We start from the raw sequence: 142,143 nt of genomic DNA, 5'->3' as shown, positions 1-142,143 counted from the left end.
ACAAACTGTATTTAAAAAGGATATTTTCCAGGGCAAATCACATCTGTCTTAACACTCACCTGTTTGTTATCTCATTGAGAAGGTCCTAAGCAATATTGCTTAGAGAAGTTGAATGGCTTGCTGAAATCCTGAAGCAGACCAGTAGCAAAGTAAAAATAGCACCTCAGAAGCCTCAGTGTAGACTTATGGCTTGAGGTCTCCTGTGCAAGGTTTTGTTGTGTGGTTATGCTGGTGTAATTCACATGGGACACATATTTTGGAATAGCTTGTGATTTAGTGAGGCCCTACTGCAGGAGAATTTTTGCTTGCTAGGTTTTCTATTCCCAACATATCAGTTCTACCACGCTTCCTCAGTTCCACTCATGGAACAGCAAGTCCTGAAATGTTTGTGACAGGGAATGTCAGAAACTGACTCTTATGTTTAACTGTGAAGTGAGTTGCACATCTTCTTATCAAACATAAAGTCTTGGTATTAAAATGGTGACTGCAGCTGGGTGTATGCACAAACCAAGAAAGATTTCTGTGAGCTTAGGTTTTTTTTCAGTGCTCTTCTGCTGCAGGGGTTGGGCTCTGCACAAAATTCTGTAACTATTCTTCAGTTCTGCAGTGCTCTGTTCCATGACTCACTGTACATCAAAATTTTCTGTCAACTGTAGCTATGGGAATTACCATGGTTCCTTGAAATCCTTTTAGAAATAAGACAGTTATCCTATGAAACCTTTACTGAAATCAAGTTTATTTATATCTTTTCTATTTTTACATGAGAAAGTGATTTTTTTTTCTTAAGGCATGGGCGACAGTTACATTGTCCATCAGTTTTATGGCCTTCTGTCAAATCACTGGCCTAAAACCACACTCTCTGCCCCCCTAATTTCATGCCTCATTATGTATTTGGAGAGAAAACGGTCCATTTGTCTGCAACTGATAGGCCTGTTAGCAGGTACCAGCAACTACTGTGAATAGTCCCAGTCTAAACATAGCAGTTTTTGACTTCCAAAAACGAATGTAAACCCTTTACATATTGTATTAGGCTGTGTTTTTTAAAAAAGTGGTCAAACAATCAGATTTTCATGCTTTATCCTCTGTCATTGTTTTGAAAGATAAACAGGGAAAGACTCTGACAAATGATGGAAGGAGAGTCAAGTGTTTCCCATCCCCTCTCAAAAACCACAGTAAAACATATTCAACCTAAGCCCACTTTGCAGTATCAAAGCCAAACCAAGGCTAGTGCTTATAATGCTTGAACTAAGCAATGTACGAGTCAGTCAATCTAGAGTTTATCAAGTGTTGTACACTGTATTAGAAGTTACAGCACCAGTTTTCTTTATAGATTTTACTGAATCCAGATAATGTAAGAGCACACCTCAGCTTCCAGAGGAAAGGAATATGGGTTATACTAGCAGGTGTAGGGACAAAAGAAAGCTATGTTCAAATTGAAAAGTGTAGCAAATCCTAAAGATGACCTAGAAAAAGTTTCTTAGCTTTGACATGAATTATAAGCTTTGATTTTTCAAATTAAAAATTTTTGTCTTATGCCTTTATTGAAAGCTGAGGAACAGGAAAGATGGTACCATGCAATATGCAGTTAAAATTTCTTTGTGGAGGCAGTGATATTTTATAATTCATTGAGACTTCTTGTTTCTCTGGCTTTTAGTGTCATTCCAGTGCCAGCATTGCAGCTGAGGGGAAAGGGAATGTCCTGTGTGTGTCCTCTCAGTGTGTCCCCATGTGCCCACAAAGTGTTGAGGGAAGGCTCCATGTGTGTATCGAATCCCAGGTTCCCAGGATGAGCTGGAGCCTGCTCCAGGCCCACAGTGTAGGCTCAGTAGTGAGTTGCTTTGAGATTCCAGAGTCTTTTTTATACTATATTTGAACACCTTCTTCCAGAATATCTTCAAATAGCTTGTTAAGGCAGCTCATACCATCAGCTGGGTTTATTCATCCATGTCATAACATTCTTCTCTTTCCACTGCCAACTTCAAATGTTCTTTTTAAGTTTTTCCCTGGGTAGGTTGAAAACCAGCTTCACAATAATGATGTGCTATCATTTTATCTGCAATGGTTTTCTCAGGTCTGTCTCTGAGGCAGTTGAAGCATGTTAGTCTGCTGGTTTGATTCTGACAAAATTCTGCTTTTCCCCAATCATATTTCTCATATAAGCATTCCTTGTCCTCTAAGAAATCTTTGTTGCTGTCATATCTCAAAGGTTTTGTTTCTTGTGTCAGTAATGTGAATTTTCTATCATCTATAACCACGCCTACAGTGGAAAAGTAAATTATTCACTATTTACATAAATTTATGTTTGGAAAGTCCATGGTTTTCCTGAACTTTATAGTTAGCAAATTGTTGGGACTTTTTGCTTCTATTTCCTACTTTGAATCAGCTCAGTGTAACTCTCAGAGAATTGAACTGCTTTGTATATCTTTGTCAGTACCAATTTTGCACTGTCAGGATACTGTGTCTGTTTATGTAGTACAATCAATGTTGCTGTGTGACTGAGAACAGAATATACTTTTATTTCTTTTAGTCAGTAGCAAGATATTTATTCTCTTGTTTTTGATGGTAGAGACTTTTTAAAAATTCATTGAGATGTTTTTGCAGTTACTGAGCCATCCAGTTTTCTGCAAATCTGGTTATGTTAGGAAGTATCACATGCTTTTGCATAGCTGATAAAAATGTGCTCAGTGGTGGCTGAAATCCTAGAGGAATCATGGTTTCCCAGTGTCATGGGGTTAATTTTGATTCTGAAATTTTCTTCAAGCAATTCTGAAGTGCAAGGAACAGTTCTGATATTGTGAGTGATACCCTTCTAGCGAAACTCCAGATTCTCATTCTTTAGCCGGAATGAAAAGATTCCTATTATCTGCTTGTCCAGCTGATGTCTAGTCATCTGGACATCATTTCAGGTTTCTGGTTGTAAGGCAATTGCTAATTGCTTTGAACACATCTCCTGGTACTTTTTCAGTTTTATTTTCAAAGGAGAAACTGCCTTTTTCTCTTACAATTTTAGTATTTTAATTTTAGTTTAAAAATGTTCATAATTGTGTAGTGACACATCTTTCAGATATTTGAAATTCATATTATCCTTTCTGAACATATTTTGTTTTGTTTTGTTTTTATGTCTTTATTACCCTCCAGCTGCAGGAGACAAACATTTGGGCCGTTTTTTTTTGTTGAATTCATGTTATTTTAAATACATAAACATACCACTGGAACAGTTCCTTAATTATTCACTTTAATGGACTGTGACCAAAATGTTGTTTTCCTTTTGTGTAATTTCCTCTTCTGTTATGTAATCTCAGTGTTTATGGTGGTTTTTATTGCTTTCTTTTCCTTTATTTTGAAGCCTATGCATATTACGTTCATCCAGCCTCTTTGCAGTACCACACTATAATGAGTGGAAGAATTTTAGAAGTCTCCATGACTCTTACTTTAAATGATAAATATGCATTCATTAACTATCTATGGATTTTGGAATATTAGGAAGTCCTTGGAGAAGTCCTTAGTATCTCAGAATTCATTAGCTTTGTATAAGTGTCCGCTTGTCATATTTTGGCAGCCAGGAGCCACATTTATGGGCAGCAACTTGCATGTGTCAATTGCTGTGTAAAAAATTAGAGCAAACCAAAGAATTCAGTTGTTCTTCTATTGTTGCAAGCAAATGGATATTAGGAAACCTGTCCAGAAAATGGTTCAGCAAATAGATTCTGAGTGACATAGGCTGAGAAAATTTCTCCCTCAAAGGGCTACTTCACATTGTTAATGTTTGATAGCGTCTTAGAAATTCTTGGCTGGAATCGTTACAATATTGTTATGTATTGATCTGACTGGAGAGATGTTTTAAATCTGGATTTTAACCTGGATCTTCTCAAAATACAGGGACACTTGAAAGATCGTGGTGTGCAGGCTCATCCTAAAGTTAGTGGCTTCTTAAGTAAGGGACATGCAAAAGAAATTCCAGAATTTTCAGTCTCAGGAGAAATGTTCTCATAAATTAATGTTTTGTATATTTATTAGATTTCTCAGATTGTAAGTGCTTTTTCTTTCACTCTCTGCCATGGTACAACACAGGGAAGTACACAGAAGCATCTGCTTTGTTCTGGGTTTGTTCCCATGAGGTAACTTGTACTCTGCACAGTGGTACATTCTTCTGCTGAAGGAGGGGAAAGCTAATTTTGTGAAGTGAAATATGGTCACTGTGTACTGTGCTTGGCTCAGGGTGAGTGCTCTGGAGTTAGGTCAGACTTGTATTCAATGGTTTGTTTTCAGTGTGATTTTGTGCCTTAGCACTGGTTGTTTTTTATTTGTTTGTTTTGTAATAACAGAAAGCATCAGAAAATAATGGTGAACATATAAAAAAATATAATAAAGATTTTTTTTTTGTTTGGGAATGGATTATTTATGATGCCAAGTAGGATGGATATTAATTGCTTTGACTTGTCTTTACTCTCCAGATAGTACCATGACTAACAGAAAAGAGGCAATGTGCTATGTTACAGTCATTTGCGTGGAAAAACTGTATAACTATACAATCCTTTTCAGACTGTTGTCTCCCCAAGCACCAAATGATGTCTGAAAATTATCATTTTTCAACCAGAAGCACAAGCAGGCTGATGCCTGTACAGTGCAACCCTGTGGGAAAAGTTTTCGAGCTTTGCAAAATGTTTAGCTCTGAGAAACTAAAGCAGATGTTAGTGGAGGAAGAATTTATGCCAGAACTTAGGATGAACAGAAGGGGAAAAGGTACCAGAGGAAAACAAAATGAGCAACTAGGCTGGACTGGGAATAGAATAAATGGAAGACCGTTGAGGACTGACTGAGAACCTTAGAGATGAACTGAGAATGCAAGTTAGTAAGACTCAAGGATTGGGAAAGAAAGGATTGAAAGAGAAAGATTAAAAGAGCAAAAAAGGCAGAAGCAAAATAAATGGAAATAATGGAGGAGTCCAAAGCTCTGAAGTTACTGCAATTTTTCCCCCTCCAGTTAATTTCACATGATAAAATTATTATGTATGAGAAATCTGGCTTTGATCCTTCAGGCGGTCTAGGTACACTTGTGTCTCAAAATAGGGAAAATAGCAGGAAGCTAATGTGTTTTAACTTAAGGAAGCAAATATGAGAAAATCCTGTACAATGATTGCTTTCTCTTAGTTTATAAAGTAGGAGTTATTTGTCAAGTCGGTGGTGCAGAATACTCTCCTGGTCACCAACTTAGTATTTTTTCCCTGTGTTTTTGCTCAATTTTATGAACACTGAGAGCTCAGAATATGGACCCATAAGAGTTAAAATAGTAGGTAAGACCAGTGGTTGTATCAAACTCTGTAAATTCTCGTGTGGTTTTGTTTAAACAATTACTCTGAGAAAAAAAAATGTGGCAAGTGGAAAACAGTTTGGCCATAAGTTTTTTGCAGAGACTGTGTTAAGAATAGGCTTACCAGCTTTAGTTTGGCTCACATACTGAAGCAAACAAGTTTAAAATGATATGTTATAGTAATGCATGTCCAGAGCTGGAGCAGGGGGAATAAATTACATTGTCATTTTATTAGCAAAAACAGAGACTGAGGCTGTGGCTTTTATTGAGATTTTCACAGAACTTAATGGAATTTGCAAATAAAATTATAAAATACTTTATTCGTATTAAAATGTTCCACAATCATAAGCTAAGAAATTATATTTCAAGAATGTATCCACTCTTTTCCCAAAAGATAAGATTTTGGTTATGAAGAAATTAGGATGCGAAGACTCAAGAACAAGGTATGCACTACTAAAACCTGGTAGTTTGAACAGAGGAGAAATTTCTGACTGTTCATTGTACTAACTGCCTCCATCTCAAATGGTTTCAAAATGTGCCCATCACTATTTTAGGCAAGGCTCACTTCAAGGATGTATTTACCCTTGAGTAGAAAGCAGTGACTCTTTGTTGCAGTGAAAAGCAAGTGACAGCAGTTGTATAGAAGAATAATTTCTGTAGGAATCTTTGATTGCAGGTGTATTTATAAACACTGAATTATGATTCAGTATGCCAAACTTTTCTTTATCCCCCACTCTTCTGGTCTTCAGGCATGTCACTAAAGTTCACAAAGGGAAAGGGCCAAGAACACAAGAGAAGTCAGCTCAAATTCTCTTGAGGTACATTATAAAAGATCCATTCCAGGGATGAAAGTGACCAAAGCACTGACTTGATCTTTTGTTTATAGGCTGACTTCGTCCTTAAAGGAACAAATTAGAGGTGTGTCAGCAGTCACCTACTGATGTTCCATCAGTGTAAGGTGTTGCTTTGTGGTGTCCCAGAGCAGCGTGCTTAGTCTTGACTAGAAGCTGACAAATTATCACAATTTCCTCTTTGCTGTGCATGTTTGACACATCTTTTTCCATTCAGCTCTCATCAGTGATACTCTAAAATTTCCATGCAGTGTCACATTGCAAAACTGAAGCATGAGTAGTTACAAAGTGCTTCTGATTTGAAGCTGAATGTTTAATTTTAAATGAGGTGATGACAGATTTTAAACTGAGCATATTTAAAATTTGAAAAAAGTATTTGGTGTCATCAGACAATTCTGACTAGCATTGCACTGTAGATATACAGATAAATTAATGGGGACTACCACAGTCTTTCTGTAGGGAAAAAGAAAAAGAAAAGGAAAAATCACGGACTTGAATGGGGGCATAAAAGGAAGGATCAGACTAAAATTCTGGTCTACCTGGTGGGGAATATACTGATGCTGTATTTAGACTTAGTTTGTCCTTTTCAAAAACTTTTACTTCTTCCTTACCAATTGCCCCTTAATATCCTTCTCAGTGTTTTTTAATCTGGCAAATATCTTCTTAACAGCAAGCTCATATTGTATCTTGCAGTTCATGGAAATTCTTCAATCTCTTTATTAAGATTCCCTCACCTCTGTTCAGTTCAGAAAGTCTTTAGAGCTGTTGCTTTTTCACACTATTGTCTCCTAGGTTGTATTTTTACCATCAGTAATGTTTTGATACTCAGAAAGAGACACACCCTAGAAGATGAGCTATTCTGTTAGAATCAGCATTTCAATTGTTACAATGATAGCTTGATCCTGAAATGAGATCTGCCTGCAATGAAATTACTGGGATCTTCTGTAACAGGTAAGCAGTGTAAATGCACTAGTGAATGCTCCAGTTACGCACATTTTCCTAAAAGTTTGCTTGTACAAGCCTATCTGCTACCCAGAGAAGCATAAAACCAAAAGCATTCCCATTAGAGTAGCAGGTGGAGGGCTGTAAATCAACTGAGTTTCTTGTTAAAAAGATAATTGAAAAGTCTTCCTCAGCTAAGTCTTGACCCAGAGCCCATTGAAATCAGCAGGTGGCTCTGAGTTAGACCTGGCCTGCTGTGTTTCATTGAAATTAACAGCAAGGCAGAAATTGCCATGGGTATTTGTTTTAACAGGATCTCCCATCACTTAATCTCCAGGAAAGAGGTAGAATACATTGATTAGTTCTTCTAGTGCTTTTTTTAATTGGGAGATAAGAGGCATTCCTGGGACTGGTAGTTTTCTGTTGATTCCATGACTCTATGTATCATTGAACAGGACAATGACTAAACAGGTGACAGCTGTGATACAAATCTACTATATCTGGAAATAGTGCACACAGACTTAGAGACCTGGAATACTTCTAGCTGCCTACATTATCTTGTTCAGCCTCTGAGATGTTACAGTTTATTGATCTTTCTCCTGCTGTACAATTCTGTCTCAACTTCTGCCTGCATCCTTCAAGACTGCTTTCCTGCCAGAGCCTCTGAGAAGATACTGTCCTAATCGTGGTGTGGTGCTGCCTTGCCTGAAACAGGCCCCTGAAATTTCACAATGCCATGTTTTTACTGCAGAGGTAGTATGTATCAGCTGCACTGGCAATAATTGATGAGAAATTTATCTGACTCTCAGGACAACACCAAATTATGTGGCTTTTTTTTTTTTTTTTTAGCTAACCATATATATTTTCAAATTGCACAGGGAAGCTGAGTCCCCATTTTGGTCCTATGCTAGTTTTCACTGTATTTAAATGATACTTTGGGCTAGTCAGCTTGTGTGGAAAACATTGCTTCAGCTAGAGAATTATATTTTTCAGGAACTGAATAAGCAGCAGTGGTCAGGATGTAATTGAACAAATTCTGCAGTGACAGTGAGCCTAGAGTTTGGAGTATCCCATACATTGCCCACGTGAAGTTTGTTTCTCTATAAAATATCAGCTGTGAAGTGAGTACTCTGTATTTTCTAAAAGGAAAAATTGTCGTTTTCAATGTTCTGCATTTTTATTGCCAGTATATGTTTTCTCATGTTGCTTCCAACAACAGAGATACTGATGTCAGTTTTCTGTGTGCTGGCTGTTTACAGAGGGTTTGGTGTGGGTTGATTCTTCCAGATGTAAGCAGGCAAGAGAGGGAGTGTGCCAGTGCCTCATACTCCTCACCTGGGAATGTAATGTGTAATGCCATCTTGTGGAGCTGTGTTATATCCATCTAGAGGAAAATGAGTAACAAATTCTGTGGGTTTGGTGGGTGCTTTCCCTTTACCTCAGAGGGAGACCTGCATATTTATCTTTAATAAACCACAGAGCTCTAAAGCTTTATCAAGAAGAGTAAATAATTCATGGCTTCAGAATAACACAAAGGTACTTACAGACAGGTTGTGAGGGAGACAATTTAATATTCTTGATCAACATGTTAAGTATATTTTTTCATACGACACATTTTTCTTCTTATTGACATCATAGGAAAGAAGAATTTTAAGGGAAGATATGAAAGAACCAGAAAGTGTCTTTCTGGATGTGTCAGCTCTTGACTTGACAGAAAGTAAAGAGACAGTATATTGCCTGTCTAAAAGACTAACAAGAAGATGATGGGAGCTGTCACTATAGCTTGATTGAAGGCCTCTAAATACTTGATGAGGGGTGAGGGGTAGGAAGGATCATAATGAGCTTTAAAAGTGATGGCAAATATCTTATGGTTAATGCAGTAGAGAAGGGATGGTCAGCAGAAGGAAAGAAGCAAAGAGCAAAGATATTGGCAAGCAAGGCTGATGATTTGTGCAGCAGCATTCTTCATAAATCTTTATCTGTAAAACGTGCAAAGATTATGACTTTTCTATGCTTTTTACTATTTGATGTTAGCATAATTTCTGACAAATAAGTACTCTTTATCTTCACTTTTTCCTTCTGTCAAATGTGTCACTGTAGCACAGCATCACATGGGGTATGTCATAGTCTTCATTTTGCAGCCAAAGCACACACAATGAGATACTTATATGGCATATATGCTTGAAGAATTGGTAGCTGTAGCATCTGAAATAACAATGCTTAATTCTTCATTGGCTTCTGTTGCTTTCCTAGCAAACCACAACTCTATCATTCAGCTGAATGAAGGTAGGTGAACAGGTAACTATTGTTTCTGTGTGTCTGAAATGCCCTCTTAGCAGAGGTGGTATGGTGTGCCTAGGGTGCCTGGCATGTGTGTTGGTCAGTGTATGCCACTTAGCCATTATTTGATGCTCAGAAAAAAGGAGAATCAGCTTCTCTGTGTAAATAGGATTTGATTTTTTGGGTTTGTTTTTGGTTTTGTTTTTTCCCCACACAGCATGTGCTTCAGCTATGCTCTGATAGTTTTAGCATCTTTTAAAATATGTTTGAGGAATTCAGTATTACTTCCAACAGTTCAAGGAGATTGAATTTCAGATTTATATGTGGGAATTATCATACTTGGGAAACTTCATATTTATGCCCGTGCTTGGTGGTATGCCAAAGATTCTTTGTAAAAGTTGACATTCTTCAGCTGAAAAAGGATGATGCTACTTGGTTTATGTGACACATCACAACTGCTAAGACTGATAGGATTTCAAATATTGAGTTTTTACTTTCTTTTGAAATATTCTGAAACAGTCTGGGGGTAAAATCACCAGATAAATCAGTTTAGATTGCTTGCTAGCATTCTGTGAGCTGAGAAGGAGGTAATGTCAATTTATTAATATCCTAGCTTTTTGTACTGCTCCAGACACTTCTGTAAGATTATTTTCTGAATGCTGTAAGTGTTGATCCAGAGAGTAATAATACTTCTAGATATTATCTATGGGAAAGAAAAGTAAAACTCCCTCCACTCCAAAATCTCATGAAATTTCAGTCTTTCTGTGTCTTTGACAGGATAAAGAAGATCAGTGGTAGATTCCTAAGGTAAGATCCCTATCTATTGAAATAAAAGGAAATTAAATCCTTACTGCCAGGACATTTTACAGTCAAAGAGTACTTCTGCACCATATGAAAGGAGACTATTGCCATCCCCAGCTAAAGAGTTGCTGGCTCCATTTCATCTCTTCTCAATTTCCTGGAAGGGACATAGCCCAGAGGTGTTCTTAAATTATGCTGGAGTTCAATACATACTTAAAAAGATGATGGGAAGCCACTCATAAGTGAGTTTTGAACTTTGGTATGAATAAGCAGTTTAGGTCACTTGAAAGAATCACCCTTAAAGATATTAGCAAAACTAGATTTAATATAAATATGCAAAAGCAACAGTGTTAACAAAGTTCAGTGCAAGGCTCACTCCATTGCTTACTACAGAGATGAGGCGCACAAAGGGAAATCTGCTTGGAATCAATTTAGAATGATTAACGTGCAGACTGGAAGCACAAAAGGTGTAAGGGTGTAAGAGGGTAAGGGAGACCCTCCCACTGAGTTACAATGTTCACAGTGGAGCCCTTGCTTTCCAACCTGATGGAGCCTTGGTGAAGCTGAGTCCAAGCTCAGCCCCACACTTGGTCAACAATTTATTTCTGAAGGATTTAGCAGCACTTAATCATTGGCCAATTTAACATTTGCAAAACAATTCAGTAGGATTTATATGTGCTCAAGAGTAACTTTAACTGTGGATCTGATAAGGCAACATTCCCTCTATGCTTGTTATCTACACACAGACACAAAGGACTATGTACAAAGGTGTACCTGTTAAATTCCCCTAGAGCTCAGTGAAATATGTTGGTTGCTTTTGCCTCACTGGGCAAAGGGTTCAGCCTCGAGGAGGGGGGTATCAGCCAAAGCCCTGTTGTCACCTTGTGTTGATGGTCCTCTGAGTATCCCAAACCTGAGGGCTGGCGAACTCCGAGAGGCCTCCCATTCAGAGGGAGATGCTTGCACAGCCCACTGTGCTCCATGAAAGCTGAGAGAGCCTCACAGGACCTCTGCTTATAGTTCACAAGTTGTTTGGCTCTAGTCATCTCTCAGTCCCCATCCTGGCCATAATCCAAGGTGGCAATTACTGGAATTTTCCTCAGAAATCTGGTTACATTAATATTGTTTCACTCTGGCTATGATTCAGGCAAATAATGTTTCAAGGTTTCAAGGCCTTGTTCTGTAAGACAGCAGAAGTTCCTTAGGCAATAGAGCCTCCTGGGAACAGACGGATAAGCTCAAGGGAGTTTAATTGCCCAGAAACCATTAATCAAGGCTGAGGCCTAACAAGAATTCCTGAGATTGTTGAACTGCCTGAAGAAAGGGGAGCGTGGGGGATGCACCACCAAAAACCTAAGCATAAGACCTTTGGTTTGCATTAATTCATTGCCACTCTTAATGCTACATAGGCAAATGAGAATGGGCTCTTATGCTGAAAAACCTGTTTGTGATTTACAGTTTGTTTTATAAAAGAATTTAGGAAGGACTGTTCAAATGCAGGAAGTCTTACAAATCAGGTGGAATCTCAGAGCTCAGTTCAGGCAACTGTTACGCAGACTGTGGGTTATTCTGGTGAGCTACCGGGACACAGTAGTGTACTAAAGGGTAAATGAGATTTAGGAAACCTGACTTGAGGAGATTTTAATTTAGATAACTAGAGCTGAGTTCCTCAAAGTACTGCTCACAATGAATTACATGTAATTTGTTTTGGAAACTCAAGTGTTCACCAGGAAATTCTGTCTCGCCTTGGTTTCCCAATGAATTTTACTTTAGTGCAGGTACCACATAAAGGACATTCTCATTCAGGCAAAGAAAAACATTATTGGAAATCAAAACATTGAGCACAATAAATGCTAAAAGCTGACTGAGCTGTAGAGGTGAAAGGGAAATTGTCTTTTGTTCTACATTGAAAGCAAACTTTGTGAGTGTCATTACTCATATGTTCAACTATGAGTTCACAAGATCAATTTAATTCTATTTTTTTTGTGTCTTTTGATCAAATGGTAGTAAAATAGACTCAGTGTTCTGCTCAGAAGAGGTGGAAAGCCAGCTAAAGAAGAATTTAAAAATGCCAGTGATAGTATTTTATGGACATTACTGTACCTTTTTCTGAGCAGGAGGGGCTTACTCCTATAACATGGATTTTTCCAAAGAGAACCAGAGTTGTGAGTTGTTCAGAAGATTTCTGCCATCTTCTTCACTGCAGAATATGAGCATTTCATAATTATGTGGTGTAGTAACTAGCTTTTGCTGTATGTCCTTCAGCTGAGGACTTTTGAAAAGGACACATGCTGTTGTGCAATTAAGTCCAAGGTATTTTCAAAAACATCCACTTACCATCTTAAGCAGAAGATGACTGATAGTGGTTCCTGGTACTGAACATCAGTGCTATTTATCAATTATTGAAAACTTAACTTTCAAGCTTATGCGTGGCATTATGTGCTCCCAAGAGTGAGAATGTGTCCAATTATTATTAGAGCAAAACTACTGGATAACTGGATATACACATACAGATACATTTAATCTGCAAACTTGAAAAATGCTATGCATGCAATTTGGAAAAGCAGGCATGACTTAGGTGCTTACCATGTGAAAAGAATGAGAACAGAATTAAAAACTGACCAGAATTGCTCTTCAGAAAACTTTATGTGAAGCAGGTGGGAGTTGCTAGCAATGTCATGGTCAAGAAGTCAAAAATACCTCTCTTTCTCCTAGTCAGTAGCCAGAAAAAGTGATAAGGAAAGAAAAAAGGAAAATTAAAGCAGCTGTTTTATTAAAACTTATAAATAGAAATTTAAAATACCCCAGTAAGTTTGGTGGGGTTTTTTTTTCTTGTTTTTGACCAGAAGTCTTAAAGAGAGTTACACAGCCTGAAATCCTGAGCATTAGTTAAGGGAGTGAAAGGGCAGTGAGATTTCCCTTTCTGGTGTAGTATAGTAATATTACCAATTTCATAATGCTTCAAATTGTGTTTTCATGTTGCTTTGCTAGAGTGAGAAGTTGGAAGGTCCTGAAGTCTCCATTATCAATTGCCATATCCTTGGGCAGGTCACTTTTCCTGTTTTGAAGTCAATGGGTTGTAAGTCAAAAGCAGAGTTATTGTTTCTTTCATATGACATACTGAGTTATAAAGAGAAGATCTTTTTATGTGCTGTCAGTATTACCTAGTTAGAGATGTGACAAATAACCCGAAATAAGATGGCAGAAATTAAGGTAACAGTGGCGTTAAAGGGAAATTTTCTAATTTGAGATCTAACACTATTCCAGTCTTCAAAGTGTTTGTGAATATTTAATGGCTCTGATATCTACTGGAAGGATGTAGACTGAATTATTTAAGGACATCACAAGCCCTTGAATATTTAACCTCTGAAGCATTGAAATTCATATTTAGGGGTTACTAATTCTGATATAATGTCCATTTCCAGACTTGCTCTTGTGCTATTTTTTAAAAATTTATTTTATTATTAAAGCAATGTTGATCTATATAGTGCAAGCAAAATTAAATGGCTATCCTAATCTTAAAATAAATATTCTAAAATAATATCATGTTAAATAGGTGAAAATAAATATTCTTTGAGTGGTTCTTACGAGTCTATAATACCACTCCAGACAACATACTTTCCATTAATTATAGTGCTTGTTCTTAGAGGTGATGTCTGAGGCTTGTGTTGGGGTGAACTGAATCTTTGTCAAAGTACTACAGCTTCATTATCTCTATGAATTTATTAGCTGGATATTGGAATTTGACAAGGTAATTTCTACACTCTGCTTAGAGAAATGCTTAATAAAATGACAGCCTGTGTTGTACGTGTTGAATAACAAACACTGAATAACCAGACTGTGCACAGTGATTTGGTTAAGCTTTTACATTGTCCCTGAACTAAGCATCACAGTGTAAAGTGGTTTTGAGTTCCAGACATAATAATCCAAGTATATGATACATCTAGATACTTGTAGATCAGGATCTACTTGTCTTAAGGCTAGATCATGTAAACGAAGCCAGTGAGATAAAGTTTGTGTCTGTTCACACCCACGGTGTAAATCAGTCTCCCATCTAAAGCATTAGCTCACTTTAGAATTCTCATCAAGATTAAGATATTTCTCTAAAAGGAGAGATCATATAGGAAAGAAATGTAATTGGTTGGGCCAGATCCATTGCTGGGCAGAGCTGCCCTGGGTACTCTTTGGAAGTGGGAGCAGAATTAATTTTAAGCTGTCTGTATTATTTCTTGATCGCTGGGCTGGCTGAAGTGTTACTCTAATTTGTGTTACCTAGCTGTTGTTGATTCTAAATGCCTGTTTGGGGCATAGACCTGATACATAACCCATTCCCTCACTGTGACATACATTTTGACAGTGTCTGAACAAAAAATGTTCTTTCTAACGTCTGAAGATTTTTTTCATTATCGTATTATTTTGATTGGGAATTTCCACAGCATTCACAAAAGCATCAAGTCTTGCCAATATTGTGTGATGAAAGAAGATCATGAAAGATAAGATGATTTTTGAATGAAACTTTAAATGTAAACACATGAAGGGAGAGGAAAACCGGTGAAGTTGTTCAAAGGTTTGTCTACAAGCCATTGGATAATTCTAGATTAATTTATATGTCTTGGATATTGTCATTTTAAGAAGGACATATGTTCTGGCTTAGACTCATATCCAGACTGAATAATACATCTATCTATAGTATTATTTAATGTATGTAACTACAGCTGAATGTAATCCAAACATATTGGATCCATAATTTGCCTTAATTTTTCACACAGAATTATGTTTATATATAATGTCTGTTTCACACAGAATAGCACAATGCAAGAAATGTATCTGACCCACCTCCCATATTTTTTCAGTGAATTAAGAGGTCAAATGGTTAATGGCTCTGAAGCATAGATAGTTAATTCTTTGCCTTCCCCGCCTACACAGAATGAAACACTGACATTTGATTTCTTGAAAGTATGTCCTTTCTCTAACCCTGCTCCTGTCTTGTTTGCTCTATTTCCCAGACTGCAGCCTTGTGAGCTGCTGTAATGTCTATCAGCATAAGTCATGCTGACAGACCAAGGCTCTGATAGCTAATGTTAATAACATAAATTGAAGAGAAACATGAGAGACCTGGAAAAATTCTACAGATCCCATTGCCCTGATGCCATGAAGATTTTTTGCCTTTTCTTTTATACCCCTGTTATACCTTTCTTACAACTTCTCTATTCTTAGTGCTTTTTGCCTACAGTCTTGGACTTGTTTGTCAAGCTGAGAGATTAAACATTTTAGAAGCTTCATAGCCAGGTATCAGTGTGCCCCAGACCCCAAGGAACTCTCCAGAACACATTCTGTAAACTAAGATAGAACCATCCAGGGGAAGGGAGGGGAGCTCACTCAAGCCCCTCATTGGGGAATAGATATGCTAATTACTAAGACCTATAATGTTATACTCAATCTTTTGGGGTGGGCATTTTGCGGGGTGCATTTCGGTGCATATGACCTGGACGTGTGCACCTAAGGATCCTCAAAATAAATACCAAGGTAAAATCCCTTTTCCCCTCTAACCGTGTTTGACTCTTGATTTTAAGACCAGGAAAAGGCATCAGCCTGAGTGGAGGGGAGCCACTAATCTCAAGGCTGCCATCTCCAAATGCATTTTTCAGATTAGCTGTTTAGCTCTTTTTCAGTTTCTTTGGTAGTTTCAACTAGGATGCCAGTTGTACTTTTTAAATGAAATTAAAGTATGTGGTTAGATATTGCACGCTGACAAAACTAAATGCCCTTGCTGAGTTGGGAGGGTGAAAGAGGAGTGAAGCATGTGAACACCACACAGAGCTCCCTTTCCCCTTGCCATTTAATAGTCCAAGTTAAGTGCAGCCCCAAGCTGACACATGCAAGCCAGGGTGCTGAGGTTCCTGTTTTCCACCATTTTAATTTGCAATTACCTCTGTTTCAGGCTGGATTTGTCTGAGGATTTGTGAATGACTCGTAAGTTCTTATTCATCAGTTGGGTTAATACAGGGAGAGGACGTTTATATTTCTTGCTTACGGTAAAAAATAGGGTGAGCGCCGTTACATGGAAAATTTAAAAAGCAAGTGTAAGCCTGTTTTAAGCTAGGAGGAATGATTTACTTATGCTGGGAATAAAAGCTGAGCACTGACAAGAGTGGGGTGATGCTAATTATGTTGATGCTTTATTAATGGCTTCAAGGTGAGGAATGTGTGTTTCCTTGTCTGTCTGTAAAATCAGGCCGTGCTTTCCACATAAAAAGGCATTGGGATTAAATGGTCATTTCCTTAGGAGGACTCTGATGCCGCTGCTGCACTTTGTGTTCCCATCCTGACATCTGGAGAGCCTCAAGTACGACTGGCACAGACACTCCTAAGATCAAGGTCAGACTGTCTGCATAATGAATGACAGAGTATTAATTCACCCACAGATGTGGCGGCAAAGATGAATAACCTCTGAGCAGTTTAACTATACATCTGGGCATTTGAAGGACTTAATTAATTACAACACAGAGAATCCTGCATCAAGTGGCCCTCTCAGAGGCCTGCAAGGGACAGTCCAACACTATGTATTGCCTCTGTCCTATATGTCTTCACCAGGGGGTTATAAATTAAAGTTTTCCAGGTTTTCTTCTTTCAGGTTCATGCAAGGAAAGAGAGAGTTTTACTTAAATAGAAGTAAATAGTTTTTAAGTAAATTTTATTTTTTACTGCTTCTAACATTAGATTTTGTAGGCTGGTGGCTAAGGTCTGCCTTATTCTAAGGTCTTTCTGCAGAACCTGACATTAAAAAAAAAATTAATTTGCAGTTTTGGAAAAATTCACTGTTGGCAGACTGGTTCTGTTCAAGTTGGAAAGCATTTTACCTATTGATTTCAATGAAAAATGTTAGGCCTATGGTAGGAATTCTTCAAAATCTACTTCTGACTGTATTAGAAACATTTCTAAAAGCTTATCCACAAATTTACTATTTAGGGTAGCTTGTCATACTGAGACTTTCACCTTTTGACAGAGTTCCCATTTATTCATCTTGACAGATCTAGACAAAAAGCACAAAAATGACCTCTTAAATATTTTTCTTAAGGAATAATAGGCAGATTTGGATGTCAGACTACACTGATATTCATGGCTTGTATGTACCTTTGCTAAAATTTTGCAGAAACACTGATGTAAAAGTGAGTTTAATGAAATTATTTGGCATTCAATGGAAAATGAACTTTAAAAAGATAAAGTCTGTCTTACAAACTTTCAAATGTAGACTCAGGTATCTTCAAGTCAGGCCAGCCTTTTTAAAGAATTTCTGCATTTCTGTCACTGAAAGTACTGAAAGTATTTGCCATCAGCCTGTAGAACAAGTAATTGTTGACATGATTTGGAATGGATTTTACTTGAGAGTAGGATACAGGAGCCGTCTGGTATTGTCTGTTACTACAAACAAGGATATTTGTTTGTGTGAATAATCTCTTTTCTTATACCTTTTCTTATTAATATTGCAACTGTTCATTTTCTTATCTCATTGCTGTTTCCGGTAAATTTTTCTTATCTCAACCTGTGACCTTTGCCTTTTGTGCTTCCAGTTGGAGGGGGGAGGAAGAGGCTCATGATTTGGAGAGTCTTGATGAGGACACTGAATTGGGGAGTACCACTCCTAAACCACCTGTCATGGCTTAGCCCCAGCCAGCAGCCCAGCCCCAGGGAGCTCGCTCACTCCCCCACCAGAGGGGCTGGGGAGAGAATGGGAAGGGTAAAAGGTAGAAAACTCATGGGTTGAGATAATGAGAATTTAATAGGGAAAACAAAAGGCATTAAATCCCTGCTTCCCAAGGGCAGGCAGGAGTTCAGCCATCTCCAGGAGAGCAGGGCCCCATCACAGGTAATGGTGACTTAGGAAGACAAATGGCATCATTCCAAACGTCCCCCTCCTTCTTCCTCCCTCTTTTCTCCACTTCTTATACTGAGCATGATGTCCCATAGTGTGGAATATCCCTTGGGTCAGTTGGGGTCACCTGTCCTGGCTGTGTCTCCTCCCACCCTCCCAGGCACCCCCAACTCCCTCACCAGCATGGCTTTACAAAAAGCAGAGAAGGCTTTGGCTCTGTGCTAGCCCTGCTCAGCAATAACAGAAACACCTCTGCGTTATCAACCCTGTGTTCAGCACAAATCCAAACACAGCCCCAAACCAGCCACTGCAAAGAAAATTAACTCTGCCCCAGCTCTAACAAGCACACCATGACACCTCAACACGCTTTTGACTCTGTTAGTGACAGTTTTAGATCCAAGGTTCTGAATAGATTTCTTTGCAAAATGAAAATGTGTGGTGCATTTGTCTGATGGATGAAATGAGACCTGTATGATTTTTGTTTTTACATGCAATCTGATTCGTGACAGATGCGGACACAGCTCTGGACAGGTTCTAATGTCTATAATTTAAATAAAGTATTAATGATAATCTATTCTTATCCACAGTACTCTTATATTGCAACTATGCAATATTTCATTATCATGTTACCGGATCAGGCTAAAATATTGTCTTATTTGATGTGATTTGGCCATATAATGCAAATACGGCTCAGGTGGACGTACTAGTTACATGGAAAAAAATTATGAGGGGGAAAAGAAACCATTCAATCTAAACCATAATAATGTGGGTGTGTGGACTCTTGGGTTTTTTAATTGGCTTATTAAGACTCATAACAGAAGTGCAATAAAATAATTTTTATTATTTGAAAATACACAAGACACAATACAGATCTATTTTGAAAACACACTTTTTTTACTGCAAGCTTTTTTTTTTTGCAATTTTACTTCAAAATTCTCTCATTAAAATGGAACAATTACTGATATTAAAAATATGCTTAGTTTTAACTGAAACTGACTCATGTTTAAAACTGAAATGAATGAGACCCCATGTGATTTATCTATTACTTTACCATTTCTAAAGCTTCACTAGACCAAAGAAGATGTCCATGCATATAAATCTTATAAATAAAATCAAGAGAACGAATACCTTTTAGTAAAAAAAGCTAAAAACTAAATAAGGTAAAATATCTATTATCTGTTATAAGACAGATTCAGAGTAACAGGCAAATTCTCCTTAAATAAGCATGTCTGTAAGGGTCTCAAAAGCAGACATGCTAGAAAACTACTACTCCATTCCCCTGCGTTGTGCTGAATTAGCTTTGTCTGTCATTCCTAACAGGTTCCATGTGGTCTTGAAGACCTGTAGTGGTCACTAATCCACAGAGCCCACAGTCTTCCTTCCTTCCCTCCCTCGCTCCCTCCTTCTCCACTGCCCCCGACAGCTTATTTCACTGCCTAGTTGCCTGTACCTTTCGGAAGATTTGCTAGTGACTACTCTGAATCTTTCATTGGTTGTTCTGCTCTCTTTGGACATGGAGAACTGACGGTTCTTAGTTCTGTGTAACAGTCCTCAAGCATGTAGAATGTTCTGCTAATATTTCCCCTAAGTGTTCCTGCCCCTAAGCAAAACAACCACATTTATTTAAATCTTTTTCTCCTAAGATGTGTTTTAGGCCTCTCGCCATTCTTATTATTCTTCTGTCAGTTTCCTCCAGTTTTTCAATGTGCTGAAGTTCTGTGTTCAAAGCCAGAAATAACCACTCAGCCAAGGCCCTACCATGTAGAACGGAGTGGTGGATGTAGGTTGTGTCTTGCAGGCTCTGCTCCTTGCATTCCCACTTTTCTGCAGCGCTGGGATGCTGTTGACTCTCACTTTGCTTGTCTAACCACCAAGCCTGCAGTGCCAAACTGCTGCTGATTCCGTTGTTTCCATTCCATGGCTGTGCAGGTGATTTTTCTGATGAAGAACGGTCTATTTTCAATTTCCCCATAGGATTTCCTTCTGTAGGCTTCATATAATTTTCTCAATAATGTGAGGTAATTTCCCATTCTGATTCAGTCAGTCCTCCAGCTTACTTCCAGACCACCCCAACTTCATACTGGTATTTGCAGAGTTCTGTGAACTTCCATTTCTGAAGGGACTCCTGTGAATGGCTTTCAGGGCACATTATCACACCATGTTTGCACTACTGGGGTCAGGTGCCTCTAGATTCATCCCTAAATAACTTTTGAGACTCCTGTGTTAAATAATGCTAAAAATTTATCTTTTCTACATTCTGCACTCAGGTGAAACCAGAGCTGATGATTTTTTCAAGTAAACCAGGTACAAACTAGAGTTCATGTTAATTGTGTTACTGTGACAATGAGGCTGAACTAACAAGCCTTACTGAGAAAGTACAAGAATTCAGGTGACATTCAACATTTGAACATAGATTTTGGCTCTTAAATACACATGCTGTTATTATTTGCAGAGCACAACGACTATAGGAAAGATTTTGGAAAGAAAAATCAGTCAGGATCTCAGCTGAGTGAGGTTACAATCCAGCTAATAGAACCACAACCAGCAGCAAGGCATTTTTAAAATAAATGTGTTCCTAGGAGAGATGAAAAGCAGGAGATAATAAAGACTTGAAACTTGGGAACTTTTGGAAAGCACAGAAACACATAGCATAATCTATGTGAACCAGGCAGTGGAAATACAGGAATATAAATAACAATGTTGTGATAAAGAGGAGGAGGGGGAAAGGGCAGAAGAAATTGGAAGCAGCTTTTACAGACCTATGAAAATGACTTTAAGGCAACTGATAAGTTAAGTAAGAAAGGCCTGAAGAGCAGTTTAGTCCATAGCTCTTCATTTTGGCCTTAAAAATCTTTGTTTCGGTCTTGGCAGTTTCTAAATAGCGTAGCCTGTTATCTTCCATTTAAGCCTGAACAGTACCTTTACTTAGCAGGGAACATGTAAAGCCAAACTGCTCTCTCCAGTACCCTTCACTGGTTACTTCCATTCTGACTGAAGGAACAGTAGGATGGCCCCAGTCCCCTCACAGTGCAGTCAGTGGTGTCAGTGTCACAGGTGTCACAGTGACATTCTGTAGCTACTGGGTACGAATAAAAAGATTCAGGATGGTCACCACAGCCAGGGATCTTCACTGTTTCATACACGACCTCCTTGAAGGTACAGGTTTGCTGAACGAATGACACTGGTGGGTATTTATACACTGGGTCCTGAAATTACAAGAAGGCAATAACTGTTTTGAAATTTGTTATGGGGTAGATTTCAAAATTTTTATAAAATGGGAAAATCCCATTGAGATCAAAAGCATTTGGGTCTGACTCTTCTAATTTCACTTAAATTTGCCCTTTCAGGAGGACTGCTATGGCAAATTTGTGTTGTATCATCACCAGACAATCTTTCAGGTCAATTGCTAGATTCTTCAAATTATTTGAAGGAGTAGAGGAGTCTACACAGTAATGGCTGCTTTATAGAATCTGCTTGCAACCACAAACTGAGCACGAAGCAGAGATCCAGACTGTAATACTTCTAACTCTAGTTATACAGTATAAACGTAATATATGCAGCCAGTTAATTCACTGAATTTTACTACAATATTTCACCCTCCTGTCTGTGCCTCAGATTGGCTGTGCATCTTCTCTTGTGTCAGACAGCACAGCAGCTAATCAGCCTGTTCTTTCACAAGGCTCATCAATCTATGTGTTTGCTACGGACTGCAGGAATGGGTTATTCATACATCACTTGAAATATTTAATTCTGGTGCCTGAGATTAAGTCTCACCCTTGTGAAGCAGTATCCTGAGCACCACGTGGCATTCACCGTAATGCAGAATTCACATTCTTCTCTTTCCACTGCTATGGTAATATTGGTGAGCTGACAGCTGTTGCAGCAAATTGCTTTCCAGCAAAGTAACAGCACGTAACAATTAAGGGTCTTCATCCTGTCTATAAAGCAAAAAATATATCTCTACTGGAGAAGCATGCATAGTTATTTTCAATGGGAAATAGCTAGAGAAACAGGGAGAAATGAAGTCTCCGCAATATCCTCAAGTGGTTCTACAACAGCAAGCCTTTGGAATCATCAGAGAGATCAGAGACAAGATCTTCCTTATGTTTACTGTTAAAGGACTTTGATTTTCCTAAGCAACTGAAATGGCACGTCAGCCATCTTTGCAGAATACTAATAATAGCAGAATACCATACCACTTTCAATGAAATATTTTTATCTAAGTTTCTGCAGAGAGAATATACCCTGTGTGTACGGACAAAGAAAAAGAAGCAAGAGCGAGAAAGAGCAAAGGATGATGTATGTTTCAGAAGCAATTAATTACTTGAAGTGTTTGCAAATTGAAAGAAAGATTTCTACATCAGGATCTGATGAAAGCTTACCTGTATTCCACTTGCCTTCCTAGAAGTACTAGCTGTAGTGCGAACAAAGCCTTATGCTTTCCTTTTATACTGAATTGTGTGTAATTTATACCTTCAGGATTTGCAGTGTATTAGTGCAGCAGGCGTTAGTTTGGGACTTGGTGAAAGCGGATTAATGTTCAGCCAGACGGTGAGATTAAGCATTGTTGAGAGGAAAAAAGAAAAGCCAAACACACTGGGGAAGAGATGGTGAAGGTTACTGTCACAGTGTCTCTCTACACATGTCACTGGATTTGATTCAGTGGCATTTAGAAATAGCTGAGCCATTTCACAGTTTGAAAAAAGGTTGAGAAGCCTATTTTTGGAAAAGTTCAGGTGTTTTAACTGCTCTGTGTCAGCCCTCAAAGTGATAGGCTTGGGGTACAAAGCTGGTCCTCTGGCAGTGGAGGACCCTTCAGAGTAGAGACACTGCCGTAGTGTTTCTTAGCTAATGACCATGTTCTTGGCTTTTTCAGGGTATCAATTTTGATTGGTTTTCTCCTGAGTTAGGTCTTACCCAGTGAACTACATATGTATTTATTTATTGATCCAATAAAGCTAGTAATGTGAATTTTGTTAAACCATGAAGAACTGCTCTTTTCTTTGCCATTCTTTTCTAGCCCAGTATATGCAGTCTGTCTCAGGGTCACATTTTTTTAACTTATGTGAGGAATGCTTGTATTGTGGAAAGGGACTATTAGGATGTCATAACAAGGGTCCAGATCTGTGGTTTTATGTCAGTGATCTCAGATGAAGTATTTTTATGTTTCAGGGAAAATGCTGATGTTTTTAACTGACAACCATGCAAACTCAACTTGAATGTATTCCCGAGTTTTCCATGGTAATAAAAGAGCCTATGGATAGTGTTCCGCTGCTCACTGTCCTTCTCCTGCATTCACAAGTTAGGGATGTGTGCCTCTTCACCAGAATAATGACAGAGAAAGAGCTCTGTTGAGCCTCACATACCAGTTCTGGGGAAAATGACTCACAGTAGCACTGTATTTACTATTATCTGCCCAGAACAGCCAGTCTTGCTTTGTTATGACTGTTCTATTATGGTCAGTCTGACTTTTACAGAAATCCATCCGTGGAAGAAAACTAGACAAGGACATAGACTTAAAAGCATTTTACCATGAAAAGAAATTCTCACTGGCCTATTAGTTTCCTGCAGACGGGATACTTTTCAAAGTGGCTTTTACAAATGAGCTCTTTAAGTGTGCCATACCTTTCTGTGGTCCTGCAGACTGGCCATCTGTTCCAGTTTCATAGAATCAATCACAGAATCACAGAATCACCAGGTTGGAAGAGACCTTCAAGATCACCGAGTCCAACCCCTGCCCTATCACCACCTTAACAAACCATGGCACTGAGTGCCACATCCAGTCTTTCTTTAAACACATCCAAGGATGGTGACTCCACCACCTCCCCAGGCAGATGATTCCAGAACTTTATCACTCTTTCAGTAAAAAACTCTTTCCTAACATCCAACCTAAATTTCCCTTGGCACATCTTGCGACCGTGTCCTCTTGTTCTGTCAGTTGTTGCCTGGAAAAAGAGACCAACCTCCACCTGACTACAGCCACCTTTCAGGTAGTTGTAGAGAATGATAAGGTCACCTCTGAGTCTTCTTTTCTCCAGGTTAAAGAACCCCAGCTCCCTCAGCCATTCCTCATAGGGCTTGTGTTCCAAGCCCTTCACCAGCCTTCTTGCCCTCCTTTGAACACGTTCAGGTGTCTCAACATCCTTCCTGAACTGAGGAGCCCAGAACTGGACGCAGTACTCGAGGTGCGGCCTCACCAGTGCCAAGTACAGGGGAAGAATGACTTCCCTGGTCCTGCTGGCCACACTATTTCTGATACAGGCCAGGATGCCGTTGGCCTTCTTGGTCACCAGGGTACACTGCTGGCTCATGTTCAGTCAGCTGTTGAGCAGTACCCCCAGGTCCCTTTCTGAATGGGCACTGTCCAGCCATACTGTCCCCAGCCTATAGTGTTGCAGGGGGTTATTGTGACCAAAATGCAGGACTTGGCACTTGGACTTGTTAAACTTCACCTTATTGGACTCTGCCCATCTATCCAACCATTCCAGGTCTCTTTGCAGAGCCCTCCTACCTTCCAACAGATCGACACACGCTCCCAGCTTGGTGTCATCTGCAAATTTATTAATAGTAGACTCAATACCCTCATCCATATCATCAATAAAAATATTAAACAAAACTGGCTCCAGCACAGATCCCTGGGGGACTCAGCTAGTGACTGGCCATCAACTGGATGCAGCACCATTCACCTCCACTCTCTGGGCCCGACCATCCAGCCAGTTCTTAACCCAACAAAGAGTGCACCTGTCCAAGCTGTGGGCTGCCAGCTTTTCCAGGAGTTTACTGTGGGGAACAGTGTTAAAGGCCTTGCTGAAGTCCAAACAGACAACATCCACAGCCTTTCCTGCATCCGCCAGGCAGGTCACCTGCTCATAAAAGGAGATCAGTTTGGTCAAACACAACCTACCCCTCCTAAACCCATGCTGGCTGGGTCTGATCCACCAGCCATCCTGTAGGTGCTGTGTGATAGCACTCAAAACAAACTGTTCCATTACCTTACCGGGTACTGAGGTTTGACTGGCCCATAATTTCCAGGATCCTCCTTCCTACCCTTCTTGAGAATGGGCATCACATTGGCCAACTTCCAGTCATCTGGAACCTCACCAGTGAGCCAGGACTGTTGGTAAACGATGAAGAGCGGCTTCGCAAGCTCATCTGCCAGCTCCCTCACCACCCTGGGATGGATCCCATCTGGTCCCATAGATTTATGAACATCCAAGCAGCTCAGCAGTTCTCTGACTGCTTCCTCCTGGATAACAGGGGGACCATCCTGCTCCCTGACACCATCTACCAGCCCTGGAGGACAGCTGTTCTGAGGACAAACCGTCTTTCCGATAAAGACGGAGGCAAAGGTGTTAAACACCTCCACCTTCTCCCCATCTGTGGTCAGTAAATTCCCTCCTGCATCCAGTAGAGAACCAAGGTTGTTTTTACCCTTCCTTTTGCCATTAATATATTTGTAAAAGCATTTTTTATTATCCTTCACACAAGTTGTCAAATTAAGTTCTAACTGAGCTTTGGCCTCTCTAATTTTTTTTCTATATGCCCTAACAACTCCCTTAAATATTTCCTGAAACACTTGAACCTCCTTCCAAAGATGATACATCTTCTTTTTATTCCTTAGTTGCTTCAAAAGCTCCTTGCCAATCCAGGCTGGACATTTGCCTCGTTGACTCATTTTTCGGCACACAGGGACAGTCTGTTCCTGTGCCCTCAAGATCTCTCTTGAAGCACACCCACCCTTCCTGGACTCCTTTGTTTTTAAGGGCTGCTTCCCAAGGAACTCTCTGAATAAGTCTCCTGAATAGGCCAAAGTCTGCCCTACAGAAGTCCAGTGTGAAAATTTTATTGATGCCCCTCCTTATTTCACCAAATATTGAAAACTCTATAATTTCATGATCACTGTGCCCCAGACGGCCTCCGACCACCACATCTCCCACCAGCCCATCTCTGTTTGCAAACAGCAGGTCTAGAGTAGTCTCTCCCCTGTTAGGCTGGCTCACCAGCTGAAAGTGTGTGGAGGACAAGAAGTTGTGCTCCACACACTCTAAGAACCTCCTGGACTGCCTCTTCTCTGCTGTGCTGCATTCCCAGCAGATATCTGGTAGGTTAAACTCACCAACAAGAACAAGGGCTGGTGATCCTGAAACATCCTCCAGCTGCTTGTAGAATAAGTTATCCACCTCTTCTTCCTGGTTGGGTGGTCTGTAACAGACTCCCACCAGGATGTCAGCCTTATTGGCCTTCCCCCTGGTTCTTACCCATAGGCACTCGACTTTGTTGTCATTAGTTTCAATTTCCATGGCATCAAAAGCCTCTCTAATATAAAGAGCTACCCCTCCACCTCTTTTTCCTCTCCTGTCTCTTGTGAAGAGCTTGTAGCCATCCATTGCAGCGCTCCAGTCATGCAAGTAGTCACACCACGTCTCCGTGACGGTGACTACACCATAGCTTTCCTGCTATACCATGCCTTCCAGCCTCTCTTGTTTGTTACCCATGCTGTGTGCATTAGTGTACATGCACTTCAGCTGGGCTGCTGATTTCACCCCTGACTCTGGCTTACCACCCTTGGGCTTGCTTCTGGAGAGCCCAGTTGCATACCCTTCCCCCTTCAAACCTAGTTTAAAGCCCTCTCAATGAGTTCCACCAGTTCATGGGCTAGAATCCTTTTGCCCTTAACACATAGATGGAGTCCATCTGGCTCCAGGAGGCCAGGTGCTGTGAAATTGCCCCATGATCAAAGAACCCAAAATTCTACCAATGACACTGACCCTTGAGCCACTTGTTGATAATGTGGGCTCTCCTGTTCCTTTCATCAGTTGTCTCTGCCACCGAAGGGACTGAGCAAAACACTATCTGTGCTCCTGCCCTATTAACCACTCAACCCAGTGCCCTGAAGTCCCTTTTAATTGCCCTGGTGCTCTTCTTTTCAAACTCATCACTGCTAGCCTGGAGTATCAACAATTGGTAATAATCAGAGGGCTGAATCAGCCCAGGGAGTCTCCTGGTAATATCCTGTACACGGGCCCCAGGGAGGCAACAGACCTCCCTGTGGGATGGGTCTGGTCAACACTCAGGGCCCTCTATTACCCTCAGAAGGGAGTCACCTACCACACCTACCCTTCTTTTCTTTTTAATGCTAGAGTTAGTGATCTGTCTGACAGACGAAGTACAACTGGGAGGCCCACTGGGCAGATTATTTTCTTCTATGTCATCTGGCTGACCCTCCCCATCCAGGGCCTCATACCTATTCTGAAGTGGTACCTGGGTAGGTGATGGGGGTCGGGAGGAATTTTTATTACCTCCCCCAGTAGGAGCCCATTTCCACTCCCCTTCATCCACCAGGTGTCCTCCTATTGCCTGATGGTAGGAGGCATGGGAGTCCTCTGACACCTGGGGGGCATCTCTCAAGGATGGAAGGGTGAAACTCCACCAGTCTATTTCCCTTTCACTTTCTCTAATGCTCCTTAGTCTTTCTACTTCTTTCTTAAGCTTGGCCACTAGAGAAAGGAGATCATTCACCTGTTCACACCTCAGGTAGACGTCTTTTACAATGTCCCCTGGTCCTACTGACAAGCTCAAACACTCCTCACAGGAAGGGGTCTGGACAGACGTGTCCTTCTTGGAGGGTTCTGTATGGCTAAGTACACTTTTACTAGCTGTAGCTTTTGATCATGTAAAGACCATTACTGAAAAAAACCCAACCAACCAACCAAATCTCAACACAAAAACAAACTAAAAACCCCACTAGCAGGAGTATACCTGCAACCCTGTCTGCTTGCCCTTCCTTCACAAACTGCTGCGCAAACTGCCGTGCCACGCCCTCAGAGATGTGCCATGCTCCTGTTCGCCGCACTCCCTAGAGCCCTTTTTTAATCACACCGCCGCTGCCCGGAGAAAACCCTGCCCTACACCTGCGCTAAAGCTTCTGTGCAGGCTGCAGTACCTTCGTTTGTTAATAAATTTCGCGTCACACCAAGGTTAGAAAGTGAGCTGCAAATTTTCCCTGGACATCTCCTATAATAAAATCTTTGTTTGTATGAGAAAACAGTTCAGTTAATTGTATAAAGAAGTCAAAAATTAGACATCTTCCTCTAAACTAATATAAACTCTGTGACTGTTTGATAATGGTCTTTTGTGTCGTTTAGTGTCAACACAGTCTGTCTTCTCAGAGGAGGTTCTCAGTTGCTGTAAATCTCTAATTTCAGAGATGCCAGACAAAAGCTGATTACAATTTGTTATATCCCTACTGAGTGGATCTGATCTTTTCTAAGTACTAATTTATGCAAATTAAATAAAACTAAATAAGTTTCATTTGCAGAGAACAATACAGAAAATATCTAATCTCTCAGTGGCAATGATCTGTTTCATGGTTTGAAGAAGACATACACATTTTTATTTTAAAAATGACAGGATCTCAGCTGAGTGAGGTTTACAATCCAGCTAATAGAACCACAACCAGCAGCAAGGCATTTTTAAAATAAATGTGTTCCTAGGAGAGATGAAAAGCAGGAGATAATAAAGACTTGAAACTTGGGAACTTTTGGAAAGCACAGAAACACATAGCATAATCTATGTGAACCAGGCAGTGGAAATACAGGAATACAAATAACAATGTTGTGATAAAGAGGAGGAGGGGGAAAGGGCAGAAGAAATTGGAAGCAGCTTTTACAGACCTATGAAAATGACTTTAAGGCAACTGATAGGTTAAGTAAGAAAGGCCTGAAGAGCAGTTTAGTCCATAGCTCTTCATTTTGGCCTTAAAAATCTTTGTTTCGGTCTTGGCAGTTTCTAAATAGCGTAGCCTGTTATCTTCCATTTAAGCCTGAACAGTACCTTTACTTAGCAGGGAACATGTAAAGCCAAACTGCTCTCTCCAGTACCCTTCACTGGTTACTTCCATTCTGACTGAAGGAACAGTAGGATAGCCCCAGTCCCCTCACAGTGCAGTCAGTGGTGTCAGTGTCACAGGTGTCACAGTGACATTCTGTAGCTACTGGGTACGAATAAAAAGATTCAGGATGGTCACCACAGCCAGGGATCTTCACTGTTTCATACACGACCTCCTTGAAGGTACAGGTTTGCTGAACGAATGACACTGGTGGGTATTTATACACTGGGTCCTGAAATTACAAGAAGGCAATAACTGTTTTGAAATTTGTTATGGGGTAGATTTCAAAATTTTTATAAAATGGGAAAATCCCATTGAGATCAAAAGCATTTGGGTCTGACTCTTCTAATTTCACTTAAATTTGCCCTTTCAGGAGGACTGCTATGGCAAATTTGTGTCGTATCATCACCAGACAATCTTTCAGGTCAATTGCTAGATTCTTCAAATTATTTGAAGGAGTAGAGGAGTCTACACAGTAATGGCTGCTTTATAGAATCTGCTTGCAACCACAAACTGAGCACGAAGCAGAGATCCAGACTGTAATACTTCTAACTCTAGTTATACAGTATAAACGTAATATATGCAGCCAGTTAATTCACTGAATTTTACTACAATATTTCACCCTCCTGTCTGTGCCTCAGATTGGCTGTGCATCTTCTCTTGTGTCAGACAGCACAGCAGCTAATCAGCCTGTTCTTTCACAAGGCTCATCAGTCTATGTGTTTGCTACGGACTGCAGGAATGGGTTATTCATACATCACTTGAAATATTTAATTCTGGTGCCTGAGATTAAGTCTCACCCTTGTGAAGCAGTATCCTGAGCACCACGTGGCATTCACCGTAATGCAGAATTCACATTCTTCTCTTTCCACTGCTATGGTAATATTGGTGAGCTGACAGCTGTTGCAGCAAATTGCTTTCCAGCAAAGTAACAGCACATAACAATTAAGGGTCTTCATCCTGTCTATAAAGCAAAAAATATATCTCTACTGGAGAAGCATGCATAGTTATTTTCAATGGGAAATAGCTAGAGAAACAGGGAGAAATGGAGTCTCCGCAATATCCTCAAGTGGTTCTACAACAGCAAGCCTTTGGAATCATCAGAGAGATCAGAGACAAGATCTTCCTTATGTTTACTGTTAAAGGACTTTGATTTTCCTAAGCAACTGAAATGGCACGTCAGCCATCTTTGCAGAATACTAATAATAGCAGAATACCATACCACTTTCAATGAAATATTTTTATCTAAGTTTCTGCAGAGAGAATATACCCTGTGTGTACGGACAAAGAAAAAGAAGCAAGAGCGAGAAAGAGCAAAGGATGATGTATGTTTCAGAAGCAATTAATTACTTGAAGTGTTTGCAAATTGAAAGAAAGATTTCTACATCAGGATCTGATGAAAGCTTACCTGTATTCCACTTGCCTTCCTAGAAGTACTAGCTGTAGTGCGAAGAAAGCCTTATGCTTTCCTTTTATACTGAATTGTGTGTAATTTATACCTTCAGGATTTGCAGTGTGTGTTGGATTAACACAGCCTTTGGTGAGGGCAGGAGAAAAGCTGCTTGAAACTTCTATGTCCAGCACAGAGCCAGTTGCTGAAGGTTCTGATGATGGGCAGGTTAGTAGCCCAGTTTGAGAACGTGGTAACGCCTCTGTGATGACATATTTAAAAAGGAAAAAGCGCGGGAAGCTCTCTTTCTTTTCCTGAGAGGTGTTGAGGCGGCTGCTGGGGCCTTTCCGAGGCCGAGGTGATGCGGCCAGGGCTGCCCGTGTGAGGCTGGCAGAGCCCATGTGGCCAGCAATGAAAACATGGAAAACTATTCTCTGATATGGAGCCCAGACAGAATCAACCATTTCAGTGCAGCGGAGCTCTGTAAGAACTTTTCAACTGATAGAACTTGAGAACAAACAAACCTATAGGCACCAACTTTCTCCTGAGTCAGAGAAAAAGGAAAAGTGAGGACACGTGAAGAGAACCACCATGCTGGCACCGAGGTCAGTGAGAAGAAGGAGAGGGAGGAGGTGCTCCAAGCACCAGAGCTGAGATTCTCCTGCGAGCCGTGGTGAGGACTATGATACAATAAACTGTTTCCCTGTAACTCATAAGTGCATGGGGGGATGCAGAGATCCATGTGCAGCCTGTGAGAAAGAGTGTCCATGCTGGAGTGAGGGGATACTGAAAAGCTGTAATCTAATAAGGAACTCAGAGAGAGCAGACCTTTGCTTCCAGAGATAGAGAACCCTTATTTCCAAACTACAACAGCTTATCCTTAAATGACTAAACCCCATGAACTAAAATGACCCACGCTAGGCAGTTGTGGGAAGACTGCTTGACCCATGGGAGGGACTCACATTGCAGCAGGTTCGGGCGGGACTGCTGCTTGTGGAAGTTAAAACCACGCTAGAAAAGTTCACAGAGAACTATCTCCTGTGGGAAGGATCCCATGGCACATCAGAAGAAAGAAACTTTTTTTCCCTAAGTGTACTGAGGAAAGATTTCCAGAAAGTGAAAGACTGGCCAAAACCCCCATATTTTGTCTCATTGCCTGGGGAGAAGGAGGAAGGGACTGGGAAGGAAAGGTATTCTAAAGGTTTATTTTAGTTCTCATTACCCTTTTTACTTTTAATTCTGTTAATAAATTTTCTTTATACTTTCTAAGTTTTGAACCTGTTTTGTCTTAAAGAGTTTTTCCCCTAATACTGATCTTAACCCCTAAGTCTTTTGATTTAATTTCCCCTCCTCTGCTTAACTACAGCAGAGGGAAATGAGTGAACAGTTCTTTTTTGGATGCCTGGTACTTAGCCAGCATCAAACCCCAATACAGTGTATTAATGCAGCAGGCGTTAGTTTGGGACTTGGTGAAAGCGGATTAATGTTCAGCCAGACGGTGAGATTAAGCCTTGTTGAGAGGAAAAAAGAAAAGCCAAACACACTGGGGAAGAGATGGTGAAGGTTACTGTCACAGTGTCTCTCTACACATGTCACTGGATTTGATTCAGTGGCATTTAGAAATAGCTGAGCCATTTCACAGTTTGAAAAAAGGTTGAGAAGCCTATTTTTGGAAAAGTTCAGGTGTTTTAACTGCTCTGTGTCAGCCCTCAAAGTGATAGGCTTGGGGTACAAAGCTGGTCCTCTGGCAGTGGAGGACCCTTCAGAGTAGAGACACTGCCGTAGTGTTTCTTAGCTAATGACCATGTTCTTGGCTTTTTCAGGGTATCAATTTTGATTGGTTTTCTCCTGAGTTAGGTCTTACCCAGTGAACTACATATGTATTTATTTATTGATCCAATAAAGCTAGTAATGTGAATTTTGTTAAACCATGAAGAACTGCTCTTTTCTTTGCCATTCTTTTCTAGCCCAGTATATGCAGTCTGTCTCAGGGTCACATTTTTTTAACTTATGTGAGGAATGCTTGTATTGTGGAAAGGGACTATTAGGATGTCATAACAAGGGTCCAGATCTGTGGTTTTATGTCAGTGATCTCAGATGAAGTATTTTTATGTTTCAGGGAAAATGCTGATGTTTTTAACTGACAACCATGCAAACTCAACTTGAATGTATTCCCGAGTTTTCCATGGTAATAAAAGAGCCTATGGATAGTGTTCCGCTGCTCACTGTCCTTCTCCTGCATTCACAAGTTAGGGATGTGTGCCTCTTCACCAGAATAATGACAGAGAAAGAGCTCTGTTGAGCCTCACATACCAGTTCTGGGGAAAATGACTCACAGTAGCACTGTATTTACTATTATCTGCCCAGAACAGCCAGTCTTGCTTTGTTATGACTGTTCTATTATGGTCAGTCTGACTTTTACAGAAATCCATCCGTGGAAGAAAACTAGACAAGGACATAGACTTAAAAGCATTTTACCATGAAAAGAAATTCTCACTGGCCTATTAGTTTCCTGCAGACGGGATACTTTTCAAAGTGGCTTTTACAAATGAGCTCTTTAAGTGTGCCATACCTTTCTGTGGTCCTGCAGACTGGCCATCTGTTCCAGTTTCTGTGCAGTCTGCAGTACCTTCGTTTGTGAATAAATTTTGCATCACACCAAGGTTAGAAAGTGAGCTGCAAATTTTCCCTGGACATCTCCTATAATAAAAATTTTGTATGAGAAAACAGTTCAGTTAATTGTATAAAGAAGTCAAAAAATTAGACATCTTCCTCTGAACTAATATAAACTCTGTGACTGTTTGATAATGGTCTTTTGTGTCGTTTAGTGTCAACACAGTCTGTCTTCTCAAAGGAGGTTCTCAGTTGCTGTAAATCTCTAATTTCAGAGATGCCAGACAAAAGCTGATTACAATCTGTTATATCCCTACTGAGTGGATCTGATCTTTTCTAAGTACTAATTTATGCAAATTAAATAAAACTAAATAAGTTTCATTTGCAGAGAACAGTACAGAAAATATCTAATCTCTCAGTGGCAATGATCTGTTTCATGGTTTGAGGAAGACATACACATTCACTAAAAACACAGTTTCACAAGCGGACAGAGCAAGTTTAGCCCCTGCCATGCTATTTCATCCCTCCCCTAGTTCCTTGCTCTGGCCCAGTCAGCCTCCTCACTTGTGGAACCACAAATTAGGGAAATCATTCTATTGAAAGGAAAAGATGTCTTTTACAGCATTGTTGTTAATCCATATCATTTGTTTCACAATGAGACCAACAGGTGTAGCAGTGTAAGTGATGGGATTGATTGGAGAGTGTGAATGAGGAGTGAGATTAGCAGGAAATGGTTTACACAGTGTTGATACAGGGGGCTTAGAATTTTAAGAATTAACTACTGATCATGGTAGTATTGCTGAATTTTTTAGCTGCTTGCTAAACAATGTATATTGCTTGCTTAACATTTATTGTGCTTGGCAAGCAAAAGGGAGGTGCAGACCATTGATAAGAGGAAGAAACCGTGACCAAAGATCCTGCTCTTGGACCCTGAAACCAGCCCAAACCAGCTCTGAAGTTTGGACTTGGGCCAGGAACACAAGGAGTCTGCACAAGAAGGCGAGGTAAAAAGTTCAACCGAGGAAGACTACTTACTTCATCTGAGGAAAACCTTTACTTTATCCCAGAGACCCTGGCCCGCAACCACCAGGGAGCACTGCGTAAGCGCACTGATATGTTAATGGCTTTAGAGCTAATTATAATACAAAGCAGGGATAGGCAATGAATATGTACAGGCGTATTGTGTAATCTGACGCATATGTAGCTTGTAACTAGATAAATACTAAGCCAAGAGCTGCTGAAGGTGCGTGTGTTTTTGGAGGAGAGATTCCCCCATGCGTCTCAGCTGATTAAAACATACCTACTTTGCAACTTTCGAGTTGTAGAGTCTTTTCCACATATCAGTGTTCTCCTGAAGAGTTCATGAAGCCACATTGTAAACACAATACAAAGACTTTAACAGGAGGATTTGTCTTGTGCTGATTTCAAGGGCCTTAAGGGAGTACTTAATGGTCAAGACCTCTGTACTCCTACTGGAGTGAGTGCAGGAATCTGGCAAATGCTGTCATGGAAGATCTTCAACATGAGCCAGGAGCTGGTTCATCAGAGTATAGGTAGTGCTGTAGTTGAGGACTCAACAACTTTTGTGCAAATCAAAGTGGACATCAGATTCCCATGGCTGTGTTAATGCCTTAGTGGCTTCTTGGGGAAGTAAAAGGCTTCTTGTGTTGCTATTTTTTTTTGGTCTTCTGTGGCTCTTTCCCTTGGACTGTTTACTGTTGTAACCTAGCAAGCCATCATCACCACCACTGTCACAAGGGAGCTTTTGCTTTGCTTTTTTAATCACTTCAGATAGAAGTGCTGTGACACATTCTGCTCTTCTTTCCCTTCTAGCAGTAAATGTGCCTTTTCTTCTGCTTGTGCTCTGGTGGTTCATTTCTTTGTTTATTTTGGGGGGTTTTATGTATATGTATATGTATATGTAGGTGGGGTATTACTTTTTGGTTTTGTTTGGGCATTTTCTTCTTGCAAAAGCATCTAAAACAGAACGGAAAGCTTTTATGTTCCTTACATGTTCTAAACAAATGGAATTTCTTCAAGTGGGCTAAGACTAAGGATTCTGTTACTACAAGTTTTAAGTCTGTCTTGCTTAAAAGAAGGTAGTTTAGATATCTAAGAGGACTTCAGCATCTGTCAAGGTGCTATTAGAAAACTTGGTTATGTGTGTGCAACACATCCACCATGAGTAGTAGATCTGACTGTGTCCTGGTAGAAGGTGTATTGAACCTTCTAGAGGGGAAGAACATGTCTGGTATAAAATACCTGTAACTATTCCAGCTGCAGCCTGGCTTTAGCTTCTAATGTATTCTTAAATACTTACGTGTTCTTAAAGATGTCAAGGGACATGGTTTAAGTTTCTTATGTTCATAGCTGTGGTAACATGTTTTAGATCTTGAGAAATAGATATGTTACTGAGGATAATAGCTTCTGCATATGACAGCTGTTTTGCATGGAAAGTATGTCTCAAGGCACGCCAAAGGTGCTTAGACCTATGGCTTAATTTACTTTCTATGTGGTTCCACCACATAAAGAGTTGAAGTTGTGCATTCAGTGCTGTCATGCTGGCTATGTGCCTGTGCCGAGTTTCTTTGGACACTGCCTGTCTTGACCAGTACTCCTCCTTTCCCCTTTCTCTGCTTGTCCAAATGTTTTCCTGCACAGGTCCAAATTTAACCTGAGGTATATTGCTGTTCCCCAGTGATTGAATAAATTGACATCCTTGAAGTACATAGCTTGCAATTTGCTTCTGAGTCTGTGCTTAAGTCTGTGCTCCCTGTGTGGGGTTGGTATTTCACAGCACAGCAGCACAGGCCTGTGCTAAGTAAATTGTCTGGAGTTTTGTTTTTCCCTTTTGTTGCTGTTGTTTTTGTTGCTTGCTACTGGTGGAAGATGACTTTTACCATTGCATTAACTCTCTCTATGCCATTGGGGTTTACCATGATTCTTATTAAAATCAGTGGGGAGACTGTCACTGGCTTTAGTGGTACCTGCGTTGAGTTGTTGGTCACTGTTGGTCAATATAATTTTTACTGATGCTGTTTTAAGTGGCCAGCACTAATGAAGCAGAACTGGGAAGTAGGGTGGGCCTGCTGAGCACATAGATAGTTGAAGCTAATTAGTGTCAGCTAAAGACTTAATCATTAATGAAGAATTTGTATATGTACTCATACAAAAGCAGAATCCTCTGGAGAGTAGAGAAAATGCCAGAATGGATTGACTGTGTTTTTAGTAACACAGGATTTTAGAAGTCTCTGGAGATACAAGTTTCCACTACTTGGAGCTAAGGTTATATATCCCATATTTTCAAATACCTACACAAGCTGTTAGTCTTTCTAAGTCTTGTGGAAATCCTGCTTGCAGTCAACAGCAGCAGAATCTAAAGATTCTGAAAAGTGTTCAATAAACACAGAGCAGTGCAAGCAACAATACAGATGCTTATGCTGTCATTCAGTCATCTTTCTTGTAGTTTTTGTCTCACATGACATGAATTCATTCATGGCTGATTCTTATGCCACATTTCTAAATGTATAAACCGGCTGCATTTTCTTATGCTTTTTAGTGATGGCATTCTTATAACCTTTATCTGTTTTCTCTTGAAAAACCACAGTGTGATCTTGGCTCCTTATAGAAGATCATTTGGTAACTCCATTGGTATCTGTTAGGAAACGTGATAAGATTCTGCTCAAGAGTGAACCAAAGACAGAAATTACATGTCTGCTAAAAATGCTCTCTTCCTATTTCTTTCTTTGTCATTCTTTCATTTTTACTTATCACATAGTGTCTGAATATTTTAATTTTCCAATGAAAAATTATTACTGTATCCCACAGCCGTAGGGAGGAGGAGGAGAGAAGATCCAGCAGGCAGGAACTGTGCAGCAAGACTGATTTTTTAAATTATTTTACAAAATCTTTTATGGACTTTTTTCTTCATAGTATAATTGGTCAAAGGATCAGCCACCCCTTGGGGTGATTGGCTAAATTCCTAAAACATCCATTGTCAAAATATTTTTCTACTAGACCATAAACATAGTTCTACAAGGTTGCAGGTGTTCATAGTTTGCAGAACTCTGAAAAATATCTTCGTGAGAGAGAAAAGTATCTCACGGGCTTAGAAAGAAGCAGGAAAATTTCTTGCTAACAGCATTTTTGTATCCACGAAAAATAATTTTTTCCTAGGAGTAGCTTTGTATATGAGTAGTAGAAGTTTAGATTGTGTGACTGCCCTGGAGTACCACTGTTTTATTTTAAGCTTTTGGAGTACTATAGTGTTTTTCAACAAGAAAGCATCTTAATGGATTTCAAATGCATTAGTCATATTTGAAAAGAAGTGACAAAGCAAGGGAAAGACCTGATGGACAATATATGAAGTTATATAATATATGATCAGCTAGGGTTTCCTTTTTGTTATGTGAGCATTTCTTGGGTCTGTATGGAGTTGTCATTGTGTTGTTGAGAACACCAGAAAGATTATCAAAAAGAAAAACAAACAAACATATCTAATTATTCACTTGAAAAGTCAAATCCCGTTTGAGTGTGAGTTTTGGTACTGCATATGCTTCCTGAAAGTAAGGGCTTGAGAGGAAGCTTAGATTCTTATTTTCATTGATACAATTTGCTGAGTGGAACACCTGGCAATTGCTGAGCTAGGAGGCCTTCTGGTTTTCTTTCTTGTCACTGTTTATCACAAATGTCCACAGTTGCTATCAATAACAATATTTTTTTTAAAACTTTTGTATTAATAATACTTCAAGACCCAAATATTATAGAATGACTGGAGTCCAAAGGACAAAAGCTGCCACTAGTAGTTTGTGTAAGTAATGTTTACATTTGTTTTCAGTTATTATCAGTTGTTTCACTGATCTGCCATGTTAATATTTTGTTAAAGCTAGAAACAAAAAGGAAAAGACAATGGATCAGACACTTTAATAATTCATCACTATTTGCGTTATGTTCTATAACTATGTTAAGAAGCTGGGCAAGCATTTGTCTAGGATGCATTTTAGGAAGGGCTTCAGGAAAAATGTGCATTTCTTCTATAACAGTAAATTTGGCAGGACTGAGTCTTACTCATACATAATAAAACCAGCAGCTGCTAATTGTTTTCAAACTACAGCTATGATATGCAACATAAGGCTTGTCTGAATCATGCTGACAGTCTGTATTGATAACACAATAAAGTTGATGCAGAACGATTCAGCACACTTGGAGAACGGATGAAAAGCCCATCTTATTTGTGTTGCTAAATAAAGTCCTTGGCTGAAGATGTCTGACCCACGTTGTTTTTGCAAGTGCAGTAATTTTAGGTCAAATTGCTTAAGAAAAATAGGTTGGAAAGAATGCATACAGCCGTAGCCACCTTTGGCTGCAATTTTAACATTTTCTCTTATGAGAAACTTTATGACCAACTTTAGCTAAAATATTAAATGCTTTTAGGGATTCTAAGCATTTTCTTTTAAATTCTTTTTTTCTCAGGAGTCATATATACCCCTTATTCTAGGGCATGGAGCCATTTTTGAGCAGATTATGGGGTGATGGAGTTGCCCTGTGAGCTGCAGGAGTTTGATCGTGGTCAGATTTCCAATTCACAAAGAAATTTCATGACACAGCAGCAGGAATAAGTACCACTGAGTTTTAATGAAGAAACAGATCTGAAACTAAAAAAATACTTCCAAGGTATCAGCCCAGTACATAGCCTAATATGAGAACCAAATCTGATTATTTAGGTTGTATTAGCAGAATGATGGAATAAGAAAACAAATGTTGTCTTTGGCTGAATTCCCGATGCATGTGTATTTTTAAAAACAATTATAAAAATTAAACCAGAGGCCTTATTCTTAAACTAGAATATGATAGAAGTCAGAAGATCAGTTTCATTTAAGTCACAGTATTGACAACCTTTTTCTTTCTGAGGGCAGAACATATTTTGGGGAGCGATGCACATATTTGTTCAGGCAAACATATGTTTAGAAAGCTTATTTGGAAGCATGTTTTTTGAGGTATTTGATTAGAGGGTTCTGGATTTGAAGTTCTTTCCTTGGTGATCATTGAAGGCTGAGTAGAGAAGTCCACAAAGCAGTTTGTGCCATGTCATAATATCATTTCATGCCCTCTCCAATCCACAGGGAAAAGCTAGAAATGTTCTTCCTCATAGGAAGCAGGAGGGTGAAACAGCATTATAGTCAAAGGGATGTGAATGATAGTGACCAGAGGCACTTATGGGCATAAAAAAGCATCTGGGAAAGTCTACTGGAATTCCAAGCTGTGTGACTGAGAGCCTGCACTGTGCAGAGCTGTGGTGGGAGGTATGGGCTGCTCAGCCGGCCAGAGAGATACTCCTGTGTCTGCATGATGTCAGCAGATGGAAAGCTTCCTCATTGCAGAAGAGGACAGCTATTTGATGGCTGGAACCCTGAGCCAGAGTCTTGGCCAGATTGATATCAGAAAATACTCATCATCGTTCTCTTTAGGATCCAGGAGTCCTTCTTATCTTGCCAAGGACCCTAGAAATTAATTTTTTCTCTCCTGTTAGGAGCTTGGGACCCTGTCATCCCAGGCAGTGAAGCCTGCCTTGGGAGGCAGCTCCAAGTGGGAATGGGGGAGTGTGGGATGCCAGGCAGGGCACTGGGGTAGGCAGAGGAATTGAACAGTGCTGTAGGAGGAAAAACAGGCATCATTGCAGGGCAAGCTCAATGAGCCAGCCTGTGAAATGTGTGTTCCTAACTGTGATTAAAATTACCTTGAAATTTGATACTTGTGGGCACTGATCACCTTTTAAATATTGATTTATGTTTTGTCTGTTTCAGCACAGCATTAAACAGCTGTTTGAAATGGATCAGTCTAAACACTGGGTGCTCAGCTTTAGAGGAATAGAAAAGTCACTTAGCAGAGATCCATTTGTAATCTCTCTGGTACTGCCTGAAAAAGAAACAGTCCTACTCAATTACTTTATTAATTATATAGCCGAGCAAGATCAGAACTGCAGATAATGAAACAGGTTTTATGGCTTGTTGTGGTGCCATCTCGTGGTTCTGGAGTAAAGTTTGCTGAAAGTTCCTTCATGGCTAAAGCAGATTTTACAGCATTGCGGCAAGCAAAGCTAAAATTTGGAACTGAAGCAGCACTTTAACCTCCTGGTTATTGGCCAGATTCCTGCTGTGCTCAGTCCTTCCTCACTCTAGCAAAGCCTTTGGGCAAAAATAGGTTTCAGATCTCTCACTGCAAGAGTGGTGATAATACAGCAGTCTTGAAATACAATGATAATTAATTACATCAGGCCACTTTGCTTGTCCCTGTATATGAGAGGCATGGAGAACTGTGCTCAAGAAAACAGGCCTTTCTTTTTTCCAAGCCCTGGAACATTAAGCATAATTGTTCCTGCAGGTGTCTTAAACACAGAATTGCTCTGAAAGTGCATAGGGAGAGTACAGTCCTTTTGCTTCTAATGTGTCTTGTTTGGGATAAGAACAGAAAATTTACAGAAAATATCTATAGCAGTCTTCTCCATCTCATTTCCACCTGCTCATTACAGAGCTTGTACACTGAGAGGCATTCCTCCTAACTTTGAGCAGCCTTTCTATGTCCTCTCACATCTTACTGTTCTCCCAGCCTTGAAAAAGAATGATGTTTGCTCTGACTTGTCCTCTTTGTATTCCAATGTAATGTTTTCAGCTACATGGGAGTCTGGTTTTTAGAAAGCTTTACTTTTTCTACACGTCCTCAAAAACTAGGAAATTTTCAGTAGCTTTAAAATGGTTATCATCTTGCAGCCTCCTGTTTTCTTGGTGTTGTCCATTGTTTGCCATTTTCTTTTGCTATACCATATCACTTTTTATTGCATCCAGCAGATTAGCAAGCACTTTCTGACAAATGCTTGTCACATTTTTTCTTCTTGAATTCTAATTTCTGTTTGAATGACTTTTACATAATGACACTTCAGAAGGAAACTGTTGATATATCTATGTCTGGTAAAATTTCTGTGTGTCTGTAATACTATGAATCACTGCAGCCTGTGGAATCCTGCTAGGTAATTTAGTAAGCTGTGTTTTTGGTAGACTTGTAAAAAGCTTAAGGCAGATCTCTCAGTGGCTGTGGACAATAGGATCTGCCTAGAGCTCTGAGTACAGGAAAGGTGAAGGAATTTGATCTCAGGCCTTGGTTATCATCAAAAGGTTTGAAAAAACAGAAGTCACAGTAGGTACTTTTGGAAAGAGCTGAAAAAAACGCTGCCATGTGTCCACAACCGTTCTCCCTCCGTAGACAAGCTTTTTATGGCTGTGGATGAGGTCACAGGGAATGTGCTACCGTACTCCTATGAGTAGAACAAAGCTGCAATGAAATCAGCTGATTAGTTACCTTCTGCAGACTGTAGGAGAAGAAGGTTTTTAATGGATTCCTGGGCTGGCAAATTGGAGCGATCATAATTCATTAGCCAGTGCTGGCTAATGCCAAGTGAGATTGGAGAAGGGGCTGTTGCCACAGTGAGAGGACTAATCATTACCTTCAGTACTATTTAAAGGATTCTAAGCAGTATTTAAGCCACTGTACTTGCGTGGCTTTAAATGCAGATATTTTGAGGCTGTAGAGCTGTTCTTCACATTCTCATATATATTTTTGCCTTCATACAAGTGATAATGCCTTTAAGGGTTACCCCATAGAGCATCAGCTGTGCTAGAGACAATCCAGTGTTTGAGACCTATAAGCTCTGTAAAAAATGTCAGCATTCTGTGTTCTTAATTTCTGTTCCTGACTACCAGTGTCATCACCTTCTCCTGGATACTGGAGATTATGATAAGACTTGAATGACCTATTTAGCTGTTCTGAATTTTGAATGATTATTTTTTCCCCTCTTTTATCAGCTGAATTTCTTCCCTCCCACCCCCTTTTAGCATAAAACAGAAATTGTGAAAGATTATTACGTAGTTTTAGAAGACATTGATTCCTATATAATCTGTGAACCCTTTATAAGAAAATAGAAGCCAAATTTATCATGGCTACTAAAAGACTGGGGAAAGGAGGAGTCCTTGCTTTTAAGCCTTATAAATAATAATAATGTCTACCAGATATTCTCAAGTCCCCATCCATGGGGATGGAAACAATCTTTAGGAAGAAATTGTACATTCCCAGCAAGCAGCAGTTAAGACTCAGAGAATTTCAAAAGCATGCATGAACTTTTACATGCAAATGATACAATATACATAGCTTCCAGTGTGCATGTGCAGGTCAGAATTTTAATATCAAGGCATAACTCCCAGCCCACACTGAGATCAGGTTAAATTTTTGCAGACATCTGCAAGTCTGGCCTTCCTGTGATGATCAAGGATCTCTCTGCAACACTTTATTTTAAAAAGTGCAACCCTTAGATATGCAGATTGTAATATTTATGATGTATAGAGACTATAGTTTGAGACTAGCACAAGGTCGTAAAACTGCCCCTGATATCTGTCCACTCAGATCTGTTAAGTCATCTTCCAGGAATTAAATCTAGAAGAAATAATTGATGCTATTTCCTGAAAACATAAAGAACTCTCTTTTTTGTTAATGGTGACAAAAAAGAACATTTCAACTATATGAGTCTGGATCCCTTCCAGTTAAACAAAGGACATGAATTTTCTTAATTAGAGAGTAATTGGATTCTGCCTCTCAAGCAAATTACAGACTTTATATCATAAGGAAATAAATTATGAGAGAAAAAATTGCTGCAAGCTTTAGGTGAAAACATTTATTATATCCATAACTCTGCAATTCACTGTAGCAAACTACAGCAAAATGGAGTTGCTGTCAATGAGTCAAATCTATGCTTTTTTCATTTTTATTTCAATATTATATTTATGTATGTGTGATAGAAAATGTAAATCTTTCCTGTGCTTCAGAAACTTCTCTCATAAGCTTGCCTTGTTTCTGTATAAAATGTCACATATCAGCAAAGTTGAAAAAAAGATTTCTCAGCTAACAAAGCAATACCTCAACAATTAACTGAAAAGATCTCCCAGTTCAATAAATGAAAACTGCAATATAACTCCCTTTGAGAAAAAAACTCCATGCAAGAACTTTATAACGTACCTTAGAAGTGGTTGTACTCAACATGCTTATGCTTCACTCTGTAACAGTGGAAAAACTGGCTTTTAACTGGAATAACTGTGAAATGACTACTAGCAAGGATCTCGTACTTAATCTACTAAAACTGGAGTAATATATTAAAATGGGAGAGTACTGTACATAATACTCATATTAAAAAACCAACCCAAAAGAAAGCCTAAAAACACATGGAACAACTCTGTTCCCATGAGTCTGAATTAATATGCGTGCAAGGATTGTGAATTTATACCTGAAAAGGTAAGTAAAACCATAAGGAATATAATAAAGGAACAACAAGAAGCTAATTAAGACCTGTTGTGGTAGATTACCCTAGTAAATTTGTTCATCTTGACTCTTACCACCAATGAGTCAAATTACATCATATCTGACTTACCAGGTCTGCAGGACTGTGGTTGGTATTGTGTGAAGGGCTGTTTTGCTGGAAAAGGTGGCATGCAGCAATGTAGCAGATAAATTACAAAGTGATAAAAAATTCTATGCAGTAACAAAAATTTTAACAAGCTAAGACCTAGTGGTCTGAGACCCTCCAGAACAGTGTAAACATCACTCTTATACATTTATTTTCATTTTTACCCTGTTGTAAATAGTAGATGAACTCACTGATGTCTTAAAGCTAGAAAACAATTTGATTCAAACATGAGGTGAAATCGGCTAAGTCAATTTGAAGTGAAGTATTAGAAACAGGATGAAATTGCAAGGTCACATGGTTAGGGACTAATTGCAAGCATTTCTGCTATTAGTGAGTAATAAGCAACACATGAGTGTATTAATCAGCTGCAACATAATTGTGTTTCAGCAGTGAAATGGCAGTGAAAATGGAAAATGTTCTGCTCAGGTGACTAGTAAGGCTGCTGTACTTATAAGACCTCCTGAGCTGGCCTGTGTGTGTAGTACAGGTCAGCTAAATCAGATGAAGTGAAACTGGAGCATGTGCAATGCTCAGATGATTTGTAGAACTTTACACGTTGGCCAAAGGAACTGCATTCTGGCAAGATGCTGAAAGAGCTGTGTCTGTGTAAGTGCAGTAGGAAGCACATATCAGGATGGCTAAATGCTTTAATTAAGGTACAATGTTGGCAGGGGAAAATAGCTCTAAACCTGCTAATGAATAAATTTAGCCTGGAAATAATGTTGGGCCTTAGGAGGCCGCATGATACATTCGCTGGCAGGACTGTATTGTGTCAGTGTCTGCTTGTTTCCAGGCTTTGGATCCTGCTCATACAGGTGGCTTTCAAACAAGGGATGGGATTGTTGTAGCTGGGAGGCTTTCACAGCAGTGCTCAGAGTCCCTTCAGCTTCATATCTTTAATTGCATCTGTAAAGTGGCAGAAGAGTGGCAGTCTCCCAATCAGACTAATTTTATTATTTTTTAGTTTGTTTTTACTGTTATTCTGACAATGAAGTAATTTTCTTTGCTTTAGAAAACAAGGGTTTACAGAGATTGTTTTTCTAATGGGATATTTACTCTGACTAAAAACCAAGTAACTTGTGAATACCTATCACATTTCTTTATCACGTAGGAAGACTAATATTTAAGGAACGTTTGCAGGGGTTTTATGCACTGCAGACTTTGGATCAGAAATTCTGATAAGCCCTTTAGTGATGAACATATCTGGAAATCATGTAATAGATATGTTTTATTCTTTCCTTCTAAAGCAAGTTATTTGGTTCAAGTTGCCTCATTTTTATAAGTAAAAAATTGAGACAATGAAAAAGAAGGTAACGTCTGTCTTTGATATCAGAAAGTCATTTTCTCTGTAGGAGATACGTTGGGTTCTCCTATTAAAACTTGTTTTGAGCATACAGAGGACATGGATGTGAAGTTAGCTCAGACCTGCCTTGTTACCAATGACTCGCTTCTCTTTTAACTACAGAACTAAAACTGCACTTGTTGCTGTCCTGCTCTGTGTACAACTCCGATACCCCATGAAACCTCCTTTAGCTCAGAGGAAAAATTAGTAATTAATTTTCTTGAGAAGTTCTTCATGGTAAATTGAGTATATTTCAATCTCATTGCAGCAATATTTTTCTGTAGAGCAAGAATGCCTTGGGTTTGTGGGTAGTGTACAACTTGTACTCTAATGATAACTAATAGTAATCCACTAGGGCTTCTTCTCTATTGAGAAGGCTTGAATTCAAAGGACTGCAAGGGCACAAAATAATTTAGCAAGCTTGGAGGCAACAATATTATTTTCTTGGTGTTTTTTTGGTGTTTGAGCTGAAGGTTTCTCAGCCTCCACATTTCCTAAGCTTGGAGTGATATCTTCAGCAAGAGTTGAGGCTGGGAATTGTTGACTGTCAGTAGCAAACATTTGGTCCTGAAGGTTTGTCCCTGATTTTTCTGTGTCTGCTTAAGGGTAAAAAGAAGAAAGGGCAGGTGCCTTATGTTCATGGTAGTTCTTAGCAAGCGTTCTTGAATTTCCAGAGCTTCTGTGTTCCTACTTGAATTCTGCCTGAACTGAGGCTTTACTGGTATTTGCTGAGGAATCTTTAAGCACCTTCTTAGGGAGAAGCAAACAAAGCCAAAAATTCTTTGCTCCGTTGTGATTCTCTCTTTACAGCATTATTTAAGATTACTGCAAAAATTATTTAAGCCTCTCTATCTGAAAAGACTGAAAAAGCAGTTATTTCATAGATATAGCTGGTTTTCATTGCAAACAAATCTTATTTCAGAATATAACTGATAATCTGATTAAAATTTGGATGGCTTTTGAGTCTGTTTTTCAGATGTAATAAAATCACCCATAGCTTGAAAACCCTCGAACCTGTTTCTCCTCCAATTGCAGTTTAGTGGAAAGCTGATGGAAAGCTGGACACTTTCAATTCAAAATTCTCAAAAGCTGAAGGAAGGTCCTCTTTTGTGAACAAATAAAGTGTAGCTTCTGACAGGCCTTTCCCATTTCTAATGGCTACTAATGTAAACTAGATGACATATTTATGCTTTCTTTTGCTTGTTTAGGGTTGCTGTTGGGTGTCTGGGAGCCCTAGTGTGCTGTGTTTAATTCAATGTACTATTAAAAGGAAAGGCTGTTTGTATTGACCTGAATTGGTGAATGAAGGCAGAGGAGCACTGGGTGCAGCCATACGCCATGAGAAGGATCCCCTGCTGGTATCTGTGGCCTTGGTGGAGGTTTCCTGGCTTCCTGCAGGAGTGGCACCTCACAAATAACGCACGACATCATGCGCAGAAGGCTGTGGCTGAGTGAATGTGCTGATATCTTGACAACATGCACAAATAAAGGTTTATACCCAGGGAGAAGCTGTTCTCAGTTAGTGAAATGAGAAAAGACCAGAACACTGAGAATTTTTTTAGAGACCCGTATTTGGAAGGATTAATTCCCCCGAAGAGCTTTACAGTTCCCATTTTTCTCGAAGAGTCACATGTTCTTGCGTTTGTAAATGCCGTGCTTGCTGCTCTGCTGGCTCATATCTTACTGCCTCACAGAGCCTACAGAGATGTATCAAAATGATGCATTGTCCTTCCCTCACCAAGGGTAAAATTCACCAGTTTCACAGGAGTGAGGCTGCTTTGGGCTGCAGTGCCTAAGAAAAAAGTTGAGCAGGTATGGGGTGATAAACCAAGACATGCTGTTTCTTCAGCTTCCGTCTATTCTTGTTTGATGCAAGCAAAATAGTTCGATTTTCATTATAGTGGGCAAATATAAAGGAAGATGCATGAAATGGAAATGAACTATATCTGTAGAATCAAATTTAAAACCAGAAAGATTTTCCTGTTTCTTCTTTATTAATGCAGTGTATTCTCTTTCTCTTCCTCAAAGTGGCCTTAGAACTTTACAATCTGTCCTAAAATGTCACTAGAAATGCATGTTAGCCATGACTTACAGTTTTGGTGTGAAAATAAGTTATCAAGCATTGACAAGGGCCATTTGAAACTGCTGCTGCAACCCCTTAATTATTTAATGGCTGCTAAAGAACCAGTTCTTTATTAGATCTCTGACATTTGAAAAATTTCATTCAGATTTACCTGCAGGCTCAAGCATGCTTTTAACTCATTAAAAAAAAAGTAGAAAATACTAATGGAGAAATGTTACAGTGTGGATACTGTAACACTCATATCAAACAAGGAGGACGTGGAAAAGAAATATCTATGGACGGATTCCTGATAGATGTTTCAGAGATGTTTATTTTCCCAGCCGCATGACTGAGGATCTGCCGAGGAACAGTTACAGTCAGGGGACCCGAGGGTTCTTGCCCACGCAGAGGAACACAAAACAACCAATGGGGAACGAGGCTGACCAGGGGCTAGGAAACCCCGTCCCTGTCCCCTCAGGGTCCCTCTCCCAGGGCTACATGGCAGGGGGGAAGGGACCCTGACAGAGAAATAATTGATAAAATCAAAAACATTGGCCAAGGGAATGTGAGTGCACTGAATTTCGAAGCATGTAAATAGTAAAAGAGCAGCCCTGTATCCAGTGATGGCAAAGCTTACATTGGCCTCCAAAGGAGGCTCCAGAAGCAGCAATGCTCCTGAGATGTTCTTTACAATGCAATGGAAAAAGGAATGTTCCTGGAATGGATGCTGTGAGATGAGCCTTCTCCAATAACTGCTTGACAGTGTTTGTGAAAGTTTCTTTTGAAAGGCTATTTTCCTGGTATTTGTCATATAGTTTCTGTCTTTTTATCCTGCTAATTACAGGGACATTATTTAAGACAAGGTTCTGCCAGGGTCCTGATTTCTGTCCAGATTTAAAGATCTGTTTTCTTTTTTCACAGCTACTGGTGTTATGGTGTGAGTAGGAATGCTGATACCAGTTAGGGGAATGTGTAATGGGGAAACTGAAAGTAGTTTAACTCTTAGTCTTAGTTGTGATCTGCCACTCAAACTAAATATTTTGCTGTCCCTCCCCATCCTTTTCTTCTTTTTCTTATCTTGAAGAATTATTTCTAAAATGTAAGCCTGATTGTACAAAATACTTAGAAATGTCAATGTATAAGAAAGTTAAACTTCTTAATACAGTGTAATTTCCCCTATTTGTATTTATTGACTGTTGCAGTCTGAGCAAATACAAATTTTGCATCCATTAACAGACAGAAGAGTATGCCAATACCTAAGAAGTTACCAGAAAAATGGAGCCAGGATTTTAGCTGAGGTGCATAGTGGTGGGAGAAGGAGTGAGTGCTCATGCATGGAGACAGGAGTAGCTTGGATTAGGTATATATGAAAAAACCCTGGTTATGAGATAATTAATCATTGGAACAGGTTTGCTAGGGAGGTTGTGAAGTTTTGGAGATTTTCAAGACCCATCTGGAGATTTTCAAGCCCCAGGCAATCTGGCTTGGTCTCACTTAGCTTTGAGCAGGAGGCTACATCAACTCTTCAGGTTCCTTCCAATGTAATGGTTCTCTGATTAATAAAACCTCCCGTGTTGCTTAATAACTTTCATGTTAGTATATTCCACAAGAACTACATTAAATATTGAGGAGTCAAAATGATTGATCAAATTAATTGTAAGGTAGGAGTGAAATTTTCACTGTAATAATTTAACCTGTTCTCCCCCAAGTTGCAGAATACAAAATCAGACCAAAGGTTGCAAGTAAAGAACATGGCTCTATATAGGTGTAAAATAATCTGGTTTAGAAAAAAAAAAAATTTTTTTTTTATTTTTTAGGGTTTTCAGCTTGCCTGTCTGATGTAATAGTTTTGAAGAATGAAACAATTTTTTTTCCATTAGAAAGACAAAGAATACAATCAATTATCTTTCTGTGAGTCTGCTTTTTCTAGTGAATTTTCCACAGAAAGTGAGGGTGAGTACCTGACTGAATTTCATTGTGGGTAACAAAACAATAGAGTTGCATGAAATTTCTTTCAATTTTGAAATGTGCTCTTCTTAGTCAGAGTTCCTAGAATGAGTCTTTCTGATTGACTTTCTAAGACAATTTATTCTGGTAAATTGCATCCCTTGTTTAAGTTTGTTCTGTTATGCTGTGAAATAAAGAGGAGGCCTTTCAGACAGCTCAAGGTTGTCTCTGATACTGATCTAGAAAAGGCAGTCAGTGGTTGTCTTGGAGGGTGTTGTGATATTTCCTTCATAACAGGGTCATGTTTGACTGCTGCTGTACAGGCATGGGTATTTAAAGATAATTCTGTGTAATTCACTGTAATGAGTATTTGTTTTCCTTTGCTCACTCTTTGCTACAAGATGAGAAACTCTACTTTGTATTTTTAGTTATTATTTGAGCCAACAATAACTCCAGCCCTTCAAGGCATAACTTGTCCAAGAATCCTGGTTAGCTGTTAACGTTTTCCTCAAACAATGCAATCATAGTTGACTTTGGGACCTGCTGTTTCCAAATTTTGCCATGGAAAATCAGCCACATTCTTTCACATAACAGAATCATATACTTAGAGTGTTTTGTGATTCTGAGGTATTAATCTAGAATTAGATCCAGGGAACTGTTGATCAACATCCAAAAGCAGCCATAAATAACAAGAATATTGAGATGGGTTTTTGTTAGCAGTGGTCAGAAAGAGCTGGTTTTTTTTTTTACCTCTGAGAATAAAATGAGAAACATTGCATTTGAAAAGTAGTCTATTCTCATGGTTACACAGCCTCCCACAGTTAAAGAAACGTGATTGCTGAATCTGGGATCCATCACAGCATAACCTGATTTCTTATTTTGCATTGTTTAATAGTTCACTGATTGTATATCATCTGTACCACTTGTGAAGCTTTAGACCATGATTTCACACAGTGTGAGACTTTTTTTTTTTTATAGTAATAGCAAGAAGAAATGATTAGACATGACCTATATAACTCTCCAACATTGAGTGTGGATTATTTTTGGGGAACTCTCAGTATCAAAGGCCATTTTTTCTGGTGCTTATTCTCTGGAAGAAAAGATTAAATGTGTTCTATTTGCTATTGCTTTCTGCATTGCATTCTCTTGCTCCAGTTTTTTAGCCCGTGAGTTCTAATATTGCCAGGCACTGGGAATTTTATGGAAGCATCTGCTGTCAGCAGTATGAGAATTTGGCTCCATAGTCAGAGTTCTAGAGCACTCTAACTTGGTGTTGTTGGTCTGTAGCTTAATAGCTACATCAGTTAGCACAGAGTCAGAAATACCTGTGATGGAGCCTGGTGGGACACCAAGAAATAGATTTACTTTTCATCAACTGCAGGTCATCCCATAAGCAATATGCTACGTTGTAAGGGAGAATTACAGCTAGATAAGAAATAGTTGTTTCAGATTATTTTCCAAGATTTCCAAGGCTGTCTTGCTTAAAAAATGTGGTAATAAAAGAATGTGATAAAATAGTCTCTTTTAACAGCTTTTCCAATTAAACAATATAAACAAGCCTAGCTTGTACACAAATATTGAAGACTAGTATGTGCCCTTATTCAGATCAGGAGTATGAAATACAAGCTTTACTCTGTTCAAGTAAGCATTTAATTCAGTGTTTAAAAGAACTAAAGATTAGATAGTAAAATGTAAACAAAGATATTTGTGGTCAGGCTATGTATGTAGGATTCTAGATTCTAATCCGACTCACACTTTCATGATTAATGGTCATTAAAAATCAAAAGTTCTATCAAAAGAGGTGTGAGGTTTTGAAAATTAGCACAGAGTAATTAAAAATATTTTATCATAAACTTTTCCACTATTTGTATTAAAACCTCCCACATTTAGTCCAGAGATCTAGAAAAGGTTATGGTGAGGAACTGCAAGGACAAGAGCAAATTAAACATAAAAATGCCTGTGGTCTGTGCAACTTCCATTCACATTCCAAGCTGTAGGTGAGGCAATCATCCTTAGAGTGCTTAGGAAGAGTTTTGATTGGAGTATCTGCTTATATATAAGCTTTTAGCATATTTTAACTGATATTTAGTCCATTTAAACATGAGGACATATAAAGTCATCACAGCCTGACAGTGTTTGGGCAATGCTTTTAGGCACGTGGTGTGACTCTTGGGGTGTCCTGTGCAGGGCCAGGAGCTGGACTTTGTGATCCTGATGGGTCCCTTCTAAATCAGCAAATTCTATGATTCTGTGAATATTTCCTAGATGGTTTTCTTTTAGTGGGTATTCTATTAATCTTTATAAATTATGATAACATCTGCTAGATGCATGATTCTGAAACATACAAGAATTCCAAAGAAGAAATTTGATTACTTGAACATATAAGATTAAATAATTTGCTTCGAAAATGATACCATCATCTTTTCCTCTGAAGAAAACCTTTCCATTACTTCTGATTGTCATCTTTTATTGATAAATCAATGTTTGATGTTAGAAGATTTAAACCAAGTCTTATTCTTCAGAGGAATGTGCCCAATGCCGAAGTGGAAACATTAGACATATTTACTGTCACTTTTTGGTTTACCACAAACATTATATGACAGGGAGGGCAGAGGAAGCTTTTGTTAATGGTGTGAACCCATGAGCTGAATTTATTAGGCTGTTACTGAGCCTTTGCATTGCTTTTCAACTGCTGTGTGTTCCACAGAGTGTTGAATAATTTGGGTATAAGAAAACAGTACTGCAAATCTTCAGTGGAAAAAGAGGCACATCTCAAAAAAAAAAAAATCTGTCATGTTACATAATTTCAAAGGTTCCAGTAAGCAAGCAGAGTAAATCACAAATTTTGCCAATTCAGTAGCTGCCGAGCCAAATCGTAGTAGTTACAGGGGAAATAGCAGGATTTTACTTTCTAAGAGTTACAAGATTTCCTAGTTTTGTAAATTTAAATTTTTTGTCTGTCACTGCATATGTATCAGTGAAAAAGAATTGTAAATTAAGTGAATAATTAAAGTTGTAAGTACTTGGGAATTCTGAATCCATGTCACTGCTATGCAGCACAAATGGAATTTGAAAGTGCTTTGAGATCAGCATTTACACTGTCTGGTTTAGAGTCCACGAAATAAATCATTATAATAAGATATGAGTTCAGCACTTGTTTCTTATGTTTAGTACAGGAACAGTCTGAGAATAAATCAGATAAATAAAGAATATTTTATGTGGTTGGAGTTCAAAAGGAAGAAGGAAAATTATATAAACAGACACCTCAAAATCTATGTGAAATATTTATTTTTGTTACAGGATTTCTAATTTAAAGCTATTATTACTGAAATCCAGGGAGGTTTTACCAGTGAAGTGGAAAAAGGCTTGATTGACAGAACATAGCTTGAAAATTCATCACCCCGTACACAACCTGAAAATTCAGTGCATTTTGAGGACAAATTGGGAATAGTATAATTTTTAGATTTTACCATTTGCTTTTATATCATATACATCCAGGCTATGGAGTCCTTTATCTTTAAAATTACATTTTTTTTCCCCGTTTCAGCTTTAGTCATCTCTTAGGTTGCCTTTCATGTAAAATGAAAATATAGGACAAAAATAGTATTACCTTACATAAGAAATTGTCCTTATATAGTCAGTAGTGGAGTTTAACAGTTATGCAGGCCCTGTGCTGACATTTATTCTTGGGGTAAATTTCATAATGTGCAAGTCAACTTTTAACTCTGATTAGATCACAGGTACCTAAGTATGGGAGAAATAATTTCTTTTGTACCTTATTTGTGGGAATAAATGCAAATATCTGCAATTACTCCCCCCCATGATTTTGAATTTCAATCGTCTTGAAGATTCATGTCAGTAAAACTGAAATGCATGAACCTTTGTAGAGAGGAAAGCCAAAAAGAATTTGTGTATCCCCAGAAAACTTCAGTGTATATCAGAGTGAATATACTTGATTTTTTCTTAGCAGCATTTTCTTATAAAGTAGTTGTTTTTTGGGTTTTTTTTAAACACTGAGCCCTTGTGAGGGGAAAAAATGGATACTGTGTCTCTAAAATCATGTGAGATATCTATATTTATCTATCTATATCTTTATACATTCTGAGCATCTATCAAAACTTAACCCCCCCAAAAAAGTAGTTTTGTGATCTAAAGAATGTGTGACATCTGACAGGCTGAGTTGAAAGGATTAAGGTCTAGAGAAATAGAGGTAGCATGAGAGAGACATTTTTGATTTATTCATTACTTTGTAATGCAACAATACAAGCAAAGTAAGCAAGCAGTTTTTAAGTAATAAGTAAACAATTTCCATTTTAAAAAGAAGATTAAATGCTGGGTTTTATTAAGGATTTGCCCCTGCTACCTACCTCTCCACTGAAATTTTTAATCTTTTGTACATTGGCTTTGCTGTGGAAACTAATCAGTCTGCAGTTCATCTCAGGAGACAGAGTCAAAAGCTTGAATCCTGTGCTTATTTTTAAGGTGTTGTGTGGTAATCCAATTAGATTGCTGCTTCTACTTACTGAATTTAGGCCTTATCAGTGTTGAGACTGCTGAATAAAAATCTTGACATATTTACCAATTTGTATGACCATTTTCACTGGTTAGTTCTCAAATAGTTCTGTCTGTATGTGAGAGTTCAAATGGAATGTTTCAGTTAATCCTTTGGAAAAAGCCTCGATGCACTGCAGCTCACTTTGTTATTGGTTTTCTGGTTGATTGAAATGGTCACACATTTCCCTGAGTGTACCGTGCTGTTATCTTTGCCTTTACAGGGTCATTTCTTCATCTTTGTTTATTGGCAATGTAGACATCATTACTTTACTGTTTTCAAAGGTCATGGAGTTCCTGTGTGTTATAAAACACTTCTCAAATTTGTGTTGCAAAGCTTCTGAAGAAAGGCCCAGAGCTCAACAGTAAGCTGCGGTGGTAAACAGAAATAAGTGGTTTCTGCAGTATTTAAATGACTTTGTGCTAACCTAATGTGATGTATAAATCAGATTTTATCTTTATTCATTTGCTGAAGATATATAATGATCTCACCTTGAAAAGAACCGAAATTGGTATTCCACTCACAGAAAAACAAAAAAATGAGTGTACTTGGAATTGTAGTCTGTATCTTGAACACTTGCTTGTTCTTTGTTTCTTGTAATGATGTGTATTCTATTACCAAAACATATGGTCTAACATTGATGAAGGAGTAATTAATCTATAGCTAGAAAACACAATAAAATTAACTTGTTAACACCAGGTAATTGCATTTCTTTCACGATACATTTATGAAAATGAATTCAGCATCACTATAATAATAATAATAATATGTAATGAATTCAACCCTTTAACAAAATAACTTTACTTAGAATTTAATATTGGAAATACAGATTTGTACAACTTGGTTCAATATATCAGCTTTAGCAAATATTAGACACATCTGAAGCCACTATACATTTTTCCAAATTAATTTGTAATATATGGATTTTCTGCAGTGGCTACAAACCAAGTTCTTTTGTCAAAAAAGGGCTTGCTTTTGCCTTTTTTAACATCCTAGGAAGGTGTTACATAATCTTAAACAGATGAAAGGAAATAGCTTTTAATATGCTTTATTAAAATTTACAATTCTCAGGCTACAGGGAAAATCTGATAAGGACTGGGCAGCTTCTATACTCTAATGTTTCCTAATTAATTGTTTTCTTATTGTTGTTTGGTATGTCCCTCTTCTCTCCCAGACCTGTTCCATCCACATGGCATTGTTTTTGCAATTATATTGCCCTTGTGAGCCCTTTGTGGCATGATCCATCATTTTTCATTTCACTTCCAGTGTCTGATAGTCAAAGTAGGTTGTGAGTTGGTTGTGTAATAAAAAATGTTTTATGTTGTTATTGTTCTTACTGCACAAAAAAATTCTGCAAACTCCTGATTTGTTTAAAGCTCACATGTGTTCTATCCTCTCAATTCATGTATATTGCAGTGGGCCTGGAGGGGGATTCAGTCAGATACTGCTATGAGTCTAGATACAAATATATCATAAAATCCAGTCCTACATGAGACTTGTAATGTCTAGTGGGCTGTATGAGAACAGTCTGCACTATCACAAGATGGCAGGAAAAACACGTGTATATCTAGATGAGAGAGAGAAACTTTTATGGGAGAAGGGAACATTTTCCCACAGCAGGAATGTTCACAAAGTGTTTCTGTAGAAATGGAAACATTTCTTTCTCAAAGAACAATTGTTCTCTTAGGACACATATCTTGAGTGTTCAGGAATATTCTGAACGTATTTTCCCCTTTCATATGAGGAGAGAGTTCCCTCCAAATCCAAAGGTTTCTCTGCTTCTCTTAATCTGAATGCAGTGAAGACCGATGTTGATGCTAAGGTACCATGTGAATTTTGGTTTGAGGCTGTTTTACAGCTTTTGCTGGACAAACAGGTGTCCTGTTATCCTTCCACTCAAGGACTGATTCTGTGCTGCCATGGCAGACATTAGGACTGATGATACATTCTTGTTGCATGCACACTTTCCTCCGTGACACACATGTTGTACACTCATTTGTTCCTCTGAGATTTTGCTTCTGAACAAGAATGCAAATCTTTCTTTGATGTTACATGAGACAATGCATGGTTCATCGCGATGAACTCATGTCAGCAAAATCCTGGATAGACTAGATTAAAAATAGTCTTGCTCTTGAATTGTGCAGTATTAGTCACTGATGGTAAGCACAGTGGTAACTTTGTGATAGCTTAAGATCAAGACACACTCAAATAAATATAAAAAAATAGTGGTACTTAATCAGTCACTCATCAAGACCAACACATTCATATAATGATAAGCTGCTTCTCTTTCGTGTGTTTTGCTTGGACTGCTACATGAGCCTGTGATTTTACAGTGCAAATTCAGAAAGAATGGGAAGTGAAGCTCATTCCCAGCATATCACAGACTTCCAATAAAGCCCATCCTGTACTGCATCCAACGCAGCTGTTGGAGAGGTGAAATTGCATGTGGCACTGTAGGCTTCTTCTTGCCCTGTGATGAAAAAACTATTACTGCTACTACAGAAAAATACATAGATAGTACACACTTTGGTTTTTGCAATGCAATTTTTGAGCTGTATCATAAAACAAAAGTAAGATTCTCTTTTATATTCTCAAAATGAAAATACACATGAATAGACAACTTGATTGACAGGCACGGTGTTCTGAAAACTTAGGAAACTTGTTCTCCACAGGAATGCTGTCTGTTGGTTTTGGGTTTTGAATAACAGGCTTTATAACTGCTGAATACAATGCCAAGAAGAAGGTACAATTTGGCTAAAATTGAGGTTTGAACCTGACAAATTATTTGCTACTTGAATCATAAACAATGGTATTCCTGCAATCTCAAATTAGTGCCAAATTAATTACTAAACAAGGTTAGGAGAGCATTGAAGTGGTTAATCACATGCCATCTGCTTGCCTGCCATCTCTGATTCTTGACATGGAGGAGTAGGATTCAGACCACCATCCTTCAGAGGTCTCTTCACGCAGGCAGAGAGAAAATATGACCCTTGCATGTTTTTAATACAGATTCTGTTCTTCCTTTCCTGTCTGCAAGGGACTGATTACAAGACAAGAGAAAGTAATTTTGAAAGTCAGACAGCTTTTCTTCAGAGCTGAATAAATGTTTGAGTAGTGCAATGGTCTAAGAAAATGACTGCAGTGTGCTCATTCTACCCCAGGTGGTTTCTTCATGTTTTTTGATTTGAGGAAAGGAAAAGAGGCTATTGTCCTTTAAATAGTTTGTACTACATTGCATTATCCCATATGGGGCACATACACAAAAATGGCTTGATCTACAGTCTTTGAAAGCCAGCACCCAGAGGCTGAATTTGTAATTTTAATTAAGCTGTAAATGCCTTCACAGCTCAGTTTGGTCTTTATTTCACAGAAACTCTTCAGTGCTTTCAGACTTTAGTAGCTTACTTTTGCGAGATTAGAAGCTGAGGAGAACTGCTAATCCTGTTTTGCTCCTCACATATGCTCCTCCAGTCATAAATTATGACTGGATCCTGTTGTACTTTACATTTTGGGCTGCCTAACATCAGTAACTGAAGCAGGTGAATGGCTCATGGTTGGGCCACTGCCATACTAATGAGAGATAAGTGTTCTGATTAGGGTCTGTGTTGTTACAACTTCCTTTAGGACTGCAGAAAGCCACTTGGCTTCTTGTGAGTGAATGTCCTCACAATAAGATGAGGTTCAGCAGGATATTTTTACTTCAGAGGAATGTTGTAAAGACAAGTATTTGCAGATTTTTGGGGTTACAATATATTACAGCAGCAGATGCAATGTGAGTATAAAAGAGTCACCCTATCAGTGCTGTACCATCAAAAACTGTTTTGCCAACAGTTCTTGTGTTCAAGGTAATGATCTTTCAATTCTCAGTGGAAAACTATTGAACTCCATTATCCCCAGTCTCCTACTGTATGTGCTTGCCTTGTGAGCATCCTGTGAGGGGCAATGAATAGTTTTGTACTTTGTGAACAAAACACCCACTTATTCACCAAGTTTTCATATGTGCCCCAACTTCTGTTCAGCTGCAAGGAGAGTCTTCATCAAAAAACAGTGCAAACTGAGGAGGAACGAGGTAGGTGAGAGAAGATTGAGGGGCTGTATGTATCACAAAGACACAACTCAAAGCCTACAATGAATACAGTTCCTGTAAGGTCCTAGTGCAAACTTGCAGCCAAATCAACAAAAATGAGCAGGTATCAGTATGATACATGGCTGGCTGCATTTTGAAAGCTGAGCTCTTAAGAAATACCTGTAGGAAGTCTTTACTGTGAAATGCTAATCTGATCATGAAAAATGCCTCTAGTAAGGTGCGTTTCATTTTTAGAAATTACGTACTTCTAAATTTTGTGGATTTATATATTATTTTTCATTATAGCACAGTATTCTAGATAATCAGAAAAATGGTGAAGGAGGATTTCTGTAATAATCATTTTACAGAATACATCTCTTTCTAAAACTACTCAGTCTGTTTAAATCTGAGTTTTGCATTTGTGATTCACTAAAAGTCCTTCAGCCAACAGTGGGAGTTAGAGTGATGCAAAGACTTCAGAACTGGAACTTGATTCTTTCCCAATTTTTGTAAAATCAGAATGAGGGTTTGGATAGAATGTCACTACATAAGGAAGCTATAATCTCTCTTTTGAACCCATTTTTATATATAGTATGCTGCCTAAGTTCTTACCTTTCAAAGACTAAAATAAACAAGAATTCTGGAGATTCCACTATTAATATTGTAAAAATTATCCTTGAATGTATTCATTTGAACTAAGATGTGCTTCTTGTAGCCCCAGCTAAGTCACAATGGTGCCTCATGATTGTGCTTGTGTTGATTATAATTGTATTGCCAATTGCTGCCAGGTTGTACTAAGTGCATCACTAAAAAACAGACTTCTGTTCATTTACTGTTGTACTTGCCTCAGGCTCAAAATTTCTGATGATTTCTTTTTTTTTCTCCAGTCATTCTTGGCCCAGACATTTCTTATTTAATGTATACAGAGTTGTACATAGCAAATTCCCTTCTCCCAGCTGAATTTCTGAATACATCATCTTTGGAATCATTGTGCTCTCTCCTTTTTGTACTGGTTCATTCTCAACAGCCAATCTCTATTTTCATTCCTTGTGTTCGTGACCACAGTCAGAATTTATTTCTGTGACATCTTGATACATCTTTTTTAAGAAAAGATTTACCACATGATATTTTCACTGTGGCACTTCAGTCTTTTTGGTTTAGTCTGTACAGCTGTATTTTACTTCCTTATGATTTGCTGTTTTGTGCAGTAAATGTATTTTGCAAATATAAAAGATCTCAGGAACATCCTCAGGATGAGTATGAACTTCATCAGATAAAGGTTTCACCTGTCTTCGTCTGCTTTAGTTAGTATGGACATAGCTTTTTCTAGTTACTGCTCATTGAGGTCCCTTGGAATGTCAAAGGTGCATGAAACCTCTCCTTATGGCTTATTCCATATCACTTAACTATAAAGACTTTATAAAAAAAAGAAAATTAATTGGGTGTTACTCTTCGCTTGAATGTCATACTTGACTATTTTACTGCTAAGAGGGTAACAGGATCTTTGATTTTAATAAAACAGTTAAATGTCACCCGTGCTTGTCTTTACTTGCCAGCACATTGACTCCTGTGGCCTCTTTGGTTACACTGTTTTGGCAAACTTGAGATTTTCAGTGTTGCCCATGTATCAAACAAAACATCAGTAGAACTCTAGTTATGGGTGATATGGAATGAAGATTTACCATTAAAAACAGTTTTATCAGGAGTCTGGCCTAAAGGGAGGAAAACTTTCTTGTAACTGAGGAAGAACTCAAGGATGACAGGTACAAGTGGAAAGAGTCCAACCATTGCACGACTCATATCCCTAGGGAATTATGTTTTGCCAGAGAAATGAAAAGAGGGTTCAATTATGAAAATCAGGCAGTGGGAAGAATAGTTAAAGTGCTGGTCATTTTAGAAAAGAAAAAAAGTTCTTACTGTATAATTATGCAAATCAGGAGTCTCTTTCTCTACTTGCAAGGTGAAAATCTCAGCACATGTATTACGGAAGGATTTTTTCCCAGGGCATTCTGATTCATGTCACTGGAAAAACAGGGCACTTATGTTTACATTCAGTACCTCATTTGGAAGATGTTGCTTCTAAATCCTGGTCTTTGGGCTGTGTTTGGCATTGTTGTACTATAAAATTTGCAGACCTTATTTCTACAGACTTATTAATGAGTAGACTTCAGCCTGGGAAATACTTCTTTCTTCTGCCAGAAGAGTCAGGTACAGAGAATTACACCTGAGAGTTGTTCAGAGCTCTTGCTAACATAAAGACTGAAAATTATTTTGTGTCTTTTACTGGGTTTTTTTGGTGTGATATATTTGGTATGATATATTAAATTTTCCACATTTTTGTTTATTTATGCTGCCCCAGAAAAACATAGGAAGGAAGGTACTATAAGTCCAAAGAGAAATTCCTTGAAAATGAGGGAAATTGCAGAAAATCAGATAAAGGTCTTTTCAAAAGAAGTGACAAAGTTCATAGCTTAATTACAATGGCAAGATTTAATAAATATCAGTTTCTTAGCAAAAGCTGCAGAAGACAGAAGATTGCTGCTGAGAGCATTTTGATGCTAAATATAAAATGATACCATATTTTGATGGTATCATTTTCATGTTGTCTTTATGAATTTTCAAAGCAAAGTAATGATTTTTTTTAAAGATCAACATTTTTCTCATCATCATCAAAAAACAGCAAGGTGAAATCAGAGGCAGAACTCTGGGCTGAATGCAAGACTGGAACAAACAATCCTGCTGGGACAAAACCTCACCCAATGCCATTTTGTGTACTGTGGCCCAGCGGAATCAGCTGTTTGGGCTATGCTTGTGCAATTAACACAGCTATGGAAAAGCATGGTAGGAATGATGTCAGTTCCATCGAATTGCATAAGAACATCTACTGATGAATTCCCATTGTGTGAGAGAGAACAAAAGGAAGATAATTCAGATACCTTAAGAGTTAGTTACAGCACAGTTCAGCAAGGAGCATCAGGATGTGCTGGAGTACAAAAAAGTGGTCCACAAAAGGCAACAGAACTAATCACTTCCCTTTTGTAAAATATGTTTGTTTACCTTGTTGGACTAGAGTGTACAAAGTGCTGAAATGCCACAAACAAAATGAGTAAATCTCAGTAGAATGCATTAAGGGATGGCATAAATGTCCTTTAAAGGTTGGCTTTCTTGTCACCTGTAAACAAAAATTTAGCCTTTTATGTGTGTAATAGGTTTTTAGTCTGTTGGCATCTTGATTGTTATAGTCAGAATACAATCACTACTCTGTGAGCTTTGCAATAATCTGCTTTGTTTATTTGCTTATTTTAAGAAGGAAAGCTGATATGAAAGCCAATTATGAGTTCCCTTGATAATGGACTTTCTTATACCAGAATTTTTTTACTATTTTGACAGAGTGCATGGTTAATATAAAGAAAGTTCTAGAACTGCATAAATCCCTCTGATCTGTCAGACATTTTCTCAAATGTAAAATAACATATGTTTAGAACTCCTACTTTGCAGAACCAAGACTTTATAAATAACCCCACAAAGTTGGTAGTTGCTCATTTATCTCTCTTACTAAAGAACATCCTAAAGATAGGTAATGGACTCTGACATACATGAGCAATGCAAAAAGTTCTTTATTTGTGGATAAAACAGGAAATTTGTTTTGACTGTATTCAGAGAAAGCTTTTGTCAGGATTCATTCACTTTCCCATCATTAAAATGCTAATACCTACCTTTATTATTCTAAGTGTATACTGGACTACTTTAGTCACATTTAGATTGATATTTCACTTAAACCTTGTCTTTCCCTTTGCCACACTGCCAACAAGAGAAATATGCAAATTAGGAACTTGTTTCACAGAAAGAATTTTTATTGTTTTGGTTTAAAATCACAGTTGGAATCCTTTTTCCCTTCTTTACATTTTCTGTCACTTAATAACCCTGTGGATACCCAAAGGAAACCCTCAGGTAACTGAGTTATATGGAGTATGCCTCTGCAGTTGTGTGTCCATAGTTCTGCACATACATGGGCAGTAGAAATGTACCAATTCCACTTTGCAGAATAGACATTGGTAGACATTTCTTGAAATAGTTAAACATTTTTAGCGTAAATAACTTTGTACCAACAAGGTGTGAGTCTAGAATTCAGCTCTAGGTCGATTGCACACACTTCTGCGTTGTTCAGATGCCTTTGCTTAACTAGCATTGTTTAATATAAACCATCCATTTTGTCAGAACAAACATTGTAGGCCACCCTCAATACCTTCCATTGGAAGACTCTTGGTGGTGTTAAATTAGCAAACCTTGTGGTTTTGATATTTGTTTGTATTGATAAATAATGGACATCTGTATGTTCAAATTGTAATTATGAAGAGACCCTGAAGACCAAGCTGAGCTTTGTGTTAGAGAGATTCACTTGGGTCCTTCCTAACCTAATAAAGAAATTTTGCTTAAAATGGAGTTTGAACTTATTGAAGTGGATGAATCTGGGTGGATTTTGAGCTTACGATGTTAATGACTCATAAGAAAATCAACTTGTAAGTAAAGTAGCTTCATTTTCTTAGTTTCAGTACTGTCAGCAATGGCAGCATTTGTGAATGCAGTTCTCTTAGTGAAGTGCTAAGGGAGTTGTACAAGCATATTGTTGTTCACCTGAGGATACAGGAAATAATTGCAGAACCTTCTCACCTAACAGGTCACTACAGACCTGTTAAAAGTGCCCAGAAATATGACTTAATGCTTTTTACAGTGTTTGACTATGGCTAAAGAGAAAACCTTGGTCTCTAGAGCACCCTCATCAGCACTACACTCACTCTCAAATATTCCTTCTCTGGTTTAAGGTGTCTGGAAAAACTTGGCATTCCTTATTTTTCACCAAGAAAGGAAAAAATGGGAGATATTACTTCCTAAAATTCCCCCAAGAATATCTGAATGTGGCTTCCTGAAGTGTGCTTGACAAAAAGGGTGAAAAGCCTGTCCAGGTAAAAAGATGTACTGGATCTTTATACATTAGTTCTCTTGGCTTTTGCCTTATTAAAGCTGCCAATGAACATTCCTGAACATGAGTTTGCCTTGTAAAGGTCATTCTAATCAGAAAGGAGTCTATTCCTGCAGCTACTATTTATTTATTTATTTCATAACTATAATGACCTAAAATTATTTTACCTAAGAGTGCATGTTCAACAGATTAGAAGGACCACAGCATGACAACACAGTCAACAGACTGTGAGTTTGGTGGGCTTTTGTTGTTGTTTAGGGAAAGGTTTCACTCTTAAGTTGTTATTTCTATTTGTGGATAGAAAGTGCTGTGTTGTTAGTGTGGTGGCTGTGTGCAATATTCACTGATTAGTCCATTTCATGGTGTGCTCAGATGGTGGTGCAGAGAAGTGGGGTGAATGTTCAGCTCAGAGCCAGTGCAGAGGAGCTTTCACAGCTGACACATCAACAATCCCCTGTGTGAAGCTCTGTATTCATAAGGAGAGTGTTGCTGGGACCTAAGGTAAGGGGACCTAAGGGCCTGGGCAGACAGGTCCTGCCAGTCAACACAGAGGGATTTAGAGCTCTTCTTGAGCTCATCAGAAACCTGACCAAATTCTTTGGCACGAAGCTCTTTTAGTTAATGGGTATAGAGAATTATATTGACAAAACTGGAAGTTCATTTCAACTCTATTCCTATTGGATTTAGGTGGAAGATAGATGTCTAATTGTCTTATGCGCCTTTTGTAGAGATCCACACGGGGAATGTGATGAGCTGTTCCTAAATATATTATATATGTAGCTCTGTGTCCCACAGAGCAAGCTATCTGCTGGCTACTAAAGGTTCCAGTTCCAACTAATTTGTTACACAGGCCTAGTCTTGAACAATTCATTGAAGCTTTTGACTTCAACAGAGGAAAGGAATTAATCCATGTTAGCCTGAAAATATCTGAAGTACCTGGATCATTAGATTGACTTAACTCTCTGAGTTTAACAACACACTTCAGTAAGACTTTCAACCTTGGGCTTCCATGCCAAGATTAACTCTTGGGCTGTTAAGTTCCACATTCTAATTTCTGACACAGGGTTTTGACACAGGTATATTGCCCACTTTTTAGAGTAGCTAAGTTTAACTCAGTTCTCAGGATCTCATAAAAAGAATAATTGTATTCATAAATTGCAAATGGTTTGGCTTTTGCTCTCTATATGAAAACTCCTGTCCTGCTTATGTTCAACAATAGTTAAGCAATGCCCAGAAGCACATAATAACATAGTGAGAATTACCACACTGATAGATATGAGGAGGTTTGCTATAGTATACTTCAGCTGAGAACCACAAGATTTCTCTAAATTTAGAGGTTGATATGGAGGTTTTACTGACCTGGGATAGGAATAGGGTAGAACTGAGCTAATATTAACTAGGGGTTTTTCGGGAGTTACTCTGCCACCAGTGTACAACAGAACATCAACTCTCTACAGATTATTTCTGATCTGTATATGCAAATTATTTATTTGGATGACTTTGGGGCTCTCTTTGTTGGGATATACTAATGAGGCTATGAGAATAAGTATCTTGCAGTTTTACCTGCCTTGTGCAGACAGAAAAAGGGTGCTTCTGGCTGCACATCCTCCCCTCTCCTGCTTGTGGCAGCTGTGTGTAAACGTGAGGGAAGGCAGCATATGATTTCCAGAACACTATTTCCTGTTCCCTCTGGAGAAAAGACAACAGGCTGGATGCTTCATTCAACATACAGAATTTAATATTTTCCTGTGTTAACTGCACCTTAGGGCTCCCAAGCATTACTGTAAATGATCCTCGGTGTTCTGAACTGCAGGTCTTCTTCAAAAGGGTAATTTTCAAAGTATTTTTAGTAACTCAATTTATGCATCAGTATTAAAGCAATTTTTATATTGCCTTTGTGCTACCTATTTTAACTTCTTGTTTCCTAGCTAGTCCCTGGACCCCAGAACAATGATGATATGCTAGAAAGGGCACTTCCATTCTGGAAAGGTTTTCCTCAGTACATGTCACACTGAAAAGAACAACAAAACTATTTGTTTACCTCACACCAAAGCAAAGGCTATTATAGGATTCTTTTTACACTATTTGCTAGTTCAAAATTGGCCACAGGAATATTTATTTCATTTAATAATCTTAATAATTAATTTTTTCTCCAACTTTGTATAGTAGTAACTGTTACACCCTGCTAAAGTTGGTTAATTCTGTGTGTTTATTCAAGCTGGAAACATTTTTTTCTGCGTTAACTCTGTGCTTAATAGGCCCCTGAGATCATACAACAGCATCTCCAAAATAAAGAGGTTTAATAAACTGTTATGAGTGTATAATTTATTTGGGAACAGTTTATTTGGATTGATACACATGGCACTTAAAACTTTCAGACATCCATTTCCCATGTGAATCTCATTTTGAAGCCATTAGGAATAAGATTGAATAGATTCTCATTTTTGTCAACATAGGCCTCCTTATTAAAAATTTCTTACATTTTCTCAGATATGCAAGGCTATCAAGACTGGTTAAAAACCCACACACATTCCTCCAGAATTTGTGTTTGCATGTCTTGGAAAAAAAGTGGAATCAAATTTTTGCCTCGTATCTGAATACTCTGACATAGTTCTGCTACATGTCATTAGATCTAGCAGAATGAGTTTCCTCTTAAAATTTTCTGCATCCTTATTACAGTAGGAGAAGAATGATCCTTTAGTGCAATGGTGGCATGAAAGCATTGCCTCACAAACACCTTTAAACATCAAAAGAAAATGCCTGTGGTCCTTTCTCTGTTGCCCTACTTAACAGGAAGGTTATGAGGTCTGGTGGCTGCTTCTCTCTTCCAGTCCCACCTGGTGTCTCTCCTGGCTGTTTTGTATTTGTCAGCAGGGTGACAAAATGATGCCAGGGCAGACTATGCTGGTTTCGACCCAGAGGTTCATTGGGAAGCTATATATGATTACCATCAAATTATGAACCAAGACTGTTACCTGTGAAACGTGTACCTACTGCAGTTACAGGCCCAAATCTTTAGTAGGAAATGTTCTAGTCCAGTAAATTTGTCATCTAATTTCTCTGTAACAATCAGTGTGAGTAGAGCCTTCTAGTGAGATTTGGACTGCTACAGGTACAATGGTGTATCCCTACTTTTAGTTTGATTCTGCAGTTCCCTCATGCGTGTCTTCCATTCATACTCATTTCTTAAATAGGAATCATAAAAAAATATTTACTAGAAATTTATCATCATCTATCTTCTAGAAGTTTATAGAAATATCCTTTTTTACCTACAAGTATGTATCTGAGCTATGTTTGATGCCATCTAAATTTCCTTTCTTTACATGTTTCTTCACGTAACAGTTTTTGCTACTGCATGTTCCTGGAGCATGAGGTACTTGAACTTTCAGCTAACAACTATTACATATTTTAACAGGAATGGTTTTGAGCTCTTTTCTTTCTTTCCAGTTGCTCCTCAAGTCATGGTTAACTTAGTAATGCAAATTTACATTAATTATTAGCCTACTACCTGATTTTTCTCCAGAACATTCCTTATAAAATCCCAGGGAGAAATAAGTCTACTATGCCCTCATAATGTTTTCTGATCTGGACAAAAATGTATGCAAACAGGAATTTAGCATCTGATATTTTCAGGTTTTATAATCATTTAGCTTTCTGTCAGCATAGTTGGAAAATGCATATTCAGAATAATACATTTATTCTTAAATGCAGAAGTAGAGCAAATCCAATGACACGGTAATTTAAGTAATTCTGTGAAACTAATTTATCTCCTTCATGATTTAATTAAAATAACAGTTTCCAGACTGCAGGTCCACCCTTCTCACTACTACTTGGCATATCTGTAAGAAGGCGCAATGCATGATCCAGGTTCTTCCATTTTAACTAAAACCAAATTATTAGGAGAGAAAAAAAAAAAAAAGGAGGGTGATAAATAACCCTTGTTATACTGGATAGAAAAAGGATGTCAGTATTAAGATTGATGTGGCTGTGGGTATCTTGGAAATCTGGTTCCTCATTTAGAAGCTTTCTCTTCAGACTACCCTTATTATTTTTTTTGCTATTGTCATTCTTCAGAATAGACTTGATATGAGTCCCTGTCTGCTCAGAATGAATGGAGAAATATTCAAGTCCAAAAATAGAACATATGTGGTATTTTTATCCTGTTTTCTGAGTAAAACCACACTCTGGTACAAGAAATCATTCTCCAAGTAAAAATATCATCAGTTTTTATTGCTACTCATCCTAAACTCATCGATGGTAAATGGACATGGTTTTGCAAACTTTCCTGAGAAAATATGAAAGGTCTGTTGTCCTCTGGAGCATCAAGTTCCTTGGATTATCCTGTTGAAGTACAAGTAATGAACAGATGTGCTATTCATATAGGTTGCGTAGAAGAACCAACTGAGGATAGGATGTATTTTGGTCTGCTAAGTATCTCATTAAATACTGCCAGTCATATTCAAAAGAAGAGTACTTGAGCCAGATTCTTTGACAGGGGTGCCTTACAGAGCCTAGTTAGTAAAATATGAATAAAATATGAACTTCCTGAAGTGATACAACCACTGGGAGAGAAAACTTATTTGTGGAGGCAAGAATTCATTGCTACTTTGGTACCTAAGGGTCTCTAGCACTGTAAACAACTGAGAGGAGGGGGAAATTCAAGTTCTGAATCATGTTTCAGCACATCTGAAATGACGTAGTGACCACAGTCTTTTCACTAGGTTATCCCGAGTTCCCACTGCTGCAACATTTTGCTTGTTTTGAAAGGAGTCCCTGGTCTTACAGGACATTGGCTGTGTTGCCTTCAGAGGTTAATTGAAACAGTAGTGAAGCAAGTACAGGAAAGAGCAGAAGAGCAAAAAGAGAAGGCTAAAGGGGAAGCAGAATCATTCATGGTCTAGAAGTGCAGTAAGTACTGAGCTGTAGTTCAGTCTTATCTGCCGCGCAGAGCTCTTGATTACAGCAGGAAAGTTAGTGTTGGACTGGGGCCAGACCCTGCCAGTGTGAATTGCAGCAATTGGGGGAAAGCATAAATTAATATTGGGCATAGAAACATAAATTAAGCTTTTCAAATCCCGTGTTCCCTTTCCATGAAAATGTATTAAATTGCTGTGTATGTTTTCTGGCACTGTACACATAGCTAAGCAATAATGCATATTTCTCACCTACATCACTGTAAAATGGGACAAATCTGTGTGACAGCATAGCTTAGAGATCCTTTACTCTGATACAATAATACATTACTATCAAAGATAGTGATGTGTAGGTATTCTCTCTTTGTTCTACCAATAATATTATCCCCTGTGGATGTGAAGGAACAGAGGAAATATAATAGCTTTTAAATAAAAATTTCTCTTTGAATACTATGGAAATACAAAGCTGAATGAAATGAGTCACTCTATTCATCTGTAAATACTTAAAGCTTGTTTTTTGCTTTTAAATCAGTTAAAAATTAGATCAAGTAAGACCTCTGAGCTAGATTGAATTGCATGTAGTTACGTGATCCCTATCACATTAGAATGGATTTTAAAAGGCTCAAAAAGGCTATTCTGCTTCTCCCATTGTCAGTTATATGTGTATTATGTGTGCATAGAATCATACATCACAGTTTATTTATCTTTGCTCAAGAACACCATTTAGCTATCAAAACAAACAAACAAAAAAAACAGTGCTCAAAAAGGAATACTAGTGATTGGTGTATTTCTACTTGTCTTTTTTACTCAGATATCCATTGAATTTTTCAGTTTAACAGTCACATGAGATAATGACAAGACAATGCATCTGAAATTTTGAAAGAGAAGTAAAAGCTAAATAAACCATTATTTTTTGCTCCAAGTCCTTGAAACATCTCAAAAAAGAAATAAAAGGGTGTTCAAATCCTACTGACTAAAAGCAACATAAGACTTGTTAGAGAATGAACTGACTAAACTCTGGAAAATGCCCCTAGAATTAAAATTTACTGATGTAGGAGAAAGCCTAGGTGCTCCTAATGATTCAAGAAGTTTACCTATGATAACTCTGATATTTTTATGGCTTCGTACATGTCCTGGTGCTTAAGGGGTGGTGGGGGTTTGATCCATGACTTAGCTATGCTCCTGTGCCAGGTTACAGAAGAATCTGGGTTTTGGTATTGGAAATGAATATATAGAATGTTTTTTAACTGCATCCAAGAGCACCAAAATTTTGGACTGCTTTTGTGATGACAGAACACATTGTATTTTAATGGCATTTGGGATGACGTTAGGGATTTATCTATGTTTTTCACTTCATATTTACTGTAAACTTGAAGTATTGTGATTGTTGAAAAAATGGTTAGCTCTAAGTGCCATTTACATGTTTCATAGTACTGTTAGCAAGATCTGATGCCTGACGTTTGGTATGTTTATTTGGCTGATCCTCCATGCTCCTCTATATAGTCATAGGTCATCTACTGACATGAGTGGGATTCAGGGTATGGGCAGTAACTGATGTAGGCAGCAGAGATGGCAAAGTGACATGGATAATGTGGGTTGTGCTGCCAGGGATCTAAAGGCAACAAGTCACCAGGCACTCTTGGTTTCTCTGTGGAGGAGGACCTAGGCAATGAAACAAATGCCCAACCCACTTGCTGTGCATATTGAATTTGTCTCCAGTTGCAAACACCTTAAGGCAAAGTGTCTGGTGTGAGTGCTGCCTTTGATTTCTTCTCGATTCAGTCTTTTCTTTCTCCATGAGGGGAACTAGGAGTGCCTACATTTAGTTTGTACTGAGATGGTAGAGTTGTAGCTGTGGTGTCAAATATGGCCAAGCTGCATTTTCATGGCGATCCCTTACAGAGAGTGGAATGTGCCACAGCTTCAATTTTCTAGGTGCAAAAGGAATGGGCAGTTTATATCCTGCTTGTGTTGCAGCAGGAAGAGGGAACAGCGATTTGAGGTGTTAGCTCTGCCAGATACACAACGGTACCCTCTAGTCACGATCTAGGACCTACTTTCTGTTTAGGTACAGAATTAGGAGTGAAAGTTAATTTGGTTTCATTTGCGAGGTGGCTGCAGGAGCCTGGGTGCGCTGGGCAGGAGCAGAGGGAATGTTTGCTTGTACTGCTGGGGGGCTTGGGGCCGAGTGAGGCAGCACCGTGGGGGTGCGGGTAGCTCTTTTCTGGGAAATTTGATCCGGGCTTGGGTTTGGAATTCTCCGAGCGACCTCAACAATGCGTTTGGCTTCCTTAAGGGCACCCCCATGGGAGCAAAGGCCAGGGTTGGCAGCATCGCTCCTTGCAGAGAGTTTTGTTCGCCAGCCCGGGCGTCATCCAGCGCGGGAATATTGATTCCAATAATTAAGGCGTTAATAGGACGCGGGGAGCGAGGCGGGGGCAGGAGCCGAGCCGGAGCCGGAGCCGTGCGCGGCGCAGTGCGGGCGGCGGCCGCCAGGGGCCGGCGGCGGGCCGGGAGCGGCGGGCGGCGGCTCGGAGCAACAGGGCCGGCTCGGGAGCGCCGGGGCGCGGTGCCGCGGGCTGGCCCAGCTCCCAGCTCCCGGCTCCCGGCTCCCGGCTCCCAGCGCCGGGCACCCTCGGCCTCAGCAGCGCCCGGCGCGGTCCGCGCTCCGGCCCGCGGCTCCTTGGCCCGCTCCCCCCAAACCGCACAACAAGTGGATGGCGCGGGCGGGAGCCGGCTGAGCGCTGTCCCTGGACGTGTCGGGCAGGGGCCGCACGGAGCGACCCCCGTCCTGCCGCCGCTGGAACCCGGCTCCGCGCACGGATTATCCAGCGCTGATTTACAGATCTGCTGCGAGAGCCGGTCTTGGAGAGACCAGTGAGCGCGCCTGTCCCTTCATTCCGCCTCACACACAACAAGCACACGCACACCACCTTCGATTTTCCTTCTGGGGACGAGACCCTCGCTTGTTGCCTTGTCGCCAATGCCGAGGCGAGCGGAAGCGGCTGTGGCGGTGCCGAGTGCCCCCAGCCCCAGCCGCCTCCCCGGCTCGCTCCCGGCGCTCTCCCGGCACCCGGCAAGAAGGGGCAGAAATAACTCGTCAACCTGTGGTGCGCACTGACCACAGCCACCTGCGACTGTGGATCAGCCGGCACAGCCCCCTCAGGACTGCTGCCACCCGGTCCTTACACTAGCGGGAAGAGCGCTGCTATTTCTCTGCCTAGGATCAGTAAGTATTAACAGCGTTTTTAGGATCTTTTTCTGCATGACACGTAGGTACGATTTTAAAAATAGCGTCATTTAATAGTTCGTGTTCACCTTCTCTCGTGTATTAATAGATGTGGCTATAAATGAGGCTTCTGTTTAAAAGGGGGGTGTGGGGGGCTGTGTATTTTTGTGTGTGCTTGCATGTAGATGTTGCTTCAGTGCACCTGCAGTTGTTTTCTTGACATATCACAGTATTTTTACTTGGCTGAGCACTGTACGTGCCTGTTTCCAAATTAAATCCAGTGAGATGTTCATTGTGATCGAAACACAATTCTGCTGCAGATTAAAATGTAACATTCCCACATTTGATGTGTTTCTACAAATATAACAAAAGCTCTTTGTGTAGATACATTGATTCTTTAATGTTTCATATGGATATATGTAGGTGTATCTCTTACGTATGTGCTCAAAGACCTGAATGCATTGTGCGTTGCAGTATTTTTATTAGTGTTTATATGTGTTGGTGTTTCAGAAGCATGCATATGTTTGTGTATGGATGCAAGTGCTTATATGGGTGGGGATTTTGTATCTGTCTATATATATATGTGACATACCCACCCACATCCTTACCCACAGAGTCGTTCAAAATCTCTGTGCATGTGATGTGGGTGTGTGTGTAATGTAGAAGTGTGAATAGTGTGGGCAGGAGAAGATTTGAATGCCGTGGTAATAGATGACACAGTTTCATTTGATCGGTGTGACCTTTTAGGAAAACAATCCAATCTTTTCCCTTTTTGTTTTGTTTATTTTTGTGTGTTTGTGCATGTGCCTCAGGTTAAGTGCTTCTTCTGCATGACCATAACCAAAGGGTGACCCATCCACTCCCTTATGTCCTATGGGGACCTCAGAGCCAGTTTCTCAGTCTTCATCTCCTCCTCTTCCTCCACCTCCTCCTCCTCCTCTTACCACTGCTGCTGATGCCCTGGGTGCTGCTCCCAGGTTTGAGACATTGTTGACAGGCTGAAGAAAGGATTTGCAAAGACCTCCTCACTGTGTATATGAAGTGATGGCTGGAATTAACTTCAACTCCCCAAGTAATGATATTAAACAGTAAGTTTGCTAGGCCAAAGCATTACCAGGAACAAATAATGAGGAAAGAGACTATTTGCATTTGGTTTCAATGATGAGCTAAAACCATCTGTGGAGAACAGGTACCCTTTGGTTTGCATATTTTTTTTTCCTGAGGAATGCAGCCTTTATAGCCTGCAAGGCAGTCATGATTCTGGTCAGATACAGCTGTGATTGCTGCAGGAGATAAATGAAAATAAAGGGGCTTGGTGGATGGAAGAACAAGGTCTCAGCTGTTCTCTGGTTCAGTTTGAGAATTTCATCTTTTATTATTAGCAAAACGGTAGTTTGTGTCAAACATTCTGGAGAACAAGAAAATGCAGATCTGTGGTTTTCCAAAATATAGATTCAGTGTTACAACCATGTTGCCATACTCGATGCCCAGGGGACTGTCCTCCAAATGCAAATGGCTTTGAACTTTCTAGTGAAAGTTAAGGTGACAGTGTAAATAAAACAAAACCTTGTTACAGTAAGTGATTGAAAAAAACCCAAACAGTTGCAAAATGGAGGTTGCGATGGTGAGTGCAGACAGCTCCGGGTGCAACACCCACATGCCCTACGGATACGCGGCCCAGGCACGGGCCCGGGAGCGAGAGCGGCTGGCGCAGTCCAGAGCCGCCGCAGCCGCGGCCGTAGCAGCAGCCACAGCAGCTGTGGAAGGTGGGGCAGCAGGCGGAGGGGGACCATACCACCATTACCATCAGGAGCAGAGCCGAGGGGCAGCCTCCTCACACGGTGGGAGCGCATCACGCAGCGGCCTGCCCCACCGCCAGAGTGGTAAGAGGAGGAAGAAAGGGAAAAAGAGGAGCCACCACTTAGGAAGTAGGGAGTGTGGGGCCTCCTTCCCCTGTTCTGAGCTGCTGCCGCTCAGTGGTTCTGAGGAGAGAATACTGAAGGACTTGAGTGAGGAGGAAGAGGAGGATGAAGATGAGGATGAAGACGATGAGGAAGAAGGAAAGCTCTACTACAGTGATGACTATGGGGAGGATGAGTTTTCATACTCAGACCAGCCCCCCGATGATGGTGGAGGCCCTGGGGGTTACAGCTCTGTCCGCTACAGCGAGTACGAGTGCTGTGAGCGTGTGGTGATCAACGTGTCGGGACTGCGGTTTGAGACCCAGCTGAAGACATTAGCTCAGTTCCCGGAGACACTGCTGGGTGATCCAGCCAAGCGAGGGAGATACTTTGATCCTCTCAGGAATGAGTACTTCTTTGATAGGAACCGACCCAGCTTTGATGCCATCCTGTACTACTACCAGAGCGGTGGTCGGCTGAAGAGACCAGTCAATGTACCCTTTGACATCTTCTCTGAGGAGGTGAAGTTCTACCAACTTGGGGAGGAGGCCATGCTCAAGTTCAGGGAGGATGAAGGTTTTGTCAAAGAGGAAGAGGAAAAGGTTTTGCCAGAGAATGAGTTTAAGAGGCAGGTTTGGCTGCTGTTTGAGTACCCGGAAAGCTCCAGTCCAGCCAGAGGCATTGCCATTGTCTCTGTTTTGGTCATCTTGATCTCCATTGTCATCTTTTGTCTGGAGACCTTACCAGAGTTCAGAGATGACAAAGAATTCGTAATGTCCCTGAGCTTAGGAAAGGGGCTTTCCAATGAGTCTCTTCGCCTGGATGCTGGGGAGCACACCATCTTCAATGACCCTTTTTTCATTGTAGAGACCGTGTGCATCATCTGGTTCTCCTTTGAGTTTACAGTGCGCTGCTTTGCATGTCCGAGCAAAGCACACTTCTTCAAGAACGTCATGAACATCATAGACATTGTCTCCATCTTGCCTTACTTCATCACCCTGGGCACTGACCTGGCACAGGAGCAGGGCAGTCAGCAGGCCATGTCTTTTGCCATCCTGAGGATCATCCGTCTGGTCAGGGTGTTTCGCATCTTCAAGCTCTCCAGGCACTCCAAGGGTTTGCAGATCCTGGGTCACACGCTCAGGGCCAGCATGAGGGAACTTGGCCTCCTCATCTTTTTTCTTTTTATTGGAGTCATTTTGTTTTCCAGTGCTGTTTACTTCGCAGAAGCTGATGAGCCTGCCACCCATTTTCAAAGCATCCCAGATGCCTTTTGGTGGGCTGTAGTGACCATGACTACAGTTGGTTATGGGGACATGAAACCCATAACTGTGGGTGGGAAAATAGTCGGGTCCCTGTGTGCCATTGCAGGAGTGTTAACCATTGCTTTACCAGTGCCAGTGATTGTCTCCAATTTTAACTATTTCTACCACAGAGAAACTGAGAATGAAGAACACACACAGATGATGCAAAATGCAGTCAGTTGCCCTTACCTCCCAACAAATTTACTGAAGAAATTTAGAAGCTCATCATCTTCATCCACAGAGGATAAATCAGAGTATTTGGAGATGGAAGAAGGAGTTAAAGAATCTCTTTGTGTAAAGGAGAATAAAAGTCAGGACACAGGGAATAGCAGTGAGTCAGAGAAGAAAAACTGTGTAAATTCAAATTCTGTGGAAACTGATGTGTAATTTTGAACGTTTCCAAATATATTTATGCATTAAAGAGTGCAGTGAAAATAATGAAATATGCAAACAAGAGTCTGCAGCATACAATAGTATGCCATTTAATGGTTAAATACAAATAAAAAGCATTGCTAAACATGTATTACATATCAAGTAAGTGGTACAACTTGAGGAAAGGATTGCTCGATCTGATACATTTTCAGACTTTATATTTTTATTAGAATGCAAGTGTTTTGCACATGAGGCTGAGAAATTTATTAAAACCAAGTCAGTTTTAAAGTGGGTGCATGAACTGTCGACATCACTAATAACAGCTCTGTGGTAAAAGTTGGCATTCAGAGGTATTTACTATGTAAGAAACAATGAAGTTTGGTAGTCATTTATCTATTTATCAGTGCTTTAATAGCAGCTACCATAAATCATTGGATACCATAGTCATTGTTTTTCAAATGGTAAATTTATTGTAAAAAGATATTCTACAGAAGATAGATCTAAATTTTTTTTCCTTGAAATCTATAATGCTTGTTTTTAACTGGAAATTTACTTTGAAAAGGCTGTTGACCCTCCAGAAATTGTTTATTTTTATAACTCTCTTTGGAGGCATTGCAGCATTTGTTGTCTAATAATGAAAGAAATGAAGTAAGAGAATCGTTTAACCTGGTCTGACTGCAAAGGCAAAATGACTGGAATGCTTTTTTGCACTACTTTATATGCTGGAGATATATTGAAAGAGACTTCATACTGTGAATGTTTACTAATGTAATAGTTCAATGACAATCATTGGAAGAGTGAATTCTGCATCATATTTTATTGTTTCTTCTTTCTTTGTGATGCTGATGGCAAAACAACTAACATTACATTAATTCCATACTCTTTTTAATTATGAATATCTGTGATCTGGAAAAGGATTGTGAAGTAAAATTTTATAATCAAAATTATTTGAAAGCGGTGTTTTCTACTGATGCCCTCAAGAAGCACCTAATTTATATCTTTTTTTCTGCTTAGTTTACCATTCAGAGTCTATGATTAGTAGATGCACTTTGTCAGTATTGAGGAAATTCAGTGTATGGGAGGAGAAGGTAGAAGTAATAAGATACTCAGTGGTTACAGTACTGACAATTGAGGATTGCTGACTTTTAATAATGTGCTATTATTGGTGCTGCATTTTCCCTTGATTACAGCTTTCACCCATGTATATTTGAAGCAAAATTTAAGATCTAAAATAGGCATTCTGGGCTTCAAAATGAACATAATGGGTCCCATGAACTCCTGGTGGAAACATTCCTTGGTTTCTTTTCACTGATTCTTAGGCCAGGTATGTTTTACTATGTGTCAAAACCTCCCATTGCCCATCCTAGGAGATTCAGGTAGGTAAGGATTACCTGGCCTGTAGTATATTCCAGCATCCAGAATGAGATTGGTAAAATATCGCTGCATACAACATATATAATAGATTCAGAACAAGTTTTCTTTTAGACTTAACCATTACCAAGGGAAGGCACAATTAAACTGTACTGGTTTTGAAGAGGCACTGTGGAACATTCCAGATCATAAAACTTGAACCAAATTGGCATATGCACTTTAAGGCCTGGGACAGGCTATTATGGGAGAGAAAAGGACTTACCAACACTACAGAATTTCAGTCGTTTGCAATATTCATTTAAAGTCGAGTGTAGGGTTTTTGCAGGGGGGAGAACTTGTTAGTGACTGACTTATAGCCACAACAAAAGCAGTCTGAATTGGGCATCCACGACACTGCACATGATCCATCAGATAAGCCTTGTTTGCTGTATCCAGTGGCACCAAACAGAGCTGCAGACATAGGCTTCTCTTTAATGGTTGGGTTTTGCCTTCATGGTTTTTCTGAGTCTCTTCAAAAAGTTTCTATGCTTGTCTTCTTTTGCATTGCAGGAAAATAAAAAAAAGACACACACAAAAGACTGTGTTGTGCTGAGCTCTGCTTCAAAATGTGTGTTTAAGTGTCTGATTCCTAATTTAAAGACACAGAGCAGGCTTCGCTATATTTTTGATGTGAAGCACTAGCTTCACAACAGAGCTCCTTTTTATTGTGGTGATGTTAATTCCAACTGTGTTTTGAATGAAGTGACTCAGTAATTTTATACATTGGCATTTGCCAAAATTTAAAACTACATTTCACTCCAGCTCACCTGAGTTTAATGTGCTAAATACTTTTTTCTACAGGGGCAATATCAGCAGTGAGGATGAGCATTCTATAAAATCCAGTAAAAATCTGTAACTGAAAGTATTTCTTTCACAGATAGCAGTTAATGGCCTAAAGGGCCTTCTTCCTAAATGGCTTGGTACTAGTTCTGTCTGACACCAGAGACTACACAGTGCCGGGGACCATGGCAAGGGGATAGGAGTGAATGAAATACTAATTAGGTAAATAAAGAAGTTAGAGAAGATAAGTAGTACATGTTTGCAGTATTGACTGGTTGGAAGGGCAGGTGGTTCATAAGAGGTGGAATTCCAGACCTCTAATGGAAATAAGAAAACACTTTGAATCACTTTTAAAATACATTCATACTGTAGCCACAGAGCTCAGCATGACGGGAGTGCTCCAGCTGGTTGTTCAGCTGCTCTGCTACCAGTACACACCTTTTCAATTTAAAACAAGCATGTGATGTCTGTGCTGTGCTGTTTCCAGAGCAGTACCTTGCTCTCAGAAGGAAAAGGTCTGACTGTAGGGCCTCGTAGCAGTTGGCAGAGCAACATTCTGGGTGTGTCAGCCCTACACACTGCAGTGCTGGGGAGGTGTATCCTCAGGTAACAGCGGAGCCTGCTGCAGTGAATAAACCTCTGTACTTTGTCATGATAAAAAAAACCTATATAGTTCAATGCTAGCTTGTGCTATCAGTTGGGTAGAACATTCTGAATCACAGAAAGAATTGTGCATTCCAGAATGGAAGCAAATAGCTCTACTTCGCTTTCTAATTTGATTATTCAACTATCTATTGATCCAGTCACAACATAGTTTTAAAATGCCAAAGTCCTACCACTAACATGCTAAAACCCAAAGATCCCAAGTACTTTACAAGAAATAGAAATTTGTGTTAAGTATTACTTTGGTTGAAATTGTGTGCCAGAGAAACCCTCTAATTGAGCTGTTACGGCTCCAAGTTACTACTCCTGCTTCTGTCACATCTTTCCCAGTGATACAGACAACTCTCAGAAAAATAATTTTATTGTGATTTGGGCATTTTACATTTTAAATTATAGTGGTAAATGCATTCCTGATGTAGCTGATGTGAATGGATTTACACTGGGGATCATTTTAGTTCTACTAATGTAGTTCAAATGATTTCACATTGACATACATTTCAGCTAAAAATAATGCAAAATGAGATATTTCAGGTTCACTTGAAGTGGTGAAAAAATTGGAGGAGTTCCATTAGAATTCATGGAATCACAGCAGCACCAAATCGGATTTCAAATATATTCTGATACTTAACAGTGTGCTGGCATTTATTGAAAGAATTTTCTAATATTTTTATAGTAATCTTAAGTGCCAAGGCCAGGCTCATAAGGAGAGAGTTTTGCTAGCTGAAGCATTGGATTTAATGGCTGACTTCAGAGATCCATAATTTTTTTCTTTATTACATTTCTCGTGTTACATTTATTCCTTGAAAACATCAGCCTGGATGCTGAACCTTCTACCAAAAGAAGTGTTGTGTAACCCAGTTAGTGGTGAAGGTTTCTAGTGTTCAATTAAGCTTTCTGGAATGATTCCACAAGAGGCTAATTCCATTTGATGGAAAATATAATTTGTTTGTATTTGAAGGAAAATTCTTCTGTTTACATAGGTTCTTGTGTGTAGAATCCAGCTCTGTGGTGTTCATGTAATGCAGAATAAATTTGGGGAGATCCAGGGGATGAAAAGCCCCATTGCTATCATGATTACATCTCATTCATGACTATAGTGTCCTTGGTGTTTGGGGATACTAACAGGCATTCTTCTGCTCATAAAAGTTGGGATTTGAGTGTGTTTTCAGTCCGTAAATCTTTTCAAATAGCTTTGGAATGTGAAAATGAGTTTGCATAATGCTGGTGTGGAAAGAGTTTGGGATCAAGGCCATAACCTTGAATAAAGGATCTTGGAGTGCAACTCCTGACATGGAAGATTCCTGTCAAATTTGCTTTCAGGTGTTGAGAGTCATTTGACTTGGGATTTGAAAATTCGGTGCTGAGCTGCCCAAGAACATGAGGTACTTCATATTTGCATAAATGTAGGATAAATGCACTATGGAAAACCAGCAAAATATCAGAAAGCCTATTCCATTTGTAGCTAGTTCCTGAAAAGTCTATCTCTCACAGCACTGAAAAATGAAATGTGTGTTTGTGGTCATCCTGGACTCATTAAACTAATTCTGAATATCAATTAATTTTTAACATAATATTTAAACTTTATAGATAATCCTCAAATTAAATATAATCTATCCATTGTGTTTAGACCATGTCACTGACTTCCTCTAATTTTTACTGGTTCCTTATTACTTTTTACTGTCATTGGACCCAGTTATAAATACATAAATATTTTTAAATTTTTAATTAATTGACATGAGAGAGTAAGAAATAAAAACAAACCTTAAAAAATGCCCAACTATAATATCCAGCATATAAATTACATACTTTTCTTATCATTAAATGTCTAAATAACAGAATAACTTCTGTAGACGTGGGGCAGGGTATACACTTTCCTCTTGCTATAACTGAATGTCCAAATGCTTCAAATTTTGCAGTGAATACTAGTTGACAGATTTATTATATTTTTGCACCTCCATTTAAAACAAATGCTTGCAGAAAAATGGCACTTTTGTAAAAATGAACGTCCCTTCATTTCCACAGAGACCATCTAATGTGGACAAAGTGATTGACAGATTAATTGTGGGTTAAAGTGCCTAAATGTTTTGTACCTGACACCCAGGTACTCTACATATTGCTGCCATGCTTTTTGTATGTTCAGAAATTAATTCTGAAGGAAAACTCATTAAAGAACTACGTACTGAGATAGTTGAATTAATTCTTATTTTTAATCCTTTTCTGTACAATTATAATATGCCTTGAGACCTTTTCTGCAACAGGCCCTTTGGAAAATAAATACATAAGAAGGAAAGAAGAGAAATCTTACATTACATGTAAAAAAATCTTATAAAATATACTAATTGAGGGAAAGTAGGTAAGTAAAAACTTCTTTTATTTCCTTCATTTGAGCATTTATGGTATTGCCAGTAAAACCAAACTGGGAGCAAACTGGTTGAACTGATCTGCAACTACAAAGAGGTGCTTCATGCATTGTTTCTCTTCCAGGTTCCCTGGTCTCAGGAGCAGCAGCAGCTGCTGCTGTGGCATTGTGTGACTGGGAAGATGCTCCTTGTGCTGGGCAGCACAAAGTGGGATGGGACAGGGTCCTGTGAGATTTTCAGTCTGGCTGGGAAGTCCATGTTCCTACCACAAGTATCCTGCTGAGTGCAAAAGTTCTGTTATTTGCTTGGTAATGCCATGCAACCTTTCCAGACACGGAGGTCTTGAAGACTCCAATCTGCAGTTCCTAAGCTGTAAAGGGTCTCAGGTCTGCATTCACTAAATGTACTTTTCAGTACCTGAATTCCATTCATTTCACAAGGAATTGGGTTGTAAAATGCTTCCTGAACTGAGGAACAAGCAATTTGCTTAAAGTCAAAAGGGACACTGCGGTGGAGCAGGTTTCTCAGGTGTTGCAGTTGCTACAAGAAGTAGGAAAGGACAGTACATGTTCAAGAGAGATTTTGGTCTCTCTTTGTTTTTAATCTCTTGCTCAAATGTTCTTGGGGCATTTGTGTTCAGAGTAAGGGAGGAGGATGGATAGTCAGGTAGTCAGGTAGGTCAAAGGCATCATCTTTAATTTTAGATACATACTTTTTTTCTGTTCTTAGCAGTCAGAATAAAGTAAGGGTTTTTTAAAAATTATTGAATTCTTGCAAGTTACTGAAGTCTTGCAAAGTTTCTTGTGTCAATACTAGGCAGCACCTGGCACTGCAGTGTAGGACAACCAAGGAGAAAATCAGCTCTCCTCGTTTGTATTTATGTTGGTATGATTTTGGTGCAGAATTTTGCTGTAGAGAAGGGATGTTCCAGGGTGCTCCACTGTGTGTTCATCCTCATTGCAAGGGGAGCAGCACCCCACGATGTGCTGTGGAAAGAAATGAAGTCACATACACGGGGAGACTGCATTCCCTTGTTTCCTGTGCCTTGTGCAATCAAAGGACACTGCTGGGGTATTGCCCTGCACTGTGGATTCAGCCACATTCCACTGAGATCAGTGGAGGTTTGGTTTTCAGTCAGAGCCCGTGATATCTGTCCTTGTTGTGGATCATCCACTGTATGAATGAACTTTAATTTCTGCCTATTGTCTCCCTGCTGGCACAGCTTTGTAATGAATTCAGGGTGTCATTCAGTGAGTTTTTCTTGCACAGTGGAGCCTGAATTGCACAGGGAGCCTGAATGCAGAAAACTGCAGAGGACTGTTGATACTGATCAAAGGTATCTCTAGTTTTTTATCCAAAACTGTATTTGTATTACAAGTTACACATTCCACAGACTGTATATTTCAGGTTAAATACCTTCTGTTTCATTAGTGGGTTTTTACTTTAAAGATGCCCTCAATTTGCCCTGAATTCTTCAGGAATTTAAGACATGGACTATTTTTCAGGTTTCAAGCATGAAGGAAGATGATCCCTCTTTGCATTCAAAATGGCAGGACATTATTTCAAAGTAGAAATCTTGCGTATTTTCAAGTTAAGAAGCTGAGGAATAATATCTTTTCAGTTAAAGTCTTTCTTAAATATTAGCTGCAGATACACATACTAAAGAAAAATATGGTTTTATCACAGGGAAGAAATAGAAAATATTTTTAATTCAATGTTTAAAGGGCATCATTGTCTTTTGCTCTGTGCCAGATGACAAGCTCAGATAAATGTTATTTTAGCAAGAATCTATCCTACTGCAGAGAGCACAGTAGAGGAATTGTATAATAATTTATACTCCAGCATCTATTTCGGTATATGTTTATTTCTTATATTAAATTTCTTATTAATTTACATTTAATTTCTTATATTTCTATTATTATAGCTATTTCTATTATAGCTATTATAAGCACTGTTACTTATTCAGGACTCATAGATCTCAAAATTAATGATCAAAATGCTATAAAGGTCTGAGTAAATGAGGGGAACAAGGTCTAATGTTTCTGAGAATCTGCAAGAAGGAATTGTTATTTTGGTGCCATTTTACTTGTGAACATCTCCTCTAATAACTGATAGGATGATTCCATAAGTTAGAAGACAAAACTGTTTTCTCTGGCTAGTAAAATATTTTCTGTTACTCATAGTTTAATGGACAATTAGCATTTTTCTACCTTTGAAATATTTAGAAAATGTGAGAAGACTCTAGGAATTAGAAATTGTACTAATTTGCTGCTCTTTGACCTGTTTTACAAGAAAATATTTCCAGAATTGCTTTGTGATACTGGACAACTCAACTCCTAAGCGAAATGGAGTGACTGTAAAGAGATTTACTTCTGAATTCATGCAGAAAAAGTCTCATTTTTGGGCACCCAGAAATAAAGACATTCAGACCACTACTTATTTTTGAAAATTTCTGATGGCTTGACTGATTTGTTTCTTTTGAGAGGAGAGAACAAAAGATATTTCAGCTTTCTTTTTTATTTCTGTGATTTTCTGTAGTTTTGAATTATACCTAATAAAAGCAGCCAGAGAACCCACAAGATTTTCAAGCACAGTCTCAGTTGTACTGCCACATGAAACATTATATGTGATTTAAAAAGTTCACCTAACTAGTCAGGCATCTTACATTATAGGATTGTCCAAAGAAATGCTCCTAATACTTTTGACCTCTGTTCTATGCTTTAAAAGGTTCTCCTGATGCCAGACTAACACATAACATGAATGGCAATTTGAGGTGGTGAAAGAAATGTGTTTGGGGGCAGCAAGGGCTGGCTCCTTTCCCAAGGGCTGGGAAAGGCAGGAACTGCATGATCTCACAGCCACAGGGGCTGGGGTCTCCTCACTGTCCTACGAGGAGCGTTAAATGGGGCTCCTGGAGCCACAGGCAGGGCTGTGGGTGGGGGCAGCAAGTGAGGCTGGGGAGGACTGTTCAGGCCTTTTTGGGCGCTGACAAAAGCCCTGCATTTGCTGGTAACCATAGACATCTTCTAAGATGCAGTTGTAGCTCAAGGTTTCTATTGTGCCACCCAAAATTGAAAATGTACTTTTCAGAGCCTTAAGTACTGACCAATTGTTAAGCTTTTTGCTACTCTTGTTTTTTGTCCCTGAATCATCCCCAGGTCTTATTTCTTCAGTGTTTTACTGCTGCCAGTACATCTACGATTATTTCTCCTAAGCTGTGTTATCACTTCCTTTTTTCAGACAGCTTCCTTGTGCTGACAGGCCAGAACATTTTCATGGATTTTCAAACACAAGGCTATTTTTCAGCTGTTGGATGTGTGGGTCCCAAAGATGGTACTGGGAAGCTGGGAAATAACTAATGATGTTCTGATTTGGGCTGACATCCAGAAAGGTGCCTAGAGCATGAACTGTAGTATTTCTTAATCTTTTCATTGAGACAATTAGGTTTTTTTGCTGTTCTTGCAGCAGTGTCATTGTTGGAACTGGAGCAGATGTTGGTATTAAGTAAACACAGCCATAGCAAATGACAGCATATCTAAATTTGTGTCTTGTATGTATTACAAAGTACCTTAGCTCTGTACCATCATTTTATAATGGTTGAAATACTTGAAAAGGTGTCTAAAAATTAGCCTGATATGGACTAAATTAATGAAAAAATGCTGGAGTGATGCTTTCCATTTGGTCAGTTTGCCAAAGGTGGGAGGTGAGCTACGTGGTTTGTACTGAAATTCTGAATGTGGAATATGTTGTTAAAATGGTGATTGGACCTGCAATGTCATTGTTTCAAAGAAAGCCGGAGTAGTTTTTCCCATTATTTGTGCACACAGATGCACATATTTGAGAACCAGAATATCCAAGCAGTTTTCACGGAACCATCCATGCCTGCAGACTGAAATATGATGGAAAATTCCAGAGTACCTGCAAGCCCAAACACCAAGATTTAAGTTTTGAGGGTCACAAAGCAAAATTCCATCTCTTTCCTAGGGCTTGCTTCTTCACAGAGCCCTCAACCACCCTCATCACCTCTGTAGCCCACTGGCAGTCCCAGAAAGGAGCAATCATAAGCAGTGAAAATATGAAGGTGAAGGAGAACATGCATCCCAAATAGCTTGGAATGAAAGCCTTAAAAAAAAATATGCAATCAGTATATTGCAATGCCTTCCTTCAGCTTCGTTTTTTTCCTGAACTCCCAGTGTTTGATACAGTGCTGTGAGCATTCTCTGGACCCTTTCTCTGTGATGAGCGCTTCATTTTTGTAGCTCTCTGGTGTTAATGAATCCAAGCAGACTCAGGAACTGAGTCCAAATGACAGAAAACATCATAAATTCAGTGAGCAAAGTTAAGAGGTTTTTGTTGTTATTTTTCAGTAACTGCTGGTAAGAATATTGTGTTAATTATAGAGGTTCACCACTGCCTCCAAAGGCAGATTCATTATTACATCCTCTCCAGCCTTCAAGCTGTTGTATCTTGAACCTTGCTCCTTCTAAGGACTGGTATTTCCGTTGTAAAGGATTAAAAGCTTTTTCCCGTTTGGAGCTGGTTTTCTTAACGAGGCAGCTCCTGTCCTGTGAGTGCCTGCTGCGAAGGCAGGGCTGTGGTGGTTTGTATGTCAGTGGTACACAGTCCTTAGGAGAAGGAAAGGGCTACAGCACAAGTCCCACTTTCAGTGAATGGGAAAAGCTACTCGGGGATGCCATTTGGAGCTCAGCAGAAGCAACTGTTCAGCTCAAGAGAGCAGCGTGCTGTTCCCTTGCTCCAGGTCTGTGAGCTGTCTGCTCACACACTGGGCAAGGAGAAATGCTGAGGGGAGATTTCTTATGCTGATACAGCGAGTAGCAGCAACTATAGTGTTTCACATTGATAATGAGTTTCACACACTTGGGAAAAATGCTTTTAAATCCCAGTGTTAAGGAGTACTTGACAGGAATTACTTTGCTTCTGCAATAACCCACAGTGCTTCTGACTGTGGAGCAGCTTTACTTCGTTCTTTCTGAGAGTTCAGACACTGCTCTTTTTCTGCTGGATTTACAGACAGTGGTCTTGCCTGAAACCACTTGAGGTGGATCATGATCTATTTTTACTGGATGTTATTGCCCAAATAAATACTTACAACAGAAATTTTCAAAATGGTGTTGTCATCCTCACTCCATACAGGCTTTCCATGCTAAAAAAAGAGAACTCCAAGAAATTATTCAACGGCATAAATTATATTGTATATGCATAGGCATCAAGCAGGGCACCGCATTCTGCAGGATGAAGATCCCTGCTTAGGAAGATATGAAAATCTGCAGTGTTTTGCACAACTTGATCCTGAAAAATCAGAACCAGAGATGTGTAGGACTCTTGTTTTTGAGTTTGGCCTCATTTCTGTTCATGCCACTGACTTGAATTTTGGTCTATGTAAGAGTAATCTTTGTATTTGGGAGGAAGAGGTGGTCAGTAATGCAGAAGTTATAACGAGTATGTTAATATGACACAGCTCAAGCAGGACATGGCACAGTGCTCTGGTATTTGAGCCAGTTGTGAAAAAACCTGCTCAGGACTTGGAACAGCCCTGCCCAGAATACAGGGAGGGATATTTGTGTGATCACTAAACATCCTTGATTTAATATAAGCAAGAATAGAGATTTATCTTTAGAGTCCAGTGCAACACTCTTCAACTCCTCCCCCTTTAGATTCATTTTCATTTTCATTTGGATTCACTTTTTGTTTTCTTACTGTTGAGAATGTTGCAGACAACAAGGTTTCATACCCCAATTCTAATCCAGTGACACTCAGAAGGGAATAGACTTTGCTCTACAGACGTTATTCTGCAGAATAACGTGTACAGCACAGATTTATTAGGACTATGCATATATAAAATGCCTCTAAGCAGTGAAAGCTTTGGGCTGCTCAGTCAGATCTTTGAATAATAAATTGATTTACTCAACACCAGTCATCTGCGTCCATTCGACATTACCTGAGTTCTCTTTTCTGTGGACACAAGGAGCTAAAGGAAATTGAATTTTGAAAATCTTGGAAAATTACATCTAATTGCATACTGACTTATTTTCTGTTCTGGAGAGCTGATACAGTTGGTATTGTAGGATGACTGAATTTTATTGATGTGAGGCTGCTTGTTATGAAAAGGAACATCATGGTCCTGTTCCACTGCAATTTTTTGTTTTATGAAAATATTTTTGTATCTTTCATATCAGATGTGATATTATTTCCCCACCAGATGTCACGCAAACAAGCCCTAATTATGCACGTATTCAGTGTACTGGAGCACAGGGAACCTGCTCAATGGCTGACTAATATTGCTTGCAGAACACTGTACTTGTATAAACACAGCATTTACTTGTTCCAAGCCACCTACAGCTACTTCTGTTTGAGATTTATATATTCAGTAATATTTTATGTTTTCAGCCTATACAAAGAAGGTATCGTATTAAATGAAGAAAATGCTTCTTTTTAATGCTGTAGTTAACGTTCCCCAGTCTCTCATCTTACTTTCTAACTCCTTCTGCTCTTTTTAAATGCACGAGGAATTTTTCCATTTATTTTATAAATGCAGAGTTTGTTTTTAGAGCTTTATTTCCTACAAGTGAGTGATCTTATCTTCGTTTTGAGACTTCAATATTTCAATGCAGCATTTCAGTATGTTGCAATTCACTGAAAACCTCTTGGTGGACTGACTATCATCAACATAAAATATTAAATGGTACTGTATGTCAAATTATGAAAAAATAATTAGTGATTTAGATAATATCCAGGAGGCTCCATTAGTAATCTCTCTCTCTTGTTATTATGTAAAGATCAATGTATATTATGTACATTCATGGAAGAGGACATGGAGCTACTTTTAATTTAATGGGGCCAGAACAGCCATGAGTGATAAAGTCATGCCTTTCTGCTGGGGGTCTGGTACTCCTGTGGCCAGCACAGCAGCTGTGTCATGAGCTGGTGAGGCACTGGAAAAGGTTGTCCTGAGCAGCTGTTGTCCTGATGCCTCATCCCTGGAAGTGTCCAAGGCCAGGTTGGATGGGGCTTTGGGCAACCTGGTCTGGTGGAAGGTGTGCCTGCCCATGGCAGGGGGGTTGGAATGAGATGAGCTTTAGGGTCCCTTCCAACCCAAACCATTTTGTGATTCTCTGAGTCTATGGGACAGTTTTGAAGGGCTTCTCTGTGAGTACAGGGGAATCCTGCAGACAGGATCTCCTGAGGAGCTACAGAACATGCTCTGCTTGTTGCTCCCAAATCCACTCGTCTTGCTACTTTCTTCTGCAGAGACTCTGGACTTGTAGAAGAGGCAATGCTGTGAGAACAGGCAACCTCCTGTTGGGACTTTAAAGAAGAAAGGATTTTGTTTGTCACGTAACAGCCAACTCCTCCAGGAATGTGAGGCAACGATATGATTTGTCCTAAAAGGACTTGAGTACATAACTGCCAGGCATCTTCCTCAGAGGGAAGCAAGAAGGAAAGTACAGACTCCGTGACTGACGATCCAGATGTGTCATCCTCCCTTTTCCTTTAGCAAGAACTTTCTCTTCCTAATCCAAAATGATTACTGGTTACAATCACCCCTGTTTCTTGAGGGATGCTTCTAGTTCCATCTATCATCGTGCATTTTTAACTGAGTTGCCCTTTGTAGCTAAGAGGTGATCATGGGAGAGACATTCCTATATGTTAGGGTTTATTCTGATACCTAGCCTTGAACAGGGACAGGCAATGTTCCATTGTCAGTAACATGAACTAGTGGGATATCACTGTTCTTAAGTATATTTGACCTAATAAGAAAACTCAGTAACTAACCATGGAAGAGTAATTTTAGCAGAGAACAAATTACATTGGGTATATTTAATTTCTATTACTTTAAACCAGTGAGAATATCATTGCTAATCTTTTTTCAGGTGTCTTTTACTTAACTGCATAGCAAAATCTATAGTCAAAGAACATAAATAGATTCAAGAGCAATCGGGAAATGCTATATAAAATGAATAGCTGAAATTGGACTTGGAAAATGATTGTGATATAAAAATGAATCCAGTATCTTGCTAAACTTTTCTAGCTGGAGAGCCTCTTTCTACTTTTGTTTCTAGTAAGTTTTTTTTCTGGTTCTCATGCTATGGTGCCATTCTTGAGAGGACTCCAAAGAAATACAAATACACAAGAAAAATTACACTCATGAGAAGTGAGGAAAAAATCCCATGAGGTTTTGAGATTTTAGTTGTTGAAATATTTGTAATTTTGTGTTTTAAATACTTGGCCTAAAATGACTGACAAAATAATTCTAATTATGAAAAACATTATCAAGCTGTAGTACATTCTGATTAGTGTGATCACTCACTAATGTGTTCTGCTTGAAAACTGATGATGCAAGACAGCTTAAATATGTAGTTCATTATTATTATGGATGGTTTCTAAATTTACTGAATTGCTTCACCCAGTGCTGCAAAATAGAAAATTATATTCACAATAATAGTGTTTTGTACTGATGTTTATTTAGTTATAAGAATTTACATGTCGATATAAGTTGCAAAAGAAAAGAATTACTGTTTTTAAACAGAAAGCCAATATGAATAATGGCTGTTAATACAGTTTTCTGTTAAATAGCTTAAAACATCCTAAAATGTAGAGACAAACCAGTCAGTAATAAATAAACCACTGAGTGTGGCCCTCTGGTTGAGGTAATTCTTACTTATTTTTTTGCTTCTGCTGAAGCCAGTTTGCTGAACTCACCATTGATGAGTTTCATGGACATAGATGATGGAGTCTGATTCTCCCAGGCAGGAAGTTTTGATGCACTTCCGCAGAGTTCTGGTGAAAGAACCAGAGCATGTCTGTTATCACTGGGAATGTACTGCAATGTAGTTTCCTTGTGCTTGATGTCCCTATGGGACACCATGGGAGAGGCATCTTGTCATCCTGAGTTAGCATTTGCCATCACATTAGTTAAAATGAGAGATTGAATTTTATGGCTTAGATATTGAGTTTCCTATTAATAGAGGCTCACAAGCAAAGTATATATTTTAGACTAAAACTTAGTTACAGAAAACATGAATAGTGTAAATGGAACCCGTGATTAAACACTGCTAGATAAGAATAGGTACTGGAAAAAAATTCTAGATAGAATAAAGAAAGTTTCTGTTCTCCATTTTCCATACTGGAAGGGTCTTCTAATAATCAAGCACCAGTTTGTTAACACAGTTCTGACTTAGTAGCTGAAGTATTTAGTTATTTTTGTAATTGTTAGAGTAATGATCAGTTGATAATAATGGATAGTTTATAGTTGGTCAGTAGCTTCTCAGTCAGAACTGTGGCTTCTTCTTTGCCTCTCTGGAAAATTAGTTTCATTTAATGGAAGTAATGCTACAGTACTTTATGCTGGATATTGAATTAGTTTGTGCATGTAAAATACATAATACTTTAAAAATAGTTTTTCTGTTATATTTGTGTATTTCCACGCATCAGAGAAATTACTTTAGTCCCTTACTATTGTAACATGCACTTTAGAAGACTTTTTTTTAAAAAATATATATCTACGCATTAACATTAATTCATGGATATTTGGAAATGTGCTCTGCAGTTTGTCTTCCAACCCTTTTTTCTGTGGCATCTTTTTATAAAAAAAAAAAGTATTAAATGCAATAGGAATCAATAGGCTTTATTTTTGCACACTTGTAGAGTAGGGAATACTGGGGACTATCTGTGGGGTAAAGTGCATCCTCTGAGGACGGCAGCCCTGGGCTGTGTTTCCAATGCCAGAGGCTGTGCTCTGCAGTCATTCAGGAAAAGTGGGAGCAGCTAGGTGGTGGAAGCTGGCAGCATAAGGAAGAGTGACACCAGAAGCAAGAAATTCAGAAACTGGTGTGAACTTGCTGCAAAGTGCTACTGAAGCAGCATTGTGAAAGAAAATGCATTAGTGATAAAAGAGCAATTCACTGTGGTCAGCCACAGAGTAACCTCTGCTCTGAAATGTGTGCAAGGTAGAGAGGGTAACAATTCAAAGTACTGCTAGAGCGCAATGGGTCTTGATTGTTCTTGGTTGCTTAAGAGCTACTTTAGTAAGTTTGTTTTGTGGAGGTACCTGCCTTAAATTATTGGTGAGTCTGGGTTAGGCAGTACAGGCTAAACAGAAAGAAATATGTTTTTTTTAAATTGAACTGTGTCATCTTTTGACAATTGGTTTAAATATGGCACTCTGCATTTACGTAAGAAATGTTACTGTTTTATAAGGTATGAGAGCTGGACTGTATTAATTATACATACTTCATGTTATTACTACAAACAATGTTGAGCTCTATCAGTCATTTCCTTGAGTGAGAACTTAATGCTGAGGACTAGTTCATGTGGGGCTGGATGTTACTGGGAAATTGCAGAGTCTTCTTCCTTTTTTTCTGCTCCTTTTCATTCCATTTGGTGAGTTGTTTTTCCCAAACTAAGCCAGAGTTTGTTGGCATTCCAGTGCTGGCCTGTTCCGAGCAGTTGGTGAAGCAGTGGTTTTTCTTTAGGTCTTTGTGCTTGAATGACCACTAACTGGCAAGCTTATCTCTATCATCCTTTCCCTGAGCAATCAGGCTAATTATGGCTTTTCAGGACACTGGAAGCTCATGTCTGGGCAGCTTCCAATGCTCTCAATAGCACTATGGGTTATTTAAAATGAAAATTTGCCGTCTGATATTCAAAATGCCATTGGAAGGGCTGCTTGGCAGTGCTGGAACCTGTGTGAGGAGGCACATTGATGGCTTCACCCAGTCTGCTCCAGCACTGCATCCCAGTGGTTTATAAGGATTCAAGGTGGCTATAGCACATGCTCTGTCAGCCAGTGAAGGCAGTCGAGGAAAAAATAAACTTTAAAAGTTCCCTCCAGGTTTGAAGATCAAAGGTGTTTTGAAAGGAACTCTGGTGATTCAGCAAAGCCTTTTAAATTCAGAGGAATGTTTTGAGGCTCACAGTTGTAGACTGTAACACTGTAGAGAGTTAGTGTTGAATTGTTATTCCTAAATTACTCTAGAAGTGAATGAGAATTTTTCTTGCCAACTCAGTAGAAGTTAAGGTGAGATCGGTTTTATGTGCTTCTGCTCATGTTCATGTCTAGGTGGTAAAAATAGAATGCTGAAGAGTTTCAGAGGTCAACTTCTTAATTTAGACCGAAAGTGGAAAATATTCAGGAAATTCTTGGGTAGAAGATTAGTGACATAGTAGAATGAGTGGAAGAATGAATGAATTCTTGCAATACTAATTTATAACGGAAAGATGGATTTTAAAATTATTTATATGAGCTCCCTGAGCTCATTTAAAATTGATGAACAATGATTTCAGTAACTGAAAAGAGATAAGAGCAGTGCTGAAGAATGACTTGAGAAAAAAGAAAAAGGTGTACAGTATTGAAGAATGAATAAGAGGAAAGTACAGAAAAAACTTGTGGAGAACTGGTGAATTTGGACCAAAATATTGGCCAGTTGTAGCATTGAAGAAGCCCCATAACACATAGATGGAGCTGGAAAACGGGAAGTCTTTGACTTTCCAGTTTTACAGGATATGAACGTGAATTGTTTGTCACCATAACTTGAACTCTTCTCTTGCCTCTCCCACTTCCCTTTTACATCTTTCTCTATTTGTTCCAGTGGTTTTTTTGGAGATGGAGATGCTGTTTACTGCACAGTGGCAGAAATCTGATTGTAACTTATGGGATGAAATTTTTCATTTATTCCTTACGAACACCTTGCAGTTTCTCCCTAAACTTGGGAATGTCTCAAGAGTGTGACTGCAGCTGGGGCAATATGCCACCAAAAAATGCCAATATTTACTTGAATCTTTAAGCTGTCTTTGATGGTTTGTCCCCTTGATTTTCCTGACAAAGTTGATAGTCAGTTTTAAAATATCCTTTTCCTTTGGCTTGATTATTTTTAAGAAGTGCCATGATTTTTTTTTCGCTGCAGAAGCACAGTTAAGGGGGTATAGCTGAGAAGAGAACTGGGCCCAGTTAGCTTATGTCTGGCTCTAAGGCCCTTTCCCTCTTAGGCACAGTATGTTGTTCCCTTGGGGACAAATTCTGCTCCTTACAGAGGTTCTACACGTGTAACTGAAGGCAGAGTTTTTTTCGTGTCAACTGTATTTAGATTTTATAAACATCAGCTTCAGCAGTTATTCTAGCTGCTTTGAAGTAAATCACTATACATTTGCTTTTGAAAAAGGACATCCAGAAAATGCTAACTTTTTTTTTGTTCTATGGCTGTTTGTTGTCAGTGTTTTTAGCCAGCTATCTATAAATATTTTTGGTTTTGAAAGCACCTTCAGACCAGTATTAAATCATATAATGACTGATGGTACCCACTGATTGTTATTTATTGTTGTCTACCAGGTCCAATAGCTCCTTTTCCTGGGCTGTCTGCAGTACTGATGTAGTTTATATGGCAGCTGTAAAATGGCTAAAAAGATTGGCTGGCTTTTGGTGTGGTAGCTGTTAATGTCCAGTCATAGTGGGTCTGCACTGGGCTGTTAGGGTGAGTGAGAACAAGCTGTTCTCATCTTTCTGTATGCTATCCTGAGAGCTCTAAAGGATACAAGCTTGGCTCTGTGCCTGTGTATGGTGCAGTTTGCCACACTGAGATTTTGCAGTGTTTTGCTCTCAGTGCTGTGGAACTGAGCTCTCACACCTGCTGTGAATCTTGCTGTTCTCAGTCTGTCTTTATGGGGAGAATTACATCCCCCGTGTACTTGAAAGCATTATTCTGACAATGTGCTGGATAGCACAGCATTTCATTTTATTAAGCAAAATAAATTGATATTTAGCAGAACCCTTTTAATGAAGGATCACAGTCCTGAAATATCAGCTGGCATAATTTTGCAATTCTCTGTTTAATTGAGTGGAGTTAAATGAGTTCATATGGGCCTACCTGGGGTAAGGATCAAGCAAAGACTGAGTGTGTCATAATGAGCCAAAGACAAATTAATCTGAGAGCCCTGATTTCTGATTTCACTTGTGTCTTTGGAAGGGACTAACGTAGTGTTACACAAAGATTCAACTTCTAGTTATTCTGGTTTAAAGTTAAGCAGTACCAGCAGTTTCAGCACTGCTGAAGTCTGTTTGCTTTTTAAGGCTACTCCAGCATGAGCTCTGCACCATCCTGTCCGACTGCAAATGCTGTGGTTATGTAAAACTTTCAGATGCCTAATTTTTATTCAGGTGATGTGATTATGTGGACTTTTGGATCTAATAAATCCGTGTAAATGCTGCAGCTGTCTAAGAAGAAATTGTGATTCTACAAGAGCACTGACATAAGAGTATTATTGCACAATAAGTGTTCCAGCACTATGTGCAGTGAAAACAAATAAAAATCCCTTAAGCTGCAACAGGTGTTTTAGCCTAACATAGAAAAATAATCATTAATGGTTATTTCCTTTCTTCTTGTTGGAGATGCAATAATTGTTCCTTGAGAATTTGGTGGTGAGGGGAATTTCTTGCTGTTTATTTTAACAGTATTCTCTGTAGCACAGTAGATAATGGCCAGTACCACCAATGTTAATAATTTTTCAGCCATTTACTGTCCTCTCATTCTTCAATTTGGGCTTAGGTTAGCCTAGTTTACTTTGTCATTGGGATAAACTAAGAGTGTACATTTAATAAGTTACAAGAGCTAATCTCTCAGTCATAAACAGGTAAACTATCCTGATTTTGCTATGTCATGTGCTTATTCCCTAATTATGGACTGCATTAGTACATTTCAGGAACAATTCTATTAAAGAGTGAAGTTGTAAATCTGGTTAAATGTGATGCTAAATGTGAAACATGAGGTGTGAGGTGAGGGTATTGTCCATTTGAGTGGTGAATAAGTGACTTTGTAAGATGGAGAAATAGGTTCCAAGTAAGGCTTTCTGAACTGGGTCACATGTGAAAGAAATATAAACTTAAATGTAAGGTGCTGTAGATTCTTTCACAGCTATCTGAAATTTAACTCTTCAGAGCTTGCAGCTACCTGGAAATCTCAGGAATTAGGACAGTGTTCTATGAACAGCTATCTCTGGGAATTGTCTATATCTGAGTGTCTTTAGCCCAGCATCTTTAGTGCTCGGGAAAGCCTGGGAGCATAAAGTTAATGCCTGAATTGAGTGCTGTACCTACTGCTGAAGTCCAGCTGTGTCAACAACACTGATAGGATCCCACATTTCCCCATGGAGCACTGTGCATATTTTCTCATAGTTTGCTTCTCTCAGTGCCTATCAATATTACTGTGTAGATAGTAATACTACTGCTGCTAGGGAATTTTCATGGAAATGTTACAAGTTGGTATCAACAGAGCAACCCCTTCACCCTTAATGTCAGCCTGCCAGATTGCTGTAATGAAGAGAATTCTCACAGCTTAGCAGGTGCCAGGGAGCTGTGCTGTGCTTGCTCTGTGTGGGGAGTGCAAAACCTTCAGCAAGACTGCTTCAGCTTTCTAGGTGGAAAAGGTCCTCCTTTGGAAGTACCTGCCTGGGTGTGAAATCAGTGAGAGCACTGCATGAAGTCTGTGAGGAAGTAAAAATGCCCTTGAGCTGATGCTGAGGAAGATCCCAGAAAAATTTTGCTACAGAGAGCTGGCCTGCCACCTCAGAAAATGATCAGGGGTGCAACTGAGCAGGTCACTGTTTGGTGAAGGAGGGTGGAGGTGATTAAAATCGTGGCATGGGTTACTAAAACAGACATTTTGTATTTCAAGCTGTCAGTGGATGGGTTCTGAGTGGTTGTAGTGTGGCCTGAAGGGAGCTGTGCAGTGAGTTCAGGCATGGTTGGTCATACAATGCTCAGCAAAATCTGGAAGGCAGGAAGCCACTTCCAGGGTGTGAAGCTAAACTAACATTCAAAAATAAATGTGACTGTGTTTTCAAGGTCAGCTTTTTTAAACTTCACAGTCTGGAATGTCAAGCTTTCAATACAAACTAAAAGGAAGAAACCCCTGGTGTTTAAGAACAAACATAAGAGAGCCCCTTGCATTAAAAGCAATACATTTTAATAGCCAGCTATGATTCTTCTTCCCACTAATTTACAAGTGTGGTATGTAAGCTTAATTCTACATTGTGCTAGCATACAGTCTCTGTCCTAACAATTTCATATGCAGTTTATTTTGGGGCACAGTATTCTCACCATATTAGCTAGCTGTCTGCAATAGCCATGGCAAAATAAGCAAGCTGTGCTCTGTGATATATAATGTGGTGTGACTGCCACAGCGTAAAGCAGATTTGCTGTATCCAACAAGGAACCTATAAAAAAAGACAGCAGCTATGGAGGAAGAAGTAACAGAAAGCTATGCTTGAAACTTTGACTCACCTGGTAGAAAGAAATAAACCAGTGATGGCTGGTAGAAAAGAGAAGAAATACTGTACCTATGTACAACAAGAGGGAAAGTATAACCCCATCTTATATCTATCTTTCTTTTAAAAATCAGAGGTTTGAATTTTTACCATTGTTTCTTTGCCAATTTGCAGATTTTTGCTCTGGCTAAAAAGCAGGTATTCAGCTCTTTCTCCATCAGCTCTGACTGTGAGGATGCGGCATGGCGCTTGTTACCTACTGGTGCTTGCTGCTGAACAGCTTGGAACAGTAGCACTGGAAAGTGAGATTTGTCCTCAGTTGTCTCAAAGTGATGTAACCATCAAAGACAAATTAGGTCAGCAGATTTAACTGCTTTAACGGGGAATGCTACACCAAGAACTTTCAACTGTCCAGTTGTCCATGAGGCGTGCCTACATTTTCTACCAGCAGAGACAATACATGCACCGTTCAGACCAGACTTTTATTTACACCAGAGAATAGCTTGGTGGAATTGATTAACTCAGAACATACCCATGTCTAAATGTGTACTAGATTGTATGTAGCTTTATGCAAATAGGCACTGGAGGCAGATAACTGAAAGATTTCACCTCTCTGTCCCTGAGCTAGGTTCATGTACAGACTCTGTCCTTGTCATCAGGAGCAGAGCAATGACTGCTCCAGGCTGGTGGCTGCACAGCATTACCCTTCAGTGTACACCCAGCAGCGTTAGACACAATTTGGTGTGGAGATTTTCATGCAGCACTGGCCACAATAGCTTTTTAAACAGCCACGTGGTGAACTGGGCATTGCATTTTTATCAATGAAGGCAAATCAATACTACATTTCAGTGCATCTTTCTTGGTAGCTTAGATTAAACAACCTTTAGACTTTTTTTTTTTTTTTAAATTTCATATTTGTTCCTGCATGAAACATCCTGGTACTGCATCCATACATAAGACATAATTAATTTAAGCTGCCCTGGCTAATTAAAAGAAAATGGAACAAAACTTTAATCAAATTAGTTCAGTTAGAGGCATAAATTAAGGAAGTCCCTGAGTTCCATTGAGTGAAAAATGTTCTTTTCTGTCTATAACTGCCACTTCCAGAAGCTTTCTATATCTCAGCAGCTCAGTGGTCTGGAATGACTTGGTGAAAGAAGCCAGTTCTAGAGATCAGGATTAAGTTAATCAAACAGTGGACTGAACATAATCCTGTACTTAAACTCAATTGTGCCTCTGGATTCTGTTTGCTTGAGGGATCTTAACTGTGGATCTGCTGGCAGGAATGAAATAAATTGTGTAACTGCTATTTCAGTGCACCAACACTAATTCACTTCCCTAGACAGTGTTTTGTTGTTTTCATTAATAAATTTTCTAAGTAAAATAATTGAGAGAGTTCTCTTGTAAAATCCTGGTAGTCATTAGTGTAGTAATATCTTAACAGTGAAAATCAGCATCACCTTTACTGTTGTGCCTAGCCATGTTCATGAATATAATTCCTATACATTTGACTCACTTCGTGGTGGAAGAATAGAGGTAAACTTTTGAAGCTTCAATGAGTTGGTCTCTTTTTTTGAATTTAGAAGGACTTTTAAATTGAATCCTTCTTTTATGAATAAAAGGATTTTTGTAGCTTTGGTATTTAGCTTTCCACTGAACTTAAAGCTTCCTCACAAGACAAGCTGCCTGGAATATATTTGGAGCAGCTTGCCAGCAGATTATCTGCTGCTTTTGCCACCTTGGGAGGCAATGTCTTTCTGACATGCCCAGTACATTTAAGACATCTAGTTCTTCACTTAAATAAACAGCAAGCTAATTTTAAGAGAAACAACATATCTCCCAGTAAAAGTTGAAGAGACTAAGGAGATCTAGGCTGAAGGAATCTATCCATCTGTCAGACCACAAGCCTCAAAGAGGGCTTTAAAGGGAGGAATATTTTTGTTGTTGTTACACTTGATATAATGACAAAGATATCAGCCTAGCAGAAAGTAACCACTAATGCCAACAAGCTACAGTGAAGAACCTCCCTCTGATCTGAAAGGATTCTTTTCTCATTCTGGTCTAAACATTTAATTAATTTTTTTTTTTTTTTTTTTTCCATCTATTTTAGTTTTTTATAAATGGTTATAGTTTCTTCAGGGTGGATTGCAAAATAAAAGGTTTAACAGAGTTTTGGAAATAAAATCAATGCAAGGAAAAAGTAGCGATAGCTGACTGTGAGTCTGTTCCTTTAGGCTGCTAAATTTTTCTTGTAATGTTACTTTTCTCTGCCCTTGAATAAGAAATTGTTTTTTCTTTTTTTACTCATCTTAAGTTTAAACATTGGATAGACCTTGTTTAAGCACTTTTGTGCCAGCTGACCCCCTGAAGTGGAATGGCTGCAGTGCAGGTGACAAGACAGTGATAAGGATGGAGCTACATAGATCCAGGGTCAGGAGGTCTGTGCAGACACAGGTGTCTGTTGAGAAAAGATGCTCAGTGGTTTGGGTTTTTCAATAATGCTATGTTGGGTGTTTTAATATATTCAAAGACAGTCTATTTGTGATGAAATTCATTATCCTCACTTCACAGGGTAATGACTAGAAAATATCTCCTCAGGTTGCGTCTTCCCTTGGTTTTACCACTGCAGTCCTACTAACTGAGGCAGAACTTATACAAAGTAGCACAATTCTGATAACCCATACAGAGATATTTTATAAAAAATGTTCTAGCTTGCATGGAGGGTCTTGAAACAGAATGAGGACAGAAAGCAAGGTTGACCAAAATGCACAATTCGATGAGATGGGCACACACACTCACGTGCATGAGGAGTAGAAGATGGGGAAGAGAGGAAAGTAATGGGAGGATTCAGCTGCTTGGCACAGTTACACAGGTGTTGTACATGTGTGCACACAATCCACACTTTATTACCTGCATGTGGGTCCTTTACTATCACTGCTCATGTTCTGTCCAGCTCACACAACTCCCATGACTCTCTGCTAAATCTCTACTGTCCCCGTGTTGCTTTAACTGTTGCAGCCTATTTCCCCTTGCACACAGGACTTCCTGTCACTGCCATGTGAGTACAGAGAAATGCTGACCATCCCTCACATCTTCAGTTCTCAGACCACTGCTGAGGGCCTTCATCATAAAGAAACTCAGCCCCCGCTGGGCTAGTGGGAAAAAGGGAACTCAAATTCAGACAGTTCTTTCAAACTTTTGTATTTCTGTTTGTGATGTCACTCCTTTGATCCTAATTTTATTTGAATTATAATTTAGTGAATGACTTTCAGTGTTGCTGAGAGCAGTAAGAACTGTGAGGACCCCCCAGCCCAGGCCCTTGAGCTCCATTGGTTTCCCACTCTCAGGTTTGAAAGGAGCCTTTGCTCCAGTCCAACACTCTGCAGTAGGCCTCTGCAGACAGTGCTTTTTGTAACCACTCCCTAAACCCTGTGAAGGACATACTTGTTCCCCCCAATGTTTAGTTCAACATAACATGAAGTATGTCCATAATGCCACCCTTAGCATGTACAGTGCTACAGTTCCTTCAATATGCAACCTTAAAAGGTATTTATTTTTTTTCCTGTTTTGTATTTCCTGTATGTATATTTTGCCTCAGTAGGACAGTAAATACTTTTTTTTTTTTTTTAAATTTGTCTGCCACTGATTATTAGAGCTGCAGAGGAAAACTCTTTTCTGAATTGAAAAATTAATGATTTGCAATGGGCATACACTTCATAAGGTGAGGACTGGAATATTCTTAATTGAATAACTTGTTCTAATTATTTCTAATTCTGGGGGAAGCAACGCTTTTCATTGAGCAATTTGTCATGGCCTCGAAGAAATATTAATTCATGTGCAGCCATTGCTATGAACGTGCTGCTTCTGCTGTTATTCCATAAAGCCACTATGTTCTTCATGCAAGTCTAAGAGTATGAATGTTATGTTTTTCAATTTAAATAGCTTTCTCCTCAAGTAAAGGATAATTCTCTGTATAGAAGTGCTGTTCTATTATTTTATTGCCTGTGAATTATCATTCCTTCTTTTTGTTTTCTGTGGTCTGCCATCACTGAGCCATGTTTAGGTCATAGTTACACACTGGGATTTTCTAATACTTCCAGTATTAAAAAAATCCTTTATGTCATGAGTAAGTGATTAGCCCAAAGATAGGTGCAGGTAAGGAGCCCTGTCCCACGAAATTTTGCTTAATCATGACTGTCCAAGTGTGCTGAATTATAAAATCTGAGTGGTCACTTGTAAGCGTTTTGTACCACTGCCTCTTTGTCTATAAACTGACTTGGCACTTTTTTATCTAATAGAAAATGCATGAATAGAACCTACATATAGAAATTACAAAAACCCCTTTGCTAGTACTATGTGAACATTCCTGATGAGTGTAATATAAAGAAGGAAAATGTCTATTGTCTCAGATTAAGAAAAAAGCACTCTCAGATTGACACATGTATGCAAAAAGTAGGAGTATAGGAACAAATTTTGTTGCTGGCAGATCATAACATGTGGGTCAACACTTAGATCAACCTTACTGTGGCTGTACAGCAACTCTGTCAAAAGCTGAATATGTAACAGGTGTCCACTCCAGTTTATGGATGTGCCCATCATTGCAACAGGCTTGACCTTCTCAAGAGTATCAACTGGTTTTTAATGAAAAAAAGACAATCCCATATTATTCAATAGGATTGTTTAGTTCTTAAGTATGTGTTCTACCTATTCTTTGCTCTTAGCTCCCTTTGTTCTAGATACTCAGCTGATGTATGTCAATTTGCTATTATCCATTCCTGGTTTTTTAGAGTTAGTATTTTTAGATAGAATTTTAGTCGACTGTTTCTTTTCACAGCAATAGTCAATGGAATTTCTCTGCATTTATGTCTGTGTGACAGAAATCAGGATTCAAACTTCAGCATTCCCTGTGACATGCTTCATGATTATATTTTTCAGAAAAAGAATTCTCAGTACTCTGTAGTGTCACAGACATTGGAAGGACACTCTTCCTACTCTTATCCAGAGGGCCTTGGGTGCACGTTTCATGGATCTTCAAGGTCCTGGCTTTTTGAAAACCACAGTTTTTCTGTATTTGTTCTCAGTAAATTTATAGGTTTCGATTTTAATCACACAGTTCTGCTTTGACGCTCCCAGGGGCAATTACACAACACAATCTTCTGTGCTGATTGTTATCCTTGGTTAAGTGTCTTCTGTTTAATATTATCCAGAGCCTTTGGTCCTGTATGTTATTCTTGGTTATGCATTTTCAAGGTGTGCTGAGTTAAGGATCTGATCAGTCCAGCAAAAACTCTGACATTGTTTTTCCTTTGCATTCCTGAAAGGAAATAATTATGATCAGAAGTTACCAGACTGCCTTTGTCCTCAAATTTCAGTCAAGTTTTCTTTTATCTACTGTGTTTTAGCTGAATTTTAGCTACCATGGCTGAAAATGGGTATGTAACTCTTTTCTGGAAAAAGTCCAAACCAAACAGGTTTGGGGCTGTCTGTTATATTTTATGAGACAACTTTGTCCATTCAGTGTGGCTGAAATCCAGATTTTGGAAGTCTGAGGACTTCTATTAACTTCCAGGTTCTTTGTACTCAAGGTCAAACTTCTACCCTTATTTCTTTCCATCAAATTCCAGTTACCTGTGGGATTAAACCCGAGTAGCTGCAGACAAAGTTTAAGTTCTTGGGGGATTCTTGTTTGTGTGAAATATATCTTCTTTGAGTTTTGCTTGTACTTTCCCTTTGCCCCCATCTCTGTGTAGCTGAAGGAAATTTTTACCACTCTGGATCTGCATGCTCTAACAGAGGAAGGTTTTCAGATGGTATAAAATTCTGGGTAAATTTCAGTCAGCCTAGGTCTGGAAGAATGCAGTGCTACAAGTGCTACACAGACTGTGGATGGAGTATTTTACAGAGAAAATACTTCCTGAAGACTTTAGTCGCTCCTGAGGCTGTGCTGCAGCTGTGCTGGAAGTACAGAGCAGACTTTGTCAAGTCAGGACCTACAACAGTTTTGTTTAACAGTTATTTCTAATGAAAACAAGTTTTCTTTCAGTCAAAAATATTTTAGAAACCAATTTACAATTCAGTGGATAATTTATTTGGTTTCAGTGTGATTTCTTGGCTTTGGTATTAAGTTTTTAAAAAGAAAGAGAAATGGCTGTAGTAAAGCTTAAGTCACAGGAACAATTGGTGGATAATTAATTGTTATTTAGTAATTTGCTTTAGTCTCTGATCAGACTTAGCTTTTCTCTAAAAAGTGGACTCAGAGATACATTTCTGCAAAGTTTGGTGTTTTTTCACTTCCCTATATTTCAAAAATATCAGAAGGAAATATCACTGAACTTTCTGAAGTACCCCTACTTTAAAGAAAGAGATCTCAACAATGAAAGAACACTTATGTAACATGTTAAAGCAATTCAGTAATAAGAAAATGTCAAGTCAATGACAGTTTAATATCCTCTTTGTTACTGTAAGTTTGCAGAATTTCCCCTCTGAATCATAAGTAAAATGGTGCAGATTAAGGAGTTAAATCTTGATAAATTAATATAGAGTAATAAATTTTAGTATTCCAAAATCATGAGACAAGTGGGAAGCAGATCACAGCTAGTACACAGTAAATCTCTTGAGGTCATACCATAATTTTAAAGACATCTTATGGTAAAGAAAAACTTAAATTTTTTGAAAGTGAACTGAAAGAGGTTGAACTACTATAAAATTTTTTTTTTTTCTTCTGCTCAAATGGAAAGGAACAAACTGACTTTTTGACAATGATCGTCTTTTTAATATCAGAAGGAGCTCTGTATTTAAATAATTTTCTTACTGAGAATGGGTGAGAAGAATCGCAAGTTTGGTCCGAAGTACTTAGGGGTGGTTGGCATGGTAGATATGGGAATAGGCTCTCAGTTTAATAGTTAAAGAGCCTATAGAGAGACTGATTAATTGCTTGATATTTAGAAAGTGAAAGGATAACTAAATATTTTTTAAATAAACTGTCTTTTGGAATAATGACTGAGTGGTAGTCCTGAGCAAAGTCACGGTTAAAGTTTCAGAAGAACTAGTTTTACAACAATCCATTTCTGAGAAAGACAGAGAATAAGTGAAATGTGTCAGAAGACACTTATTTATTTGTTTGAAACTCAACCTTGGGAACAGGCTTCTCTTCTAAAAGATAATTGAGAAGCAGATGCATTGCAGAAAATGTCACACAAAAAGGCATGCCACATCCTACATCTCTTTTTTTCATTTTTCTCTTGTTTTTGTTTTTCTCCTGCCAATCTTTCTATCTGAAATCAGGCAGTTCAACACTTTCTATTCCACTCACTGCCATTTTCTGGCACTTGATTGAGTTCTTAAACTTTTCTGATAATTGTCTGTCAGCCTAGCACAACATTTTACAAAATTAATTGCATTCTTAACAATAACAGGCAATTTGACTCATATAGCATCATGCTGTCACCACTTCATGTTAATAATCTGCCACTTGCCTTCCTGTTCCAGGAATATGTATGCTTTTTGCCACTGAATATATTTGCCTTAGACTGGTTTCAGCGCCTTTTCTCCTTTTTTTTTTTTTCTCTGCTGTAGGAACCCTACATGATCATGCAGGGTTTTCCCACCAGTACACCAGCTCCTTTTGTTAAAAACCAAGTCTCATATATACTTAAAAAATTGCAGGAATGTTGGTAGTTTGGGGACGTTTTTATTATTGATGGTTGCTATAGGCACCCAAGAGCAAGTTCTCAAGCTGCTCTCTCACTGGTGTCTGTCAATCCTACAGCTACTGAGCACAACCCAGCTTGATATGCTCTACAGTATTTACTTCAGAATGGATGAATAATTTACACGACTGTGAAATTTTTTTAGTGGTTTTGTACCCTTAGGAGAGCAGCTGAATATTTACAGAGTTATTTTGAATGTTATGATTATTTTCTGTAGTACGTGAATGTTTTGGAAAAGGTACCAAACCAAACAAAAAGAGCAGCTCCAATTTATTATATATGAAAGGTTTTATTTTTCAAAGAAAGGCTTTGCATATGGCAGTGTGGTGGTAAAATATAAATTGCTTAATTGGAAGATAGATAAAGTTCTTGCTGTGCAAGAGTGATGTTGAGTGAGGAAGGAAAAGAACGGAAGGAAGCAGATCTAGGTCTGTCTATTTAGATTGATATGTTAGTGCCTCTTACTAGATGCTCATCAGGGCCAAAGACATGGCTGAAGGTGATGTGTTATGTCTTGCACAAGTACAGCAACAGCTCTGTGGAGGCACAGAAGGGAGTTCAGCAACAGAGGAGTCAGTCAAGTTTTGCCGATCCTGAAGCTCATCAGGAAGAAAATCTTTGAAATTTATGAAGCCTGAAATGGATCACATGATCTCTTTGTTGGATGCTACAGACTTAAGTGCATTAGGGATGAGCTAATGTGTAGTAGTCTACAGGAACCATATTGAGAGGATTAATTCCCAGTCTCTTTCAGTCTTTTTTGGATGTGGAAGATTGCCTCTGTAACATACAGGACACATGTTCAAGCTTGACCTAACAAAATTCCTCATCACATCACTGGAGGCTGCAATGAGAATCCAACAAAAGCAGCTTTTTGCATAATTTGTGATGCTGCAAAAAGGTAAATGGATTGGCCATTAATTTACAATACAACTATTTTACTAAAAAATGATGTTACATACCACATTTGTGAAATATTTCAAATATTTTTCTGAAAAGTCAGGTCAGACAAAATATTTTAGTGCCATGGAAACATCATAAATCAAACATAACAAATATATAGATACTTAGAAAATTATACAGCAGACAACCATTATGGTCTCCTGTTCATTGGTTTTTGAATGCCAGAAACAGCAGATGCTTAACTGTTTTCACTGATGGCTTGGAGCCAGAGATAAGTTTAAGTAGTGTGCTCTTTGTGCTTCTTTCAGGTCTGTGTCTTTTTCAGGAGACAATGTTGTATCAAGTTGTGTGTCCTGCTTCCCTTGTAAGGTGTCCTAGGGAATCAGGTAGTAACTTTTCCTCTTAGGAAGGATTCTGAACTTCATTTGACACTATACCAGTTCAAGGAGAAATGTTCAGGTTTTAGTTTTGCTGTTCACGAGAGAAAAAATCAGGTTTCACTTTTGCTCTTCAGCAAATGCAGAAATTCTTTGCTAGTTGGGTAGAAGGTGCGTTAAACTAATATCTAGAGAAGCATCTGATGAAGAAAAAGGGTTGGCACTACAGTGAAACCTGTAACTGTTGCATGTATGCAATAAGTGACAAGAAATACTATGTAGCACATAGGGTGATCTCTAGAATCATTAAAGCATTAAGCCTTTAACACCTGGAAGAATTTCTTATAGCTCAAGTAGATAGTGAGGCTTCACAGGACCACCATGGAAATATAATGGCTCAACTTACATGTATTGATACCAATATCCTACTTAATATAAAATTTCAGCACTTCAACTGAAGCACAAAAGCCTCCTCTTGGCTCTTGAGATTACCCTTCAAAGCATCCTACACTAAATGCCAACATTGCATCGAGAAACAACTGTTGCTATACAACGCACCTCTATGCACACCTACAATCGCCTTGTGATGACAATGAAATGAGAATGTATTATTATACTTGTACAGATCATGGGTGATTTTTTTGAGCAGATAATGACACATACTCCTACTGTTTCAAATTATGAGGAGGAGTCAACACGGAGAGGTATGTGAAAGTAAACCTTATGTTTGCTCCCCTTGCAAAGTGAGCCTACAGAAAATCTTCTGCTACAAAAAGGATTTTGAAATACTGGCTTTCATAAGCAGTAACTTTTATAGATTTTATACTGGTATTGAAACATGGCACCAGCTTCTTGTTCACTTTTATGTGCAAGTTAGAGTACCAATGAATTTCTCAAAGCCTTACATGGCTTAGCCCAGGAAGTTCTGCACTTTTTCAACTCCTATCCTCCTATTGTGATAGCTAAGACAGTGTTACAGATTTTGGGGTAGAAAACTGAGGAGGAAGACTGTACCGATATATCTGGTTCTCTTTTTGCTTCAACAGAAAGCAGAATTGTAGAAGACACAGTTGCTACAACACTAGCGCCATTACACATTATTCTTTTTTTCAAGTTTATATGTAATCATGCAAATTTTTCAAGGACATTTTACAGATTATATATAAAACCATCTGCCTGCCATGAGAAATATATGTGTTATGTGACATTAAATGTCTTCATTATATTTGGAGACATTGAATAAAGGTTATCTCAAAACTAAGTAATACCCATAGTATTGAATGTAGGAGAAACTATGTACAGTGTGCAGAGCCTGACTTGTGAAAAAAGCACAGTAGGTTTGAAGTCTGAAATTCCTTTTCAGGAGAGAATTGTGTAGTGGTGATAAATTCCAAACAGACACTCTGGAAAGTTGGTGTTTTTACCCATGCAGCAGGCCCTGTACAGGAAGCACCTGCTCGAGTGGCTTCACCCTGCTGTCTTTTCCCTTATCTCAAAAAGCATCTCATTACAGAGAGACTGAAACACTCAAACTTGTTTTCCTGGTTTTGGTTGGGATAGAGTTCCTTTTCTTCCCAATAGCTGGTACAGTGCTGTGTTTTGGATGCAGTATGAGAATAACTGATACCACATTGATACCATGCTGCTGTTTTGGTGTTGCTAAGTAGGGCTTACCCTAATTCCAGGACCTTTCCATGTCCCATGCACTGCCAGTGACCAGGTGCATAAGAGGCTGGGAGGGAGCATGGCTAGGACAGGTGACCCGAACTGGCCAAAAGGATGTTCCATCCATAGAAGGTCATGTCCTGTATAGAAACTGGGGGGAGTTGGCCAGGGGGGACCAATCACAGCTCAGGGACTGTGTGGGCATTGTTCAGCTGGTGATGAGCAGTGGTATTATCCATAACTTTTTAGTTTCCTCTCCCCCTTTGGCTTTGTTGCTGCATCTCTTTTTGTAACCTCCCTTTTCTTTACAATTATTATTCTGTTTTTCGGAATTTCAATTATGAAACTGTTCTTACCTCGACTCTTTGATGAGAATAGCTCAGTTGGTCAGAGTATGATGCAAATAACACCAAGGTGGTGGGTTCAGTCCCTGGATGGGCCGTTCATGTAAGAGCTGGACTTGAAGATCCTTATGGGTCCCTTCCAACTCAGAATATTCTGTGACCTGGAAATGAAGCTTCTTCTCCCCATCCCACCAGAGGGGGAGGCAGCAGCTGTATGGTACTTGGTTGCTGGCTGGGGATTAAACCACAAGACTTGCATTTCAGTTGGAGCCACATTACATTAGAGGAAAACCCTGTATAAGTTTATACACTGAAAACACTGAGAGACTGTCAGAGCTCTTGAGAAACTGTAGTGGATAGTTATATTTTCTCCTACAAATGGACACCTTACTGAATTGACACTGACCTTTTCCACTTGGCTGGAAATGTATGGTATCCCCTGGATGATCTCAATGATAACATTACTGCTTGAGGCTCACAGTGCGATGCTTTGTAGGCATGTTTTAAGCTCTACCTTATTGGCATCATTTTTAAAGCAAACCAGTATATTAAGCTTTCAGTCTTAGAAGATTTTCTTTGAATTATTCAAAAGTCATTGAGCTAATATATGCCATTTACATATGTCTATATATGCTTTACTCTGGCTCTTTGGCTGCTTCAGAGTAAGTTCTTACCACTGTAAAACTGCTCACAATTATGACAACTCTCATACTGGTATAGAACTTAAAATACTTGAAGTGTATTACTATATGGAATAATATACATGTAAAATCCAAGTTCTTACTGTTTCTTACTTAATTTTGCTTTTCTGTACTGTGATAAATTCTATTTTTTTTCATTTTTGCAATAATATCTACTAAAAATTTGCAACGGTCTCAAAGCATGTATTAAAAAATGGTAATAAACAAGTACATAGCTTCATAGCTGTACTGATACTAATTAATAAATAGTGTTTTGTGTTACTTTTTCTTGAATTTTATGGATCAAAACTGAAATTGTTGGTGCCAGTGAGACTGGTAACTTTACTTTTGCAAGACTTGGCTCAAGACCTGTACTTCTTGATTCGACTTGCTCTTTATTTTTCTTTGGAAGACAGTCATTTTTAGTGATGGTGTTGGCGGAGGTGCAATAATAACTGTGCTTGTTGAAACACTTTTTCAGCTTCCAAGTCTTAATCTGCTGTCCTGTTTTGGAACGAATAAATGTGAACTGTCTTAAGGCTCTGTACTTAGAACATGTTCCAGTTGTGTTGCCAGGTAATTTGTTGAGCTCATGCTTAAATACGAGGGATTTCTGGCAAGATCCCCAGCTCATAGTTTACTTAATTCTTCATCCCTGTGTTTACTGAATGATTTATTTTAAGGCTTCCCCAGTTCCAAAGAAGTTACAATACAGCCTTGTTAACTCTGATCATCTTTGTCAACTTCAAATACTTTGTCATCCAACATCTAAAGCTTTATCTATTTATTTTTTATTCTAGGTTTTCAGGGTATTTTTATCATCATCATTATCTTCTCCTAAATTGTTAATGTACAGTTTCAGGCTATGTTAATTCAAGCATCCTTCTGCAGATTGTAATTGCAGTTCTTGAATGACTGAAATTTACTTGATCATACATGAAAAAGCTTTGGCAATAGTGAGTAATATTTAAAGGTTTTGATAGGGGCTCTGTGTGTAGTACTTACGATGAAGAAACATTTGACAGTCAAAATACTGATTTACACAGGATTTTCCAGACTGCTAAGTGAGGGATGTGGGGGTAGGTTGGTACACACGTGTAATGCATGGGATCCTCCTGTAGATTGAGTTATACTTGTGACCTGAATATACAGTTAAATTGCAGCAAATTTGTTTGTGTTGCTAGTAGGTTAGATTCCTGTAGAAATTACCCTATAAGCAGAATGAAAATATTTATGACAAGAGTTATACCCATCAGAATTCACAGAAGAAGGCTTTTTGTAGAATGGATGGAAAAAGATTTCTCTGCATTTGGGACTGCAGAAACTGTGAAGCGTATAAAAGAAAATTCCATAGAAAAGATGCCTGTTATTTGTCACTCTCAATCTTGCAAAAATACTGGAGGACTTGCAAGAACATAATATGCTGAAAAAGGGACAGGATTTTACAGAACAGGTTATAGCGTGATTCGGTTTTTTTTGGTTTGTGCAGAAAGCTGATCACAAGGTTTGTATGAAGACCAGAGTATACATAAATACTGCTCTTAAGATAGTGTTGTCATGGCTGGTACATCAGGGATTTCAAAACCTGAGTGTCTGATGGATTAGGTGTTTAGAACCGAGTACTGCAAAGGCTGCTTGGCACAGCAGAATAACAGTATCAAACATTCATATTTTCTATTTTTATAATCAAGTGTTTGCACTAATATGCAGCAAGAGGAAAATCTTGAAAATAAACTGAATGGTAAAAGATATGAAACATGATCAGAAAGAAATGTGGATTGGACATGAACTGTAGCTGTAATAATACACTAGCAGTAACAATTATACATTTACAGAGGACTTTAGCATGCATTGAAAACCATACTTTCTCTGCCCTAAAGATCATAAAAATCTAAGTAAAAACAGATAAAGTATGTCAATCTGTAAAAGTTAGGTAAGGTACAGAGAATAGAAGAAGATTGTTTCAAATCCAAAAGCTAAAAAAGGAGAGGTAGCTTTTGTGATAGAGAAAGATGAGCACAGGTGTTGGAAAGAAAGGTTCAGAGACGGAATGAGAAAGGGAACAGAAGCTGGAGCAGATAGGCTGGATTTGTTCTGCTGTGGACACAAAGCTATAGGAAATACTTAAGGTGCAAATTGACAAAATTTATGCAGAAATGACATTCAGGCCAAATGCAGATGGTGAGTGATGCTAGATGTGGACAAGTGCAGATATTACAGTAGTGAGTTTCTTTCAAATGCTTGATCCTGTTTTATTTGCCTCTTACAGGGAAAGTTACTGTTCTACCCTAGATTCACACTATGAACACCACTGTAATAGTTAATAAAACTGTTCCTTTGATTTTAGTACAGCTGATTCTTCAACTGGTAACTAAATAAAAATTTTGCACTATGAGCATGTGAAACAGGGATTTAGTTTCTCTTTGGAGAAATAAAATTTAACAGGTCTGAAGCTTTTGTGTGTGGGCAGAGGGTAGACTTCACTTTAGGTCAGAATTATGAATGTCTTTTTTTTTTATACTTATGGGTATTTTGTACACTTATAATTAATTTGTGTTCAAGTACAGTAAAGACTTATGTCTTCTAGGTTTTATGTGGAGTTGATACAAATGGAAAAAACCAGAATATTGACAGCTATGTCCCAAAATTAACATACTTTTTCCATCTAACCACCTCATACTGGTTTCATATTACAATTGAGCTAGTTAATTTTAGCTTATCTATCCTAAAATGCCCTTAAAAGTTCTCATTCTTGTTCTTTTTCTTCTGATTATTTAGTTTTTTGATGCAAAAAATTCTGCTAATTATTTTCAATTCTAGGTCTACTTGCAGACTTGTCATTTTAATAGGGAAGTTTTAATTTTAAATTTTTTTATATTTTCCCTTTTTTAAAATTTTGGTTTCTAATTTATTTTTACGAAGACAAGGTAGCTAGTGTGTATCAGAAGAGGCACAATTGTAATAACAGGATTTTTTTTTTCATGGTCATCCTTAACACTTCCACAACAATTAGCTCTTATGTTGGAAACCGAGGGGCTCAGAAAACGAAGGTACAGTTCAGTGAACATGACCTTGCATGCTGCTTGACAAAATAATAATGGCTGAGTGACTCTTTAGCCTGCTGCTTGAGTTATGATGTGGATACCACACCAGGGAATAGTGGTGGTCAGTAGTGGTGCTGGTGAGACTGTCATCCTTGCCCTGTGGGACTTCAGTCTTAACAAACTGTCTCATATCTGGAAGCTAGATCCCTTAAAAAAAAAAAAAAAAAAAAAAATTTAAAACCTACCACCTTTGGAGCTCTAGGATTAGTCTGCTTTGACTAAATGTTGCCGTACATCACTTTGTGAAATCCTGTACCATGACTCAGTCAATCATTACCACAGTAGTCTCACTTCATGTTTAGTGATGTCATCTTTTATAACACTGATTTTCTTTCTTGGCTTACAAGATTTTAAATTTCTGGATTTTTCTTTTGCAGCAGCATTTTAAAAATCTTGGCCTTAATCCTTAACCCTATTGGCATAATCGGTCTTTTATGTAATTGTAATACCTACAGAATTGCCTTAGAGTGAGGTGGGGTCTTCCTTGTGGAAGGCTGCTTTCAAAAACTTGTGGAGAAAAAGATATACTTGCTCCAAAGGATTTCACTGTCATGGTTTAAAGCTGAGATGGGTAACATGGTATAAAGGTTTTTGTTACTTACTCCTGTGCACAATGAATTGTACTTTTTTTTCCCATTACCAGGGTGGAATGTCACTGTTTCACTACTGTTAGACCAAGACTAAGACTCCACATATCTGTCAAGCTTCCCGACAAATATAAACTGACTTTAGCATATGCAGTCATCAATTTAGGTTCTGTTGAGATATGAAAGGAATGCTTCCTCTTTCCACTCCACTTTTCCAGTTGCCCATGTATTCTACTTTCAGTAAGCTGCAACATATTGCCACACAAAACCAGGTAAGGTGCTAATGAAAACAACCAGTAGTACTCAAACCAGTGTCAAACAGCACAGAAGGCTCACGTAAGACTTCAGACAAAGCCTTTTCTTTCTCATCAGGAGCCAGAGGTAGCCATTTTCTGAGTTGGCTTTTACACCTGTACAGAGGTGCGTTGTTTCCTTTTTTTCTTTTCTTCCAGTTGCTTGTGAGTAGTTTGTTTGATAAATTGCTGTATTTTTACAGCAACTGAAGTGTCAGTAGCTGGCTGATAGTCCCTACATTTGTTCTACACCCACATCTTCCTCTTCATTTAAAAATATAGAATATATTGCTTTTTTTCAGATTTGTTTACCACAAAGCTCTCATATTGTCAGGCAATCTACCAAAACAATTCAATAGCCAAATGTTAAATCTGGAGAATCCTTTATCCATAAAAGTATATCTCTTTATCTTCTCTTTACTAGATTGCTAGAGCACCTTAACACTGCTGGTGTTGGTAGAATGTGTGGCAAGGGTCTTTCCTCATCAAAGTAGTATTTCTTTTAACACTGGAAACAAAGCTTTCAGTGAACAAAAATGACTTGGAAAAAATCTTTTTGCTAGCAGGCCTACCAACCTACCCAACCGTAAGTCTCACCGTGCACAGATGATGGCTTTGGCAGGTGAAGCTTTTTTAATGGTCTCATTAGGATTCTATATGTGAATCTTATTCCCAGAAAGAACTATTGCTTCTCTTTGCTGGAGAGTAGCCAACTTTGAAGCTGTGCTTCAGGTCTTTGGGAATCTTCTTTCTCGAGGCTCTTTATACAAAAGGAGTTTTGAGGCTGACTATAAATGAGAGTTCTGAGTGTGTTCTTTAGGAGTACTGTGTATGGAGATGCCTGTCTTGAAACAGGCATTTTCTTCCTGTCTGCTTCTCCAGACAGGGCCTCACTGAATTTATTCAGACCATTCATCTTCCCTGTAGCAGGTCAACATGAAGTATTAATATATTATTTCAAGGCAGCTGCAAATCCATCACAACAAGAGACAGAATGTAGAAAGAGGGGAATGGAAAAATTGCATGATGGCCTCAAGGTCACAAGCAGAGCATGAGACAGAAACTGGGTGCTCTGGGTTGCAGGTGGTTTGATCCAGTCATGTTTCTCATCAAACACGCAGCAAATGAAACAACTAAACCCAAATTAATAAAAAACCCTCAAAATTTGATTTGATTAATACTTCTTTTTAAATCCTCTATTATGGCTGATATTCAATATGTTAAGTAACTGGATTCGTAGCTTCTGCTTTCCTTGAGAATTTTTCAACTGGAAAAATATGTTTAATGAGTTATTAAGGCCTATTTTTCTCTTACATGCTTCTCAGTTAAATTTCAGCAAACTCGTTTTAAATGATACTGAAAAAGTAGATAAAAATTAAACTGAAGAAAGACTTTAAAAGATAAAATAAGATACCACAATAATAAAATTAAGAGTGTTAAAGGAGGGGTTTTGCAGCTGTGAGCTGGCAGAAGGGGGCTTACCCCTCGTGTGCCAACACAAAGAAGCCCGGAGGTCAGTGCTGAAACCCCTCTGGAAGGCAGCACTCAGTGCCCAACACACAATAAAAAGGGGCAGCAGAGCTCCTCACCCAAAAGGGGCTGTATCTTCCTGTCCCTGTTTAGCAGGCACACAGGTGAAGGCAAAGAAGAAAGAGAGGGGACTCTCCATATGTGTTCCACACAGCTTTATTCCACTGAAATGACAGGGACGAAGAGACAAAGTGGTAGGTGGGTCCCAGGGTCTTATACTGGGTACAGATAGGCGGGGAAAGGGATCTCAGCCAATGGGATAAAGGCAAGTAGGTGGGGTTGACAGCAAAGGAACTAATGGGAACATTATGTAGGAGGGACTTAGGAAAGGATCCAATGGGGCCTCGAGGAACAGAGAACTTTCTAGAACTTATATATATTAAAGAAGGGAAATGAATATACATAACTTCATACATAAAACAGGAAGGGGAAAGCATTAACCAATCAGGGGAAAACATGCAAACATCAGAACAAAGAAAGTATGGATTCTCAAAGTTCTAGACTAAACTTGGGTTGCTGACCACCACAGCTGGTTGTCTGAGTTCTCCTCAGGAGACAGAATGGCTGGAGCCACTTGCACTGCTACAGTTAAAATGCCAGATATGAGACAAAAGCAAAATTTACAGTAAATAAATGTTACTTCAGTTATCCTTCAGTGATGAAGTGAGAAATCCGATCATGATAAAACTGAATATAATGTGGAGATCAAATCTTCAGGAGGGATAATGAGATTCCATCATTAAAGGAGTGTAAAATCCTGCTAGGCAACTGACACATGACTTTGCTTCTGACTCCATTAGAAAAAGATGCCATTTTTATCTAGTGAATTTAATAACAACTTGGACTGAAAGTGCAAATAAAATATTTGAAATATCCTGAATGGGAACATGCCAAATACAGAATGTCATGGGTTATATTGTGGACCATCCCTGCTCTCAGCACTGTAGATCATTTTGCTTTCTACTTTGTCAGTATAACATTTTTCACAAGTGCTAATGCTCTGGTGTTACTATCTATGCTCCTCATTTTCTCCACAATATGTATATTAACAGATGGGAGAGGAAAGGCAGCTTAATTACATCTCTTTGATCCGAGGAATCTAAATGACAATTAAACTTGCTTAAGTGAAAAAGAGCAGTATATTCATGCCTTTATTCTCATAGCTCTGTTTCAGTTGAAATTATTCATGTATCATTTTATTTTATGGTATCCACCAGCAGAGTTCCTCAAAAATTACTCTTTTTGGAGGATGCAGTGCACAACATTTTCCTGTTATAGTTTTCCCCTCCTGGAACTGTTCCCTATAATTCTAAAAAGAGCATCATTCTTAAACTCAGAAAGATGGTACAAAGAGTCTTCAGCAAAGGGTTCTATTTTCTTCTGCAAATCAATGGAATAAAATGCAGAACAATAGTTTGAACTGAAATGCAGGGTGCTATCATTATAATTTTCTTGCAGAACACTGAAAAGCTTGATTTTCTTCATTGCATATAGTTATAGTGAAGTGACAAGAAAATATCTTGTACTACAGATAGCCTAGATTTGTCATAATCCAGTGTGTCTCCCTGGCACAGTGGCATGTACTTTATTCACTTTTCTTTCTGCAAAGGGAAAGTAAAAAGAATAAGTAGGTAGCAGAAAAAAAAATCTACTGACCTCAGACATTTTTTAAATTTTAATTTTAGACCTGTACATGAATAGGTGGAAGAAAAAAAATGAAACAGTTTAAGTGAAAATTATACTCATAAAGAAGTTACTCAGTGATGAACATAGAGGAACAGATTCTTGTGAGTCTTCAGATGAGCAGAGAGAAGATGGAGAATCTTTTAGACCTATAACAGTAGTCACCTTTGGGAGAACATAGGACTTCCTCAGAAAAGCATAGTGGAACCTGAAATAGGGATCATGGCATACAGAGCTGTAACCATGTCTCCTCACCCTCTGCATTACATTTAATCTTTTCTATGCCTATACTATGTTTTGTGTTTGCACTCACATTGGGCTGCCACAAGAGGACTTTGTAGGGAAGAGTCAGAAAAATAAGCTTCTTTTTCCCAAGTACAGCCCCATTCTCTCCTCCATACTGATGTCCCAAATTATTCACCCATTTTAAGCTGTATAAATACTTTCCCCCCTTCTTAGTTTTTTCTGATAGAAAAATCTCTCTATGCTGCACTGTTCAGATTGTTTCTTCACAGCATTGCCCACTGTATTTCAACTGTCCTCAAGTCTGATTTTCCCTAATGTGTGACTGAAATCTGAATAATCCTGTTTCTCTCTCCTGAGTCATGCATACTTGGGATGGCAAATACAGCCACCACTTACACGTTTGCAGGAGGTAAGTGATGTCCTGTGTAAGAGAAGTCATGGAGAACTGCAAGCAGTGTGGGCACTTTGTAAGCAAATGTCCTGCAGGCTTCTGTAGGCAGTCTGTGAATGCCATGGTAAATCTAGACCCAGATCACCCGAAGACTTCATGGCTGTGCAAGAAAGATGTCAATGCTTTCACTACCATAATGCCTAAGAGGTGACTGAGGTGCTGGTTTGAGAGGTGCACATAGCAGAGGCAAATGAAGAAAGGTGTTTCTGTATGCAAGTCCTCCATTTCAAGTGAAAAACTCTGATGATGTCTTGTTAACAGATCTTAAAGTGCATTAGCACAGTCAGTTATATATTCTCATCATCATTTGATGAAATGGAAAAGTGAATGTTAAATATATTTACCCTATTTCTAAATGTTGCCATTTAAAAATCTTTCCCTAAATATCTATTCTGTTTTTATGAGATCCTTACTTTTAAGCATTTTAACCACTAAAATGCAGATTTACGGGAATGTCAAGATGCTAACCTTTAATCCATAAATTGATTAAGTAAATTCTCGTCAAATGTGAGTATCCTATTAATCCTTGAGAACCTATGTTGTATGATGATGGTCAGCATTTGGATGCATAAACTGATTTCACATCCATGACTAGATACGTTATGAAAGAATATTCAACTTAAGAATTATTACAAAGTATTTTGATTAATAGTGTTTATGATGAGAATTTTTGCAAGGCTGTAGAACTGCTGCTTGCTCGCTGTTCTGCATGGCAAACCAGTGCTGGGACTGCACTGCAAATGTGCCTGCACAGTGCAGTACACAGCTCTGTGCCTGTGTGTCTGAGCACCAGGAAACCCTAAGGCTCACAGGGCTACTGCAGCATCTGAAATTGAGTAGCTGTGTAAGAAACTTATTCAAGGAGGGATTTGTATACTACATGTTACTTTATGTGTTTTTATTAGTATGCTCCCTTTTTTCTATTGCTGTTCCATTTTTCTTTGCAGAGGGTTATATGCTGCCCAATGTTTTATACTTCATTTCATCTTTGCGCTATTTATAGGATAATTCAAACTCAGTAAAGATGAAGGAAGCCAAACTTTGAGGGCAAGTCTTTTTAAACCCATATGTTTATCTCCACTTAATCTGGCTTCCTGCAGTAGGTAGTGTCCTAAAGTGCTCAGTAAAATCCATCCAGCATTGCAATAATATTCAAAACCGCAATGCTGCTGCCCTCATTCAAAGCCTATTGAAACAAATGGAAATCTTCTACTAATTTCAGTGAGCTTTGATCAAATCTTTCAAGCCAAGGTGTATATATGTATCTCTTCAGATGTGTTAAAAGTTGTCTGGGCTGGCATTGCAGGATGACCAAAAATAATTGCTATATTTTCAGAAGATGGAACAGTGACTATGGTCTTAGTATTTGCATTAAGGGTAAGCAGATCTTATGACTATGTGGCATCTCAAAATCTACTTCTATCTTTGGAAGAGTTGCAAAAATAGTTCTGGTTTTCAAAACCTTATCCATGTTTTAATTTATTCCCTTTCCAAAGTGATTATGAACAAAATTATGAAAACAATATGTAAAAAAGACCCACTGAAAGGAATAGAGGTGCACATAAACTCTGGAAGGTACTGACCTACATGCAGTGCTCTGCATTTTTTTCCCTGAACTAGATTGTATCTTTTCACCGCACATCTTGGTTGTTTTGATTTTTTTCCTAATAGCATTCTTGGTTTTTTTTCCACTTTGGTGACTCTCTTTTCACCCTGCTTGTTTACTGGATAATTTTTTTAAACTTCTTTTTAATCTGAATTGCTTAAGCTAAAATATTTCAAATGAGCAAAAAGAATTGGGAGTTATCTTGTTTAGATATCATCAGATGATGATTCATTCATTATAGCTAGACTGCATAGAGGTACGAGAGAATAATAAGGGACAATATCTGGTGTTAGAAAAGACAAAGGAGGAAAGGAAAAGGTTTTTTGCAACATTTTTTACATCAAAGGAACAACCAAACTATTTGGCTGTTCTTTGTCCCATATCACTATTTTATCTCAACATGTTCATACCTGGTACAGTGGTCTCTGTTGTGTTCTTGGGAATCCCTGTCATTATTAGCACAATTCAACCCTGTAATATGTGATTTGTATTCCAGCCATTCCTGCAGGCTACAAAAGGTCAGGAAATAATCTCAAACCCTTCTGTGTAGGTAAAATCAGCACAAATACTGACTTTAGAACATCTTAGAATCATCTCTCATTAGAGAATGAGTGGTGCAGACAGTATGAGTGAAATTTGGGGAAGAGGAAAGGACTTCTGTTCAATTAGGTCATAGATTAAAAGCTGTAAAGCCAAGTAAATTCCCAAATACAAAATACAGTACCATAATCCTATAATCACATTAAGCAAATAGTAGATTTTTATGCCAGACGAAACCATCAGGAATGTTAAATTGGATCTCCTGTGCAGCAAAGAGCTACACTTTCCTCTGAACTGGGCTATGTCTTCTGGTGTCCAGAATCTGGAAACAATACTTTAATTTGTGATTTAGTTGAGGCTGAATTAATATTTAATATCCCAGACATTTCACATGAGTTGAAAGTAAAGCCTTTCTTTCCTATACATGAGTTGATCAAAGTACCATGAATGTAGTTAATAAAATGACTTTCCTCATTTCCTCAAGGCCACAAAAAGCAATTAGCCACTGTGCTATATATAAACAAAAGAACCATGAAATCTTCTAACTTATAATCACATAAATAATGAGAACCTTGCTAATAAAATTATATAAAATGGAAAGCCAAGTTCTTTGTAGGAATAGCTAAAAAGCCATTGACAGGATCACATTTCACCATTGACCAAAAGCATCACAGATGTGTAGAGTCCATTAAGATATGGTCCCTAATCAGAGGGTGGATAGATGAACAAAATTACTGCCTTGTGTCTCAAAGGAGAGTAATTTCTATGGCTTGATAGTTATGGTATTCATATACAAATGAATTTCTGAATTCCCCTCTTAAAAGAATACTTACTAAGATGCTTAGAATCTCAGTAATCAATGAGTTGCTTAAGAAATCTAAATGAACAGAAAGGACAGCACAGGTCAGGGTAGGGTCTGCTTTCCCTACTTGCAGTACAAATTATGGCTGGACAATTTACATGGCAGTTTCCTGCTTCTGTACCCCCCTGCTCCTGAAACTCAGACCTGAACTTACTGTGGCAACTTAGCTGGGGCTTAAAGTTATTATTAGGGCACACCATCTCACCTTTGAGTAATCATCTCAGTTCAGAACATTTTTAATTAGAGTTTTGATGTATCCTTCAATTAGTAAAGAATAAGACTTTTTGTTGCTTATTCCTTTTAGGGTTGTGTAGAAATATGCTGTGGAGATACAATGGATTGATGGATGTTTTTTGCTTCGCTCTTTTGAGTTTTTCTGAGATGTGGGTTAAATTATTCACTTTTTTCCCTGAATGTATAATTAACTATGACTTATACTGAGATTTCATTGCATGGTAACATAATGCCAGTTATTTTTATGTCAAACATATGTTTTTCATAGCGATTTAGATAGTTGTGGGTTGCAGTTAGAGATTTTTACCATGCAGTTATCTCTCAGATTTATGTAATAGCTTGCGCAGATTTTTTTCAACTTAAGCTGTGTCAGGAGAGATAAAGCCTGAATTTCAGTTATTATAATTCTTTAGGGAAATCTGGTCTGTATTGTTCTTCCTCTTGATTTTATTACCCTTTACTGTAAATGTAATTTATATTGTATAAAAAATACAATTTGTACATTAATTCCTAGGGTTTTTTTTGTCCAGGTACTTTTAAGTAAAAAATAGGCAGCAGTAAAACTCAAGCAGAAGCACAGTGTCACTTTTCCATTTTAAAGCTTTTATAATAAAATGGAACTTCAGATTTCTATCCCAGGGAAAAGGTGACCTTTTAAAAACCAAAGTAGGTAAATAGATCTTATGCTAACTGGAATGAAGAAAGCTCTCTAAAATAAAATGGAGCAAAAATCAGTGGCGCTGTGAATATATAAGCCTAGACTTATGCAGTCTGCAAGTACTTTCATGCTTGTGTGCTCTGTAGTGCCTTCTCTGAGGTGCAGTGAGTGTCCTATGTGACCAGCTGAGCACTCAATATTCTTCCACTTTTCCATCAGTTTTGAATGCATAGCACTGCCTTTTGAAAGGGGGCATTAGGAGTCTGTGAATATGTGAGAAACTGGGGAAATGGCAGAGAAGGGAAAAACCTGGTGGCAGAATGGGGAGGCACAGCTATTGTGAAGAAATGTCGGAAATGTTGAACTCTTATCTCACAAACACACACAAATGTTAATTTCAGCTGTAAGTCTATTACCCAGCACATCAATTTATAAACTTATTTCCCTACAAACCTGCTTAATTAGCTGAGCATTTTGGGCCTGGTGTTGCTCTGTCAATTTATGCAGTCAAAAAAACAGTCTGTGAGGCTTTTCATGAATTCCTGGTGTTTTTCATATGGATTACATTTGATTACCACTGGACTGAGTTTGGCTCAGAATCTGCAGTTAAAAAATTGTTTTCAGCTTCTTTTAATTCGGACATAATAGTTCCCTTAGCCTTTAATTTACAGTGAGAGCTTTACACAGTAAAATATTTTTAATTATTTTGTAGATAGAGAAGCTGCAACCAAAGAGTTCCAAGTGATGTGCCTGAAGCAAGATGATGATTGTCAAAGCTAGGACTAGAATGCAGAGGAACACAGCTCCCATTCTCATGCTTCATCTACTGTGTGCAGTGACCCATGTGCATGTTTAGCACATTTTTCTTATATGTAGCAGAGGAAGAATCACAATATAGTTCTTGATAAATGCACTAAAATATACTTTTGTTTTTAAGTCTTAATAATCTCTCAATACTGCAGTGTAACAAAGCATGTTATTGTTTCAGTCTCATGCAAAGATGTGATGTGAAGTCCTGTCTGCTTGAAGAACTGAAAAATATGTGTTTTCTGACTGGACAAAGTTCTTTGATCAGGAAAGACCCACTGTCAAGAAGTGTCAGAAAGTTTTATTCTTCTCTCATGGTGAGGCTATTACAGGTGGAAATACCATCTCACTGGTGAGAGTTCTCTAAATAGGATATCACAAAAATGTCTCAGGAATGAAATCATTCATTGATTTTAAATGCTGTTATTCTCACACAGTTAAGAACTCAGCTGTTATACTATGAAATATTGGTCCTGTTCCCAGGTAAGGTGATTTCAAAACACAGACTGAATGTATTGGCCAGGATCAATCAGCAATAGAACATTTCTAGTAATTTTCTGTGGAATGATCTATGTTTTATTTCATTATTCAGCTCCAAAATGAACTGGAATAAGACAATTCCTCAACCCAAAAAAATCAAAACAAAACATCCCAACATAAACCCACAAGAAATCCCAAACAGCCCACAAACCAAAAAAGAAGCAAGGTAAGTGGAATATTGTTAGGAACAGGACAACACCTAGAACATCTGTGAGAGATTAATGCAGAAGTAATGACAAATGTGTAACAAAAGTACAGAAAGGTACATTCTGTATTAGAAGATGGATGTACATGGTGGTGCAGTTTAGAAGTTTAGCACTAATACAGAGCTCTTTGTATTGGGAAGATGTTCCTTTTGTTAGTCTTGCCCACTAATCTGGAGATGTCACCCACTCTCCCAGAGTACCCCACTGAGACAGAAGTTGTTTTTCCCTGGCTGCTTACAAAGACTCAAGAAATAGACCAAAACTGTATAGTTCAGTGGAGTTTCTTGCAAAGTTCAAGGATTGGAATGAAAATGCTGAATCACCAAGCAATCATATTTTTGCTCTGAGATGCAGTCTGGAACACAGACATAATACGAAAGAAGTGAATGCTTAGTAGGCTATTTGGAACTTTAGCTGGATTTCCAAGCCTGAGGTAGATAATGTCTGAAACAATTAATCATTCATTTCAGGTATTGAAAGCAAAGAGCATAAACTCTCACTGATAGTTCTTCTGGCAGATATTTGGCTGAATAAAACTGAGAGAAGGAATAGTTCCCAAAGCAATATGAAGGCAGCATCAGGCTGGATAAAGAAGCTGAAGTATACAATGATCAGGTTCAAGAAGCAGTGAAAAGAGCTGCCAGCTCCCATATGACTGATGATTTTTCCCCTCAATCTCCCTCTCTGAGCTATGTGCTTGTCACTCAGAAGAGCTCAGCTTGCTCCACATCCTCTCCAGTGACTCTCAGGTGTGTGCATGATGTGAGGGGTGCCGAGCTCCTAGGGCAGGGCTGAGTGGCAGCTCTCTGCTGTTGCTCAGTTTCTGTCTGCCAGTGCTGCTCGGCAGGAATGAGCCTGGCTCGCTTGTGAAGCTGTAACTGGGCTTAATGCCCATTCAGTAGGAGGGTCAGGATATAGTAACAAACATATATTGACATTCCTGCTTAAGAAAGTAGGAAGTGGTTTCTATGTAATTTTTAAATTATTATTGCAGCATGCTGTGAGGGTGCCAAAAGACGCAGGTTATTGTTGATTTTTGTTTGCCATTATGATAAATCACCATTTGCAGTAGCTGTAGCTCATTTTGTAGCCCCTGGTGTCAGTCTGCCTTGCACAATTTCCTATTGTCTGCTTACAGTGTCCTGTTTCCATTTCCTATGTTTATAGTTTGTAATAAATACTTGTTTCAGGGCCCTTAACCAAACTGTATCTGTAATGCCCCAATGTGAAACAATGTCAATACAACAGAAGACTGGAATATCAGATCTGGATGCTCTAAGAAATTCTCTTGGTAGAACTTGGACAAAATACAACAGATGGTGTATAGACAAGCTTTTGGGAACTAATCACAAGGATTTTTCTTTGAAAGCTCCAAGTTCCGCAGTAGGACAAGGACTGAAGAGTATTAATTGCTTGTTGAGTTGCCCTCTTTAACCTTCTTTAGCTTAAAAAAAACCCTTATAAAAATCCTTCATTGCCTAAGAACATGCATTTCCATCTGAGATGAATGAAATGTAATTGTGGTTAAAATTTAGTTGTGGTAAAAAGCACTAGAAGATTTTACTTGGAGTATTGTTGGATAGGTAGCAGTGGAGTATGTACTGAAAAGTCCATCTGGGGTCAACAGAGCATTTCATTTAAGTGAAATCTAAAAGAGTTCGAACTTTGTATTTCAGCAGATTGGAAGCCCCAAGGGCCTGTCATTGCACCACTGTCTGATTGCTTTGAGAAGTTCCGAACAAGGAAGGAGATTTGCTGTTTCATTAAAGGCTGATGTATAAACAAAGATGTACAAACTAGTCTTGGATGAATTTAAAGTGAAAATTAGAAAGAATACTTTGAAGCAATAAAAAGAGTTTAGGATGGACCTTGGCTATTTTAATAACATCATCTGATGACATGTATATGTTTTTTTGTGGGCAAAAGAGCTACTGTGTCCCAGTTGGCACTCAGCAAGCAGAAAATGGCTTTAGCTCACCAAGAAGTTCTCTCTAATGTTTTTGAACCTGTGCAGGGAAGAAATAAAAAATGAAGATCGATACAGTACTCATTCCTAATTTCATCATTTAGAAACTGTATGAAGTGCTTCCTCATGGGACCTGTTATGAAATATAATATATGCTGTGAAACTATATCCTTGCTACTCTTGAGAGGATTTTCCATCATATGACACTAAAAATATCTCTGAATCCACAGTTGATGAGTTTAATTACTCATCAGCTCTTTACATTACAATTCATTACCCTGAGGTAATAAAGATAAAATAAAGCATTTAGATGCCGTTGTGCCATTGTTACAGTGTGTTCAGCAGATTGTCTCTAATCAGTGCTGCTTGTGTTTATGCAGCATAATTAATAGAAACATGAGAGCACTGTCCTGAACAAACCAATTTTAACAGGTGCCCGAGCTGCTGCTTGTCTTTCATTTTCTACTACTTTTCTGTAAGGATCGCTAGTTTAATTACAGAATTTAATGAATTATATTTGTTGATCTTACATTTTAAAGTCACACTGTAATTTTTACTTGTGATTATTTTATTATATAATAAAAATAGGCCCTAAACCAAAATAGTTCTGGCTCTAGTCCATTCTGTACAACCCTTGATACTAAAATTTTGCCACAAATTATATTTTAGATAATAAAGCTCTGAAGAAATCAACATTATATTACAACTAGTGAGTTCTATTTCAATATATTATTCATAATTAAAAGCCTTTGTAATTGGCAAAGTTACTTTGTTTGAGTGTTGGCGACACCTGTCTGGTATATGACAGTTGAAGTGAAAGCGCTTGCATAAATGGTAACCCCAAATCTTTCCTGATTACTAGTGGACTTTGGATCTTTACTCAAAATCACAGATTATTGTAATCCAGAAATTAGTTATTCTCAGCCCCACTGCTATCATCCAACACATGGAAGTTGCACACCAGCTGTCAAGTACCCCTGGCACAAAACTGCCTTTGTGATACGGGCCACTGAGCTTGTAAAGCCATTACCCCAAATTATTTGATCTTATTTAGCCCCCAAAACTACTTTTGATCCTTGGTCCTCATTTTCAGAGCAATCAGTAAATCAAATCTCAAATGTATAGAAGACAAACATCTATTTGGGAAGCACCAGAGCATCTATGGACTTCCAGGGGAAAGACCAGCACAAAACACATGAGAACTGGAAATAGGACCATTTCTACCATTACTAAAACAGGTGAAATATCTCTTTTGTGATGTGACACTGAACCGTGCCGTAAGTCAAATCCCTCCTGATGGGAGAGAATATTTTAAAAGTCCTTGCAAAGAGTTTCAAAGAATGAACCCAGACTTTTCCTGGAGTTTCAATGCTGCCATATAATTGTTTATTAAGTCTTATCAGAGGAACAGAGCCACTAGCATGACCCAGGTACAGCACAGAGCACAGAAAGCAGGAGAGAAGTCAAATTATGAAAATTTACGCAGCCTTTTAAAGATAATTTAACCAATGGTTACTAAAAACGTACATTATTTTCACTTTCCTACCAATTATTCAGTAACACAGTCAGGAACTGAGGAATTCTTTGTCCAGTCATCCCAAATTACTTTTGCTGCAGAATATGGAGTAGTAGAAGAAGAAGAAGAAGAAGAAGAAGAAGGTTTGGAGAACAACAACAATCCTCCTTTTTGATATTTTTTGCTCTTATCTATTTACTACAAAGAGAAGCCCAAAACCTCTAAATTTTTCACCCTGTGACAATCTTACGTAGTAGTCTATCACCTAATTCAGACCATTGTATTTTCTAGTTCTTGTCTGATTGTTGGTAATTTTTTCCAAGGTTGGAGGTCAAAACAGCGTTGTTCAAGGGGGTAAAAACAGGCAGAGAAATATTCTCAGCACTCTAGGTTCCTACATCATGGAACAATAAAGAATTTTTTTCCTTTCTGAAAAACAAAATTGAAAAATCAAATGCAGAACAGCAGTATCTGATGCCCAGGGATTTAATGCTGTTTAAATAGTCTATTTCAGTAAATAATTTAGACTAACTTTTTTGGCTGTGCATGCAAGTGAAAAATATTTTTAATTATAATATTAACATAACATATAATCTTAGCATTTATTAATAATTGTATTAATATTTATTAATTACAATCCTTTTCAGTCAGGAGATCACTTTTTTTCGATGTTAACTTCTTTGTCATAAAAAAGGTCTTCATTTTTTTAGGGCAGTGTTCTTGCCATTGCTCTCAGCAAGCATGTGCTTACCAATTAAAGACTGACCTGGTCTACCCTTCTTGCTGTTTCATGCACTGTTGTTATTATATAGCATTTATTCTGTCACTTTCAGCACTGGAATCAATAGCTGTGATCACAGCCAAGGATGTTACATGACTATATGACCCAGATATACAAGTCTAGGACAAAAAAAGCCCTGACAGTTTGGAGAGCCTCATATTTTGATTTAGTTTGCTCTAAGAAAAAATATTTTCTGGAACAAGTTGAAGGCTTTATAACTTCCCTGTGAAGTCATGCGATAGTTGTTCTAATCCAGGCTTTCAGCTCTCTGCATGGTGCGCATGTGTAAGGGGGTTTCATTAAAACAAAGGGGAAGAGTCCTTATTGCAACAGACCAGAGAAATCCCTAAGAAATCAATTTTTCAGGTTTTTGCAGCATGGCTCAAGGCATGACTGATGTATGCTACAGAAAATACTCAACCCAGAAGTGAGCTGACCCTTATGTGTTCTATTGTGTTTGAAAGGTGAAGGGGATGCGTGACTACTATAGATGTACTAAATACTGGAGATAAAGAATTTATTATAAAACACTAATTAATCTCTTACTGATCCTTGCCTGTTTCATTTGTGTATTGTAAACTGTGCTCTTTCATTAAACATTTTCACTGTAAACAAGAGATAAGTAGTTCTATTTGGGTTACATAAAAGGTGGTGACAAGAGTCTTTGCTTGTGCCTTTCTCTGTGATGTACTCATGCTGAAAGGCCATTATTCTGAGGTCTGAAGTATTGTAGCACATGGAGAAAATCTGGAATATACTTGATGTGGCTGACATAGAAGGGCTATTTTGGGACACTGTTATGGTTTAATTTATGTAATTTAATTTATTTAATGAAGTCAATATGCTGACTTATCTAAGCTAGATCTCAAAGAGCTCCGCTGGGCACTGGAAGTGACAGAGCTTTGTTCCTAGGGGCATACAAACTGAAGGCAATCTTCCTCTTGAAGTCCCCACCTTTCAGCTTAGTCAAGTTCACTCATTTGGATATTTCTGTAGGATATTGAACTTTTGCCATTAAGCATTTACTGTCTTTTGCATAAATGACTAGTTCTTATCCCCAGGATAATTCTACCATAGTCCAAGTCACAATTGCAAAGGGCTTAAAGTGTGGGGATCCTTCAATTTCTAGTTCAATGTGCTCCAGATTTTGCTATTTCAGTTGTCTGCCCTACTTCTTGCCTAAGCAGTAACATATATGTTAAAGTAAATTTATGCAGTCACTGTAGGAAAAAAGTTTTAGAGCATGAGGAAATGCTAGGATTTCATATACTGGCCACTAATATTATCAGGAATAGGATTATGGCCTAGTGGAACTCTTGGGTTTGTTCCATGTGGTTTCAAACACATACAGAACTGAGTACAAATGATATAATTTTTTCTTCAAGAGCAGTATCTTGAGTGAATTATTTCAGTTTGGAAGTGAAATATTGCATAAACAGTGCCTCCAGAATATAAGGACTTAAGGTTTTTGGCACAAAGATCAGGACAAATGCAATGTTTTCAAGTAGTCAATGAGCTCAGTAGTTCATAAGTTTTGTTTTCTACAAGGGTTAGATTCTCAGGCCTAAAAACACATCAATTGGCAAAAAATAAACATGGTTACATTGAATAATTCTGTCCTCATCAACTGAAGCAACAGTACAGGTCAAGTCTCTTTGATCCCAAAGAAAATCCATAGACCCTCCATCCTAGTAAGATGGCTACCTGTAGAAAAAAGTGGAAACCACACTGTGAATTTAAACTGTCATTTGGGGAGGTAATTTCCCTGTTTCTATGAGCTTGTTTTTCTAGCAATGTCTTTATCCATGTAAAGTATTTTTTGTTCCAAATTAAAATACATTACAGACTTTTCTATTTTTGTTTTATGGCCTCTCAAAGGCCTTCAGCAATCGAAATGTGCATCATGCTGTCCAAGCACTCAGGATGTTGAGACATAGGGACAAAACTGTGGATACAACAATTATTTCAAGTTTTATTTTCCTTTATGATTAGAGGATACAACTTACCAAATTATTAATAACAGAGAGTTACATGTGACTAATACAATTTCATTCGTTCATATCGGAATGAATTTTGGATGTGCAGAAAGGTATCCAGGGGATTCAAGAAGGAAAAGAGATGATTCTGGACAGGGGAGAGAATCCTGCACATGCAGCTAAAGTCTGCTATATGTGTTCATGTGAGTGTGATGTATGAAGGTGAAAAATAATTCTTTTTTTCTTCTTTGGTTTGAACTTTCTGCTGTAGGAAAAAATCCCCAAACAACAACTTAAAGAAAAAGCCCAGTGTTCCTATGTCTGAGCACTGTTTTTATTGTAGAAATTCTTGATTTGTTGAATTGTTGATTTGTTGATATCTTGAAATTAGTATCCTTCTGACTGCAAAAGAGCATGGTGTTTTAGCAGAGATATTCCTTTGGGCAAGAACAGGCACATTATTTAAGAACGAAATGGAGGAGGAGCTCCTTAGCAAAAGAGCAAATGAATGCTAAATGCTAAAATTTGTATGAAACTGGTACGAATTAGCTAATATTAGACTGCAAAATCACACTTTCACTTTAGTTGCTGTGATGTTACAGTATAAATGCTTCAGGCCATGTGTATAATGCAAAGCCTCTTCTGTACATTCATTTTAGGTGACAGTGTTTTTAGCAAGTGAAGGTTCTAAATATAGCCTGATGAGTAAAAAGACATTGCCCTTCGGATGGGCTGATCACATTCCCACAGCTTTTTTTCCTCTTCTCTATTACCATTACAAATACCAAAAATGAAAAAAAAAAAAAACACAAATAAAAGAAAGGCTCTTTCTCCAGAGGGGTTCTCTTGTAAATAATGATGAAGCCTTATGCGGGGGTGACATAGTTTTGTTTTAGGTTATTTTTGCTCAAGTCAGTGTTCATCTTTAGAAGCGTGATTGGATCGGAGCAGTACCCACTCAAGTGTTGTACTGATGATCAAATGCACATATTTACAGTGTCCATGTGTTTCCTACGTACCTGATCAAGGGAGGAGGAACACACACAAATGAGTGTATTGCAGCCCCCTGAACAGCATGGGCTTTAAAATGGGTAGGGTCTAAGGGAATGGTTTACAGAAAGGATGTTTCTAACCATGCGATTAATTTCAGTTCGACAAAAGTGAACAGCAGTGACAGTATGTTGGGTGTTGGAGAATTTTCAAGATACAGTGCATTGTTATCTTAATTTGGAAAAAGGTTTTATGAAAAGACCATTTGCTTAAGAGTTTGATTTGATGGTCCTTGTGGGTCCCTTCCAGCTCAGAATATTCTGTGATTCTGTGAAAAGAAAACAAGAAAATGAATGTGATTAGTGAAAAAATCTCTACAGTTTTTTTCTTGTAACAATTTGTAATTCAAAAAATTAATATTGAATATAGTCTAAGTGGAATAATAGAAGAGACCTCATGTTATTTGCAAAGACACACGAGTATCTTTTCACATTAATTATTTGGTTTTTTTCATTATAGAAGTGCTACTGTCTTTATAAAGTTCCAAGCAAGGAGGGAGGAGCTGGGCCATGCCACAGGTGGACCTGTGGTAAGCACTGTAAATCAGAAGGTTGATCATATCTACCTTAGAGACTGCCACTGCTTATCATATTAAAATCAATATCCGGTGTTCCAAGTAGCACCCCATGGCTTAAGCTTCTCCTGCCTTCCAAATGCTTGCCTCTGCCAGGAAGGAGGTGTCATGACTAGTAAATAAACCTCTACCTGGACAGGCAGACTGTAGTGAGGTCTCTGTATTCTGAAATAGTTGCACTTACTGGGAACAGCAGTGTCCTCTGCAAACTTCCAGGCTCACTTCACATTCTCTCCAGACTTTGCCTGGACTGGGATTTTAGTTAAGCATTTGTATTCACGCAGAGGTAAGTGGATTGCTGTATGGGAAATTGAGAAAACACAGAGGTTCAGCATAATGTATCACATATTGCTTCCCTGCCCTGTCCCACCACTGATCCCTGACATTTCTGCAGAGCCGGTGACTGAACACTGGGGCTGTGTGCATGTTAGGATAAACTAAATTACGTTCCTAAGCTTGGCATTTTTCCTTTTTATGTCAGATGTACCTTGTGACTTGATGTGTTATTATGTAGGCTTGAGGTTTTCCAGGTTTGGAAAATGGAACTGGACTTGTGTTTAATCTCTAAGGGATATGTGGGCTCTGGTTTGCAATTTGAACAGCTGCATTTCAAAACTATTTCCCATTTATTTGTATTCCAGCATTTAACTAATCCTCTGAAGAGGCTACATAAGAAGGCAGATTTTTAATGAAAGACAACAAAAAAACCTTTGTATGTTCATGAGTGTGAACATAGGATGCAATCTGTCCTCCACCAGTCTGCCTTCTAATTATGTCTGTGAAGCTCAGAGATGATGCCAGAAATAGTAGCAATGATAAACTATTTCAAATTCATCATCCTAAGAGCAGGAATTTGGAAGCTGTCACAGTACATTTTTTATTAAGTACCCAGATTAGCCCAGTGAACTGTAAGAGAGGCTCTGAGGAGAGACTGTCATTCCCTGACACAGCTGAAATGTGGTCCTTCCCTTCAAGAGCCCATCAGAGATGTTTGTGCAGATACACAGACTCACTTCCACATCCATTTGAAGTCCGTACCTCCTGAATTGCAGCCCCATATGAAAATATTGATATGTGGCTTACAGAAGAGGGAAACCAGCAGCTCCTGGGCTGGCAGGATTATTCAAAAGGAGTGTGGCCAGGTTGTGGGAGGTGATCCTCCCCCTCTATTACTCTCTTACATTTCTTGTATCCCCAGCATAAGAAAGACATGGGACTCTTGGAGCAAGTGCAGAGGAGGATCATGAAGTTGATAAGGGGGCTAAGAGAATTTCCCCTCCAAGGGCAGGCTGAGAGAATTGCAGCTGCTCAGCCCGGAGAAGAGTAGGTTGCATGGAGACCTCTTAGCATCTTTTCAGTATCTGAAGGGACCTACAGGGAAACTGAAAGACTCTTCATCAGGAACTGTAGTAATAGGACAAGGAGTGATGCATTCAGTCTGAAAGAGGGGAAATTTAGGTTAGATATCTGGAAGAAATCCTTGGCTGTGAGTGTGGTGAGGCACTGAAGCAGGCTGCCCAGAGAAATTGTGGACACATCATCCCTGGAACTGTTCAAAGCCAGGTTGGATGGGGCTCTGAGCATCCTGGTCTAGTGGAAGGTGTTGCTGCCCCTGGCAGGGGTGTTGGAACTAAATGATTTGTAAGATCCCTTCCAACCCAAACCATTCAGTGATTCCCATCAGCAGCAAGCCTTGCGCAGCTCCCAGGGTTTGGCCAGGATGTGGTGTCTGATTCACTGGGAAACGGCCTGTCCACAGCTGACCAGCTCCGGCTGGATTGTGGCTGCGGTGACACACCTCGCACTGTCACCGCGGCCGGGGGCGCCTCCGGTCCCCTCAGCGCCCGTGGTTCGGCAGGGACCACACCTGGCTGGGCGCGGACACGGGAGCGTGCTCGGCTGTCCCTCCTGCCCCTTTGGGGTTCGTTCCCTCCCAGTTCTCTACCAGCGCGGGGAGAGATTCCCGTCAGCTGCCAGGAGGGTCCTGCTCCCCAGGATCCCGAGCTGCCGTGGCAGGGGCTGCCCGCCAGCCCGGCCGCCCTTCCCGCCCCTCAGGGCCGCGGCCACGCCGGCCCGGCCGCTTCTGCGGGTCCCTCGGCCCGGGCGCCGCTGGTAAATCCCGGCTGGATTTACAGCTCCCTGCGGAATCTCCGATGTGTGGTTTGGGACAGCGCGGCCTGTGTGGGCTCTCCAGAGCCGCAAGCCGGGTCTGTGCACCCGGGTAGCTGCACTTTAACCCAGGGGGGCATCTGGAGGTCATTTCGGAGACCAGGCAGTAATGTGGCATCTACAGGAAAACGATAAAATTGCTAAATATGCCTAACCCATTTTGCTGTTAAAGAAAAACATTAAGCTGTTTGGGATTTCAGCTGACTTCAGTGATCAAGATCAATAAGTCTACTCAATTCAAATCCTCAAAATACTAAGGGTAGCAGAATGTGTTCTTGCAAAAATATAACTCACAACAGAATGTTTCACACCATTTTTTTTTGTCCTCCTGAGTGGTGTTTAGAAAACCCACAAAACTTTCTTCCCTGTATTTTCTTTAAAAAGCCTAGCTTTATACATCTCACCGCTGACAAGCTATGTTGTGATGTGTCAGTTTATGTTGTGTCAATTGCTTCTGGTTATATAATGTGCTACGATATGACTAATGCAGCCCAACATGAGTCACCTGTCGTGACAGCTTTATGCTCTCAAAAAACCTTTTTGCCTTCCCTTTAGAATATTTTTTTGTTGTGTTGTTTTCTTTTTCCTAAAGATGCAATTCTATCCAATTTACTGTTCATTGTTTTAAATTTTTACAACAAGATGGTAAGTGGGCACATACATTCACTATTAATGTATATGACTAAATGATTACTGAGACGTGTAAAAGCATGAGGTGCTCCCACTGCCTGCTGTGAAGGGAGATGATTATAGATCTGCTGCTACAATGCAGCACTGTACCTGAAGAAAAATGTTACAAACAGAACAGAAATCGCAAGTAGCAGATGGGAATCTAAATGTGAATGGTTATAATCAGGGCTCATTTGTACCAAGAAATTGTATATACCATTATGTTGAATTATTAACACCAGGCTATGATTGCGGTGTTAAACTGATAATGGCATAAATGTTCAGCAGATACATATGTAACGTGTGAACTCCGACATAAAGGCAGAATTTTGCCCATTTTTCTTTTAGGAGAGACACTGAGACTCCCAGCCATTGCTGTCTTACACCACTGTGATTAGCTCAGTTGTTTAAAGCATGATGCTAATACTGCCAAGTCCATGGGTTCAGAACCTGTGTGGGGTATTCACTTAAGAGCTGGACTCAAGGATCCCTGTGGGTCCCTTCCAGCTCAGAATATTCTGTGATTTCTTAAAAGAACAATTTGCAGTGCTTAAAGGAAAACAGGTGGAGATTTGTTATTTCTCAAGGGTAGATAACCTGTAAATACAAGTTAACTCATGTCATGCATTTCCTTGTAACCTTTAACATGTTTTTTGATTCAGTGGTGCTTTTTTACTATGAAAGCATGAAGTGGTTGTGAGGTTTTTCATTATATCTTCCCTCCTCAGATAAAACCAGACCTCATTTGATTAAATGAATACAATGTTTTCCTTAAAACATGATCCTTGTATCATAACAAATTATATTTTTTTTCTTAAAGATTGAATGATTGGTGTAATCAGGAAAAGGATTTGCATCGTTGCATGCTTCTCAAGATATACAGAAAAAAAAAGTAGGGTTCAAATTCACTAGTCTTATTCAAATGACAAAGTATAATTGCAGAAACTCATGTCTTTCCTATAAATAGCCTGGGAAAGCACAAGTAGGTTGCAATAAAGAATTACTGAAATCAGTTCAGTTATCTTACAGCAGGTGATGAATCAACAGCAATTTTATTGAGTACAGAAGTCTGGAAGTGTATATTTTTATGGATTTTTATCATGTACTTAATAATTTTGCCATATCATATCAATACAATTCTTTTGTACCATCTTTCAATAAAATGCCATGTTTACTCTCCAATATCAGACACATCATTTCATTACCCAAGAGTGCTTGTGAGGGGTTATAACAGCACTGCTCTCTAAAGGCATTATATCCAAGTACCTTTTTCTATTTTTATTATTTTTTAGATTTACTTTTACACCTTTGTGGTTGTGTGAAATTATTTCAGATGTTAAAAAGATAAGCAATGGAGGAATAAGCTTTAAAGCAAATTTGGTTATTAAGTCTGTACTAAAATAGACCTTGCAAATTTTGTGTTGTGCTGGCACTGTTCTGAATTTCCTTGTGGCTGTATGTGACCACAGACTAGGCTGTAAGTAAAACCAGAAATCTGTCTTGCACACCAAATTTTCCAAGTGTGCTGCATCTGCAGAAGAGTTTTTGTGTTGAGCACAATGATGCACTGTCCTCTGCTATGTTAAATAGTCCATGAAAATGAAGCCACATAGCATGACAGCTTTTTGACTATCCGTGCAATTTACTGGTTTTACTAGATTTACTGTCAATGAAAAGAGGTGAAGGGGAGAAAATTCCCAAGCTGAACTAATTTATTTGTGTACATGCAACAGTTCTCCATTGGTGGACTCTTGCAAGGAGCCTAGTCCAGTGTGTTCCTCTCATCTTCTGTTACTAGTTGTGCTTTTTGTCTGGCACAAGGCAGCTACAGCCAATGTTTTGAGTACTGCTTTCAGCAACTGATTGATAGCAATGCAGTTATCAGTTCCCATTCTATTATATATCCCATTCTGTCTATGACATATTTTAGTGTTGATCAAGTCCAGTCTCTGCCTTTTGAATAAAATGAGCAGAATATTGACACAATCTCATTCATTATTTAGATAGTATGTTTGGTGTTGAAGCCATAAAGCTTAGGATTTTCATCCATTTTACATGGCTTTTAGGTCCTGCACTGGCCCTTGAAAAACACTGCTTATGCATGAATGTATTCACCCCCTTCTTTCCACATTTTGCTCTGCCTTTCTCATCTATAGATAGAGAAATAAACATACCTACCTAGTCTTTATGTTTTCCTTGTTTATGCAGTACTTGAACTTTTTCCAGTCTTACCATTTCTGTGTGGTTAATAACAAAGCTATCATTTACTATAATAAAAATGTTGTAGGTCCTAATTTTTCTCTGTAAGTACTAGGAACCAAATTCCCAGCAGTAGAAGTGAGATTTCTCCCTGCAAATATATAAGTGAGTTGCTCATGTAAAATATTTACTGATCCCTCTGGTAGTCTCCTCCCCAACACCACGCTTACCTCTAAAGAAAAGAGCAATGCTGTTAATTCGCAGCAGGAAGAGGCTGTGAAGAGCAGCCATCTTTGGCAATGTACTTTGTGTACTTTGACAAATATGCTGATAAACCTGAACTAACAAACCAGTAAAGTCTTCGCTGTTTTTTTTCAGCCATTGGTAATGACTTGGCATTTGTTTCATTCATTATGGTCACTGCTGTCTAAATTAATCTCTGTCCAATTTGCTGTTTGCAGTTGCTGTATGTTTACTAAGGAACTACAGATTGTGTTCCCCTGCTCTTTAAGACATAAAACTATTGTGCCTGACATACAGTCTTTTATTCACTAAAAGCATACAAAAGAATAAAATTTATGTTTCAGACATAGGCTCCAGTGTAATTATTTAGCCCTTCTATTGGTTTTACATTTCTGTAACATTTTCTCCATGAGGATATACTAAGGAAATGTTTGGAATGGCAGCCATGGACTTATTAAAGTATGCTTCATATGCAGCACCTTGTACCAGTGCTCTGGGAATGTATTTTCACCCATGTGTTACTTTTGATCTGTATAGTCTGAAATGCTCATCTAAGAATTTTCTTCTGTTTCCTGTGCAAGAATGAAAAGAGGAACAAAACGAAAGGTCTGAGCTCTGACTCTGTTCAAAAGCAGCAACTGTGTTACTCTTAATAAACGTGCACAGTATGATAATACATGGTATGGATGAAGCATGTTGATAGGATTTTTAGTCTGAGGAAATTCTGATCATAGACCTTGTGAACTTTCCTCCTTTTTGATTCTGCAGCAGTCAGGTATGTCCTGTGTCCTTAAGTGTTTGGGAGTACTTGAGTCTGAGGGCAAGTCCTGGGGCATGTACCTTTGCCACATGACCTAAGGAGCAGTGCCATCCCTGGCGACCAATCGCACCTCCTACAGGGAAATGAATAACTGTGGTAGAGTAACAACCATTTATACCCACTAAATGCAGGGAAGTGTTTCATGGGACTCACAAAGGAGCCAGAGGCAGGCTCTGATCCTGTGAAAACTCCACTCTTCAATTTCACCCGTGTGCTTGATCACAGAAAAATGGCACATTGGTGCTGCCTTTAACTGCTTGGTCAAACATTTAAGACAAGTGCTCTTGTGCAGCAAACCCACAAGTATTTCAAAGTTGCAGGCAGAAATCCTATTAGCTGACAGAATCCTGTCAGCAGATTGCATCATTATTTAATGCATCATGGTTTGTCACAGACACATTTCTGATGGTGTCATCGTGTTAGAGGGGCTTTAGACTCAAAACTTCAGCTGGTGAGCAGTCAGGCACTCCGGAATATTCATGACATATGCAGCATAGTATGGAGAGAGCAGCAAATACTGTGAGTGGAACAAATTGTGACTGCAGTGCAGATGGAGAAGACTGCCTTTTTTCTAAATCCTTTTACTAAAGATACTCTGGGAGCCTAATCTTAGGAATCCTCCTGTTACTAATCAGGACACCTGTATGCTTTGACTGCAGCAAGAGGCACGGGCAGGGAAGGAAGCTGGGTCTTTAGAAAGAGGCGATTATTGGCATAAAATTTGTCTGCAGGAGTAATAGAGATTATAAACTCTCAGATCTCTCAAGCCTTTTAAAGAGGGTCTTTAAAGAAAGCTCTTCAGTAAACATTAACAGCTCAACAACATACAATGTCTTCTACAGGAAAGAAAGGCTTTTGTTGCTGGCTGGACTGCTGTGCTTGTGAAAACATCAGCACTACAGCATTTATGGGCTAGATGTGTCTTCTATCTTCTATCTGATGATTTTGCATGCTCTTCACTTTTTGGTGATATCATTCATATTGTGTGAAGGGGTAAAAAGGCTAGGAGGGAAGGAGTAAAAATGCTTAAAAAAATTAAAAATGCTTGCCAAAAATCAGTGGGAAGAAGTGCGAAGAGTTGCCATGGCAAGCTCCAGCATTGTACCTCTGAAGAATTGCTTTACACATTTGACACCCTTGCAGTTTCTGCAGTGAATATGGTCTAGTTGCATTCTTTGTTTAATTTGTATGTTTGTAGATACAACATCACAGAGGGATACTTTTTTGGAATAGAAGCTTTTTTGCTTCTATAGCTGTGACAAATGCAGAGTTTTAATAATTATGAACTAAATTTTCCATAAGCTTACATGATGAGTGTGCAAGGTAGTTTCTCTGACATTAATAGAGATACTTTCTGCTGCTTTCTTTTCAAAAAATTTTCAGAAGGAAATATGTCAGTCTTGTGAAGACGTCTTTAAAGAAGAAAATATTTAGGAGGAGAACACCTGAGTTTGGCTTTTTAAGTTTAGAAGTTAATCCCTTCAGTGCAGAGAACATGAACTAGGAGAAAAAGGAGAGGGACATCTGAGACTGACAGTGCTCAGGAGTTAAAAAGGATAATGAAAATGATGAGAATCTTCTAAATATAACTTTATGCTTATGTTGAATGAGAGTATTATATTTGAAAATAAATTTGATTCCCTCCTTTTTAATTTTATCAGCAAATATAAAAGAAAAATTAATTCTGGAGTACATTGAATTTCTTTTTAACATGGCAGTTTGGACAATTAACTATAAGAATAATTATTCACAAATCCCTTGTAAAAAAACCCTTGCTTTGAGTGCAAGCATGAAAGATCCCTGTAGCTTTTGCAGGCAGAAGTAAGCCTACAGGACAGGTGGCAGCAGTTCACTTATGGACACAGACTGGAGTTTAGTCCTCCAATATCTGAGACTCCAGAGAATGTTGTAGTTGTAGTCTGCTGCTGTAGAGCTGGGGACCATCATTGGGAAATCATTAGCAGTTAATTTGGCCCATGATATTTTTCTGCAGCTTTACACATAGGAATAATTGGAGCATAATTGTTCCTGGCCTCATTTATGATTGCCTACTTCATTATTTCATATCAGATCCACGTTAAACAATGAACACTAGGGTTGGATGCTTAGGCCAGAAATTGGCAATTTTCTCAGATGAAGAGCTGAATCACTTTTTTTTTTCATTATTTTGCTTATTCACAACTCTAATATGTGTAACTGGCTTAATATTGAAATATTAATTTGATTTCCTTTTCCTTAGAGACTTGCATGTCATCTGCAGTGCAAGTACAGTCATTCACTGGCTCCAGATGTGAGTGTATATTAGCTATCTCTTCTGCCTGATTATTCCTGTTAGCAGTCATTAACTGGATTCCTCACTGAGCTTTACATTGAGATGTTCAACACCATGTGGTATTTACTTTAGTAAGTGAAGGATCAATGTGTGTAATGGACTAATGAATGTGATGGATGAACATGTAAGTAACTCTTTTGTCTTCTTTGATCATCTGTAGAGACCATAATGTTTTTCTTTTAGTTCAAGTAGCTAAAGTTTGATGATACACATCCTGTTGGTTTACACAAATTAAAAGATTGAGCTATAATCTTAGTTAATTCCCACAAAAAGGCACAAATTTCTGCATCCCTTGACAGGATAGAAGCAAACAAGTTACAATTTCCCAGCTGTACCAGTCCAATGAGGTCTGTGCTCAAGAAGTCCGTCTTTGTTGGTCACACAGTTGCCTTTACAACTTTTTTCCTGAATATCTGCCGTGGCTGGGAAGCACAGTCCAGGCACCCTGTGGCATATGCATCACTCTGCATTTCCAGTCAGATCTCAGGCTGTGCAGGTTATTCTGCGTGTGTTATTCGGCAGTTCTGCTTGCTGCTCCTAGAAGCACAGCTGGAGTTACGCTAGTGGAAGGAAGTCGGCATTTTGGAAGGTTTGGTAGGGCCTGTCATCCCGCCTTAAAATTATCAAAGGATACATAGTTTCTATTTTCTTGTCTGTTGGTCCTTGTTTTTGAGCTAGTGATTAGTCCAATTAACAGGAGAATAATCTAATAGGAGATAATGATGTTCTATTTTGAGTTGATAGATGACAGTATTGAGGGACCCAAGTTCAAACTATACTTTTTAATTTGTCAGTAAGTTGTCACAGAAAGCATGTATTTAGAAATTTGCTAATGCCTTGGGTATTCAAGGGAAACATGGATGGCTGGAGAAAGAGTTTCCACACTAGCTAAAACATGCTAGAAGCTTCCTTTAACTAATGAAATTGTTCCTTTATGTCTGCCAGTAGCGGTTCATGATTTTAGTCAGGTGCTCAAACCTCCATAGCCAATGAGCCTGTTTTAGCTCAGGCTTTGCTAATTATAGTTCTTAGAACTATAATTGTGCTCCTAAAAGGCAGAGTTAATTTCACATTTATATATATATAATATATAATATATAATATAATATATAATATATAATATATAATATATAATATATAATATATAATATATAATATATAATATATAATATATAATATATAATATATAATATATAATATATAATATATAACATATAATAATATATAATATATATAATATAATATTATATAATATCTACAATTTTCACATTTTTATATGTTTGTATGAGTTGGAAATCTGTTGCTCCCAAATTTTTTGCTCACAGAGGAATTATTAGTTTTGCTTTTCAAAGATGATTGCTTTTAATATTACCCTACTTTATTTTGAAAATCATAATGTCACATGTAAATTTTTGGAAACTGTTGCCCTTAAAAACATTCTTTTGTTCATAGCTATTATTGCTAATTTTCAAGTCAGGTTTAAAATATTTTTAAGCAGTTGGTCCTTATGTAAGAATTTTCCCTAAATTCTTCTTAGACAATGAGATCTCTTCTGGGGAAGTGAGCTGGAAATATAGTGGAATTATAGAAGAAGAGGAAAGACTTCAAGCATGTGTTTTACTGTGCTGAGTGTCATAAATGTCATAAAATCTGTGGAATTATCTGTAAGTGTATCGATAAGCACTATCAAGTGGAAGTACAGTTTGCAGAAACTCTCTCCCAGTCTGCGTTTTTGAAAGTAACACATTAATATAAATGTGAATATATGCTTGAAACTTACTGCCTATTCTACTTGGAGATGTAAAGAAGAATATAATTTTACAGAACCAGGTAGCTTTTTTTTTCTTTTGGGGAAGTCTTCATATTTGTTACTGCTGAAATACCAATAGTTTGGTGAGCTTCATGACCATAAAGACTTAGTAAGTTCACCTGTTTTTATCTATTCAAAAAACTGTTTTGCAAGTGTTTTTAAGAGATGTAGTTGTTTATCAGTGTCTGGGAGGACTGTCAGTTGAACAAATTATATTTGTTAATTTGGCCTCTTAGAGTAAATACAGGCGATAAATTTACCATGAGAGACAATGGAATATGAGTAAAATACTACTGGCTACTCTTAAAATCCAAGTATATTCCTATGCAAGATTTAATTGTACATAACTGATAATTGTTCATTAGTGACCTATCATATCCTCTCATACTAATAGCAATGTAATAGAAATGAAGACCCCTAGAACATTAACCATAAGAGACCAAAAAAGTATAAATTTAGTATTATGTTCAGTAGCCTTAAATAGCAATATCCATGAAAGATATTGAGGTAGTTTTCATTTAATTAAAATAAATAGTCTGCATGATTTAGAAATCTGTGCATGTTGTTTTGCAAGCAACAGAGGTGATCATATAATTCCATAATTATAGCAATACTGGATTAATACTGTTAAGATTTATAATTGCACAATATTTGTTCAACAGAATGTCATAGGAGGTAAGGATGTTAACAGCCTGCCTTACCTTTTGCTCAAAAACCCAAGAAATGCTTCTTCTTTAGCCAAAACAAGTAACACCACATATGCCTAGACTCCTTTTTCTCCTCATTCTCTTTAGCCAGGCTGTATTTGTGACAGTGCTCCTGGAAAGAGGAATAGGGCAAGGAGAAACCAAATATGGTTATTCATGTCTTTTAGTGGAGATTTGAGATAATTAAGTAAGAGATGTGGTGTAAGAAGATGTGCATGAAATAAATGAAATAATGAATAATGAAAACTGTGCTAAGGACTGTTTACAATAAACAAAGCTACTTAAGCAATCAACTTAAAGCTGCTGTACCTTTTTGAATACAAACATATTTGACCTAAGACATTCTCAGTGGACTAGAATGTTTCCCTTGAGAGCTACTATGAATCAGTTTTAGAGCTTTATATTACACTCATTTAACTTAAAATTGCTTGTATTTCCTATGTGAAATCTAAGATGAGTTTATGAGTGTTGGACAGCAGGTGTTCATGCTTACCAGTGTGTAGCTTGAGCTGTGTCACAAGTCTAAGGAGATTGAGTTAGCTGTTAAAATGTAAATAGCTTCTGAGGTGTGGAAATGCAAAACATTTTTACTCAGCCTTTGAGCAGAAATAATTTTTCCCTCTCACACTGACCCAGTGCTAACACATATACTAATGCCACTCAGGAATCTTTCTTTATGGTAATTGTCAAGATATCAATTAATATTCATTCATAGAAACATCAAATTTTCCTTTGTCCATTTATTCACCTCGTAGTAAAAAACTTATATAAACCAAAAATTTATTATGGGAGCAGAAAGCATTATGAATAAATTTATTAAAGCATATTTTTCTCTGTGTGTGTGTGCATGATTTTTTACATTTTTCCCTGTCAATTTGGGGGTCAAGAAGTCAGGTGAGAAAATAACATGTAATGCACATCATTAGCCATATTATTTTGGTTGTTGTAGTCTCTGCCCTTAGACATTTTCAAGACCTAAGTGGATCAAGCCCTGAATAATCTGGTCTGATCTCTTCGCTTACCCTGATTTCAGCAAGACTTTGGAATCTCGAGGTCCTCTCTGGCTTGAATTGTCCTAAGATTCTGTGATTATGCCAATAATAAACTATCTAGAGAGAGACTCCTTATGTCTGTTTCAATCAACATTAGTTGACAGGGTCTGTGAATATACATGAACAAATTGGATACTTAGTAAGCAAGAAACCCACTCATAAACTACAGAATAAATGAAAAAGAGGCAGAAAATCTCACATAGTTGTGGAAAGAATTCATGCACTGTTTCTTATTTTTGGCCTAAACAGTGCTGTCTATTTATGCTATTTCCCACATATTTTTCCACCATCATGGTAGTGTTCAGCTTCATTTTATTCTAATCCACCAATGGAAAGCAGGAGAGGGTTATTTGGGAGCTGAAAAAAAGAGTTCATATCATATGCTTCTGGTGCTAGGAATCTGCCTGCCATTAACTGTAATAAGGCAGAAAATCCAACAAGTTTTCTGAAAGGAGATAATGAGAAAAAACCCCTCACTTCCACCTTTCTTTAAAATATTAAGTCACTAATTAAGTGACTAAGGATATACCTTTCTCTTCTTATGTATTTAGCAAAGCCTTCTTAGTAAGAAGGGTGTTAATTGACCACATTTTAGGAATAGAAAATGTGATCAGAAATTATCAGGCTGGGCCATAAATATAGAAATAAGGGCAAAATTAGCATTCTCATTTGATGAACACAAGATGACAGAATTAAGAATATTTTATCTTCCTCTATACACTCTTGTTTACCATCTGGTGCTTTTTGAGGTTGTATACTCTGATTCTTCTGAACTGATAGATTATGTGATATTTTAAGGATTTAATATGCAGACTTTATAAAATAGATTGACCTTCTTGCATTGAATTTCTCAGGATAAAAAGTACAGCCTTTATAAGCTATGTCTGCTTCTCTTTCCACCCCCAGCATAATGTTCAGAGTTTCAACTTATTCCAACCCACTTCTTGAAACACAGAACACTTGCTATTATATAAGACACTTCAATTTGATGTGATTTTTCTATTCATGTTATTTTTCATATTAATTTTCACTGCTTTTAGATGATCTTTTGTTGAAAGTAACAGAAGATATCAGAGGGGTGGGGTCACTGTGTGCTCTTACAGTAGCATTTGCAACAGATGATACAGAACTTTGCAGCACAACACTTCCAAGAAGAATTTGGGGTAGCACTCAGACCATGTAAATAAAATTATCTACATGTGTGTTTTGGTGGCTACACTGATGATTACTTTTAAGGGGGACTGTGAAAAGATGGACATGATGGTCATATCAAGAATGAAATAAATGTCTCTTTTAAAGGCTTTGTTTGAGAAGCAAGTGAATAATGTCTGTTGATGTAAATGTAGCTAACTGTGATTTATGGATGTGTATATCCTTTTTTCATAACCAAGAAAGGATTTAAGAGGCAGCTAAGCTGTAAGAGGACTACAGACTTTAAATTAGATATAAAAATTTTAATTTAATAAATGTAGAGGGCATTTCTTATCTCTGCATACTAAAAATACACACTAAAATACTGTATTCAAATGTGATTCTTATTCCCCATTGGATTGATGCCCACAACTTTTGTTCATGCACCTACAGTTGCATATGCGACTGACAGGGATCCTGGAAATGATCCTTTTGCAGCTTCCAGCACAAAATCATTGCAGCAAAACAAATGGACACTATGTTTTAGATATCCTCATCCTCCAGTGTGTGCACGATATAAAACTAGAGCATAAAAGTTATGCAGGATCCTAAGGTTTTGCCACAGGATGGGGCCTAAAACCAGTGGCTTTTAGTCATCCTTGAAAAGTCCTCCCTTATGGTTCTCCCACCAGTCATACCACCACAGCTGAGGCAGCAGCTACACTGTAGTTACCTGCATAGTCTACAGTTGTAGAGAAAAGAAAAATCAAAGAGCATGCTAAGGATGCTTCACATAGGATTAACATTACTTGTTTTAAAAAAGTAAAGGTCTTTGAATAATGTTAACTAAAAAAAGTAGAGAAAATGGCAGTCTAGGTAAACAGTCTTTTCTCCCCTTTTTTTTTTCTTGAGATGGAATATGCTCCTTTTATTAAAATTATCTTAGAGATGAGATTGCTTGAAAAATACAAATTATGGCAGTAGCACTTTTATTACTCCGTTTCTTTTCCCATTTATCTACTTATCTGCACCTTCCTTATTTTTCATTTCAGTGGTGAGCAAGTAGGCTTAATGGTCTGCAGCTCTCCAGGCTTCCATGATTCTCAGTATCTGTGATGTCAGCAGGTCTGTTGGATGAGGTGAAAGCACAATTGTGTGAGGAAAGAGGGAGGCTGCAGTCAGATTGCTGAGGAGGTTTCTGCATGCCTGTTTTCTCCTGATTCAAAAATTCAAGGATGACGCCCTGTAGGAGCAATTTTCATGCCCAGAATCTCTGAAGAGAGAAGTTGCTTTAACAATAGCATTTAAACAAGCATCCAAGAGAGGCTTAAATTTTTTTATAAACATTATAGAATAAAATCTGAGTAAAATCTATTCCAATAAATGACAGGAATGCGTGTGGTTATTCAACACCCAAAAACTGATGAACTTTCCCTAAATGCAGATTAAAATAACCTGTTTGTTTAAGAAACAAAGAATCCCTGTTATAATACTTTAGCTTTCATGAGTAAA

General features: G+C 38.5%; 3 protein-coding genes and 2 long non-coding RNA genes across 5 annotated transcripts; 2 read left to right on the top strand and 3 right to left on the bottom strand.

The window, feature by feature from the left end:
- Positions 1-21,027: 21,027 nt before the first annotated feature.
- Positions 21,028-22,006, bottom strand: LOC138110720 (follitropin subunit beta). The gene is made up of 2 exons (XM_069015893.1): positions 21,833-22,006; positions 21,028-21,264 (listed from the first exon to the last, which is right to left on the bottom strand). The coding sequence occupies exons 1-2, from the start codon at positions 21,989-21,991 to the stop codon at positions 21,028-21,030; spliced, it is 396 nt and encodes a 131-aa protein (XP_068871994.1). The 5' UTR covers positions 21,992-22,006.
- A 6,935-nt stretch (positions 22,007-28,941) lies between these two features.
- Positions 28,942-33,002, bottom strand: LOC138110719 (follitropin subunit beta-like). Its single transcript, XM_069015892.1, has 3 exons — positions 32,909-33,002; positions 29,747-29,910; positions 28,942-29,178 (listed from the first exon to the last, which is right to left on the bottom strand). The coding sequence occupies exons 1-3, from the start codon at positions 32,988-32,990 to the stop codon at positions 28,942-28,944; spliced, it is 483 nt and encodes a 160-aa protein (XP_068871993.1). The 5' UTR covers positions 32,991-33,002.
- A 5,354-nt stretch (positions 33,003-38,356) lies between these two features.
- Positions 38,357-43,691, bottom strand: LOC138110718 (uncharacterized). The gene is made up of 4 exons (XR_011151026.1): positions 43,618-43,691; positions 43,418-43,462; positions 43,009-43,046; positions 38,357-41,274 (listed from the first exon to the last, which is right to left on the bottom strand). It is a non-coding gene; the product is annotated as an uncharacterized lncRNA (long non-coding RNA).
- A 183-nt stretch (positions 43,692-43,874) lies between these two features.
- LOC138110717 (uncharacterized) lies at positions 43,875-54,676 on the top strand. Its single transcript, XR_011151025.1, has 3 exons — positions 43,875-44,059; positions 48,675-48,810; positions 53,580-54,676. It is a non-coding gene; the product is annotated as an uncharacterized lncRNA (long non-coding RNA).
- A 17,317-nt stretch (positions 54,677-71,993) lies between these two features.
- KCNA4 (potassium voltage-gated channel subfamily A member 4) lies at positions 71,994-75,032 on the top strand. Its single transcript, XM_069015890.1, has one exon. It carries the CDS (start codon positions 72,155-72,157, stop codon positions 74,135-74,137), a length of 1,983 nt encoding a protein of 660 aa, XP_068871991.1. The 5' UTR covers positions 71,994-72,154; the 3' UTR covers positions 74,138-75,032.
- The last annotated feature ends 67,111 nt before the right edge of the window (positions 75,033-142,143 follow it).

This window comes from Aphelocoma coerulescens, chromosome 5 (genome assembly GCF_041296385.1).
Source record: "Aphelocoma coerulescens isolate FSJ_1873_10779 chromosome 5, UR_Acoe_1.0, whole genome shotgun sequence".
NCBI lineage: Eukaryota > Metazoa > Chordata > Aves > Passeriformes > Corvidae > Aphelocoma > Aphelocoma coerulescens.
The sequence above is the reverse complement of the archived record's forward strand: the minus strand, read 5'-3'. Positions and strand labels throughout refer to the sequence as shown.

Coding starts and splice junctions, on each gene's coding strand:
- LOC138110720 (XM_069015893.1), bottom strand. CDS start 21,991: ATGAAGACCCTTAATTGTTACGTGCTGTTACTTTGCTGGAAAGCAATT. Junction 21,265..21,832: donor CAGGATACTGCTTCACAAGG/GTGAGACTTAAT, acceptor TTGTAATTTCAG/GACCCAGTGTATAAATACCC.
- LOC138110719 (XM_069015892.1), bottom strand. CDS start 32,990: ATGCAAAATTTATTCACAAACGAAGGTACTGCAGACTGCACAGAAACT. Junction 29,911..32,908: donor GTCTGCAGGACCACAGAAAG/GTATGGCACACT, acceptor TTTGCTTTATAG/ACAGGATGAAGACCCTTAAT. Junction 29,179..29,746: donor CAGGATACTGCTTCACAAGG/GTGAGACTTAAT, acceptor TTGTAATTTCAG/GACCCAGTGTATAAATACCC.
- KCNA4 (XM_069015890.1), top strand. CDS start 72,155: ATGGAGGTTGCGATGGTGAGTGCAGACAGCTCCGGGTGCAACACCCAC.